This window comes from Loxodonta africana, chromosome 9 (genome assembly GCF_030014295.1).
Source record: "Loxodonta africana isolate mLoxAfr1 chromosome 9, mLoxAfr1.hap2, whole genome shotgun sequence".
In the NCBI taxonomy this organism is placed as follows: Eukaryota; Metazoa; Chordata; class Mammalia; order Proboscidea; family Elephantidae; genus Loxodonta; species Loxodonta africana.
In genome coordinates, this window is record NC_087350.1 from 38,128,435 (window position 1) to 38,272,613 (window position 144,179).

Here is a 144,179-nt window from a genome sequence, read left to right on the forward strand (position 1 = left end):
GTCTGGCAATCTATCTCTGAAAATCAGTCAGTGAAAACTTTATGGATCACAATGGTCTAAGCCACAACCGACCAAGGGGATGGCGCAGGGCTGTGCAGTGTTTGTTTCATTGTTCGTGGTGTCATCATGAGTCGCTGAGGCAATGGTAGCTAACAACAATTACTATTAGTGTAATAATTTGATTTCAGTGGCACAAACTCAAGAGCAGAAATAGTTCTTGGTTCTGTCCTTTTAACTTATGTCATCTCCATTCACACTTCCTCTGGGCAGCAGGAACAAAACAAGGAAACCAAAGAGGAGGCATTTAAAAATATTTTCCACATATTCCAAAATAGTGAGATGAACTGGAAGCATTCCTCGAAAGAAGACTTAGACACCCTTGTCCTTATAGCTTTACTGGCTGGAAGAGGGCACAGATGGCCTTTACTTGTATTTCTGGGTCATTCTTCAAAGTATTCAGTTATTCGGGAAAGAGTTGCTCCTTTTCTAGGACATGTGAGAGGGACATATGAATTGTGATGATTCTCGTCAGCTCCTGCCCATGTTCCCTTTTTAAAGACAAAGTAGCCAATGTCAATAATACTCAGGTTGAGAAACCTGCTTGAAGAAGTTGGAAAAGATGGTCTTTACAGCCATGACTTTTCTTTATAAAAGATTTTATTGGATCCTCACCTATAATCTTTTTCATACAGCTCCTCTTTCTTAAAATAGCAATTTAAAAAATAAATAAATCTTATTACTCTTTCAAGGTCCAGTCTAAGTGAAAATGAAATCTCAGCTGAGTTTATATTTCCCTCTGAGACATAAAGGTTGTCTTGTGTGTTATACAACATTTAGCAGCATCTCAGGCCTCTACCCACTAGATGCTAGTGTTACCGCAAATTGTAGGTTCGAGCCACCTACTGCAAAGCCAATACTGAGACAGGAGGAGGTAAGCACTAAGAAGGCTTTATTGAATACCAGTATTCAAGAAACAGAGGGGGTTAAATTTCTCCCAAATTCTGTCTGCCGTGAAGGGTTGATGAGAGGGTTTTATACAGGGAAGATCACGGTTACCTAGTGTTTTGAGCACGTAGTCCACAGATGGTCTTATATATCACAAGACAACTACAAAAACTCTTTATTAAACTACAGATAAACATGTCAGGCACCTTGGGCTCTAATCAGTATATTTATAACAGGCTAAAAAACTCTCATAAGAATCTCTCGGCTCATGGGGCTGTTTTGCCAAGTCCACTGTGGCTGAGATAGGGAGCAAGAAAGAAAACCTTGTCGGTTTGCAGGCTGAAGGCCATTTCTCAAGAGAACAAAGAAAGGAGAAGAGACATCAAGGCCACAGGAGTTGAGATAGCTCCACACCCCTTTGGAAGAGACCAGTGCAGCTGGTGCAATTAAAAAAATGTTTAGAGATTACTTACAGCATCATTATGGCGTTAGTCATGTCAAGCTCTCAATCGCCTATTTCAAATAGGGGAAAATGTGTTGTAAGCTATTAGGGTGTTTGCTATGTTTAAGAGCGGAACAGGCTGCTCACCTATATTTTGAACAGAGCCTGCACCATTTTCTAAGGACTAGAGATTAATCACAGCTTATACAGCTATATTAAAACAAATGAGAAAATATATTCTCCCTAATATTAAAACACTAAAGAAAAAGCATTTTCACTACTTCACTAGTAGTACCCACAGCCACCTGTCACTAGTCGTGAGAACCAAAAATACCCAGATATTGCCAAATGTCCCCAGGAGACAAAGCCACCCCAGTTGAGAAGCTCTGCTTTAACTTATCGTGGCCTGAGGACAGTGGAGATTCCTAGTGGAACACTGAGAGTTCGTCATGTCCCTGATGTTCACCTGTGCTGAGGAAATGGCAGAAAGCAAGAGGGAGCCATTTGCTTCATCTTGTTGCCTTGTTAGCTGTGTCAAACTGGCCTATTTCTTTTCCTCCCTTTCTTCTCTCCCTCCCTCCTTCTTTCTCTCTCCCTCCTTCCCTCCCTTCTTCCCTCCCTTCTTCCCTCCCTTCTTCCCTCCCTCCCTCCTTCCTTTCCTTCCTAACTTCCTCCTAATTTTCATCAGGTAGAGGAGACATTTCTCATGAGCCCAAGCTTATTATCTCTCCTATGGGGCCTATGGTAGCCCTGGTGGTGCAATGGTTAAGAGCCTCAGCTGCTAACCAAAAGGTCAGCAGTTCAAATCCACCAGCCGCTCCTTGGAAACTCCATGGGGTAGCTTTACTCTGTCCTACAGGGTTGCTATGAGTCAGAATCAACTCAATGGCAATTGGTTTGGCTTTTTCTTTCTTTTGTTTCGAACTCAGCCAGAAATGATTTGGAAGAAATGCCTGGCAATGTACTTCTGAAAGATTACAGCCATGAAAACCTTGTGAGCACAGTTCAACACCGCAACACATGGGGTTGCCATGAATTGGAATCAACTTCATGGCAGCTGGGTGGGGGGTGGTAGTGGGCCCTTTCCTTAGAGAAATGGAAAGATTAAAATCATCATTATATGTTGGTTCTTTTGAGAAACAGCTATTAAGTACTTACTAGATGATGTTGCCAAGTTCTTTTTGTGACCCTGAGGGTTTTCAGAGTCTAGTGTGTAGCAGGAAACCCTGGTGGCATAGTGGTTAAGTGCTACAGCTGCTAACCAAGAGGTTGGCAGTTTGAATCCGCCAGGCGCTCCTTGGAAACTCTATGGGGCAGTTCTACTCTGTCCTATAGGGTCGCTATGAGTCAGAATCGACTCGACGGCAGTGGGTTAGTGTGTAGCATGCCTCAGGGACTGTGGAAGGCCCAGGCAGGCAGGAGAGCACTAAAGCCTTTTTAAGAGACTTTGGGAATCTGATTCCTGAACCAGGATTAAGACTTTCACACAAAAGAGGACAGATCTAGATGACTTCATCTTGTTTGGGAAAGGCCCTGTCATGCTCAGATAGACCTGCATGGAGTATGTTTTTAATAATCATAGTTGGATGAAAGAAGGAGGGGAGAGCTCAAGCACATGGGCTTCAATTTCAGAAACAGGTTTGGTGCAGTAGATTGAATTGTATCCTCTGAAAAGAAATTGGCAGACCTAATTCCTTTCCCTGTGAATGTTTGGAAATAGTGGTTTTATTTTGTTATGTTTAGGAAGGGCATACCAAAGTAATGTGGGTTCTAAACCTAATCACTTCTGAGTGATGTCTTATAAGAAGAGGTAAAGCCGAAGTTGACTAGTGTGATGAAGCAATGACAAACTTTAGAACGTTAGATGCCATCTTCTTCTTCAATGGCATAAAAGGATGGTCCTAAGAATATCTTAGCTTAGGTTCATTATCACATGAAGCTTCTAACTTCTAAGAATGGGAACAAAACATATGGATATGAAAACCTTCAAGCCCCTTCCCACATGAAACTATTCTGAGCTCTTCAGACTAACAAATTTAAGTGAAAGAAGGAGTTTAGTAAGAAATTAGTAAAAAAAAAAAAAAAATCCAGCCAGATATAATCAGGGATTTTAATAAAAGTTGTTTTCGCTATATATTGTTTTTTTCACTATATATTGGGCATTCTTTACTCCCTTGTACTGTTACCAGGATTATTAGAAATTGTCCAGAACACACACAAACACATACACTGCCTAGCACTATGCCTATTGCCCAATAAATGTATCTGTCATTGAACTGTGTATATAAACACTCGCCAGTTGCCTCAAAATTACAAGCAGTGATAGGAGTGATGAGAGGAAGACTTTACTGTCCAATTAGATTGGGTCATACACACAAGACACTTACATAGCATTGGCAATTTAAAGCCATTATAATTATTTGTAGAAGGTAAATTGTCAACAACAAGAACAGATTATTTATAAAAATCAAAGAGTAAACAAGAAGAGATTTGAAGTGAACTCCCATCTCCATCCCCTCAAGTGCACCACTTAGGGTCATCATAGGAGAGAAACCCAGTTATGTCTTGGAGGGAACCCGCTCACTTTTCCTAAATTATCCACATCCATTTCTGTGTCACTGGGTGGGTGGCGGGCCACACTGCAGACTAGCTGTCAGCACTCTGGTGCTTGGCTTTGTTGTGCTTCCCTCCATTTCTCTAGATAATTAGTTTTATCAGTTCAGTGAGTGTTATCAGATCAGTGCAATAGCCCTTGACCTATATTTCAGCTCTTCTAAGGGATTCTCGGCACGGGGCCCCATGTCCAAAGGATGCACTCCCCTTCTGGCTCTCATTGATCAGGAAGCTCCCAAAACTCTGTGAGATTGGCCACTTATATAGGAACACTTCTTGTCAATTTCAGGGCATGGCCTTCTTAAACTGATCAATACCTTAGGCGGATCTCAAACCAACCAATCTTATTGAGTGGATTTGCAAGCCTTTTATGCTGAGAGTAAACTGACCAATCATTTGCAAGTTTGCAGCCTGACCAATCATTTTGGGAGGATAATAAGCCCGGGGCCAGAAAGTTCATATAAAGAAACCCATTGCACCACAGTCATTTATTGGGGTTGAGAAGGCAAAAACGAAGGGGATGTATCCTGATAGAATTGTCATGATTAATATGGGCAAACAGTTTTCAGAGCAGCGGCTTGGCTTTCTCTTCCACTTGTATTCTGGCAAAGTAGTTTTGTAACATTGTGTATTTCCTTAGTGAAGGAGAGGCCCATTTGATAGAATCTATATTCCTTTTACCCTTAGGTGTTGGACAATGCTTTTTGTGAATCATGTCCAGTTAGATACTTACAAACGTTTCACTTTTTCCCGAATAGCTTTAGATGATTTATAAAATTTGATTGTTGTTTTTATGGGTAGATGCTGGACCTTGGGAGGTTACTGGGAAGTGAGTCACAGATTAAGGAGTCATATTTGGTGCTGAGATGACAGAAATGCACAAATGACTTGGGTGATTAACAGATGTTTTAAATCACGAGAAGCCTAGTGCCCTCAAGAGGAGATGAACACCTGATGAACCCCAAGTTGTAGTCACCAAAATCTTTCCTCTTTTAAAATGTTGACAACAATTCTATTTGTGTGTTGTTGAAAGTGGGTTGTATGATGATGGGAGAGTTGACAAATATTACAGGGAAAACAATGCCAAAGCTTATGTAATAGTAAAATGTATTTCTTTTCTCTGGCTTTGAAATATAGTGAATTTTTCCTGTGACAGTGGCATGGGCTATAATAATAAAATTTCTTAAGTTTCCATAAGTCAGATTGTTCTATGTTTTCCTATATTCCTGCAGTACGTTGAAGTTAAAACCAATTCATGGCAACTGGTAGAGGGAATGGAAGGTATAAGACCTCCAATATTGGAGATCTCCAAACCCAGAAAATAAAATGGAAAAAAAAATCTAAAAATGAAGACTCAGACAAGCTACTGTCTAGTTGATTCCAACTCATGGTGACCCCATATATGTTAGAGAGTAAAACTGCTCCATAGGGTTTTCAGTGGCTGGTTTTCTAGAGGTAAATTGCCAGGCCTTTCTTCTGAGATGCCTCTGGATGGACTTGAACCTCAAACCTTTCAGTTCACTGTCTTAGCCACTTGAACCATCCAGGGACTCCCCAACAAGGTTAAGTCACCTTTAAATATCACCCAGAAACAGAGCACAAAGCCAGCTCACAACAGTATCAGTCAAATAAGAAGCTTTCTGCTACCATGCTTCTTCCCCTTTCATTCCACTCTCACCTCCATCTCAACATTGAACCTCTTAGCGAACCAAGGGAGAAGGGAAACATGCAAACTGGAGAAAGAGAGAAATAAGGAAACACCATGCTCCCACTCTTCCAATCTGTTCTTTTTTGTCTACCACAACCTCCAGTTAGGGGAGGACAAATTGTTGTGCTTTTGAAGAAAGGTGGGACTTTGAATATTAAATGGGATGTGACATTCTAAAGACAGAACTATATCTTAAAGCTGTAAAGGACTTTTTATTCCCTAAGAGTGAAAATAAACCCACAGAACTGTTGGATTTTTCATGTAGGGTCAGAAGACCTCTCACTAAAGATGTTTTTAGGGGGGAAATAAGAGGCAAAATTAAAGTTGTGCCACAATTAAATCGCTAAGTCTCATTTATTCTACCTGCCAGAGGTATTAGCAATTGTTCTCTATAGTCCCAGCAAAAGCCCTGGATAGTGATCTAATTGGCTTAGCTGGGACCGTAAACCTAACCCTAAACCAGTCACCAAGCCCCAGGAGATGAGAACTGAGATTGGCCAGAACTGGGTTACATGTCATTCCTGAAGTTGGAGGAGGAGGATGGGTTTAGACTTTCCCATACCTTTGGAATGAAATGGACAAAAGGTGATTTCCTAAACACTTGCTAAATCACAAAAACAAACACTGTATACCAAAAATTCTCAAGTCACTTCCAACCTGAAAGTGCAAAAATTTTATGTGTCTAAAAGTGATAATGTAGTTTGGTCCTGGAAAAAGTCATGTTGTTGTTGCGTGCTACTGAGTAGATTATGTGTTATAGTGATCATATATGACAGAGTAGAACTGCCCCATACATTTTTGTAGGCTGTAATCTTTATGGGAGCAGACGACCAGGTCTTTTCCCTCATGGAAATGACGGTAGATTTGAACTGCTGAGCTTTTGGTTAGTAGCCAAGTGCGTGAGCATGCCAATCAGCAATCATGCATTCTAGTCATGACTAGCTGTCACTAACTACCTGTGTGACATCAGCCATCTCACTTAAACTCTGGTGGGCTCAATATCTTCATCTACATAATGGCAGAACTGGGTTAAATGTAGACAAGACCTCTTCCCATTTATAGTCCTATGACAGAAGCGGAAAGACTTTGTCTGTTTCTACATGGAGGCATGTGACTTGGCAAGCTTTTTATTCTGACTTCTTCTTCAAATGTACGGTGAATAACCTGTTACAACAGAAGAGCCCTAGAAAATTAATTAAAATGTAGATGATTTACAGAAATGTAATGTCGAGGTTTCCCTTTTACCTGTTGGGTATGATTATGTCATAAAACACAACAAAAAACCGTTATTATCAAGTCATTCCGACTCATAGCTGCCTACATTTCTTTGATTCTAAAAAAAAAGACATAGACTATCCTGAGGTTCACACTTCAGCCAAAGATTGAACAGACCCCAGAACAAAACAAGACTAAAGTGGTGCACCAGCCCTGGGGCAGGGACTAGAAAGTAGGAGGGAACAGGAAAGCTGGTAATAGGGAACCCAGGGTTTAGAAGGGAGAGTGTTGACATGTCGTGGGGTTCTTAACCAATGACATACAACAATGTGTATACTGTTTGATGAGAAACTAGTTTGTTCTGTAAACCTTCATCTAAATTTCAATAAAAAACATAAATAAAGGAAACAGGGCCAAGATGGTAGAGTAGCCAGGGACTTCTGCTGATCTCTCTTACAACAAAGACCCCAAAAAACAAGTGAAACAATTATATTTATGACAAGGTAGGAGCCCTCACATCGAAGGCAAAGTTAGAAAAGAGACTGAGCAGCAGGGACAGCAACTGGTAGTTCAAAAATGGAGAGGAGTTGCCAAACCTGAATTCCTGGGATCCCTCAGGCGTGATTCCCAAGAGCGATCGCGATAGGCTGGTGGTAGCATTTGACCACAGTTTCCTCAGGGAGAAACAGCGAGCCGCACAGTCTACTCACTCCTCCAAAACCAGAGAAGAACTGCAATCTCAGCAAAAGCTAAATACTTGAGTATATTTTACAATGCCCCCAAGCCCCAACCGAGCTTCAGTGGCTGTTGATTTCTCTGGGCCTGAGATAGGTCCCACTGAGTGTCCTGACCCATCCTCCTAGCCTTGTAGAAGGAATAAATTCACAGTTAGGGGAAAAGATAATCTGCCAGCTCCAATAACCTGGGGGAGCTCAGGACAGAAGCACCTACTGTCCAGGCATAAATGATCCATGGACTTAAATACCTTTCCTTTCTGCATGGACCTGCATGGGCCTATTTCAGGAGAATAGGCCCTTGTTGGCAGACTGTAACTGTCTCAGCTGTGCGGTGGAGAGGTGGGTGTTCAATGTTTAGCATTGCTTTGCTACTAAACAGGCTCCACACTTACCCACATCAGGGGCCTAAGGACTGGTGGCTCCACTCAGGATACTCAGTCACCCATGACAGGGGTCCAAGGATAACTGGTACCTCTCAGTCCTTACAACCAAAAGCATTGGGTGTCCAGGGTCCATCTGAAGAACCCACCCACCTCTACACTCTAGGGAACAGGGATGTGCTTTCTTCACAGACACTCGGGGGATGATTGTCAACCCCCTGCCTTGTTCAGAGTGTGACCCTCTGCTGCAACCAGATAATGGTACCTACACCAATCACCCCTGCCTCTCTAAGACTGTAGGACAGAGCTTGTACCTCACAGTTGATAATCAACTACCTGGACACCTGAGCTGAATCCATACAAGAAAAGTGAACGGGCTCCTAGGCTCCTGTACCTGATAAGAGCTCTACCCCTTTGGTGACAGGACTTCAGAGTGCCCAAAGCAAAAATAATCAAGCTAGCTCACTCCAGCAACCTATTTGGGCATATCAAAACAAAACAGAGCAAGATGATAGGATACAATAAAAACATAAAATAAACTAATATAATAACTTATAGATGGCTTGGAGAAAACAGTCAATATCAAAATACATAAAGAACCAGACCATGTTCGCTTTGACAAGCTCTCAAAATAATCAAAGAATCTCCTGGATGAAGGTTTCTTCCTGGCTCTAATGAATGCAGAATACAGAAGATTAATATACAGAACCCTTAAAGGCATCAAGAAAGAGATCCGGAAGGAGATCAGGCAATATGCAGAACAAGCCAAGGAACACACACATAAAACAGTTGAAGAAATTAAAAAAATTATTCAAGAGCATAATGAAATATTTAATTAGCTGCAGGAATCCATAGAGCAACAGCAATCAGAAATTCAGAAGATTAACAATAAAATTACAGGATTAGACAACTCAATAGAAAGTCAGAGGAGCAGAACTGAGGAAGGGGAAGGCAGAATTGGTGAGATTGAAGATAAAGCACTTAGCACCAATATATTTGAAGAAAAACTAGATTAAGAATTTTTAAAAAATGAAGAAAACTTAAGAATCATGTGGGACTCTATCAAGAGAACCAACCAGTGACTGGAGTACCAGAACAGGGAGGGATAACAGAAAATACAGACAGAATTGTTGAAGATTTGTTGGCAGAAGACTTCCCAGATATCGTGAAAGATGAGAAGATATCTAGCCAAGATGCTCGTCGAACTCCACGCAAGGTAGGTGTTAAAAGAAAGTCACCAAGACATATTATAATCAAACTTGTCAAAACCAAAGATAAAGAAAGAATTTTAAGAGCAACTAGGGATAAACAAAAAGCCACCTACAAAGTAGAGTCAATAAAAACAACCACAGACTACTCAGCAGAAACCGTGCAGGCAAGAAGGCTGTGGGATGACTTATATACAGCACTGAAGAAAAAAATATTGCCAGCCAAGAGTCATATATCCAGCAGAACTGTCTCTCAAATATGAAGGTGACATTTCCAAATAAGCAGAAATTTAGGGATTTTGTAAAAACTAAACCAAAACTACAAGAAATACAAAAGGGAGTTCTCAGGTTAGAAAATCAATAATATCAGGTATTAACCTAAGACTAGAACACTGGACAGAGCAATCAGATGTCAATCAAGACAGGGAAATCACAAAAATAAATCAAGACAAAGAAATGCTCAAAACAAATAAACAGAGATGTTTTTATATAAAAGAAGACAACATTAAAACAATAAAGAGGAATTAAGAAATGTAGTCATAGATATTTCATATGGAGAGGAAAACAAGGCGATATAAAGAAATAAAAGTTAGGTTAAACTTAGAAACATAGGGGTAAACACTAAGGTAACCACAAAGGAGACTAACAATCCTACTCATCAAAATAAAACACAAGAAAAAAATAGAGACTCACCAGAAACTCAACAAAAATGAATAAGAGGAAAAGACAATATATAAACTACGCAGCACAAAAAATTGAGAAAAAGTAACTGTCAAAAAAAAGACATCAAAATGACAACACTAAACTCATATATGTCCGTAATTACGGCAAATGTACATGGACTAAATGCACCAATAAAGAGATAGAGAGTGGCAGAATGGATTTAAAAAAAAAAAAACATGATCTGTCTATACGCTGCCTACAAGAGGCACACCACAGACTTACAGACACAAAAAAACTAAAACTTAAAAGATGGAAAAAAATATATCAAGCAAAGCAACAATCAAAAAAGACCAGGAGTGGTAATACTAATTTCTGACAAAATAGACTTTAAAGTTAAATCCACCACAAAGGATAAAGAAGGACACTATATGATTAAAGGGACAATATACCAGGAGCATAGAACCATATTAAATATTCATGCACCCAATGACACAGCTGAAAGATACGTAAAACAAACTCTAACAGCATTGAAAAGTGAGAAAGACAGCTCCACAATTACGGTAGGAGACATCAACACACCACTTTCAGGGAAGGACAGAATATACAGAAAGAAGCTCAATAAAGACACAGAAGACCCAACTGCCACAATCAACCAACATGACCTCATAGACATATATAGAACACTCCATCCAACAGCAGCCTGGTATGCTTTCTTTTCTAATGCACATGGAACATTCTAGAATAGACCACATATTAGGTCATAAAGCAAGCCTTGGCAGAATCCAAAACATTGAAATGTTATGAAGCAACCTCTGTGACTATAAGGTCATAAAAGTAGAAATCAATAACAGAAAAAGCAGGGAAAAGAAATCAAACACTTGGAAACTGAACAATGCCCTGCTCAAAAACAACTGGATTATAGAAGACATGAAGGATGGAATACAAAAATTCAGAGAATCCAATGAGAATGAAAACACTTCCTATCAGAACCTTTGGGACACAGCAAAAGCAGTGCTCAAAGGCCAATTTATATCAATAAATGCACACACACAAAAAGAAGAAATGGTCAAAATCAAAGAATTTTCTCTACAATTTGAACAAATAGAGAAAGAGCAACAACAGAGACCCTCAGGCACCAGAAGAAAGCAAATAATAAAAATTAGAGCAGAATTAAATGAAATAGAAAACAGAGAAATAATTGAAAGAGTTAACAAGACCAAAAGCTGTTTCTTTGAAAAAATTAACAAAAATGATAAACCACTGGCTAAAATGACAAAAAAAAAAAAAAAATGAGAGGAAGCAAATAACCTGAAGAAGAAACGAGATGTGTGATATTACAACAAACCCAGCTGGAATTAAAAGAATCATAACAGAATAAAGACTCCACTAAAGAAAGAAAATTACAGACCTATATTCCTCATGGAAACCCTTGTGGCATACTGGTTAAGTGCTACGGCTGCTGACCAAGAGGTTGGCAGTTCAAACCCAACAGGTGCTCCTTGGAAACTCTATGGGGCAGTTGTATTCTGTCCTATAGGGTCACTAAGAGTCAGAATTGACTCGGTGGCAATGGGTTTTTTTAATATCCCTCATGAGCTTAGAAGCAAAAATCCTCAACAAAATTCTAGCTGATAAAATTCAACAACATATATAAAAAAAAATTCACCATGACCCAGAGGAATTCATACCAGGTATGCAGGGATGGTTCAACAGGTTCAACATTAGAAAACAATTAATGTAATCCATCACACAAATAAAAAAAAAGACAAAAACCACATGATTTTATCAATTGATACAGAAAAGGCATTTGACAAAGTTCAACACCCATTCATGATAAAAACTCTTAGCAAAATAGGAATGGAAGGAAAATTCCTCAACATAATAAAGGATATTTATACAAAATCAATACCCAACATCACCCTAAATGGAGAGAGTCTGAAAGCATTCCCCTTGAGATCGGGAACAAGGCAAGGATGCCCTTTATCACCACTCTTATTCACCATTGTGCTGGAGGTTCTAGCCAGAGCAATTAGGCTACATAAAAAAATAAAGGGCACCCAGTTTAGTAAGGAAAATAAAAGTACCTCTCTTTGCAGGTGACATGATTTTATACACAGAAAACCCGAAAGAATCCTCAAGAAAAATACTGAAACTAATAGAGCAGTTCATCAGAGAATCACGATATAAGATAAACATACAAAATTCAGTTGGATTCCTCTACACCAGCAAAAAGAACATCAAGGTGGAAATCACCAAATCAATGTCATTTATAGTAACCCCCAAGAAGATAAAATACTTCGGAATAAATCTTACCAGAAATGTAAAAGACCTATACAAAGAAAAGTATAAGACACTACTGCAAGAAACCAAAAGAGACCTTCATATGTGGGAAAACATACCTTGCTCATGGATAGGAAGACTTAACATTGTAAAATTGTCTATTCTACCAAAAGCGATCTATAGATACAATGCAATTCCGATCCAAATTCCAATGACATTTTTTAATGAGATGGAGAAACAAATCACCAACTTCACATAGAACAGAAAGAGGCCCCAGATAAGTAAAGCATTACTGAAAAAGAACAAAGTGGGAGGCCATACTCTGCTTGATTTTAGAACCTATTATACCACCACAGTAGTGAAAACAGCCTGGTACGGGTACAACAACAGATACATAGACTAATGGAACAGAATCGAGAATCCAGACATAAATCCATCCACATATTAGCAGCTGATTTTTGACAAAAGCCCAAAATCAGTTAAATGGAGAAAAGAAAGTCTTTTTAACAAGTGGTGCTGGTATAACTAGATATCCATCTGCAAAAAAATGAAACAAGGCCCATACCTCACACTATGCACAAAAACAAACTCAGAATGAATCAAAGACCTAAATATAAAATCTACAATGACTACCTGATTTCAGAAGCTATTATACAGCCACAGTAGTCAAAACAGCCTGGTACTGGTACAACAACAGGCACATAGACCAATGGAACAGAATTGAGAACCCAGGTATAAATCCATCCACGTATGAGCAGCTGATATTTGACAAAGGACCAGTGTCAGTTAATTGGGGAAAAGATAGTCTTTTTAACAAATGGTGCTGGCGTAACTGGATATCCATTTGCAAAAAAATGAAACAGGACCCATACCTCACACCATGCACAAAAACTAACTCCAAGTGGATCAAAGACCTAAACATAAAGACTAAAACGATAACGATCATGGAAGAAAAAATAGGGAAAACCCTAGGAGCCCTAATACAAGGCATAAACAGAATACAAAACATTACCAAAAATGACTAAGAGAAACCCGATAACTGGGAGCTCCTAAAAATCAAACACCTATGCTCATCTAAAGACTTCACCTACAGACTGGGAAAGAATTTTCAGCTATGACATCTCCGACCAGCGCCTGATCCCTAAAATCTACATGATTCTGTCAAAAGTCAACCACAAAAAGACAAACAACCCAATCAAGAAGTGGGCAAAGGATATGAACACACATTTCACTAAAGAAGATATTCAGGCAGCCAACAGATACATGAGAAAATGCTCTCGATCATTCGCCATTAGAGAAATGCAAATTAAAACTACGATGAGATTCCATCTCACACCAACTAGACTGGCATTAATCCAAAAAACACAAAATAATAAATGTTGGAGAGGCTGCGGAGAGATTGGAACTCTTATACACTGCTGGTGGGAATGTAAAATGGTACAACCACTTTGGAAATCTATCTGGCGTTATCTTAAACAGTTAGAAATAGAACTACCATACAACCCAGAAATCCCACTCCTCGGAATATACACTAGAGAAACAAGAGCCTTCACACAAACAGATATATGCACACCCATGTTTATTGCAGCTCTGTTTACAATAGCAAAAAGCTGGAAGCAACCAAGGTGTCCGTCAACGGATGAATGGGTAAATAAATTGTGATATATTCACACAATGGAATACTACGCATCGATAAAGAACAGTGACGAATCTGTGAAACATTTCATAACATGGAGGAACCTGGAAGGCATTATGCTGAGCGAAATTAGTCAGAGGCAAAAGGACAAATATTGTATAAGACCACTATTATAAGATCTTGAGAAATAGTAAAAACTGAAAAGAACACATACTTTTGTGGTTACGAGGGAGGGAGGGAGGGAGGGAGGGAGGGAGGGAGGGAGGGAGGGAGGGAGGGAGGGAGAGGGTTTTTTATTGATTAATCAGTAGATAAGAACTGCTTTAGGTGAAGGGAAGGACAACACTCAATACATGGAAGGTCAGCTCAATTGGACTGGACCAAAAGCAAAGAAGTTTCCAGGATAAAATGAATGCTCCAAAGGTCAGCGGAGCAAGGGCGTGGGTCTGGGGACCATGGTTTGAGGGGACTTCTAAGTCAATTGGCAAAATAATTCTATTATGAAAACATTCTGCATCCCACTTTGAAATGTGGCGTCTGGGGTCTTAAATGCTAACAAGCGGCCATCTAAGGTACATCAATTGGTCTCAACCCACCTGGAGCAAAGGAAAATGAAGAACACCAAGGTCACACGACAACTAAGAGCCCAAAAGACAGAAAGGGCCACATGAACCAGAGACCTACATTATCCTGAGACCAGAAGAACTAGTTGGTGCCCGGCCACAATCGATGACTGCCCTGACAGGGAGCACAGCAGAGAACTCCTGAGGGAGCAGGAGATCAGTGGGATGCAGACCCCAAATTCTCATAAAAAGACCATATTTAATGGTCTGACTGAGACTAGAGGAATCCCGGCGGCCATGGTCCCCAGACCTTCTGTTGGCACAGGACAGGAACCATCCCCGAAGACAACTCATCAGACATGAAAGGGACTGGTCAGTGGGTGGGAGAGAGATGCTGATGAAGAGTGAGCTAATTATATCAGGTGGACACTTGAGATTGTGTTGGCATCTCTTGTTTGGAGAGGGGATGGGAGGATAGAGAGAGAGGGAAGCTGGCAAAATTGTCACGAAAGGAGAGACTGAAAGGGCTGACTCAAGAGGGGGAGAGCAAGTGGGAGTACGGAGTAAGATGTATGTAAACTTATATGTGACAGACTGATTGGATTTGTAAACGTTCACTTGAAGCTTAATAAAAGTTAATAAAAAAAAAATCTACAATGATAAAAATCATGGGAGGAAAAATAAGGACAATGCTAGGAGCTCTAACATATTAAATTAAAAATAAAAACTTAACTACAAAAAAACAAATAACCCAATTAAAAAATGGGCAAAAGATATGAACAGACACTTCACTAAAGAAGACATTCAGGTAGCTAACAGATACATGATGAAATGCTCACCATCATTAGCCATTAGAGAAATGCGAATCAAAACTACAATGAAATTCCACTTCACTCCAACAAGACTGGCATTAATCCAAAAAACACAAAATAAATGTTGGAGAGGTTGTGGAGAGACTGGAACACTCATACACTGCTGGTGGGAATGGAAAATGGTACAACCACTTTGGAATTTGATTCAGCGCTTTCCTAAAAAACTAGAAATAGATCTCCCATACAATCCAGCAATCCCACTCCTTGGAATATACCCTAGAGAAATAAGAGCCTTTACAGGAACAGATATATGCACACCCATGTTCATTGCAGCACTGTTTACAACAGCAAAAAGATGGAAGCAACCAAGGTGCCCATCAGTGGATGAATGGATAAATAAATTATGGTATATTCACACAATGGAATACTACACATCGATAAAGAACAATGATGAATCTGTGAAACATGTCATAACATGGAGGAATCTGGAAGGCACTATGCTGAGCAAAATTAGCTGCAAAAGTACAAATATTGTATAAGACCACCATTATAAGAACTCAAGAAGTAGTTTAAACAGAGAAGAGAATATTCTTTGATGGTTACAAGAGTGGGGAGGGACAGAGGGAAGGAGAGGAGTTTTCACTAAATAGTAGATAAGAACTATTTCATGTGAAGGGAAAGACAACACACAATATAGGAGAGGTCAGCACAACTGGACTAAACTGTAAACAAAGAAGTTTCCTGAATAAACTGAATGCTTCAAAGGCCAGCATAGCAGGGGTGGGGATTTGGGACCATGGTTTCAGGGTACATCTAAGTCAATTGGCATAATAAAATCTACTAAGAAACCATTCTGCATCCCACTTTGGAGAATGGGGTCTGGGGTCTTAAACACTAGCAAGCGGTCATCTAAGATGCATGAATGGTTCTCAACTCACCTGGAGCAAAGAAGAATAAAGAACACCAAAGACACAAGGTGATTATGAGCCCATGAGACAGAAAAGACCACATAAATCAGCGACTACATCAGCCTGAGACCAGAAGAACTAGATGGTGGCTGGCTAAAACTGATGGCTGCTCTGACAGGGAACACAACAGGGAACCTCAAAGAGAGCAGGAAAGTAGTGAGATGCAGACCCCAAATTCTCATAAAAAGTCCAGGCTTAATGGTCTGACTGAGAATAGAAGGTCCCCGGAGGTCATGGTCCCCAGAACTTCTGTTAGCCGAAGACAGGAACCATTCCTACAGCTAACTCTTCAGACAGGGATTGGACGGGACTGTGGGCTAGAAAATGATACTGGTGAAGAATGAGCTTCTTGGATCAAGTAGACACATGAGACTAAGTTGGCATCTCCTGTCTGGAGGGGAGATGAGATGCAGAGAGGGTCAGAAGCTGGCCGGATGGATATGAATATAGAGAGTGGAGGGAAGGAGTGTGCTGTCTCATTAGGGGGAGAGCAACTAGGAGTACATAGCAAGGCGTGTATAAATTTTTGTATGAGAGACTGACTTGATTTGTAAACTTTCACTGAAAGCACAATAAAAATTAAAAATAAATAAATAAATAAAAGATACTCTAACTTACCAAAATCAAGGTTTTACGATTTTTTGCCAATATGACTTCATAAGTTGAAGGTAGAGAAATACAGACGATGTCGAGAGGTTCAGAACGAGGCAATATAAAACAGATAATTTTCTGTTTAATTCTGGTATGTCTTATTTATACAAGGGGGGGTTTCGTTTTTAAACATTTAAACTTGTTTCTGGCTTTTGTCTTGCTCTGTGTTCAGCTCGATTTGTTATACATTTAAAACTGTTTTGGTGGGATGCCATTAAGATATTAATTTGTCTGCTTGTTAATTTATTTATCCATGATTTTTTTTAAAAAATCTTCAAAAAATGTAGACGTGGTCTAGTTTTAGGAAAACACAACCCTCCTCTGTATTTGGATATTTTTCTTTCTCAACACCCAAACGTCTATCATTTTTCCTCTAAGATTTTGATTCCTCCAGCTTTCAAAATAGTAATTATGTTCTACATCTTATAAGATAGTCCAGACTGCAAAAGTTATAGGCCAACACAAGTTTGAGAAGCTCTTTCAATTAGAGTTATAATTATTTAAGGTCAAAGAAGCTAATGAATTTCATTTTCTAGTGAATTTACTTTGTTCTCAGATGGTGGTACTCGACTGTGACTGCTAACGTTGTGTTCTAACAGCACTAGCACTGAAATGTCTGCTAATGTGAAACAACAAACTTGATTATTTTTATACAAAGCTGAATCTGAAAAAAAAGTTATGCTAAAAATTGTTGTTATTAACTGCCACCTGGCCCCTAACTCATAGCAACCCTGTGCACAATTGAACAAAATACTACCTGGTCCTGTGCCTTCCCCATGATTTGTTTTGTATCAGGCAGTTGTCACCCACAGGGTTTTTACTGGCTGATTTTCAGCAGTAGATTGCCAGGCCTTTCTTCCTAGTCCATCTTAGTCTGGAAGCTCTACTGAAATCTGCTCAGCATCAAAACAACATGCAAGCCCCGCTGACAGGCAAGTGGTAAATTGCATGTAGTGCATTGGCCAGGAATTGAACTTGAGTCTCATACATGGAAGGTGAGAATTCTACCACTGAACTATCAATGATCTCCTATATCCTAAAAATTAACTGGGTTAAATTTTACATTAATGATCTAAGACTGTTTTAGAATATATATAAAAACAAAAAACCAAACCCTTTGCTGTCGAGTCGATTCCAACTCATACCAACCCTATAGGACAGAGTGGAACTTCCCCATAGAGTTTCCAAGGAGCGTCTGGTGGATTTGAACTGCCGACCTTCTGGTTAGCAGCCGTAGCACTTAACCACTACACCACTAGGGTTTCCAGAATATATATATATAGTAATACACAAATAGGTACCCTGGTGGTGCAGTGGTTAAGCAATTGGCTGCTAATGAAAAGGTCAGTGGTTAGAACTCACCAGCCACTCTATGGGAGAAAAGTGTAGTAGTCTGCTTCTGTAAAGATTACAGCCTTGGAAACCCTATGGGGCAGTTTTACAATTACAGGGTCATTATCAGTCGGAATTGACTGGATGGCAACAGGTATGGAAATACACAAATATACTTGATTTCACTCGGGCTCGTCACTTCATAAAGGAAGTGTTGGGAGCACCAACAGATCCTCTTTGTATGAGGACATGAGTATGTAAGTATGGGCCAGCCAATTTCACAAAAAGGGCATTTTTCTGACTGTTCCCTTTTGATGCCCAGCTTTCTCCTCAGAACAGTCAGTGATACCGCATTGCATAGAATAGTATTTTCCCATGTGGGTTTCTAATGTCAATTGGTGTTCAGCGAGGATGGGGAAAGGCAAGTTCTCTGGTCAAATACATTCGGGAAACACTCTGTCAAACAAACCAAACCAAGTTGCAGGGCTTCTCAGAACCTTGGCTATGTTAATATGCAATTTGATATTTCAAGAAGGAGTACGTATAGGACTTTGCAATTTTTGTTGTTGTTGATTTCCTCCTAATGGAAGATGTCCTGAAAGACTCTGCTGAGAGACTCTTTCCTTCTGGTCTTCGCCCTTGTTTCCTGAGAGATAACTCTAAACCTTTGGTATTTTCTGAGTAATTGAGGTGCCTTTGTTCTCTATAAGCCTCCAGACTACCCCTGAGAGTTTACACTAAGGAACTGACTCAGTTAGGGGCTGACCGGCCAAAAAGGCCACCATATGCAATCAGCTGACAAACCTCAGGGGTGGTGCGTTGATTCAATCAATTATGAATACAAAATGAGGCCCTAATAAACACTTTGACATGGAAGCTCCAGGGGCTTTGGTTGGTGAAAGATGTCCATGTGAGTGGGAGGGTCACGTGTCCTTTTTTGGGACATGAAGCTTTGCACTGGGAACCCTCCCAGATCCTGCCATGTGTCTTCGTTTGCATCATTTTTCCTATAATAAAATTATAATTGTAAGTATGGTACTTTTTATGAGTCCTGTGAGTTGTTTTAGTGAACTATTGAACCCAAGAGAGTAGTGGAGCAAACTGTTCAGAAGTGAGGGGGTGCTGAGGATCCCCAAGTTTACAGCAGGTATCCTGAAGGGGATAGTAGGAAAATCCCAAATTTGAAGCCAGAAGGTAAGAAGCGAGGGTGCCATTGGGACTCCCAAAAATGCGGCTGGGGTATGAAGTCTTGGGCCTACTTACAGTCTGGAGGTTTGTGTCTTTTAACTTGTGAGACCTGACCTAGATGTAAGGGCTTCTGATCAGAGGAAGAAGGGCTACAGGGGCAGTTTGTGGCAGAGAAATAGAAAGTGGGAATTTGGATTTATGTTCATTATTCTCCTCATACCTGCTCATCAATAAGGCTCCTATTTAGTCAAGTTTCCTTCACAAGGTCATTCCCTATTTCCACAGTTAGACTTCATTACTACCCTGTTGGTAAATTACTGTGCTCATATTGTTCTTAGAATTCTCATTTCCATTGTATTGCCTTCCTTTCCTTTTTTGGACTTTGTATTTCCTCACCATGAAAGCATCTTGAGATAACAGACCATCCACTGTCATCTGTTTGGTGCAACACCTAACACAGCCTCCAGAACTTGTAGGTACTCAGTAAGATACTTGCTGATTGACTAAAGCCATTCACCTCAAATGTGAAAACAAGGGTCTTCCAGAGTTCCTCAGAAAAGTGAAATACGTTTCCTCAGGAAAGTCAAATATGTTTCTTCACCCTTTGGAGAAAGGGTGCATTAGGCTTTTATTTTTGAATGCATTTTTATGCTCAACTTAACTGTAATAGCGCTTTTAGTGACCGAGAAAATAAATCACCAAAACCAAAACCTCTACTCAAAAAGTTCAGACTTTAAAAGCAATCATACGAGGTTGTTTTTATTGAGGTTTATATTCAGATTACAGCTAAGTATTTCCGGCGTTACTTCTCTTGACAGACAGACAGCACATTCTAGGAAACATTTCAAGAGACAGCAATGACTTCACAACTACTGAGCACAGAGCACCCCTACTCCCTTCTCGTGGTTAACATGTATGTTACGTACTTCAAGGGATTGTTAAGGAAAAGATGCTAAATGACAACTGGTCCTCCTCTAGAAAGTGATTATCCTGGACAAGTAGCTACAAGGTAAGGAGCTATTCGGACGATTACAGAGCTAGAGAGATCTTTCATCCAAATCCATCCTACCTATCTAGGACAGGAGTTAGGGTCCCATATCACAAGGCAAACGATTCTTTCGGAAGAAGCTAATGTCAAGTTTTCCATGTGTGGTATTAATGCTAACATGATTTACTTATTTAAAAACAAATCAAGGAAAGAACAATTTTAGACGTAAAATCCATTGTATTAGCGACTGTAGGAGATACTCAGCAGTTGAAATTTCTTCTCTCTGCTCTTGTTGTTTTCTTTATGAATTTTTCTGGGAAATTTTCATCGTGACTGTCTTGACTTCCGTGTATTCATATAAGCCATATTCTCCCCTAGAGAGAGGCAGGGGGGCATAGAGACAATTTAGCACAGCAAACAAATGTACTTTGTAGTCCATGATTTGGTACGAGTTAGTTCCTGCTTATCTGGCTAGAGTCAACAGAAAATATATGCAGAGCACAGAGGCATTTGAAATAGTGACTAGTCAACCATAAGATATCTGGCCTTACAGAAATCCTTCTGTGAGGAACATTCTTGAATTTTAAATAATCTTGAACTCTGAGTTGACTGTCACAGAAATCACCCGCTTCTTACATTTTTCTACTTGACTGTAAAAGAGCTGACCACTGAAGTTAGCCATGAAAGATGGTTCAGTCCAACAAGAATTCTCTAATTTCTATTTAGGTTCAAATAAATAAGACAGATATAGTACAAGAGGAGAAGTGGTAATATATAATCACCCAAGAGAAGTACAGTAAAACTCTACGCTCAAGTACGGCTTGTATGTACCATGTGTGATGGGCACAGAAGTTGTGAGATGGTGGAAAATGGATCTTGCTTCTCTTTTCCTGCTCAGGAGTGCCAGTCTGCCCTCTTATGGCTTCAAAAATATGTTTTCTAGCTGTCATTTTAACAATATATTTTACTTTTGGCAAAAAAAAAAAAAATCTGACCTTTATCGTTAGCTTTAAAAAATATTACGATGATGACGAGTATTATTTTGCTAATAGATTGGCTTAAATTCAGACCTTTGGGCTTTTTGCAGTTTTTAGATTTTCCTCTTCATAGAACCTCTTCAGTTCCCTGCCATTCGCTTATATAACTTTTAAGTCTAACCGAGCGATCAGGGATTAATTCAAGTCAACCAATTTGAACTCCGGCACCTTGTTATCAATTGTCTTTATGGGGACCTCCTACCAGTTTCAGAAACTGACTTCAATTTTCCCTTTGTGGAGGAGATAAAAAGGATTGGGCTAAATTATTCTCCTTATTGTTTTGATGAGAGGATCAAATTACTGCATAAAAATGTACTCCTAAAATGATAAAACCCATGCACATGTAGGCTTAAAGAAGAAAAAGATCTTAATCCTTTTTACCCCTCCCTCCTTGTGATGCAGACAGGTATGCAGAAGACACCTTTTCTCCTGGGTAACCTAATCCCCTTACACTGAGTAGTTTCTTGGGCAATTGAACTGCTGCAAATGCTTTCTAAAAGCTGCAATGAGCATGCTCTTTAAAGTGATTAAAGGGCTTAGCCTCAGTTGTCTGAAACCCATTAAAATATATTATTTAATAAGTATTTTATCTCAACAAGTTAGCTAAATTAACTTATTAATTTTGCCAATAGGTTTTTTACTGTACTTTGAGTTAACGGACACTTGAAACTCTCAAAAGAGTAATAAGTGTGATTATTGTCATACTTGGGTTGAAATTGGCCCTCCTCCTTGGTATTCTATGTATATATATCTATGATATGATACAAAAACACTCATTTGCATTTTTCTTTCTCTTGCAAGTGAATGAGTTACTAGATCAGTGCTTCTAGAATCTTCAGTGCAAAAATCACCTGGGATCTTATTAATGTGCAGATTCGGATTCAGCAGGATTGGGGTGAAGCCTGAGACTCTGCATTGCTAACAAACTCCCAGGTGATGCCCATGTTTCTCAACCAGGGACCACACTGGGAGCCTGGTATTAAGTCACATCTCTTTTTCATTCTGTACCCAGCACTGAACCTGGCACTAATTAAGTGGGCACAGAAATATGTGCCGTGAATTGACCTGGCAAATACAATCAGGAAAAAAATACTCATTTGAGTTCTCTCTATAAGCCCAGTCACATATCCCTTCTTTACTCTCCTTTTCTGAAAGGAGCAGCAGGAAAAAAGGATCTTGTGAGGTTCTAAGACAAAATTAAGCTTGAAATTGCGTAGTAGCAAAGTCTCAAGCAACCTACAGTAATCTAAGCGAAAATTAGGTCAGTCACTCAAAGAGAGGAATCTCTGCCATTGAACTTGTTCCGGTGCCAGCACGGTGATCAGAGATGAAAAATCCAGTTTTGGGCACTGTGTCACCAGCAAACCCATTTGGGGTCTGCACATCACCCTCTGTGGGTGCTTCAGGACTCTGCTCCCAGCTGATCTATTCTGCCTTTCTACCTTTGAGGACAAATTATAACTGAACTCTTGGGGATCAGTTGAGGTTAGCGCTTCAGTGATTCTCTTTGAACATCTTGCAATAAATGACTTGTTTATGAAGTTTGTCAAATTTGGTTTCAGGTGGACTTTGACTATAGCACTCTCAGCTGGAATTACTGAAGTAAAAAATTGCAGCATAACATTTTCCTTCATATCTTAAAGAAGAGAATGATCAATACGCACAGTCCAGATGTTTAGGAAATTACTGATGGCTGAATTCTGTTTTCAGTCTTTCTTTTTGATTTCCTTGTGCCTCAGAGTTAAAGCTTGACCAAATTTTATTCAACCCAACTGACATGTGGCCTACTTTAGTTATTTAGTCCTTTTGATTATGTTACTTTTAATACTCCCAGGTAAAAATTGTTAGATAGCAATGAACAGCCCTTCACAGAGATCTGACCTTTGTTCTAGCTTTTTGTGCAAAGTACTTAGTTCAGCCAAGGGACTCTCTAATAACAAACATTATTAAAAAAAAAAAAAAAAAAAGGAAATAAGGAAGGAATCTCCACTTTGTTGTAATTCCATGCATTATGTCATTTAACTCACAGTCATCTCAAGAGAAGTGTCAACATCTCCATTTTGAACGTGGAGAAACAGAGACTCCAGTTTTAGGTAACTTGAACTGGGTTGTGTGTCAAGCAAGTGGGGGAACCAGGAGTGTCAGCTGTGTGAGAGTCCAAAGCTTATTTCCTCCACAATATCATGTACTTTTTATGGCCTGATCATTTGCCACTCTCTACCTCCCCACCAACATTTTAAAGATATCCACGGCTTTTCACTGCACCACTAATAAAATGCCAAGCAATTAACTTCTTAATCTGTTTCATATTTAACTCTGAAATCATACTTCCCACATCCATAGATCCAACCATCCAACCAAATCCACTAGTCCCCTCAACATACCGCAAGTAATGTTCCTTCTAAGAATGCCCTCTTCCCTACTTATTAAAGTTCTAGATCAAGTCCCATCCCTTCTGTGGGGTCTTCTCTTACTCTATTAACTGCCATTAAGTTTTTATCCACTAAATTCTCACTGGGTTAGGACCATAGAATCTGAAGACCTGGAAAGAAGCCTAGAGGCCTTCTACTTGTTTCTCCACTATCCATCTCCACCCAGAATCCCTGACGTTGCCTGACTAATGAACACTGAGGGTCAGAGGGATGTCATACTTAATGTTACGCTCAGATAATGCCTAGGTTTTCTGTCCTTCAATACTTTGCACTACAGTTTAATTGCTTTTCTGCTTCCATGAGTTATGGATTTTTGGTCTGTTACAACATATTTCAAGGAGCCCTGGTGGTGTAGTGGTTAAACTGTTTGGCTGCTAGCCAAAAGGTTGGCAGTTCAAACCCATCAACCACTCTGTGGGAGAAACATGTGGCAGTCTGCTTCCATAAAGATTATAGCCTTAGAAACCCTATGGAGAAGTTCTACTCTGTCCTATAGAGTTACTGTGAATCGAAATTGACTAGAAAGCAAGGAGTTACTACATATTTCATGGTTAGTCCAGTTTTTTTTTATACTATCTTTTTTACATATTCCTCCTGCCACCACAGTTTCATGGGTATTATATTTCTAGGGTTCCTACCCATTGCCATCGAGTTCATTCTGACTCATAGTGACCCGACAGGACAGTATAGAAACACCCCAAAAAGTTTCCAAGGCTATAATTTTTACAGAAGCAGACTGCCACATCTTTCTCCTGTGGAACGGCTGGTGGGTTTGAACTGTCAACCTTTCAGTTAGTAGCTGAGCATTTAACCACTACCCACCAGGGCTCCTCTCCAGAGTTCCTAGGACCATGTATAATAGCAAGTACTTAATAAATGTATATTGAAGAAGAGGTTGGCTCATCTTATCATTCCTCCTTTCCATTGGCTTCACAAAGATACTTGTTTCATGATAATTTTGTTGATTTATTAAGATAATGAAGTACATGGCTATTTAATGCATTCATGACCTTTGGAAACTTGAGAAAGCCACCTTTCTGTTTGCTATTTAAGAAACAGGCAGCTTCAGTATGTTTGATTCTACAAAGTTTGTACCTGATGTGTCTTTTTCTTCATGGTTTCTTAATGTATCAGTAAGTAAAAGAAAAGCTTTAAAAAATAAAATGGCCAAAATTCAGTGAACAAAATTAACCAAGGATATGGCCTGCCTTCTGCACTCAACGGCAATGGATTTGGTTTTTTGGTTTCAGTGCACTTTAAAAAATATCTATATATCCTGGTTTCAAAAGCAACTGAAAGCTTATAAATGCATTTATATATATATCTTCAGTCTAGTCATGCCTATAAAATATATTGCTTTCCTTAGTAAAATTTTACTTTAGACTTTAGTACCAAAAATGATTCATTCAGATAATTAAAAATTTGTGAATAAACATCAATAATATTTCAACAAACAAGAATCACTTGCCTTACACTGAAATTTTTTTTTAAAAAAAAAAACAAATCCAGTGTCCTCGAGTTCGATTCTGACTCAAAGCGACCTAATTTGCTTATTTGGAGCCCTGAGGGCACAGTGGCTAAGAGCTCAGCTGTTAACTAAAAGGTCAGCAATTTAAATCCACCAGTTGCTCCTTGGAAACCCTATTGGGCAGTTTTACTCTGTGCTATAGGGTCCTGTGTAGTGGTTAAGAACTACAGCTTGCTACTCAAATGTCGGGAGTTTGAATCCACCAGGCACTTCTTTGAAACTCTATGGGGCAGTTCTACTCTGTCCTATAGGGCCGCTATGAGTCAGAATTGACTCGATGGCAACGGCTTGGTTTTTTTTTATATATAGGGTCAGATGAGGTTATGAGTTGGAATCAACTTGAATTTTTTTTTTTAATTTACTTATTTAAGAGTTCTATTCAATAACTAGAATGCACTTATATTTGCACACTTCTTATAACTGCCAGTTTATAGTTTCAGTCTCTTTTCTGGAAATGTTTTCCAAATAGATTTACATTCATATATACAACAAACAGTTCTAAAAGCAGAAACATCTTTTAATTACTCATGCAAAGTGCCTAATGTGGTCACTTACAAAAAGTAGGACCTTAATCATTTATATTTCCCTTCTACCATCACCTTTCTGAACCCATTGGCTAAAACCAGCATCTAATAAAACTATTTGGTGGTCTGGATCTCCAAAAAAGAATAAAGGCAAATTTTATTTTAGGAGATGACTCTGGATTTTACCATCACCTTTCTGAACCCATTGGCTAAAACCAGCATCTAATAAAACTATTTGGTGGTCTGGATCTCCAAAAAAGAATAAAGGCAAATTTTATTTAAGGAGATGACTCTGGATTAATTCCCTAGTTGTGGTACTCATTTTTATGAAGACAAGTGCTTATCTTAACAGAAAGCTATTCTTACATTTCTCGGCCATTTCCAGACATCTTGAATCCCCCAAAGGGGATCTGGGCAGATCCCACGCCATAGCAATTCACCCTGAAAAGAAAGGAGGTCCATTATAACAAATACTTAACTTATGAAATAACTCCTAAATTTGGAATTTTAAAGAAATTCAAAGAGCATCTTAAGAATTCTATTAATTTCAATATACCACATTCAGTGCAATAAGAAAGTATCACTGTAAATTAGAATGCAGAAGTAGAAGTATGTGTGTATATACTCTCTAGAAACAAATAGGCTGGTACACCTATAAGTGTGGATAGCCATTCTGGTAGTGAATCACGTCCCTGGGAAGCAGTAGTCAGGATTATAAAAGAAAGAATAGTCAATAAGTCATAAGAGAAAGAATACAGTTTGCTAGAGACTTGAGGCTGTTGGATAGGTGTTCTTTACTCTCTACACTCAAAAAGCTTTATAATTCTCTTGAGGCTTGGGTATTTAACAGGCTAAAATGAATTTTCTTTTGCAATTGCAACATGTATCACATTAGTTCGTTTTTCTAATTATTTGGTTCAATAAATTGCTTCAACAGAGGCCTTGGTAGGAATTGGATTTGACTGGTAATTTCTTTACGCCCTGACATACTTCAGAACGTGTTTAAAGGTGTTTGTTTGAATACATATAATTATGAGCCCTTGAATATTTTGAATTAAAGAAAAAAGTTATGATAGAAGATCAAAACTAGGGGGGAAGTTAGAAAGCTGTAATGAGGGCCATGAACAATTTCTTGTTCTTTAAATTTCCTGGTGGCCAACGTGCACAATAACATCTAATTAACAACATGATTCTCATTGTAGAAAAGAGGAAAAACATTTTTAAAAGAGCAAAATGTTGTCTTTTTATACTTTTTCCACCTTTCATGCTGGTAAAAGAGGTGTGACTTACAGATCGAGTGTATTATGCTTAGAAGAGTTTGGTCATTACTTTAGCGCTAAGATAATAGTCTAGTGTTTTCTCAGTTAAAGCATTTACTCTCCGAGTTCCTGGAGTACATCTTATCCATGTCTTTCCGTCATGAAGATAGCCACTTAAATAAATGTACATTTAAAAAAGACAGTTTACAACTATTGACCTGTCCTAATCTGGAACAAAAAAGACAGAAGGAAACCAAAGACTCAAAGAAGAAACTATCTACAGGACTAATAGCCCGCAGGCACCACAGCCTCATCTGTCCTAAGACCAGAAGATCTAGATGGTGCCCAGCTACCACTACTGGCCACTCTGATTGGGGATACAACAGAAAGTGACAGAATAGGAGGAAAATGTAGAACAAAACTCAAATTCCTAAGAAAGTCCAGACTTACCAGACTGGTAAAAACTAGAAAAAGCCCCAAGACTCTCACCCTGAGACACCCTTTAAACTTGGAATTGGAGGAACCACTCCTGGAGGTCACCTTTCAGCCAAATAACAGATTGGCTCATAAAATAAACAATATTGCCTGTGAATACTATGCTTCTTCAGGTAATCATCTATATAAGACCAAACGGTCAACATGAACCCTAAAGAAAAGGTGAGAAGGGGCAGGGGGGAGGGCAGCTAGATAAATGGAAACAGAACAAACAGAATGGAAATAATGAGAATGCTGACACATTGTGAAAAACATAACCAATGTTGCCGAACAATAACCACAGACATTGTTAAATGGGAACCTAATTTGCTGTGTAAACTTTCACCAAAAAGACATAAATCCTATTTTTTTTAAAAAGAGGCATGTTATCTAACTTTGTTTAATTGTTCTTTATACTGCAAAATAAGATCTTTACTTTTGAAATTACTGGGTAAAATCTCAGTCACTCTGGAATTAAATAGTTGCCTTGAAAACCCCAAGGAGCTATCATATTCTGGGACAATGCCAGAATGTAATTACATTCTAGGACATAACTGGATGAGACTATGGGCCCCTCCGCTTTGATAGTGTAGATATTTCTGACAGGATTCCCAAGACGCTCAGTAGAATGATGTCATGATAAGCTACTTCATTGTATGGTTGCTATGAGTCAGAATTGACTCTATCATATGGTCATACAACATTGTGTTATTCCAAAAAAAAAAAGATACTTATCTTTGTTAAATAAGAACAAAAAAAGAGTTTGCTCTTTTTGCTCTACAATGAAAATGAAAACTACTTCAGTGCCGGTAAACAGAGAACTGAGAAATATCCAGTGAGAGCAAATTGTAAGATCAAAATGATCAGCCCTGCTGATTGACTCTTCTGTGATCCTTCTTCCTTGTGGTAAAGAAGGGAAGTCCTCTGGGTGCAAACCTTGCATCTGCCCCTTAGTAGCTGTGTGATCTTGGGAAAGCCACCTAGCCTCTCTGAGCCTATGTTTCCTCCTCTGCACAATGGAGATAATGCTCAGTAGGGTTGTTTTAAAGCCTAAGCAAGGACGTGTATAAAATGTGTTTGTCCCAGTGCTTGGTACATGGTAAGGCTTCAGTAAGTGGAAATAACATACATACATACATATATACATATAAAAGCAATGCTGAATTTTATTAATGGTTTTTTCATGGAGGAGAACTCTATATGAATCACTAGCCATGCTGATTATTTAATAACTTGCTTGTTTTTATTTAAAATTTCCTGAAAGAACCATCTTATTGTAGAAAGAACCAGGAACCAGTAGAATCATTAAAAATAATGTAAACTGATTTGGGACTAAAGAAGGAGTGCATACAACACACGGATCATATCAATCTCTATGGTCGAGGCTGGGCTTGGGTCTTTTATTTAAAAAATATTTTTAAAAGCTCCTCAGTGATTCTGATGTGGAAGTAGGGTGGAGAACCACTGCTTTGGAGTCTGAAAAAGTTCTGAGTCTCTGCTCTGCCATTTACTGTGTGATCCTGATAAATTACTTAACTGCAATAAACTTCCATTTTTTTTGTCTATAAATTTGAGATAACATGTTGAGATTATATGTTATCTCACAATAATGGTAAATTGTAAGATAAAATGGGCTAATGAGTGTAAAAAATACAAAGTCCAGTGCCTAGCACAGAGTCAATATTAACAAATGTTGATTCTCCTTTGATTTTCTTCCGTTGGCTAGGAAAATCTCATCAATAAAATATTTTGGGCAAGCAATTTCAGGACACTGGATGTGAGGGGTTTCTTGCTTTCTTTTTGTTTTTTTTTTAAAGGAACAATTGCTTTTCCAGCAGATTATGTGATTCCAAATGAAAAATCCAGCTCTGAAGAGACTCAAGATAACCTGTTAATGTGGTTACCAGTGAGAACACTGTTACTTAGAGTTCACTTACCGCACTGTCCCCGCCTGCAGCGCAGAGGAGACTGTTAGAGCTTTATCAATGTCGTTGGTAAAGATTCCTGCCGCTAAACCGTAGAAAGTGTTGTTTGCTCTCTTGATCACATCATCTAAAGATTTAAACTTCATGATTTGCTGGACTGGTCCAAATATCTACACCACAGGAAATTAATCAAATAGGTTTAGACTAAATATTTTAAATTATATCGTAGATTTATTTCCACTGCAAACTGTCCTAAAATGATCAAAAGTTTCCTACTTATTTCAAGTTTGTGTGTAACAATCAAAGTAGGTAACTGCCAGATTGCTAGTAAGTCATGTGTTACATCCTCTTTGGAACAGGGTGGGTATAAACAAAAATGGCAATATTCATTTTCTGGATGTTGAAATTAAGGCTTCCAAGAACTTACAGTGGTACATTAAACCATTACCTTCAGAATTTTTTTCCTGTTTAGGAACATTTTTAATTCTCTCCCAAGTTTTCCTCATCTTCCAAATTACTACACAAACAGTAGTCCAGAGAAAGCAATGCTTGTTCTACCGGATAAACGATTATATAGGCAATGATTAATAATACTGTGTTTTAAATATCAGTGTACCAGTGATGGATTGATACAGTCTATTGGACTTAGATCTTTTCATAATTAGCTAGGTGCCAGAGAAACCAGAGTGTTATTCTGATGCGACTCTGTAGTCAAATCTTGTGCAACTCTCATATACCAAAGGAATGGCTCCTTACTAACAAGGGCTTAAATCCCCAGTCACCCTGTACTAATCAAAGCATGAGTTCATTGGCAACGACTGTAATCACGGAACAGAAAACAGAAATCACACTTGGCTTATTCCAGCTTCTACCACTCTTTCACTTTCACCAGATCTTGAATTAGGGCAGCCCAGCTCAGCTTGTTGGATCTCTACCTCAGGCCCAAGTGGGAGAACAAGAACTGGATTTTCCTTTAAAAATTAAATTCCTATATTAAATTTCTCTAAACCAATTATTAAAATTTAAAACAAAGAGGGCTTGTCTGAGTGTTACTGACTGACCAGGATCTTCTGGGAAATGTGAATGAGGGAAGGTAAAAATCAAAAAAGAGAAACATCTTTTGGCGTTCGCCATTGAGCGAAGAGTCATGGGGGTAAGGCCTGCTGTCAATGGAGCCAAGTAAAAATCCAAAAGTTGTAAATCTAATCATTATATTACAACCTGAGAGCCAGATATACAGCAGCTACTGCAATAAGTACCTTAACAGCTTACAAAATTTAAATTGAACACATCGCATGGCACCAGGGTACTACTTTGAAGTAGCAATTGTACATTGTAAGAATACAACGAATGTTTCCTTCATTGAAGATTTTTCCCTTAGTTTTCTTCTGAAATTAATCAAGATATACAACATTGCATCAAATCAGACAAGTATTTGTCAATAAATACAAAAGTGACAGGACTGAATTGACATTGAGAAACGAAGTACGCTTGATTATCCATATGCATTTGCTTTTACTTTTGTTTTTCCTGTTTGTTTCCTCTGTTTGCAAACCTGATTCTGCACTTTTTCCCTCATACGATGTCAATGTTTGGGCAAGGAAGATAACCCTCCCAGGTCTTCTGCCGTATCAGAGATGCTAAACACAAGTTTAACGAATGAAAGGGTTATGATTCAATATATCCGAGTTGTCAGTGCCTTCTTATTTTATCACCTTCATGGCCCAAAGCCAGCAAATCAATCTATGCATTAATTAAAACCCCCCAGTGCCCATGGAGTAGATTATTTATAACTTCTAAATGCAAGCTATCTTTTCCTAGTTATTTATCATAGTTCTGAATTTTTTTTTTCTGATGTTAAATAGTTTGTGATCACCCAATATTAAATTACAATGTATTTGCCTAGGAAAATTAGAAAGTTTAAGAGCTAAAAAATATGAGGCCAAGAGTACATGGAAGGTGGGGAGTGACAAAGAGGATGAATGTTCTTTTCAAATATATGAATGGCTACTATGAGGAAAAAGGGCAGAGGGTAAATATGAGAATAGCAGGCACAACATAAGAGGTGGAAGTCTAGACAGCCAAAGGCAGAACTTTCTATTAATCAGTGCTGTCCCAACATGGAAAGTTCTCAAGAAATAGTGAGCTATCCATTGCAGATGTTTAAAGACACCAGCTGCCATTGGCTGGGGCTGTAAAGGAGAACAGTATGGCGGAGATTACAGGGGACCTTTCTATATTACTCAAAGCCTGTGAACCTACAATTATCATGGAAAAGTTAAAAAAAAAAAAAAAAAAAAAACCTGTAACTGCATATCGCTTTATCCTTTTCCAATTATTTTCAAATATATTATCTCAAAAGAAGAAAAAGCAACATGAAGATGGAATTGTCTTTTCCATTACTTTAATGCTGTGAAAGAAACACCTAGAAATTGTTACCCCTCCTGATCCATCTTTGGCTGGAAATACGTGGCCAGCTAAATGGAGTCTTTTCTATTTTTAGTCTTGATCCCAACTACAGAAATGAAGAGTAACATTCCCTGAAAAGATATTCAAAGAGCTGAGAATTTCAAAGGGTCACTTTGTATACACACGTGCAGACAAAACACCACAACAAGGGGAACAGAACAGAAAGAAACCATTTACCTCCTCTTTGGCAATGCGCATCTCATCTGTAACGTTAGAGAAAACTGTGGGCTGAATAAAGTAGCCTTTATTCCCCCATGGGCCTCCTCCACATTCCAGTTTGGCTCCTTCTTTCTTCCCACTCTCAATGAGGTCAAGTATTTTATCATATTGCTCCTTGTCAATCTATTTGAAAAACATCACCAGAAAAGGGGGAGAGGAGAGAGGTTAGCAACTTGTGAGGATAACACATTGTCTGGTCTGTTAATGTAGGGTTCAAAATGCTAGACTATTGTTATTATGTCAAATATTGAACAAAAACAGCTGGTGGGCGCTGTGATTCATTCTTTGGTTGTATTTTATTCTCATGACTTTTCTGGAAAGGAACCTTAAAGATATTTGTATTTAGCATTTGTTTACAGCTATGTAAGAAAAGCAAAGAGAGAAAACGGATAAACCTTTTCACACAACTGTTTTTTATTTACTCTAGAATAAATGCCTGTTATTATTCCAATACATTTCCCTGGACACTGTAGTCCTAACTCAAATGAAAGGAGTGAAAGAAGAAAAAGGGAACATCAGTACTGGGTTTAATCAGATACAGCAGTTGGAAATCAAATCCTTTTGTACTTTAAGAAGACTCTTATCCTTCTGTTTGGCTCTGTTCCTGAACCCTGCCCTCTGGCCCGGTCCATGCCCTTTGACGCCACGTTCTGACCACAGCCTGCCCATCCTCCTTGGTTCGGGTCCCTCTGGAACTGTCAGGAGATATGCTTCCAGTTTCTGGCCTGACCTGATTGTCACCATCTTAATGTTTTAAATCTAAATATATGGCAAGTATTACAGCACTTAGATGGATTCTTAAACAATGTTTTTTTTATGAGGAAAAAAAATGGGTCCAGAGTTCAGCTAGGAAAGCTAGGAACACATCTCTCTCTTCCCATGCCCTGGAATTGGGGGCCACCCTTTGCCTCAAAGGAGCCCTGGTGGCACAATGGTTAAAACACTTGGCTGCTAACTGAAAGGCCAAACCCTCCTGTGGCTCTGCAGAAGAAAAGGTCTGGCGATCTGCTCCAGTAAAGATTTCAGCCTTGAAAACACTATGGGGTAGTTTCAACCAGTTCTATAGGGTCAGTATGAGTTAGAATTGACTCTAAACCCCATTGTTTTCCAGTCAATTCTGAGTCGTAGTAAACCTACAGGACAGAGTGGAATTACCCCATAGGGTTTCCAGGGAGTGACTGGTGGATCTAAACTGCCGACCTTTCTGTTAGCAGTTGTATTGTAGCTTTTAACCACTGCGCAACCAGGGTTCCTGGAATTGGCTCTAGGGCACCTAAAAACAACAACAATGACCATCATTGCCTTAATTCTTACTTTGGGAGACTGGAAGATTGTGTGACTCCCTGACTCCAAATCCCTGGTGAAAGCTGCCTCTTTGTCTCAGATGTGGTGGGGCTAAGGATTAAAGAAAAGAAAAAAAGACTAGGGAATACAGGGGGTAAAGGTGGGGGACCCTTAGCAGTTTACTCCTTTCTCACTACCTAAACAGGTGCTTTTCACCATCTTCATTGTCTTCTGCACACCTTCTCCATTTTCCAAGGCCCAGAGAAAGGTTCCATAAAGTTATTCCTAAATGCACATGCCTAGCTCCCAGCTCCCATATTCAAACTGTATTAAGTGCTGCTTGAAACCAGAAAACATTTTCTATAACTGGGCACCATACTTGGCTACTTCTGAAAAATCAGCCACTGAAAACCCTGTGGAGCATGCTGTTCTACTCTGACACACGTGGGGTCACCCTGAGTCGGGACTGACTCCAGGACAAATGGTTTTAGTTTAATAAGAAGTTATATTTAATCTATCACACAATTCTTCATACACTCAGAATAAGAGGTTGGTGTTAGGTGCTCTCAGGCCAGTTAAGATATTCTGGTTTGTCAGTAAACAGTCAAGAATCCACCTACCTCCCCGTGAGGCTTCCCTGGTCTATTCTAAGACATTAATCTCACTACGTCCACCAAATCATGAGTTTGGGTTTTTGTTCGATATGTGTTTCCCAAGTCATAACTTTTCTCTGCATGTGACCAGAGTAGATACCTGGCGACATACATATACATGCACAAACATACATGTATGTGTGCATATGTATATATATATGTCATATACACACACAAATACACATATATTTGCATTATTCTAATCCCCAAATACTTTGATTGCAAACTTCAAAATAAAAACAAACTTCTTTAAATGTTTCTTTCCCAAACAAATATCATCAGTGATTATTTTCTCTGCAATGTTTTGTTACAATGAGGAAGATTTTGAATATATTTAAAAAGCCCCAGTTTGCTCCTCCACCAGTGGGTGAAGCAACAGGCTAAAGCTCAGTGAAGGGGGAGCCTCTTTTCCAGAAGCTCTTTCTCCTAACAAGGGACGAGTATTTTCAAGGCTAAAGAAGCCCTGGGGGCTTTTCAGTCCTTTAGTTCTCAAAATCCTAACATACCTACCTATTCAGTCCCGCCCATGATAAAAATCTATTAATTGATAAAGTCTTCTATTAAGCAGTTAGATCACTGGATTATGTACTTAAGAATCCTATGGATTGGAATTTTTTAAAGTGTAATTTAACTCTGTTCTCGTAGCAGTAATGAGGTATTCTAGTTCAACTTTTGAGCTTCTGGTTGAATTCCGCAGATGCTCTATAAGAGGAAAGTATTGCCTACTCAGAGTTCAACACCCTTGAACATTGGGTAAGCAATAACTTAGATGTTGCCTTCCCTCCTCTTCCCTCCCCACCCCTCTCTTCCCTTCCCCTCCCCTCTCCTCATATATATTTCTCTTTCAATCTACTGACACTGCTTAACATTCCCTGGGGGCCCAAGTTACCCTAAATTGAGAACCACTGCTCTAGAACAGCGCTCCAAAGGGCAGGAGAAAATTCAGAACCAAAGGTCCAGGAGCTTGAATAACAGACAATGAACAGAGAGCTGTGTGAGGAAGAAGGAAAAGTGAAAGCTGGATAAGAAGGAAACACCCTCACAGATGCTAGTATACGTAAGAAAACCAGGAGCCCTAAGGAATAAGTGGGCTTTAACAAGTACAATGTGGAGTTTGCCTCAAACCCAGGAACTGAGATCCTTTAGGATACCCTTCATACCATAAGAAGGTCAGAATAACTGAAGACGTTGGAGAGGACTGAGAGACGTGATAGCTGTCTAGATCTGTGGGATGGCAGCTGAGACAAAGGGTTGATTCAGGGGAACAAATAATACAACTGCATAAGAATTTCCAAGTGCATTGTTGGTAGCTGCTGTTGAGTTGGCCTCTGACGTATGGTGACCCCATGCACTACGGAACAAAACACTGCCCAGGGCCGTGCCGTTCCCATGATCGGCTGGGGATCAGACGTTGTGATCCACAGGCTTTTCATGGGCTAATTTTCAGAAGTAGATCACCATGCATTGCTTCCTGACCTGTCCTGGCCTGGAAGCTCTAGTGAAACCCGTTCAGAATCATAGTAACACGCGAGCGTCCACCGACAGACGGGTGGTGGCCGCTCAGGAGGTGCATTAGCAGGAATCCAGGGGACCCCCAGCACCGAAGGCGAGAGTCCTCCCACGGAACTACCAGTGCCCCCACCCTCCAGTGGATAGACAACTGTGTACAGGGATCAGGAGGGGCGAAGATTGAGGAAAACAAGACTTTTAGAGCATTCTTTTATTTTTCCTCACACCTTTAATTCCCAGCATGCCTCAAACTGTTCCTAGGCATGAAAACTGGGCAACACAAAAGCCGGATGCTTCCTTTACTGTTGCATGATAGACCCATTGTTTTTAATTACCAGGTGGGTAAAGTATTTTTACCTAGAAAGATGTGGAGACACAAAGTAATCTTAGTAAAAAACTAGGCCAAAGAAGGAAGGAAAAGAGGATACAGGCAGCCCCCGGGTTACCAATGAGACCTGTTCCTAACTGTGCCTTTAAGTCACATTTGTAAATTGGTAACAGGTGCATTAGGGTCTTATCCAGCCTTACTTTAGCGCAGGAAAAGGCTCTAAGCCTCTTCAATGATTGAAAAGTTACACAGGCAGCCAGTGAAGGCGAGTGTCATGAAGAATTTGTTGTGAGTAGGGGCTGGTTCAATCCTTTCAAAGTGAAGGCAAATTTACATAACATTAAAAAGCAAGTAAGAGTTGCCTTGGGAGACCTGGTGGCACAGGAGTTGAGAGCTATGGCTCCCAACCAAAAGGTCGGCAGTTTGAATCCACCAGCTGCTCCTTGGAAACCCTATGGGGCAGTTCTACTCTGTCCTAAAGGGCCACTGTGAGTCAGAATCAACTTGTTGGCAATGGGTTTGGGTTTTTTTGGCTAAGAGTTGTCCGTAAGTCGGATGTTGATAACCCTGGGACTGCCTGTACTTTATTCTTGTCTCCTGATAAATGGAATTCCTTCTATTTTATACCCACCTGAGGGCCGTGATTTACTCCTGGGGTCAGAGGATTTCCAAGAACATACTTCTTAACCCGCTCAACACTCTTTCGAACAAACTCATCATAAATTGATTCTTCCACAAAAAGTCTGGATGCAGCTGTACATATTTGGCCCTGGTGGAAGAATACTCCCTGGTGGGCAGATTCGACTGCACTGTCCACTGCAAAGAAGACGTCATGTTAAAGAAGTGATATTTTCTAAAGAATGTATATTTTTATGTGTATGTCTAAGAGGCAATATGATGGCATAGAAAGATTGTGAGTTGGGTAGTCAGACACGGGCTCAATATATTCTACCTGTTATCAGCCAGGTGGCTAATCTATCTGATCCTTTATTTGCTATGGAAAGGATAGCAGCACATAGGAAAATCTGAAAAAATGGTAGCTGGTATTATAAATTTAATGTTGGCATTACCAAGAATATGGAAAGTTTCATAAGGTAAGATCTTGTTGCAAACGCCCTTTATAAATATTTCCATTTATAACTACTTTTATGACTGAATATTTCTCTCCAGCCTCAGGTTTTAATTAGATAACAAGGAAAATCTGAAAGGTTTCATTACATTAAATAATTTAGAGAGTTCTTAAATGCCCTAATCAATAAGACAAGTGATATATATGGAAAAAAAAAAAACCTAATACTCAGTCTCTCCCCCGTCTTACAACTTTATTCTGGGAAAGATATTTTCAAAATCTACTATTCAAGAATACCATATTATTTCATTTATGCCTACAAACACTTCTTATCTAATTTTTTGAGATGGTGAAAAATGTTCCTTAAAAGAAAGATTTAGATTGCTTCATCAGGTCCTAACAAGAAGAAAAAAAAATTTTCATTGTATTCAATTCTCTAAATACTGAAGATTTAATTCAGCATTATAGCAGCTGGGTATGGTTTTAGTTATTTTTTATGTTATTTAGTTATTTTGTGAACTAGTCACACCTGCTTAAGTTGTAGCAGACATAGTTTACAGAAACATTTGTTAAAATCAGGAATCTTGCTATGTTTGTAGAAAACATAATAAGGTAATATTTTCTAAAAGAAAAAGACTTCAGTGAAGACCACAGCAGCAACACTGGCAATTCCGTGAACCATTGTATTTATAGCCTCGTGCTGATAATGCAGGCATTAAAGAAAAGATTGGATGAATGTTTGATAGTCTATTGACTGCTATTGACTCCGTTTTAGGAGAGAATTTTGGGGTTCCACTTGGTACTATAATCAGAATGATCCTAGGATATTATTGCATAGTGGAGTGCCATTATAACTGTAGATTTAACACATGTAAATTCAATTATGCTTGCTAGAAAAAAAAAAGAGAGAGAAATTATTTAAATAGTATGAGCCGTCTTCTTCTGGCCATTTATTTAATGAGTGTCCGGCCCAGAGTGAAGGGAGATGAGAAATGTGCAGCGGCTGTCTCCATATTTGGGCCCAGTTCAATGTGTCTGAGGATGGGCATCTATCCCATCGTGCTTAATGCAGTGCTAATATGTAACAGCACATAATTAAAGACCAAACAAACATCATGGCCCCTATTGTGGGTTAAATTTTGTCCCCTCAAAAGATATGTGGACATCCTAATCCCTGGTACCTGTGAATGTGACCTTATTTGGAAACAGGGTCTTTGCAGATGTAATAAAGCAGAAGATGAGGTCATTACGATGGACCTTGACCCATAATGACTGGTGTCCTTACAAGAAGAGGAGAAAGGACGCAGAGACACAGACACAGGGAAAAGATGGCTGTGTGACCGCAGTGGCAGAGAATGGAGTTGTGCTGCCATAAGCCAGTGGACACGTGGGGCCAGCAGAAGCTGGAAGAGGCAGGGAAGGATCTTCTGCTAGAGGCTTTGGGAGTGGCCATGGCCCTGTGCCCCTTGATTTCAGACTTCTATCCTCTAGCGCTGTCAGAAAACACATCTCTATTGTTTTAAGCCACCCAGTATGCAATTCTTTGATAAGGTAGCTCTAGGAAACTAATACAACCCCTAAATGCAAACCATCTACTTTGGGGTTCCACTGAGGAAATAGTAATCTCTTCCAATCCAGGGAGAAAGGGTGTATATGTTAGACCTGCCTTTAGGCTATAACTTCAGGACAATTTATGAGATTTTTCAAGAGTAATTTTGGACTCTGATTCATGCCTTACACTTTGATGTTCAAAGAAAACCCTTTTGTAAAATTCAAGTTCACTGTACAGCACTATCAGATACCACCAAAGACGCCGGGTGAAAAGTTAGCCCAGCGGCTGATACCTACAGTCAGCATCAGCAAACACAATGCAGGGGCTCTTTCCACCCAGCTCCAGGGCCACCCTCTTCAGATTGCTTTTCCCGGCAGCTTCTTTGATCATTTTGCCAACCTGAAATGGAGCAAGACAAAGGAGGGGTTTAATCTGCTTTCATGAAGACAGGTTCATTTAGTGTTTGAAATTTATAGGAAATGTGTGCCACAGTTAAATTTCATTTGGGAAAACCATTCAAAATGGAAACTTTCAAGATTTGGCACCTTTGTAAGGACTACTTCAGAGTCTGTCTCAGATTGTGTCATTTGTGTACACAAAAGTTTCCCAACAGATTGTTACGTCCTTGGTAGCAGTGACAAAGTCCTACCAGCGCATACTTCCTTCAGTAGGATCTACCACTGTGGGCTCCCTTCTGTGGTGGCTGACACACTTCTCTCTCTCATGCTATATCTTTGAACAGTATAGCTAGAGGTAAGAAATTGGATCTGTACTCTGTGCTTCTGTCTCAGTTGGCTGGAATCTACTGTTCTAGATTTTTCTTTAATGCTAGTTGCCTCTCTTCAGAGAAAGACATTGTTTCTAGAATTTTTTTTTTCTTCCTTTATGGATCTCTTACCATCAAGGTTATTTTCTGTAGTGTTTTTGTTTTTTCATCTATAAAACTTGGCCTGTTTTATAATTATTCTTCATTATTTTCGTTGAAACCTCGATCCACTAAAATGATCTTCACTTTTTTTTAAATGATTTATTTTGATTCTTTTATTCTTTGGGTTGTTTTTACTATACAACAGAACAAGTATTAGGATTTCTCATGGCTAAAAGATGTGGATTTCAGCTGCATAAGCTTGTTGTGTAACAACCGAAATGAAGAGGGTGGCATTTTTTGTTTTCATTTAGGTAACGCAGCAAAATGTTTTTCAAATTAGATTTGGCTTAAGAACATAGCAACCCATTAACATAGAAACTCCTAACTCTATATCAGACCTTAATAAAAAGTTTTCATCCAGACTAAACAAAAGATTAGTACAGGCTTAATGAGTGTATGTTTAAATTTTATGTGGTTATTTAACTACCTGCTACTGTATATTAAAAAAAAAAAAATCTCATTGTAGTTTCGATTTGCATTTCTCTAATGGCTAATGATCTTGAGCATTTCCTCATGTACCTGTTAGACACCTGAATGGCTTCTTTAGTGAAGTGCCTGTTCATTTCTTTTGCCCATTTTTAATTGGTTATTTGTCTTTTTGTAGTTGAGTTTTTGCAGTATCATGTAGATTTTAGAGATTAGACGCTGATCAGAAATGTCATAGCTAAAAACTTTTTCCCAGTCTCAAGGTAATCTTTTTATTCTTTTGGTGAAGTCTTTGGATGAGCATAGATGTTTGATTTTTAGGAGCTCCCAATTATCTAGTTTTTCTTCTGCATTGTTAGTAAAGTTTTGTATACTGTATGCCATGTATTAGCACTCCTACCATTGTCCCTATTTTTTTTCCATGATCTTTATTGTTTTAGATTTTATATTTAGGTCTTTGATCCATTTCGAGTTGGTTTTTGTGCATGGTGTGAGGTATAGGCCTTGTTTCATTTTTTTTGCAGATGGACATCCAGTTATGCCAGAACCACTTGTTAAAGAGACTGTCTTTTCCCCATTTAACAGACTTGGGGTCTTTGTCAAATATTAGCTGCTCATATATGGATGGATTTATGTCTGGATTCTCAATTCTGCTACTGTGGCGGTATAATAGGTTCTAAAAACAGGTAGAGTGAGGCCTCCCACTTTGTTCTTTTTCACTAATGTTTTAGTTATCTGGGGTCTCTTTCCCTTGCATATGAAGTTGGTGATTTGTTTCACCATCTCATTAAAAAATGTCATTGGAATTTGGATCAGAAAATCATTGTATCTATAGATTGCTTTTTGTAGAATAGACATTTTTACAATGTTAAGTCTTCTCTCCATGAGCAATGTATGTTTTTCCACTTACGTAGGTCTCTTTTGGTTTCTTGCAGTACTGTCTTGTAGTTTTCTGTGTATGGGTCTTTTACATCTCTGGTAAGATTTATTCCTAAGTATTTTATCTTCTTGGGGGCTACTGTAAATGGTATTGACTTGGTGATTTCCTCTTCAATGTTCTTTTTGTTGGTGTAGGGAAATCCAACTGATTTTTGTGTGTTTATCTTGTATCCTGATACTCTGCTGAACTCTTCTGTTAGTATCAGTAGTTTTCTTGAGATTCCATCTCACTCCAACAAGGCTGGTATTAATTCAGAAAAAAACCAAAATAACAAATGTTGGAGAGGTTGTGGAGAGACTAGAACACTTATAAACTGCTGGTGGGAATGTAGAATGGTACAATCACTTTGGAAATCGACTTGGTACTTCCATAAAAAACTTGAAATAGAACTACCATATAATCCAGCAATCCCACTCCTTGGAATATATCCTCGAGAAATAAGAGCCTTTACACAAACAGATATATGCAAACCCATGTTCACTGTAGCACCGTTTACAATAGCAAAAAGATGGAAGCAGCCAAGGGGCCCATCAATGGACGAATGCATAAATAAATTGTGGTATATTCACACAATGGAATATTACGCATCAATAGAGAACAACAATGAATCTGTGAAACGTTTCATAATATGGAGGTATCTGGAAGGCATTATACTGAGTGAAATTACTGTGCTACAAAAGTACAAATATTGTATAAGACCACTATTATAAGAATTCGAGAAATAGTTTAAACAGAGAAGAGAATATTCTTTGATGGTTACGAGAGGGGGGAGGGAGGGGGAGGGTGCAGGGTTTTCACTAATTAGATAGTAGATAAGAACTATTTTAGGTGAAGGGAAAGACAACACACAATACAGGAGAGGTCAGAAAAACTGGACTAAACCAAAAGCAGTTTCCTGAATAAACTGAACACTTCAAAGGCCAGCATAGCAGGCGTGGGGGTTTAGGGACCATGGTTTCAGGGGACATCTAAGTCAATGGGCATAATAAAATCTATTAAGAAAACATTCTGCATCCCACTTTGGAGAGTGGCCTCTGGGGTCTTAAACGCTAGCAAGCGGCCATCTAAGATGCATCGATTGGTCTCAGCATACCTGGGGCAAAGGACAACGAAGAACACCAAAGACGCAAGGTAATTATGAGCCCAAGAGACAGAAAGGGCCACATAAATCAGAGACTACATCAGTGTGAGAACAGAAAAACTAGATGGTACCTGGCTATAACCAATGACTGTCCTGAAAGGGGACATAAAAAAGAGCCCCTGAGGGAGCAGGAGAGCAGTGGGATGCAGACCCCAGATTCTCATAAAAAGACCAGACTCAATGGTCTGACTGAGACTAGAATGACCCCGGAGGTCATGGTCCCCAGACCTTCTGTTAGCCGAAGACAGGAACCATTCCTAAAGCTAAGTCTTCAGACAGAGATTGGACTGGACTATGGGCTAGAAAATGATACTGGTGAAGAATGAGCTTCTTGGATCAAGTAGACACATGAGGTTTTCTTGGCATCTCCTGTCTGAAGCTGGCCGGATGGATATGAATACAGAGAGTGGAGGGAAGGAGTGTGCTGTCTCATTAAGGGGAGAGCAACTAGGATATATAGCACGGTGTTTATACATTTTTGTAGGAGAGTCTGACTTGATTTGTAAACTTTCACTGAAAGCACAATAAAAAATAAAAAAAACATTGCTGTCAAGATGATTTCGATCCATAGCGACCCTACAGGACAGAGTAGAACTGTCTCATGGAGTTTCCAAGGCTGTAATCTTTAGGGAATTAGACAGCCACCTCTTTCTCCCAAAGAGCAGCTGGTGGGTTCGAACCGCCAACCTTTCAGTTAGTAGCTGAGCACTTAACTGCTGCACCATCAGCGTTCCTGCTATTGTGCATTAATACACAGTATTAATTAATCTACTAATGCTTTCATCTTTTCTAAAAATTTTGTGGGAATAAATCAAACCCCTAAAAGTCGATTAAGAAAAGTAAATTAAACATAGATTTGCACTGGAGAGATGTCACCTGAATCATTTTTCGAAACCCAGAGAAATTTTTATCACCCAATTAGACATTAGCATTCCATCCTGTGAACCCCCTCCCAGCGCTCTGTGCCTTCTGACTTGTGTTAGCAGCTGTATAAGATGGGGGTACTCTCATCCCTCATCCTCCATACAAAAAGAAGCATGCGTTATTTCTTGCACTGAATATTTAGCAGTGCCACATGCTCTAACAGAATGGCTCAAGAATGTTTCTGCTTGATAACAATGTGCTTTCACCCCATTCCTTTTCTTAGGACAGAAAATCATCTCAATAGATAGGAACTCATTCCCCAAACAGAGAAAGAAACTGTTCTCTCTTTGTTCCTCCTATCTTTCCTCGCAGTCCCCTTGGCTGGGTTCTTTCAAGTTCTGGATGATCAAGCTGGAGCCAGAAAGAAGGCAGAGAAGTGAGGCTGGGCCCAAAGGAACATCCAGGGCAGCTGGGCTTCTGGCTCCCTTTCAGGATGTCCAGGGAAGTGAGAGCCCCCAAATAAGGAGCTGAGGGTCAGGCTCTGCTATTTAATTTTCAGAACCTACACAATAATAAAATTACGTTCATTCATACAAATCACTGTGGCCTAATTTATATTTTCTACCGTAAACGTTACTAATCATACACCAAGGCCTAACTGGCAGAGAAGATAATAAACATGCTAAGAACCATTTACTCTGGTCTCCTGAGTTTGCTGCAGATATTTCGTCTCCTCCAAACCACAGCTGCTTATGTTCTATAAACATACATGAAGGCGAGAATAAGGCATAAATCATTAGAGGGGACTTTTGTTTTAAGGAAGTGTCGGCTCAAAAATTGTTACGCAAAGCATGCTTCTGACCACTGGAGAGGCTGGCATTCATTATTGCCAGCCTGAGTAAATGATCTCACCTCTGTTGATCCTGTGAACGCCACTTTGTCAATGTCCATGTGGGATGAAATGGCTGCTCCTGCGGTGGGCCCATAACCGGGCACAATATTCACCACCCCTGGAGGAAACCCTGCCTAAAAGGCATAAAGCAAAAAACTTACAGCAGAACAGAGAATTTAATACTATGAAAGAAGAGGAGGTTATGAGATTGAGGCTGTCTCTATGCGAATCTTGTAAATTTTCCTCCAAAACCCATTGGTCTTAAGCCAATTCCTACCCCTAGTGACCCTAGAGGACAGAGTAGTGCTCTCCCACAGAGTTTCCAAGGCTGCAAAGTTTATGGGAACAGACTGTCACAACTTTCTCCTGTAGAGTGGCTGCTGGGTTCAAACTACCACCATTTGGTTTGCAGCCAGGTGCTTAACCACTGTACCACCTACTAAGAAAAATTCACTTAAGGAGTTTTATTACTGTTATTTAATTTCTTAGTCCACATAAAATAACTTCAAATGTTCAGTATCACGGGACCGTTTCTCCTCATGATAAACCCACATTTGACTTAGGCATTGTCCGAATGACAGCTGTCTCAAATTTCAGAACATGGCGGTGGTGGTGGTGGGCCTTGAGTCAATTCCAACTCACAGCTCCCTACAGGACAGGGTAGAACTGCCCCATAGGGTTTCCTACGCTGTGATCTTTTCAGGAGCAGATTGCCAGGTCTTTTCTAACCTGGAGCCACAGTTGGGTTCAAAGTGCCGACCTTTCAGTTAGTAACTAAGTGCTTAACCATTGCACTGACAGGGCTCCTTAATTTCATAATAGTAACTCAAAAAGATGGTGTGTCTGTGTTATGAATTGAATTTTATCTCCCAAAAAGATTCGTTGAAATCTTACCTCCTGTACCTGTGAGTGTGATTCTTTTTGGAAATAGGGTCTTTGAAGATGTTATTAATTAGGGTGACATGGTCATACTGGAGCAGGTTGGGTCCTGGTCCTATAGGACTGGTGTCTTTATAAAAGAGGAGGAAAAGATACACAGATGGAGAGAGACAGAGGAAGAATGCCATGTGATGCTGCAGCTGCAAACCAGGGAGCATCTGGGTGGTCTAACCAGTTGCCATCGAGCTGATGCTGACTCATGGTGACTCCATGTGTGTCAGAGCAGAACTGTACTTCATAGGGTTTTTAATAGCTGATTTTTGGAAGTAGATTGCCAGGCCTTTCTTGTGAGGTGCGTCTGAGTGGCCTCTAACCACCAATCTTTCAATGAGCAGCAAAGCAAAAAAGGTTAACCCTTTGCACCACCCAGAGACTCCTTGGATGAACTAGTTTAAATAACTTTGCAGAGCATTCATGGCAGTTACAAACCAACTTACACTTTAACATTTGAAAGGAAGCCAAATGAATTTCAACACAAATTTGTGTTCACAAGAGATGTGCAAAAGAAAGAGAAAAGTGATCATAAGATGACTGTGTGACACTGAGCCTTGGAGTTTGGCATCTTTGAGCAGTGGTTCATTTGGGTTGACTGCCAGAAATCCAAGCCAGTAACCACGCTAAAGACGTCCCCACCATTGGACAAGGAGCCATTTGCTGAGAATGAAGTTTACTGTAGCACCAACTGAGGTCTTTCCATTATAAATTAGGACTCCTGAGTTCTTGTGTCTATTTCGATTTAGGACACTTACCTCTTTTATTAAAGATGCCACATGAAGAGCCGTGAGAGGGGTTTGCTCTGCTGGTTTGAGAATCACGGTGTTTCCACAACTAAGGGCAGGTCCTATCTTCCAAATGACCAGAATCAGTGGGAAATTCCACTATGATGAACATAGAACAATAGAGTCTTTTTAGTGCAGGAAAGCACATTTGCTAATCGAACTTTTACATTATGCACACCTTGTAGATGTTAAATGGTAATTGTAGTAGTTTTGTGTAATCATATGGAATAGTTTACTTAAATTCATTGCTAAAAGCAAATTGTGAATGCTAAAAAGCTCTAGATAAATTAGGTGTGGGGAAGGAGCAGGAAAGAGTTCTAAAATTATTCAACTCCTGTTGTTTTGAGTGCTTTTCCCATTATGAAAAATACCACTGCATGGCTTGAGAGTCCACCCTTACTATTAAACATACTGTAAGTTACCTGCGTTAAAAAAGTGTAATTATTCCCTTCTTCCAGTAGGTCATTTACTGTAATTGTTTACCCAGTAATATTATTAAATAGCACTTATTTTTAAGACTAATATGTTGTTAAAAAACCAAGAAGTCTAGGGTTGGCTCGATCCCTGGCCAGCCATGTGAACTCACACAAGTTATTTGCTCTCTGTGTGTTGTCAAGCTGTAAATGCTGAAAACAGTCCTCTCCACCTTAGAGGGCTGTCCTGAGAACTAATCGAGAACGTAGGCCAAGTGCTTATGAACAGTGACCACTCAGTGGCTAGTTCACCGTAAAACCCGTTGCTGTCAGGTCGATTCTGACTCATAGCTACCCTATAGGACAGAGTAGAGCTGCTCCACAAGGCTTCTAAGGAGCGGCTGGTGGCTTCAAACTGCTGACCTTTTGGTTAGCAGCCAAGCTAGCTCTTAACTACTGCACCACCAGGGCTCCGCCATTCACCATAGTACAATAAATATTAGCTAATATTAGTATTCAGGATTATACAGCTTTTAGCAATTTTTTTTGAACTAATGAATCATTCCAAATGTTCCAATCTCATTGGAGCAAGAGATTCAGCTTCCAGACCCTTCATCATCTTTTCATTTGGCATTTTTTGGATATGCCAGCCAAAGTGAAATCATTTAGGTCGTCTCCTGTTTGTTGGGCTTCAAAGGAAATCGTCCTGATGCCTTAGAATCCTACCTTCTCTGAGAGGAATGTGGAGCATCAGAGCTTCTTATCTAAGGGCAGGATATGTTCCCTATAGTGCTCCAAATACCTCTGGCACTTTTTCCTGAATTTTAAATTGAAAAATGAGATTCTTTTAGGGTTTGAACAATCTGATTGCTACTATTCTCCATGATGTGAAGTCCCAACATGGAGATAAAATGTGTTGGAGAGTAGTAGGGCCTAGGACATTTCCCTAAAATGGTGTCCTGAGACAGATGGGCTGGCGATGGCCATTTTGCCACATGCATGTAAAGCATGGATCTTACAAAGAATATGCAATACGACTTGCTTTTCAAAAAAACCCATAGAGTAAAAGGTTACGGTTTGTCGATGCTGTAATATTGAAACACACTCCAGGGATATATCAAGATACAGAGAGGTTTCTGGACAGTGTTGTCACGAGAGAGTGTGACCCATACTGGTTGACACTGTCAGACGGGGTGACACCAAAATGACTGTTTGTAAAATTTTTTGCTGTACTTCAGCAGAAATTTATTATTTTTTGTAAAAATATCCCTGTAGTTGTACTAACAAAACATTTTTCGAAAGCCCAGTTTACATGTATCAATATACCTACAAGGCTAAAGCTCTATGCTAATTTATCTTTTGAATTTTCTAACGCACTCAGGTCAGAGCTGTCATTATTATCGCGTTACAACCCTGCTTTGAATCACGTGGTTTCGTCTGCAAGCACTACAAGCCCTCGCTGTTGTTTCTGTTGCTATTCGGGGTTTTCTAGTCACTGATTTTGTCAAAGTCTCTGGTGTTTTAGCTACAGTATTGTAGCAATCAGAATTTGTGAACCTATACCAATAACTTTTTTGAGAAAGAAGTAGCAATTAAAGAAGGAGAAAAATTAAAAAAGATTTTGCTCAATGACTAATAACGTAACTGATAATGTTGTAATTCAACGTAGACTGTATACAACAGTTTTGTTGTTAGTATTCATATAATCTAAGAATATTACATTTAAGCAATCTAAAACTATGTTTATCACATATTATCCTGTGAGTAAAATTGATAGTAAACATTACTAAGGATTCTGTATGGTCTAGTATGGGTAGAGGTCCCTGTGGGGTGGACACCAGGAGTTTCAGCACTGGGTCACACCAAGCTTAATGGCACCACTGTTTCAGGACAACCAGGTTGATATCCAGAAAATTGAGTCACAGGGAGACTCAGGTTCAACATATCCTACAATTTGCTCTGAATTTAGCAAATACATAAAGATCCATTTGTGTTGGAGAAAGCTTCATGGCTGAATTGAATAGATTTACAACTACTTAGAATTTTATTATTAAGATTGAAAATTATACAGGAGACCAACTTACAGGAATGATTTGACCACACACACCAATAGGCTCATGTCTTGTATAAGTAAAAAAGTTTCCATCTGGAAAATAAAATATACACAGAATCATATTTAGACAAATATATTTGACATCCATGAAATGATGATTTAAGGCTTATGTGAGAGGAAGGTGTAGGCAAAAAGTAATATATATATATATATGTATCTCCCAGTACTTACAAAATGAAAATTTGAGCCCCTAAGTTGTAATTTGGAATGATTGGAATTGTGAGACTGAGTTAGGTCAAAGCAAAGATGCTTAAAACTTGAAAATATCTTGTGGTGAAATGAGTTCCTTTATGTAGCCTTTTGCCTTGGTTCTTTGGAAACAGAGTTTGAGAGATTTTTTCTCCTCAGCCCTAAGGAGTTACCTTTGCCCTGGGTTTCTACCCCAGACAGTTTGTTACTTTTGTACAGGTTGATTGACATTTCCTGGGTAAGCTGTAGACAGGTTTGATACATTTTTGTCTGGTCCTGGGCCACAGCCTGCCCTGTGATTGGTATGCAACTTACAGATCTTGGTCAATAGGTTGTGAAACTGTGGTGACTATAGCCTGACTATGCAAATGAAGTGTCTGTGACCTACCAAGAAGGGATTGGCCAGTTTGTGGCCCCCACTGAGAGGGGCCATGCCTTGAAATTGACAAGGAGTATATAAGCAGCTAAGCTCACAGAGGTTTTTGAGACAGAAAGAAGCAGGAAGAGAAGTAGCAGGAAGGAGCAGAAGAAAAAAGAGAGAAGAAGCAGAGAGAGAGGAAGCAAGGAACCTCTAAAGGAGCTGCAACATGATCATGGGCTGTAACACTGAAGACAACAACAGGCCCAGAAGGGGCCCAGAGGCAGAGCCAGCACTGATAAATGGCAGGGTCAAGAGAAGCCTGTCCCGAGGGGCTGAGAGGAGCCTTTCTGAAAGGACCAAGAGGAGGCCTGCAAGGTCAAGAAGAGCTGAGAGAGCTATCCCGCACTGAAGAAGGAGACTTTGCCTACATGCTTCCTAACCCTGACCCTGAGTTCTAGCCTGTTGATCCTGATTCCGAGTTGTACCCTGTTCCTTAATAAACCACTTAACCATTAGTATGGTCTGTGAGTTCTGTGTGGTCATTGCTACAGATTATTGAATCCAGAAGAGAGGCAGAGAGTGCTGTGGGAGGGACGGGTGGTGTCAGAATTGGTAATGAAGGCTGGAAGGTGAAGGTATATCTGACCTCTGCCTCATAGGAATTGACTATGTGCGGATTCTTATATTTGAAGTTATTCGTACAGATCTGAAAGGTAATTGATTCTATTTCTCACTGAGTAAGAGGGCTGCTTTCTATATTATTCTATTCTCAAAGTTTTACAGAGAAAGGAAGTAGGTGTGTGGTTAAGAGAAGAACCATGATAAAATGTATTTATGACAGCTATAACTTCTACAAGTAACAAGCTTTAAAAAAAAGAAAAAAGTAATAGAATTTAGAAAATACTAAAGTTAGAAAATAGTAGGAAAAAAAAAAAGTCCCTAAAAGCAATGAGATATACAGCCTTTCCTAGTGGCTTGTTCTAAAATGTTCTTTTTGTACCTATTGAACAATAGAAGCAAATACTCCTAATTCATGAAAAAATAAAATAAAAAGCCAGAAAAAAAGATACTCCTTTCCACCTGAACTTGACTGAGTCACACGCCTCAGAGTTTGATGTGGTCCACCTGAGCATTTTACATTGCGCTTTATTTCCTGTTCTGCTCTAGTTCCCACAGATGCCTCCTGGCCATCACAGCAAGAACTCTCCTTATCAAGGTCTATTTGGACTTGAAATGGCACCTCCCATTTGTCAAAGGATAAATAAACAATTACTGAAATAACCAAATTCCTTGGGACCACCATGGCCTCACTCTCCCCTTTTAACTTCCCAGATATCACTTCAAACCTACTAGATGCTCCCATTAGTCTGGAAGTGCACATCAGGACCAGACTGGAGGTGGTTGTAATCCTACAGTCAATAAGTTTATATGGATTAAACTCCACCCATACTGTCTTCCAAGTTGGTGCTTTTTCACATTTCTTTCTCAGTGTGAGCATACCTTCACTAAAATAAGGCATATGTATACATTCACTCACATGACTTCTTAAGTCAGCTATAAACCCAGTGCCATCTTGTTTTGAAGCTATTCGATAGAAATCAATGTGAATTAGCTTGTTGAAATTCCCTGGTCTGATTACACTGAGTTAAACCAGGTACAGATGACTATAACAGACTCATTCTGAAACAAGAAAAAAGGCTTCAATAATTACATTATAGATAGTCATAAATGTCACTCTTTGAATACAACCCAAATATATAAGTTCAGATGCCACCTTTGAAAGTTCGGGTCCTTAGAGAGCCAGTTGTCTTAAATCATTAGTTGTGGCCAAAAGAATGTGCTTACTTCAGTGTTTGCTAAAATATACAGTGGAATTATGCTGAAACAATTTTAAAATCCATTTGATAAATCTTAACAGAGCTTTCAGGTTCAGAACTGAATTTTCTCAAAGTCAAGGAGAAAATAAATTTGCTTTGTTTGGATGGCATTTTTAAAAGGAAGAGTTTGGAATTATTCATCTCTGTAGTGATTTCCTCTGCCCTACCCCATCCCTGGTGGTTTCTCAAAGCTACTCACCAATTGGTATTGTTCGACCCTGGATCTTGTCAGCCCAGCCTGCACAGTAGCGTAGTGTTTTTATGCAGCCTCCTAAATCCATCAGATACGAATTGGCAAATACTTTTCCAGCATTCATTGACTCTAGTGTCTGAAAAACAGATCAAATGTCAAATCTCAACTTCCAGAAAATTTCTAGATTAAAGGATATATATGAAAATATATACTCAAGACCAAACTCGTTATCCGTCAAGTCAATTCCAACTCATAGTGAACCTACAACACAGAGTAGAACCACCCCATAGGGTTTCCAAGGCTGTAATCTTTACTGAAGCAGAGTGCCACATCTTTCTTCCCTGGAGCACCTGATGGGTTCCAACCACGAACTATTCTGTTAGCAGCTAAGTGCTTTAATCATTGCACCACCATGGCTCCTTGTGAATATATCTATTGCCAATATTTTGAATAATTACGTGTTACAGAATTTTGGTAGGAGCCCTGGTAGCACAGTGGTAAAAGCGCTGGTTGCTAACTGAAAGATCAGTAGTTGCAACCCATCAGCTGCTCCACTGGAAAAAGGTGTGGCAGTCTGCTTCTGTAAAGACTACAACCTTGGAAACCATTTCTACTCTGTCCTATAGAGTCGCTTTGAGTCAGAATCAACTTGATGGCAATGGGTTTGGCTTTTCCTTTAACAGAAATTTGGGTATGGAATAAATAAGTCACCTTATCTTGTCTAACCTCATTTAAAAAGACAAGAAATAAAAAAAAATAGTTAAAATAACTAGCTTAAGGTCTTGTTGCAAGATCCAGGCAGAAATAGTAATTGGATTCTGGTTTCTAAACCATAGTGGTCCTCCTATCATATTATGAGTGTGCTCCAGAAAACCAACTGTTATAGATTGAATTGTGTCCCCCAAATATGTGTCAACTTGGCTAGGCCATGATTCCCAGTATCGTGTGGTTGTCCTCCATTTTGTCATCTGATATAATTATCCCCCATTTTCTGATGTGTTATAAATCCTAGCCTCTATATGTTAGTGAGGCAGGATAAGTGTGGGGTATATTTTGAGTCACAGCCTTACAAGAGGGTATACTCAAATTACCTGTAACCCATTGCCGTCAAGTGATTCTGACTCATAGTGACCCTATAAGACAGAGCAGAACTGCCCCATAGAGTTTCCAAGGAGCGCCTGGTGGATTCGAACGGCTGACCTTTTGGTTAGCAGCCGTAGCACTTAATCACTGCACCACCAGGGTTTCCGACTCAAATCACACCCTTACTTAAGTCATGCCCTTGCTTGAATCACATCTTTTATCTTAACCTCTTGCCATTGAGTTGATTCCAACTCATAGCAACCCTATAGGACAGAAGCAGACTTTCTCCCACAGAGCTGCTGGTGTGTTTAAACCACCTACCTTTCAGTTAGCTGCCCAGTGAGAAATGAGTGAGAGGTGTGGAACATCATTACCACTGAGAAAGAAGAGCTGAGAGTGGAGCATGTCCTCTGGACCTGGGGTCCCTCCACTGAGAACCTATAGACCCAGAGGAAGATTGAAGCCAAGATCCATGGAGATTTCCAAGGAATGCTGAGCCCACAGATGTTGAAAGCAGACAAGAACTTTCTCCCAGAGCTGAGACAGGGAGAAAGCCTTCCCCTAGAGTTGGTGTCCTGAATTTGGACTACTAGGCTCCTAAACTGTGAAAGAATAAATTTCTGTCTTTTAAAGCTGTCCACTTGTGGTATTTCTGTTTTAGTAGCACTAGCTAACTGAGACAATTTGGTACCAGAAGTGGGGTGCTGCTCTAACAGATGCCAAAAATGTGGAAGTGGTTTTGGAATTGGGTAATGGGTAGAGGCTAGAATAGTTTTAAGATACCTTTTTTATTAAAAGCCTAGACTGCCTTTGAGAGTCTGTTGGTAGAATTATGGACATCAAAGGCAATTCTGGTGAGGGCTCAGAAGGAAGTGACAGAGAAAGTCTCTATCATCTTAGAGAATACACATGGTGCTAGTAACAGACTGTTGCTAGAAATGTGAACATTACATGTGCTTCTGGTGAGGCTTTAAAAGAAAATGATGGGAGGGGGGCCAAGATGGCGGACTAGGTGGACGCTCCCGCGGATCCCTCTTGCAACAAAGACTCGGAAAAACAAGGGAATCGATCACATACATAACAATCTATGAACTCTGAACAACAAGCACAGACTTAGAGACGGAGGACGAACAAATACGGGCAGACAGCGACTGTTTTCAGAACTAGGAGCCAGCGCACCAGGCAGGTGACCTTCGGAGCTCGATCTGGGGCAGAGCCCAGGGGGGCAGACGGCACAGAAAGGGGGCCCACCCCTTCCCCCCCGAACCCATCCCGGGAGGAAGCCTAGCAGGTTGGCGCGGGCGGCGTAGGGGCGCAGCCGGAGGGAGAAACACCCGGGAGGCAGTGACTGATCTGAGAGGGGGGAGAACAGCGTCCCAGCTGGGGTGCCCTGCTGTCCGCCGGGAGTTAGGCGAGAAGCCGACGGGGCGCGCGCGGGGGGGGGGTCAGCTGTGTTTCCCTGGAGTGATCCCAGGGCGGGGCCCACGCGTTCGTGCGGGAGGACGCGCACCCAGTCCGCGCGTGTGGCACGGCACACCAGAGGGAGAAATCCCCGGAGGTGTCTGGTCTCAAAACAGGGAAAGCAGCATCCCAGACGGGGAGCCATTCCGCTGCGATCTGGGCACGCGCGCGCGCGCGGGCGGGGCATGAGCGCGGGGTCCATTTTTATTACCCTGAATTGACCCAGAGGGCGGGAACACCTGGTCGTGCGAGTGACGCCCTCCCAGTTTGCGCGAGAGGTGCGGCACACTGGAAGGAGAAGTCCCCGGGAGGAACTGATTGGTCCCAAAGCGCAGAAAGTAGCATCCCAGACAAAGTGCCGCCCTGCTGGGGCTTGGGCGCGCGCACGAGCGGGCCGTGAGCGCGGAGTCCATTTTTATTGCCCTGAATTGACCCAGGGGGCGGGCCCACCTGGCCGTGCGGAGGAACTGATTGGTCCCAAAGCGCAGAAAGTAGCATCCCAGACAGAGTGCCGCCCTGCTGGGGCTTGGGCGCGCGCGGGCGGGGCGTGAGCGCGGAGTCCATTTTTATCGCCCTGAATTGACCCAGGGGGCGGGCCCACCTGGCCGTGCGGAGGAACTGATTGGTCCCGAAGCGCAGCAAGTAGCGTCCCAGACGGGGTTCCGTCCTGCTGGGGCTTGGGCGCGCGCACGAGCGGGGCGTGAGCACGGAGTCCATTTTTATTGCCCTGAATTGACCCAGGGGGCGGGCCCACCTGGCCGTGCAGGTGACGCCAACCCAGTTCGCGCGAGAGGTGTGGCGCTCCGGAAGGAGAAGTCCCGGGGAGGAAGTGACTGGTTCCCGAACAGGGAAAGCAGCGTCTCAACCCAGAAGTCATCCCGCTGGGATTTGGGCGCGTGCACAGGCGGGGCGTGACCACGGGATCTAATTATAATCGCCTGAATAGACCCTGGGGGCGGGCCCACCCGTTCGTGCGGGAAACGCCCACCCAGTGCCCACGTGCGGTGCCGCGCACCGGAGGAAGTCCCCAGGAGGAAGGGACTGGTTTCCGAGCAAGGAAAGCAGTGTCCTAGCCAGGGACCCGTCCAGCCCGGATTTTGGCAAACGGGGGCGGAGCGTGAACGTGGTGTTCAGCTCTATATTCTGTGGTGCTACACTCCTAGCTCTCAGATCCCTCCCCCACCCTCCCCAGGCGACCCCATTAACATCCGAATACCCGGAGCCAGAGAGAGAATTCAGATAGGGATCTGACTGCATTTTTTTTTAGCTGACTACTTGGAAAATCTAGTTTCCCAGTGATGGCTCGGAGACAGCAGTCCATATCAAACCACATAAAGAAACAGACCATGACAGCTTCTCCAATCCCCCAAACAAAAGAATCAAAATCTTTCCCAAATGAAGATACAATCCTGGAATTATCAGATACAGAATATAAAAAACTAATTTACAAAATGCTTAAAGATATCACGAATGAAATTAGGATAAATGCAGAAAAAGCCAAGGAACACACTGATAAAACTGTTGAAGAACTCAAAAAGATTATTCAAGAACATAGTGGAAAAATTAACAAGTTGCAAGAATCCATAGAGAGACAGCATGTAGAAATCCAAAAGATTAACAATAAAATTACAGAATTTGACAACGCAATAGAAAGTCAGAGGAGCAGACTCGAGCAATTAGAATGTAGACTGGGACTTCTGGAGGACCAGGGAAACAACACCAACATAGCTGGAAAAAAATCAGATAAAAGAATTAAAAAAAAATGAAGAAACCCTAAGAATCATGTGGGACTCTATCAAGAAGGATAACTTGCGAGTGATTGGAGTCCCAGAACAGGGAGGGGGGACAGAAAACACAGAGAAAATAGTTGAAGAACTCCTGACACAAAACTTCCCTGACATCATGAAAGAAGAAAGGATATCTATCCAAGATGCTCATCGAACCCCATTTAAGATTGATCCAAAAAGAAAAACACCAAGACATATCATCATCAAACTTGCCAAAACCAAAGACAAACAGAAAATTTTAAAAGCAGCCAGGGAGAAAAGAAAGGTTTCCTTCAAGGGAGAATCAATAAGAATAAGTTCAGACTACTCAGCAGAAACTATGCAGGCAAGAAGGGAATGGGACGACATATACAGAGCACTAAACGAGAAAAACTGCCAACCAAGGATCATATATCCAGCAAAACTCTCTCTGAAATATGAAGGAGAAATTAAGATATTTACAGATAAACACAAGTTTAGAGAATTTGCAAAAACTAAACCAAGACTGCAAGAAATGCTAAAGGAGATTGTTTGGCCTGATGACCAATAATATCAGGTACCAGCACAATACAAGGTCACAAAACAGAACGTCCTGATATCAACGCAACTCAAACAGAGAAAGCACAAAAACAAACAAATTAAGACTAATTCTAAAAAATAAATAAATAAACAAAATAATACACACAACAGGAAATCATGGAAATCAATAGCTAAACGATCAAAATAATCAAAAAGAGGGACTAAATATAGGAGGCATTGAACTGCCAGATGGAGAGTGATACAAGGCGAAGTAGAAGGATACAAGTTAGGGTTTTACTTAGAAAAATAGGGGTAAATAAAAAGGTAACCACAAAAAGGAATATCAATTCCATAACTCAAGAAAAAAGCCAAGAAAAACGTAACGACTCAATAAACACAAAGTTAAACATTATGAAAATGAGGATCTCACAAGCTACTAAGAAAAACGTCTCAGCACAAAAAAGCATGTGGAAAAATGAAATGGCCAACAACACACATAAAAAGGCATCAAAATGACAGCACTAAAAACTTACTTATCTATAATTACGCTGAATGTAAATGGACTAAATGCACCAATAAAGAGACAGAGAGTCACGGACTGGATAAAAAAACACGATCCAACTATATGCTGCCTACAAGAGACACACCTTAGACTTAGAGACACAAACAAACTAAAACTCAAAGGATGGAAAAAAGTATATCAAGCAAACAATAAGCAAAAAAGAAGAGGAGTAGCAATATTAATTTCTGACAAAATAGACTTTAGACTTAAATCCGCCACAAAGGATAAAGAAGGACACTATATAATGATAAAAGGGACAATTGATCAGGAAGACATAACCATATTAAATATTTACGCACCTAATGACAGGGCTGCAAGATACATAAATCAAATTTTAACAGAATTGAAAAGTGAGATAGACACCTCCACATATATAGTAGGAGACTTCAACACACCACTTTCGGAGAAGGACAGGACATCCAGTAAGAAGCTCAATAGAGACACGGAAGACCTACTTACAACAATCAACCAACTTGACCTCATTGACTTATACAGAACTCTCCACCCAACTGCTGCAAAATATACTTTTTTTTCTAGCGCACATGGAACATTCTCTAGAATAGACCACATATTAGGGCATAAAACAAATCTTTGCAGAATCCAAAACATCGAAATATTACAAAGCATCTTCTCAGACCACAAGGCAATGAAGCTAGAAATCAATAACAGAAAAACTAGGGAAAAGAAATCAAATACTTGGAAAATGAACAATACCCTCCTGAAAAAAGACTGGGTTATAGAAGACATCAAGGAGGGAATAAGGAAATTCTTAGAAAGCAACGAGAATGAAAATACTTCCTATCAAAACCTCTGGGACACAGCAAAAGCAGTGCTCAGAGGCCAATTTATATCGATAAATGCACACATACAAAAAGAAGAAAGAGACAAAATCAGAGAACTGTCCCGACAACTTGAGCAAATAGAAAGTGAGCAACAAAAGAATCCATCAGGCACCCGAAGAAAACAAATAATAAAAATTAGAGCTGAACTAAATGAATTAGAGAACAGAAAAACAATTGAAAGAATTAACAAAGCCAAAAGCTGGTTCTTTGAAAAAATTAACAAAATTGATAAACCATTGGCTAGACTGACTAAAGAAAAACAGGAAAGGAAACAAATAACCCGAATAAGAAACGAGAAGGACCACATCACAACAGAACCAAATGAAATCAAAAGAATCATATCAGATTACTACATAAAATTGTACTCTAACAAATTTGAAAACCTAGAAGAAATGGATAAATTCTTGGAACAACACTACTTACCTAAACTAACACATACAGAAGTAGAACAACTAAATAGACCCATAACAAAAAAAGAGATTGAAATGGTAATCAAAAAACTCCCAACAAAAAAAAGTCCTGGCCCAGATGGCTTCACAGCAGAGTTCTACCAAACCTTCAGAGAAGACTTAACACCATTACTATTGAAGGTATTTCAAAGTATAGAAAAAGACGGAATACTACCCAACTCATTCTATGAAGCCACCATCTCCCTGATACCAAAACCAGGTAAAGACATTACAAAAAAAGAAAATTTTAGACCTATATCCCTCATGAACATAGATGCAAAAATCCTTAATAAAATTCTAGCCAATAGAATCCAACAACACATCAAAAAAATAATTCACCCTGATCAAGTGGGATTTATACCAGGTATGCAAGGCTGGTTTAATATCAGAAAAACCATTAATGTAATCCATCACATAAATAAAACAAAAGACAAAAACCACATGATCTTATCAATTGATGCAGAAAAGGCATTTGACAAAGTCCAACACCCATTTATGATAAAAACTCTCACCAAAATAGGAATTGAAGGAAAATTCCTCAACATAATAAAGGGCATATATGCAAAGCCAACGGCCAATATCACTCTAAATGGAGAGAACCTGAAAGCATTTCCCTTGAGAACGGGAACCAGACAAGGATGCCCTTTATCACCGCTCTTATACAACATCGTACTTGAAGTCCTAGCCAGGGCAATTAGGCTAGACAAAGAAATAAAGGGTATTCAGATTGGTAAGGAGGAAGTAAAGCTATCACTATTTGCAGATGACATGATCGTATACATGGAAAACCCTAAGAAATCCTCCAGAAAACTACTGAAACTAATAGAAGAGTTTGGAAGAGTCTCAGGATATAAAATAAACATACAAAAATCACTTGGATTCCTCTACATCAACAAAAAGAACACCGAAGAGGAAATAACCAAATCAATACCATTCACAGTAGCCCCCAAGAAGATAAAATACTTAGGAATAAATCTTACCAAGGAAGTAAAAGACCTATACAAAGAAAACTATAAAACTCTGCTACAAGAAATTCAAAAGGACACGCTTAAATGGAAAAACATACCCTGCTCATGGATAGGAAGACTCAACATAGTAAAAATGTCTGTTCTACCAAAAGCCATTTATACATACAACGCACTTCCAATCCAAATACCAATGTCATACTTTAAGGGAATAGAGAAACAAATCACTAATTTCATATGGAAAGGAAAGAATCCCCGGATAAGCAAAACATTACTGAAAAAGAAGAAGAAAGTGGGAGGCCTCACCCTACCTGATTTCAGAACCTATTATATAGCTACAGTAGTCAAAACAGCCTGGTACTGGTACAACAACAGGCACATAGACCAATGGAACAGAATTGAGAATCCAGATATAAATCCATCCACGTATGAGCAGCTGATATTTGACAAAGGACCAGTGTCAGTCAATTGGGGAAATAATAGTCTTTTTAACAAATGGTGCTGGCATACCTGGATATCCATTTGCAAAAGAATGAAACAGGACCCATACCTCACACCATGCACAAAAACTAACTCCAAGTGGATCAAAGACCTAAACATAAAGACTAAAACGATAAAAATCTTGGAAGAAAAAATAGGATCTACCCTAGGAGCCCTAATACAGGGCATAAACAGAATACAAAACATTACCAAAAATGATGAAGAGAAACCCGATAACTGGGAGCTCCTAAAAATCAAACACCTATGCTCATCTAAAGACTTCACCAAAAGAGTAAAAAGACCACCTACAGACTGGGAAAGAATATTCAGCTATGACATCTCAGACCAGCGCCTGATCTCTAAAATCTACATGATTCTGTCAAAACTCAACCACAAAAAGACAAACAACCCAATCAAGAAGTGGGCAAAGGATATGAACACACATTTCACTAAAGAAGATATTCAGGCAGCCAACAGATACATGAGAAAATGCTCTCGATCATTAGTCATTAGAGAAATGCAAATTAAAACTACGATGAGATTCCATCTGACACCAACTAGACTGGCATTAATTCAAAAATCACAAAATAATAAATGTTGGAGAGGCTGCGGAGAGACTGGAACTCTCATACACTGCTGGTGGGATTGTAAAATGGTACAACCACTGTGGAAATCCATCTGGCGTTATCTTAAACAGTTAGAAATAGAACTACCATACAAACCAGAAATCCCACTCCTCGGAATATACCCTAAAAATACAAGACCCTCCACACAAACAGATATATGCACACCCATGTTTATTGCAGCTCTGTTTACAATAGCAAAAAGCTGGAAGCAACCAAGATGTCCATCAACGGACGAGTGGGTAAATAAATTGTGGTATATTCACACAATGGAATACTACGCATCGATAAAGAACAGTGACGAATCTCTGAAACATTTCATAACATGGAGGAATCTGGAAGGCATTATGCTGAGCGAAATGAGTCAGTTGCAAAAGGACAAATATTGTATAAGACCACTATTATAAGATCTTGAGGAATAGAAAAAACGGAAAAGAACACATACTTTTGTGGTTACAAAGGGGGGAGGGAGGGAGGGAGGGAGGGAGAGGGCTTTTTATTGATCAATCTGTAGATGGGAACTGCTTTGGGTGAAGGGAAAGACAACACTCAAAACAAGGAAGGTCAGCCTAATTGGACAGGATTAAAAGTAAAGAGGTTTCCGAGATAAAATGAAAGCTTCAAAGGATAGCGAAGCAGGGGCTGGGGTCTGGGGAACTTGGTTTGAGAGGACTTCTAAATCAATGGGCAAAACAATTCTATTATGAAAACACTCTGCATCCCACTTTGAATTGTGGCACCTGGGGTCCTAAATGCCAACAAGCAGCCATCTAAAATACATTAATTGGTCTCAACCCACCGGGAGCAAAGGCAAAGGAAGAACACCAAGGTCACACGACAACTAAGAACCCAAGAGACAGAAAGGGCCACTTGAACCAGAGACCTACAATATCCTGAGACCAGAAGAACAAGTTGGTGCCCGGCCACAATCGATGTCTGCCCTGTCAGGGAGCACAAGAGACAACTCCTGAGGGAGCAGGAGACCAATGGGATACAGACCCCAAATTCTCATTAAAAGACCACACCTAATGGTATGATTGCGACTAGAGGAATCCCAGAGACAATGCTCCCCAGAACTTCTGATGGCACAGGACAGGAACCAACCCCGAAGACAAATCATCAGGCATGAAAAGGACTGGTCAGTAGGGGGGAGAGAGATACTGATGAAGAGCGAGCTAATTAAATCAGGTGGACACGGGAGAGTGTGTTGGCAACTCATGACTGGAGGGGGGATGGGAAGATAGAGAGAGATGGAAGAAGGTAAAATTGGCACGAAACGAGAGACTGTAAGGGCTGACTCAATAGGGGGAGAGCAAGTGGGAGAAGGGAGTAAGATGTATGTAAACCTACATGTGACAGACTGATTGGAATGGTAAATGTTCACTTGAAGCTTAATAAAAATTTAAAAAAAAAAAAAAAAAAGAAAATGATGAACATGTGCCTGGATAATGGAGGTGGGTGATGCTTTTATGGAGTGGAAATGAACTTGTTTGAAATGAGCTCAAATATTTGGTTGAAGGTAGAACTTGTAAGTGATGAACTTGAATATCTGGCTGATGACATTTCTAAGCAAAATCTTAATATTGCCATGTGGTTTCTCCTTGACACTCATAGTAAAAATGCGAGAAGAAAGAGATGCACTTAAAAATGAACTGTGCAAAGTGAAACAAAACTTAAAGATGTGGAAAAGTCTGTTGTACAAACTAAGGACAAATCTCCTAAGGCAGATCAGAGTTCCAACAGAGTTTTACCTATTGTATAATCCAACCGAGGGTGACAATTTAGTGCCAGTGCCTATTAATGATGCTTCAATAATTATTTTTTAATTTTTGCTTTCCATCTGGATATAACCAGTCTAGTCACACAAACTTGAGTAACACCTAGACCTTTCATCCCTGAATGCTACAGTCTAGAATAAGAGCCATAGTGTTTAGATTATAAATTAGAAATGAATTAAGATGAATTGAAATGTTTCAAATGTGGTTACTTTTATGATTATTCAAATTGCTACATACACAGAATTTTCTTCACAAAACGAGACTTTCTTTTTCTTTTAATTGTGATACTCTCAAATTTGCTATTGTCATAATTATCATTTGAGTGGCCAAGCTGTAAAGTTGAACCTTTTCTAGTCTGGTGCACTAAACATTATAGAATAGCCTGTCTTCTCTTTTCCTTCTTTTATTCAGCAGAACTTTAAAGAGCTCTTTGAGACCTAATATTCTGCTGGGGTGGTTACCTGGCAGGAATCTGCAGCTGAGGGAATGACATGTTCTGTTATACCATCTTCTGTCTTTGGATTATACTATCATCTCAAAATTAAATCAAACATGATTTCTGTATGTCTGCTATTTTTTCCCTGAGAAACTTCTGCTGACAGAGGCATTCAACACTCTATAACGCACAGATTAGATAAATGAGAGAAGCCAAGTTTTAGTAAATCCTGCTTTCTTCCTGCAGGACATTTTGGTTAATGTAGTTTTATTGCACATAGCTTCTGGCTCTGTATTTTTGCGTACTTTGAATTATGCTAAATCCTTGTGTAAAAGATGGTATCTTAGTGGTTAAGAGTTTGGCTGTTAACCAAAAGGTTGGCAGTTCAAATCCACCAGGCACTCCTTGGAAACCCTACGGGGCAGTTCTACTCTGCCCTTATAGGGTCGCTATGAGTCAGAATTGACTTGATGGCAATGGGTTTATTTTGTTTGTTTGCTTTTACTGCAGATTAAAAAAGATTGTAGGCCTCTTCTTTACTGCCTGTTTAAGATTCTAAAGATAATAAACATTTATTATGAAATGGATCTTGGTATTGGTTTGTGGTTAAGTTGATTTCCGTATAACACGCAATTGAGAAAAAGAAAACAAGGAAGCACACACCTCCCATATTAAATGCTGACTCATCTATATAGTAAAATATATATTTTTAAGAGGGGTATATATAAAAACATAACTTTTATAAGCACATAAATAATTGGACTTTTTAACTTATTCTTTGCCTTTTTTCTACCTGTAAAAAGATCCTAAGTTAATCAAACGAACAGATACATTTTCAGAAGGGAAAAAGTAGTTAGTATTAAGTGTCTCAGTGGGATAGACTAAGGAGAAATAAGATTTATTTTAGAAAACTATTCTGGGAAATCTTAACAAACCCCAGGAGGTTTTCCACTAAAAGAGGTCAGTGATCAAGCAAGTCTGAGAAACCCAGGGTATCAGTCTAAGCGTTCCATACAGCACATGACTTTGTTAAAGGCTCTGACAAGTTCTAGAGTAAAGGAAAGACACCTGTGAAATTTGGTTTAACTCAGTGTTTGCAGAGTTTGGACTCTGCAATCTATTATGGAGGCAGAAACTACATCACCCTAGAGTACAGATTATTATTTGAGAATAAGTTCAATGTTAGCATTTCTGTATAAAATCTAGGAGTTAAAATGTTTTATATTTTGTTTGTACAGCACACATAGTAACCAAAAAAACCTAATGACTTTCCAATTCAAACAGTAAATGTTTTCTAAAGCTCTTACTACCTGTCCAACGTGGCTAATACTCACTGCCAACAGCAGACGATCCCTTTCAATTAAATCAGCCAACCTGCATAGCAGCCGTCCCCTTTCGGAAGCATCCATAGTACGCCATGGAGAGCCAATCTGAAAAGCTTGTCTTGCAGCCTTCACTGCTTTGTCAACATCTGCCTGGAAGAAAAATGATAATTCAATTCAGTAGGCTAAACGTATCAGCAAATCCAATGGCAACGACCCTATAAAATAGACTGGAGCGTCTTGTAAGTGGTCACTGTATCTTCATTAGGCCAAAGTCTAGCACATTTACAAAGTCAGTATGTTGAAATTAAGCCCAATGCCTTATCTATAGAATGATGAGCCCATGAATGCAGCATGCGGTTGATTTCCTAGAACAAATAATTATTTTTAATAGCTGCTATCAGTGGAGTGCTTACTATGTGTCCAATAATGTTGTAATAACTCCCTATACATCAACTCATTTAATTCTCAATAGTTTTATGAGATAATATGCTCCTCATTTTACAGATGAAGAAACTGAAGCAAAGGAGAGAAGAGATTTGCCCAAGGTCAATAGGTAAACGTGGCAGAACTGAGTTTGTGTAGAGCCCTTGCTCTCTCACCACTACTCTTTGGAGATTGGGACACCAAGAATTCCAGGCAAACTTCAAGGTCTCTGGGCCCCACCTCACCTACCAAAGCTTATTCTCCCGTATGTTCCCATGGGCAACCCTGGTGGCGTAGTGGTTAAGTGCTATTGCTGCTAACCAAAAGGTTAGCAGTTCAAATCTGCCAGGCACTCCTTGGAAACTCTATGGAGCAGTTCTACTCTGTCCTATAGGGTTGCTATGAGTCGGAATTGACTCAACGCCAGTGGATTTGGTTTTCGGCTTATGTTCCCATAATTGTCCTTCCCTAGAATTGTCTCCCAGTATACCGCTTTCCTTTCAAAATCCTACACATTCTTTAAGACCCACCTCAAATATCACAATCTACCTAAACCCTTTCCAGACTAATCCAGCTTGATAATAGCTACTAGTTAAGGGTCCACTAAGCTCCAGCCACTAAGCTAAGCTCTTTACAGCTATTAGCTCATCAAGTCCCAAAGTTACCACTATAGTTAAGTACTATGGATCTTATTTCATGGTGAATAAACTGTGGCTCATTGATATTGAATGTCTGAGCGAGCAGATGGTAGAGTCAGGGTGTGATCCTATATCTGACCCCAAAATCCAGCACTTACAGCTGTGCAAGGTTGTTTCCTAACAATGATCTCTTCTTTGCAGGGAATATTTACTGCTGTTTCTGTTATAAGCTATAATATTTCTCACTGTTCTGGGCCTACAAAAGGCAGGTAATAAACACTTAATAATTTTGTTTACTATCTTATAAACTCATTGATTTTATATAAGACTATGATAAAGGTGATATAAATCATATTGATATTTATATAGCAAATTTTATTTTAATATATTCCATTATATGACAAAGAGTTTTTATATTAATCAAAATTATTAGGTATAAGGGTTTTTTTTTTATTATTCTAGAACTAACATTTTTATTTCAGGTCTAGTATTTCCAGGGATAACAATTTGTGAATTAACCAGAAAACAACCAGGTACATTAACTCTAAGATTTTCCATCATCAATAACACCTTTGCCTTATAATGTTTAAAACTTTTTTTTTAAGTAAGGAACCACAAGCTTGAATGTATGAAGACAATTCAAACGATGATGAAACACCCAATGCCTTTGAAGCATAGCGAAGAAAGTACCACTTACTTAACTATTCAGTTACTCCTAGATTGTACACTTCCATATTAAATTCATTCAGAAATGGAGACAGTAGCTATCAGTCCAGTTTTAGTTTTACACCTGTCGTAGGCACTTACTTAAATGGACTCTTCCTTTTAATCCCAACCATCATTTGCTAGGTCATGCTTTGGTATTAAAAGCAGTTTAGATTAGTCAATATAGCCTAAAAGAATCACTGAAGCGAAAAGAAAACAGTTCCCACCCACATCTGGGCTTTGCTTTGTAACCTCCATTTGTTCTTGCCCCCCTCCTTTCTTTCTAATACCACTGAAAGGCGGTATACAGCCCATTGTTCGCACCACCCTACTCCTAAATTAAATCCCTAAACCCTCTTGGCTCATCCTCTAAGCGTCAGTTCTAGAATATCGGGTTTACTGTGACCATGTAATTTACAAGATTTGTACCTTTCACTGAGCAGCTTTGTTGGAGGTTACTGCACATTTGTCGGCAAAATTGTGAGAACAGCAACGATTATTTGAAAAGAACAGTTAGTAGATCACTCACTCCAAAAGGAACGGGCTGCAACAGGAGTGCCGAATGTTAAGCACACTGTGGCTTTCCGTGGGCAGTTTATACCATGAACAATTTAATCCCAGTGATCAAATATCCTTCCAACCGTAGCTTTACGGTATATAAATGAGTGTGCTTAATTTACATTTGGGCAGACAGCCCTGCTCTTTTCTGAGCAGGAATAATTTGTCAATAAGCACAGAGCAAATAAATGACAAACATTTCGAAGCTTCGGGTGCGATCATCAGCTTTTCCTTTCTACCCTTGAGAAAGGAGGCAGATCCCCTAAGTGTCAACGATGTCCTCGTGCTACCTTCCATGATTTCATCTGGAACTCCAGGCTCAGAGTCCTTTCACTGATGAAACTAATCCCCGAAGCCAGTGGCAGAGCTAGATGCTCAAGACCCCTGAGTTCAAACATTAAGAATATTTTTTTCTTTTAGTTGCAAACTGAAAAGAGATCCACAGGCTCCCTCCTGAGTGGAAAGAGCAGACACCTGTCAGTGTCTTACTCTGTCCTCACCTTGCCCTTTATTAAAGCTTCCCACATATTTCCCAGGCTTGCCAGAGCCACTCAAGCAACTAAAGGGACATTTGAGCTCATGTAATGTGTGGATCCCTACAAGTCCCTGATAAAAGTTGAATGTGAAGAATAAATGTTCCTCTTATTTTTGGTGGAAACCCTGGTTAAGAGCTACAGCTGCTAACCAAAAGGTCGGCGGTTTGAATCCACCCGGCGATCCTTGGAAACACTATGGCGCAGTTCTACTCTGTCCTATAGGGTCGCTCTGAGTCGGAATCAACTCGACAGCACGGGTTTGGTTTATTTATTTATTTATTTTTCTTATTTTTGGCAATGGCTTGTAGGACACAAGTTTCTGCATTTCTTATGTCATTTTGCCAGGTATGAGCAATATTTTTCTGCCCAAGTTTGGGCTTAGAACCTTTCATAGAGGTGCAGAGTTACTGCCATAACATTTTCTGGTCATCAACTTCCTTCCTTGTTAAAGTCCATAAACCTTATGAAATGCTAGCATTTGAGAAGAGATTCAACGTGTGGCTCAATATCTCAGTTCACTGCTTCTCAGAGTATAGTCCCCTCCCACCCAGAAACATCTGCATCGCTTGAGAATTTGTTAGAAGTGAAAATTTGGGGTCCCACTCAACAATTACTAAAACAAACTCTGAGGATGGAGTACAGTGAACTGTGTTTTAACAAGCCTTCTAGGAGGTTCTGATGCAAGCTAAATTTTGACAGTCACTGCCTTAGTTAATAGTAAGTTTAGTACTGGATCCCCAAGTGTCTTCCCAAGTGTGTGGGGTCTATGGAAATTCAAAGCTTGGTGGAGAAGAATGTTACATTGATTCAGAATCTATAGTGCACCAAGTACTGAGGACACAAATGTGAGGTGTAGTGTTGATCTCTGGGTGGTATAAATGTTAATGTGCTCAGCTGCTAACCAAAACGTTGGAGGTTCCAGTCCACCCAGAAGCACCTCAGAAGAAAGGCTCAGCCATGTACTTCTGAAAAATAAGCCATTGAAAATTCTTTGGCGCACAGTTCTGCCCTGACACTCATGGGGTTGCCATGAGTCAGGGTTGATGACAACTGTTTTTAGCTGCTTTTTAGTGTTGATCTCTATAAGAAGCATATTGCTTCAATCGAATTAGCCAATAGCTATGAAATACAAGGGTTATAATATAGGCAAATGACATGTTCTATAACGTTACAAAGGAGAACAATTCTATCTGGGAATATTAGAGATGGCTTTAGAAACGTAAGACCTGGTAATGAATGAGGCTTTCTTACGTGCTCAGCACTGTTAAAGACTTCTGCATATTTTTTTAATTTAATTCCTAAAGTTTTCCTATGTCCTCATTTTACACGAAAAGGGACAGAAACTGAAAGGGGGTAAGTAAAAATGTGGGACCTCTGTTTTCTTACTACAGATGATGATATGAACTAGGCCTTGAGGACCGTGCAGGGCACCCAGCAGAGAGGCCATGACCAGCATGCAGTGTTTGGGGGACAGCACTGGACAGGGTGCAGCTGGATCTCAGTTTGGTGGGGTGTGGATGGGACAAGGGTTGAATAATATTATAAGGAACACTGCACATGGATTTTTTTTTCTGAAAGTAGTGAGAAACCCTTGAAGAATTTATGCCCTGATGAACTCTTTGGTATATACAAAAAGTAAAGTCTGTAAGCAAGTGACACATGACTCAATTCTATTCTGTTTGTTTCCCAATCTCTTGACTCTTGTGGCTGAACTCTGCACTCCTGCCCCCTCAGAAATCAGTCTTACTTCATTCTGATCATACTGCACCCTGAATCTGGTGGCCTTCCCCAAACCCAGAAGAGCTCCTTTGGTCTATTGCTATCATGGAATAGGTCTGTATGGCTTAATGCATGAAGATTGTTGTTGTTAGTTGCGTGGACTCATAGCAACCCCAGGTGACAGAGTAGAACCACCCCGCAGGGTTTTCAAGGCTGGAATCTTCCCAAATCAGATGACTAGGACTGTCTTTCTGGGAGCTGCTGGATGGGTTGGAGCCACCAACCTTTCAGTTAGCAGCCAAGCACTTAACTGTTTGGGCCACCCTAGGGCTCCTCGCATTAAAATTAGTAGTTTCATTATTGGGGGGACAGTAGTGAAAACAATAGAGACAGGCCCAGAACATGTGACTGCTACAACAAATTAAAACATAGTGTAATGAATGGTATGATCCTTAGGCTTTACTGGCTTCATCTTCCAATGGTCTTTTCACACACAAAAAAGAAATTGACCTGACCGTATTTTATGTTGTGGCAACTTGACGCTTGGTAACATCTGGATAACTAAAACCTAGAAAAAATATATTAAGTTAGATTTAGGAACACGTACACTTTTAAGGTATGTTTCAGATAAAATTTCTGTAGACTTTTACTTGCCTTTCCCCAGAGGTCATTTAATATGACCTTATTTCTACAATAATCACAATGTAAGCCAGTAGCCCTGCCAGTCTCAGGCTCTGGTGTCAGAAGGAAACGTTTGAATGCTGATTTCATGACTTATTAACAGTCACCTTGAGTGAGGTAAGCAACCCTTCTATTCTGCCTTTTCTTCATCATTCCTAAAAAGTGTTAAGAATAATATCTTCTTTTTAGGGTTGCTTTGAGAATTAAATTAAAACAGTATTTAGAGCTTTTTTTGTTTTGTTTTTTAGCTATTACTAAACAGAAGTTGGTTTTTGTTCTTATTAGCTAGAGAACGACAACACTTCTTATTTATTTTAAATCATTTAAAATGCAGTTTTAAAGGTATTGATCAGTATGAATTCAATGATTTTAATGAAATAATTTTAGCAATATATTCTTTTTAAAATCCCATATTAACTTTTGGCTTAAGTTTCATCTAGCAACATAAAAAGAACAATTTAATAGGAATAAAGGGTTTCTTTTGAAATTTATTTTATTTATTTTTTTTGAAATCTATGATTAGTCATTTCTTACGCAGTTGGTACAGTGAACCTGGGTACTCTTTCAATCAAAAAACAAGCAAGAATACAACCCAGAAATCCCACTCCTCGGAATATACCCTAGAGATACAAGAGCCTTCACACAAACAGATATATGCACACCCATGTTTATTGCAGCTCTGTTTACAATAGCAAAAAGCTGGAAGCAACCAAGATGTCCGTCAACGGATGAATGGGTAAATAAATTGTGGTATATTCACACAATGGAATACGACGCATCGATAAAGAACAGTGACGAATCTCTGAAACATTTCATAACATGGAGGAATCTGGAAGGCATTATGCTGAGCGAAATGAGTCAGAGGCAAAAGGACAAATATTGTATAGGACCACTATTATAAGATCTTGAGAAATAGAAAAAACAGAGAAGAACACATACTTTTGTGGTTACAAAGGGGGGAGGGAGGGAGGGAGGGAGGGAGAGGGCTTTTTATTGATCAATCAGTAGATAAGAACTGCTTTGGGTGAAGGGAAAGACAACACTCAATACATGGAAGGTCAGCTCAATTGGACTGGACTAAAAGCAAAGAGGTTTCCGGGATAAAATGAAAGCTTCAAAGGTCAGCGGAGCAGGGGCTGGGGTCTGGGGAATTTGGTTTGAGGGGACTTCTAAATCAATGGGCAAAATAATTCTATTATGAAAACAGTCTGCATCCCACTTTGAATTGTGGCACCTGGGGTCCTAAATGCCAACAAGCGGCCATCTAAGATACATCAATTGGTCTCAACCCACCTGGAGCAAAGGCAAAGGAAGAACACCAAGGCCACATGACAACTAAGAGCCCAAGAGACAGAAAGGGCCACATGAACCAGAGACCTACATTATCCTGAGACCAGAAGAACTAGTTGGTGCCCGGCCACAATCGATGTCTGCCCTGTCAGGGAGCACAACAGACAACTCCTGAGGGAGCAGGAGACCAATGGGATACAGACCCCAAATTCTCATAAAAAGACCATACCTAATGGTATGATTGCGACTAGAGGAATCTCAGAGCCAATGCTCCCCAGAACTTCTGATGGCACAGGACAGGAACCAACCCCGAAGACAACTCATCAGGCATGAAAAGGACTGGTCAGTGGCGGGGAGAGAGATGCTGATGAAGAGTGAGCTAATTAAATCAGGTGGACACTGGAGAGTGTGTTGGCAACTCTTGACTGGAGGGGGGATGGGAAGATAGAGAAAGAGGGAAGATGGCAAAATTGGCACGAAACGAGAGACTGAAAGGGCTGACTGAATAGGGGGAGTGCAAGTGGGAGAAGGGAGTAAGATGTATGTAAACCTACATGTGACAGACTGATTGGAATGGTAAATGTTCACTTGAAGCTTAATAAAAATTAATTAAAAAAAAAAAATCGAAAGAGGCATCTGACCTAAAGTAAAATGGCTGAACTAATGCTAAGGCTCAGGATAACATTTCACACAGATTCAAAGCTTGTTGCTTAGGAAACAACCCTGTCATTTAACCCTGTCATTCTTTGTGGTCGGGCTAAGAACGTGGATACTACGTGTCCTAGGGTCTGTAGCCAAACCTTATCAAAACCCTTTGTGTTAGATCTCCTCAGGAGACCTTATGGTCTGAACAAGGCAATGTTTAACAACATGTCCGGACAGTATCCGTCATGCCATTGTTTTGTGACAGTCATGAGACCCCCTCCATGATCACATACCTTGCAATTACATCCTTTAGCCAATCAATGTATTCCAGCTTTATTAATGTATGCAATAATGTTAAAAAATCACACTGCTTTGTCCCATCTTTGATTGATCTCAATCGCTGGAAACCAATCAGAATATTGTGTTTTGTAGCCCCTCCTATGGCACTATAGCTATGTGTGTTTTGTACCTCCTCCCTTGGATCTGTGAGCTTCAGACTCTGAGGTTTTCATGATCCCCATTCGAATGATACATTGGCTTCAATAAATCTCTTTGATTTAAAAAAAAAAAAAAAAACAAGCAAGAAAAATGAGCACAAAAAGAATCAAACAGCGCACCCCAGAGCACAGGCTCACCACCATTAAATGGCTACTGAGGGCCCTCTATACTCCAAGCACGATTTAGAAAATTTCTTTAGACAGCCGCAGAAGACATATTTTAAATGACATGCCTTCTTAAGCTGGCAGTGGAGTTTGGGGCCTCAGAATGGAGAGAGACAAAGAAACCTGGCATAAAATGGAACCAATGCTAGGAAACTCACCATATCTCCTTCTTCTACCTCACAGAGTTTTTCCTCGGTTGCTGGATTGAAGACGGGAAATTTCTTGCCACTCACTGAATTATGCCATTCATTGTTTATGAAGATCTGCCAGGATGAGAGAAAATAAGTAGAAAGGAATTTAAATATGCAAGCTATTTTAAAATGGTTTACAGAGCTATCATCACAAAATGTCTAACAAGCCACAGGAGTCCCTGGATGGTGCAAATGGTTAATAGTCTCCGCTGCTAACCGAAACGTTGGAGGTTCAAGTCTACCCCGCGGCACCTTGGAAGAAAGTCCTGGTGACCTGCTTCTGAGAAACCAGCCATTGAAAACCCTGCGGAGCGCAGTTCTCCTCTGACACACGTGGGTCCCCATGAGCAGGAATCAACTTGACGCAACTGTTTTTTTTTAACAAACCAAAGAATTACAACTTCTTCCCTTTCTCCCCAATTTGTTTGGTAGTTTAAGACATTTTACTTACACACACACACGCGGGCACACGCGCACACACTCACATACACTGAAATAAGGTAACACTTTTAAGTTTCATTAAAGTATGAGATTATTTCAGTACTTGAAAATACAGACTGAAGGAAATAATCTCAGATAAGTTGCTTTTATCTGAAATAGCCACAAATTTGAGGCAAGAGTCAAAGTTTGGAGGCCTGGATACTTATGAATCACTTTCTCTAGTTTCCACTTCAGACTCTAAACAGGCTCATTTAGGGCTACTGAATAATTTGGTCTCATAAGTGACTGTTTTCTGGTACTTTATTTCACTGCCTGAAGGTAACTTTGAGGAGAATTTAAAAAGAAACTTGCTTAGGGAAAAAAATGGCTAGTTATATTACAGTATGTACGCACTATCTATCTTCCTTATTAATCTTGCATCTAAACTGTACCTATAACCCCCCCCCAGATGACCGCTAGTGAAGGTTTTGCAAATGAGCGTTAACCGAAAGTAATAAGGCAAGCTTATCGTTATTACTGTTACTAAGGCAAGCCTTAAGGTGACTGAAGAAATCGGTTGCAGAGGATTCCAAATTCCCAGGAACTGTTTTGCATTATTCAGTTTTAACCTTTAATATACAACACTGATACCTAGCTTCTGTTTGAATTTGTGCTTATGTTCACGTAATCCCACACGGTCACTTTTGTGTTATCAGAAAGTTGTATATCAATCAATGGGGAAATAGGAGGAAATAGTACTCCAGACGGTACTAAGGGAAATTTCAAGATTAATTAGCCATGGCTGTTCTCCAGGGGCTTACAGTCTAAGAGAAGAACGTGTTTCTATAAGGATCAGCGTGTAAAAGAATAGAAGGTTGTAGACTAAAATGACTGAGGCAGTAATTCAGTCAATTCATTGAGTAGAGGAACTCACGGGAGAGAGAGATGTGGGTTGGGAGAATGCAGCCTGCAAAATGGGATTTGGATTAGTGGAAAAGAAGAACAATGAGCAAAGGAAGAGAACAATCTTAGGATATTTGTAACACAGTCAAAGATAAGCCCTAAACAGAAAGTTCCAGTGGAAGTAAGTTTTAGATAAGGTCAGACAATGAAAACAAAGTCAGTTTGTGGTGGATGTTGACTCCCATAGTGAGACGTTTAGGCTTACTTAATTCTGGACACAGTAAGAGAGTAAAACAATCAAATAAGTGTTTCAGGAGTACAGAAAAAGTACCCAAAATTAATGTGAAGGAGTTTAGGATGTTTGTCTGGAGACAATTTTAATAATCCAGCCATGAGGCAAGAAGGCTTTAGAGAGACACGGGACCGCAGTCTTCAAATCACAAAGTGTGGTATGTTCTCCCACAAACAGAAGGCTTTCAGCATAAAAACACAGCTCAGCGTACATACTGAGCTAGAATGGCAAGGGTTGCTCTTTTCTTTTCTTTTCTTTCTTATAGGGAATTTATTGGTTGAAACTACCTTAATTTTCTTTTTCTGTTTTAATTTTATTAGCTTCACTTTTGGTATCTGTCTTCCAGCTAACCATGCAACCCAATGTTTTTGATAATCATCGTTACTGTAGTCATACAAAATGGTTACATGGAGAAGTGTAGGCTAACAGATGTTTATGATAATAATTGTAAAAAATGTTTTAGGCCCTGGGGAATGATCTACACTGGTGACAACATTCATTTTCTATCTGCTGTTTGCCTTTGAGTTTTGGGGAAAAGACACTGAAGTATAAAAGCAAAAATTCTTCTGTCCTTTTTAGCCATTACATTGACTATATTCTAATTATGAATTTTGGACTCAGGATGCTTTTGAATATTACCCATTTACAATAGACATGAATTTAAAGTTCACAGTATCGATCTGAAATTATAGATGCCTATGGAAACCCTGGTGGCATTGTGGTTAAGTGCTATAGCTCGTAACCAAGAGATCGGCAGTTCAAATCCACCAGGTGCTCCTTGGAAACCCTGTGGTGAAGTTCCATTCTGTCCTATAGGGTCTCTGTGAGTCAGAAATTGACTCAATGGCAGTGGATTTATGCATACTCTAGGAGTCCCTGGGTGGCACAAACACTTCAGCTCTTGGCTACTAACTGAAAGCTCAGTGGTTCAAAGACTCCCAGAGGCACCTCAGAAGAAAGGCTTGGCAACCCGCTTCTGAAAGGTCAAGCATGAAAACTCTACGGAGGGCAGTTGTACTCAGCACACATGGGGTCCCATGAGTCGAAGTCCACTCAATGGCGACTGGTTTATGCACACTTTGGTGTCCCCAGGCAGGCAAAAGGTTAACACATTCACTGTTAATGGAAAGACTGGAAGTTCAAGTATACAGAGAGTCATCTTGGAAGAAAGGCCTGGAGATCTATTTCTGAAAAATAAGCCATTGAAAGTCATATGGAGCACAGTTCTACTCTGACATACATGGGGTTGCCATGAGTTGGAATTGTTTGTATATTCTTGGACGCCAAGCATTTCTTATGTTGCAAAACAATTAATGGGAATGTGGAGATAACTTAAAAAGTGATTTTTACTCTGTAAATTTTAGATATGCTGCATTTTAAAAGATGCATCACATTACATTTGATAAACACGCAGCCCTTTGCTGGTTGCAGTTTAGTGCTCAAGAATAAGTCACAATTAAAAAAAAAAAATAGCCTTTCCAAAGTAAAAGTTAATATGCCTTAATGTCTTTGGTATAAAGCTACAATTCTAAATAAATAAGCACTTCCCTCAAAACATTTCTGGCTTGGATTAAGCTAGATTTGGCTAACAGACAAAGACTGTATCTTCTGATACTGGATTTTGGAGCCCGTTGGCTAAAAAGCAGAATCCTTGAATCCCTCCAACAGATACTGCGGGAACCTCAAGTTCACGTTACCTCCACGGGGCCACACCTGGGCCAGTTGTTCTAGATCCTATAAGAGGAGCTAACACTTTCTTGGTGGCAGAGAGATCTTCACAGATCACATTTTCAATGCACAAAGTGTTTCTTTTAAGATATGCCAAGTGAGAAGGGGCCTGATGAGATTCTCCCTTTTTTGTCACCCATGTAAATTTCTAAACGTAAGAGACCAGGATGCAAAATAGAAAAAAAAAAAAAAAAATAGAGGGTGACTGAAAAACAAAAACAAGAAAAAGCCAGTTGCCATCTAGTTGATTCTGACTCACGGCAATCCCATGCGTGTCAGTGTAGAACTGTTCCATAGGATTTTCAATGGCTGATTTTTTTGGAAGTTGATTAGCATGGCTTTCATTCGAGGCAAGTCTGATTGGACTCAAACCTCCAGCTCTTTGGTTAGCAGCCAAGTTTGTTAACAATTTGTGCAAGCCAGGAGCTCCACTGGTACTAAGTGGTAAGTATTGTAAATGTGTAGGTCTTTTCTCAGTGTAAACCCCAAAATCCGTTGCTATCAAGTCGATTCCAACTCGTAGGAACTCTACAGGACAGAGTAGAACTGCCCCATAGGGTTTCCAAGGCTGAAATCTTTTTGGGAGCAGACTGCCACATCTTTCTCAGAAGAGGCTGGTGAGTTTAAACCATGAACCTTTTGTTTAGCAGGCAAGCGGTTTAAGCATTTCATCACCAGGACTCCTCTTCTCAGCATTAGGAGCCCACCAAGGTGCCAAAGATCCTGGGGGGTGGAGAACGAAAGACGAATAATAAAAGAATTTCTGAACAAGAGTCAGGTAAGGTATTAAACATTTAAAGGAGTCAAAGCTATATCTTTTCTCTTAGTCATCTAGTGCTGCTATAACAGATACATCCCAAGTGGATGGCTTTAACAAAGAGAAGTTCATTCTCTCACAGTGCAGTAGGCTAGAAGTCCAAATTCAGGCCACTCGTCCATGGGAAGATTTTCTCTGCCTGTCAGCTCTGGAGGAAGGTCCTTATGATACATCACTCTTCCCTTGGTCTGGGAGCATCTCAGCGCAGGAACCTCAAGTTCAAGGACACGCTCTGCTCCCTGCATTTTCTTGGTGGTATGAGGTCCCCCACTCTCTACTTGTTTCCTTTTCCTTTTTTATCTCTTGAGAGATAAAAGGTGGTGCAGGCCACACCCCAGGGAAACTCCCTTTACATTGAATCAGGAAGGTGACCTTGTAAGGGTGTTCCAATCCACCTAATACTCTTTAACATAAAATTACCATCACAAAATGGAGGAACACTACACAATACTGGATGTCATGGCCCAGCTAAATTGATACACACTTTTGGGGGGGACATAATTCAATCCATAACATCCTTGGAAGGACAGCCTTGGACATCACTGGAACTACTCTCAACAAAATCTGAGGCAGCTAAGGAAAACACCTGGACTCAACATAGAGAAACATAAAAGGAAATCAAGGAGGAAATAACCGATGGGAGGAAAAATATTTAACAGCACTCAAAGGAATGAAAACGATAGAGTGACCAAACAAAATAGGAGAAATATAACTTTCCTTTCATATCTGTTTTATATTATAGCCTGACTTCAGTAATCTGAGCGTATACCCTTTTTCCTTGTCGTTTGAAGAACCTCTCCAGCCTTTTCAACTCAGACAGGGAAAAAGAAAAGATGCCAAAGGATTTCAGTTCTCAGCCACATTTTCACTTTGTACCACAGATAACAGGAATAACTGTCAACAACTTTGGTATATTCAATATACCTTGTATCAAAGTGGTAAGGTATAGGAGTGCTAGAAAGTTCTGTACATGTAGAATATTTACCAGTATCAAAACCCAATAGTACAATTGCTTGCATGCAAATACTCTTCCTTCTCATGAAAATGTCAAATGTAGAGCATAATTCAGTTGCTTGTTATTTACATTCCTTCAGCTTCTTACAAAGTATTGGAGAAGGAGTTGAAATAGTTTGTGGTGGATGTTGACTCCCATAGTGAGACGTTTAGGCTTACTTAATTCTGGACACAGTAAGAGAGTAAAACAATCAAATAAGTGTTTCAGGAGTACAGAAAAAGTACCCAAAATTAATGTGAAGGAGTTTAGGATGTTTGTCTGGAGACAATTTTAATAATCCAGCCATGAGATAAGAAGGCTTCAGTGGGACACAGCAGCGCAGTCTTCAAATCACAAAGTGTGGTATGTTCTCCCACAAACAGAAGGCTTTCAGCATAAAAACACAGCTCAGCATACATACTGAGCTAGAATGGCAAGTGTCCTTTTTGCCAGCTTCTAACCCCCTCCACCCTCTCATCTCCCCTCCAGACAGGAGATGCCAACATAGTCTCAAGTGTCCACCTGATCCAAGAAGCTCACTCCTCACCAGCATCCCTCTCCAACACATTGTCCAGTCCAATCCATGTCTGAAGAGTTGGCTTCAGGAATGGTTCCTGTCCTGGGGCAACAGAAGGTCTGGGGGCCATGACCACTGGGATCCTTCCAGTCTCAGTCAGACACTAAGTCTGGTCTTATGAGAATTTGGGGACTACATCCTACTGCTCTCCTGCTCCCTCAGGGGTTCTCTGTTGTGTTCCCTGTCAGGGCAGTCATCAGTTGTAGCGGGCACCATCTAGTTCTTCTGGTCTCAGGATGATGTAGTTTTGTTCATGTGGCCCTTTCTGTCTCTTGGGCTCGTAATCAACTGCTCAGGAAAGTGTTACAAAGCTCTTTTAGTTCTGCCGATAAGTGCCCAGAGGCATCCCACTCCACCAGTAAGCTTCAACCCAGAGTTGCTCAGCTCTAGCTCTGCAGGTTAGCGGGCCTAGCTCTACCAAGTTCCCGGAAGCACCCTACTCAGCCAGCAAGCCATCTGTCCAAAGGTGCTCAGCTTTCTTGTTCTGTGGGCCGGGAAGTCCACTGCACTCTCCTGCTGGTTTTCTTGGTGTTCTTCATTCTCTTTTGATCCAGGTGGGTTGAGAGCAATTGATGCATCTTAGATGGCTGCTTGCTGGCGTTTAAGACCCCAGACACCACTCTTCAAAGTGGGATGCAGAATGTTTTCTTAATAGATTTTATTATGCCAATTGACTTAGATGTCCCCTGAAACCATGGTCCCCAGAACCCTGCCCCTGCTACGCTGGCCCTCGAAGCATTCAGTTCATTCAGGAAACTTCTTTCCTTTTGGTTTAGTCCAATTGTGCTGACCTCCCCTGTACTGTGTGCTGTCCTTCCCTTCACACAAAGTAGTTCTTATCTACTATCTAGTTAGTGAGTATCCCTCTCCCACCCACCCTCCCTCTCTCCCCCTTCTTGTAACCACAAAAGAATGTTTTCTTCTCAGTTTAAAGTATTTGTCAAGGTCTTATAATAGTGGTCTTATACAGTATTTGTCCTTTTGCCTCTGACTAATTTCACTCAGCATAATGCCTTCCAGGTTCCTCCATGTTATTAAATGTTTCATAGATTCATCACTGTTCTTTATCGATGCATAGTATTCCATTGTGTGAATACACCATAATTTATTTATCCATTCATCCGTTGATGGACACCTTGGTTGCTTCCATCTTTTTGCTATTGTAAACAGTGTTGCAATAAACATGGGTGTGCATATATCTGTTTGTGTAAGGGCTCTTATTTCTCTAGGATATATTCCAAGGAGTGGGATTGCTGGACTGTATGGTGGTTCTATTTCTAGCTTTTTAAGGAAGCATCAAATTGATTCCAAAGTGGTTGTACAGTTTGACATTCCCACCAGCAGCGTATAAGTGTTCCAATCTCTCCACAACCTCTCCAACACTTATTATTTTGTGTTTTTGGATTAATACCAGCCTTGTTGGAGTGAGATGAAATCTCATTGTGGTTTTGATCTGCATTTCTCTAATGGCTAATGATCATGAACATTTCCTCATATATCTGTTAGCTACCTGAATGTCTTCTTTACTGAAGTGTCTATTCAACTCTTTTGCTCTTTTTTTAATTGGGTTATTTGTCTTTTTGCCATTGAGTTTTTGCAGTATTATGTAGATTTTAGAGATCAGGCGCTGATCAGAAATCCATGAGGTTTCTTTTATGCTGGCCGGTATTACATCATCCTATAGACTAACCAGGCCATTCTGTAAGGCATTACGCAAACGGTAATCATGCGTCGGTGAAAAAGTTGGAAGTCTGAGTCCACCCAGAGGCATGTCAGAAGAAAGATCTGGTGACCTACTTCTGAAACATCATCCGTTGAGAACTATGGGGCGCAGCCCTCCTCTGACACCGCACAAGGGGTCACAATGAGTCGGAAATGACTTGGTGACCACTTAAAAAAAAAAAAAAAAACCTTAACTTTGGATCGTTCTTCCCAAGTGTTATTTCTAATACTCTTCTGAAGAGTTTTTTCTCCCAGCCATCCTATTCTGGCAAGCAGTTAGTGACAAAGCTTTTAGGTGGTGAAGTCAGGGCTCTAAACCGGTTCGTCCCCGTTCTAACCTCTGCTGGGAATTTGCATTTCCACCCCAGGTATACTGAATCAGAATCTACATTTCAACAAGAATTTGTTTTAAATTGGGGATGTTGTTAAAATTATTACGTGTATATAGAAGAATCACCTGGGGATCTTGTTAAACTGTAGATTCCGATTCAGTATACCTGGGATAAAAATGCAAACTCTCAGCAGGATTCAAACCAAAATGAGCCAGTTCAAAGTCCTGGGAGAAGTTCATATTAAAGAAATCATTTGAACACTGGTAGTACCCAGATTCCTTATGAAATGCAGATGATACCCTCTCTTAGGATGTATGTTATTTATTCTAGGATATTTGTTGATTAGATTTTCATGAAGCCAGGCAGGTCCCTGAGAATGAAACAACTTGCCAAGACAGCAGTCCTCGGATGTGGTTTGATGTAAAATCTTCTAAGAGGCTCATCCTTAAACTAAAAACTATTTTACATCACAGACAGGCTTTTCTATCACTAAAATATTAAATTTGTAGTGAATAATTATCTCCCAGGAGATAAATCAATGAATGATTCCAGAGGCTTCCCATTTGAGACCATGATCTGGCATTTTCTGAACGGGAAGGTAAATGGTTCTAATCTGGCTGGGTGTGGTTGAGTTTCTGGGAGGAACCAGAAACCAGTTCCCTAAGTAACCAGGAGTGGTTGCTGTAGGAAAATCAAAAGGCTGACCCCAAACTTTTAGACCATTGCTGCTGGTGAGCACACCACTTCTTCAGTAGCATCAGTAAAACCTACAACCTACAGCAGTTAATTAACAATTCAGAATTTCAGACCTCCTCCCAGACCTACAGAGTCAGAACCTACATTTCAACAAGACCCCTAAAGGGCTCATATGTACATTCAAATGTGGGTTCTACTCCAGAGTGCCTTCTCCCTGTTGGTCCATCCACTCTGGGGAGCCACTGCCCAAATCATCTTATTCTCTCCCATCATCCAAACTTCATTCCCTCAGTCAGAGTAAGGAATGGATGATACAAGTGAAGTAATAGGTGTGAAAGCCCTCGTTAGAGACAGCCGATGAGATTTCAGTACCACTAATTTTAGTATTTAGGGGAAAAAAACATGACATCAAATGGAAAAGTATCAGATCTAAAATGAGAAGATTCAGAATCCAGTTCCCTCTTAGGAGTTTTGTGAACTTGACAAAGCCACTCAAGTTCTCTGGGCTCAGTTTCCTCAGCTTTAAAATGGGATACTAATAACATTTTCTCTAGCTCCCTCCTAGCAGGTCATTATGGGCCCCAAATGAGATAAATACAGTGAAACCCGTGAGAGCTGGAACTCGACGAGACTGCCTTGTCTTCCTGGGTCTCACAAGCTTTCTGCCTTTGACAGGCTGCAGTCACCACTTTTCTATCACTCTCTAGTTAATGGAAAATATTTGAGTTTTCCTTCTCTGACAGGTTTCGGCCTTACACAGGTTCCGTTTTCACAGATTTTACTTTCTATGAAAGCAGCTTTGAACTGTGACAATACAAGTCCCATCTACCACTGGGAACTGAATCATTTTAAAATTCATGGAGTCATTTTGGGAAGGAGAAGGTTAAAGGGAGAAGAGAAGTAGTAGTCAGGCACTTTCCACAAACTACCTCATTTAATCCTCACAGCCACTCTCCAATGCAGTCATTATTGTTCCCTACTGACATATAAGAGAACTGAAACTCAAGGAGATTATAATCTCAGCCAAGGTTATAACGTGAAGTAGAAGAGCAGGAAATCAAGGCCAGGTTTATCTTACTAAACTACTGCACCATGCAGTCATCCGTCTATTTGTTCAACTGCTTCCAAGCCACAAGCAAAGAGAATTTTCTTCCCTCAGAAGGGAGTTGAGAAGGTGTCCCAAATGAAAGCAGTACCCAGCACGATCAGCTTTGCCTTGAATGTAAATCCTGTCCTGACTTCCCTCAGTAGTTTTGCTCAAATAAAATCCATCAACTAAACTGGCCCCAGCATCTATTTTCAGTCTCATCTCACCCAGTCTCTCTCTTACTCACTCCAACCATATTAGCCTTTTGATAGTTCCTTGAACACCCCAAGCTATTGTCCTCAGGGTCTTCGCATGTGTTATTATCCCCTCTGAATCTTTGTGGCTTTCCCCAGTCTATATGACTGTCTTATTTTCTGCATCCCTCAGCTTCACCTGAAATGTCCCTTCCCCAAAGACAGCCTCCATTACAACCTCAACAGTATGCTCTTCACTTCTTATTTTATAAGCTTTCAATGTTCTTCTTTTTAGTATGCGTCAGAACGTGTGATTAAAGTACTCATTTACTTGCTTGTTTTCTGTCCCATGCCTCCCCCCACATGCTTCTAGGATATAAGCCCCAAGAGGCAGAAACATATTTGCTTTCTGATATGGGACCTAGCACAGACCTAGCACAAGCCATTCAATGACTTGTTAAACAAGAAAAAAAAAAAAAAAAAAACCATTGCCGTTGAGTCGATTCTGACTCATAGTAGGACAAAGTAGAACCACCCCATAGGGTTTCCAAAGAGCAGCTGATGGATTCGAACTGCTGACCTTTTGTTTAGCAGCCAAGCTCTTAACCACTGTGCCGCCAGGACTCCAACTTCAGACAAATTACTTAGGCGTTCAAAGGAGCCCTGGTGGCGAAGCGATTCTGCTCCTCGGTTTCCTCATTTATGAAATGGGAATGGCAGCCTCCTCACAGGGTTATTGGGAAGATGAAATAAAATCATTGTAAAGAATTTAATGTGGTCCGTGGCACAGAATAAAGCGATGAATTTTAGCTACAATACAAAATATATATATTCCCTCTGTGTGTGTGTGTGCATGTGTATGTGAAATGCCATTAGCTGACGAAGATCTATTCCAGCATGAACAAACTATTGTTTAATGAGTTAAGTTTCAGAGTTAAGTTTAAAGAATTAACATTTTTAGGGGTTGAACCCTGTCTGGGAAAGCTTGTCTTCTTGGATTTCCTTATTCCTTTTCTTTTTTTTAAGGCAAAAGACAATGTTGTAAAGGGAGAATGGAAAATCAATAGTTACCAAATACTGTAAGAGAAAATTCTTGATCCCTGAAATCCTGGCTAAACCTTAGGAACTTCGGTCCAGTGCAATCCTTATTATATAGAACACGGCTGTGCAAGAAAGAGTGACCAAAAAATTAAGAGAAGGGAATGAGATGAGAGGAACATTTGTGGGAAACCAGTCTAGGAAATGTTGGACAAAAGACCAAATACTGGAAAAACTGGATAGAATTCTGAAAAATAAATAGAACAAGGATTATAAAAAACCAAACCAAACCTGTTAATGTTGAGTCAATTCCGACTCATAGCAGCCCTATAGGACAGAGTAGAACCGCCCCATAGGGTTTTCAAGGAGCAGCTGGTGGATTCGAGCTGCCAACCTTTTGGTTAGCAGCCAAACATTTAACCACTGTGCCACCAGGGCCCCCATTTAGAATTGGAATGGGGAAAATAACAAGGACTGGGATGTAGCCCAGTTTACATGGATTATAATCGGGAGGGTGAATTAACCAACAAGCGAGGTACGCACAGATTTTCTTGTGCTTACTTACTAATCTGTAGTGCACAAATTTACCTGTTTTTCATATCAAAAATGTGGTGAAATCCATGTGAAATTGCGCACTACAGATTAGTAAATAAAGACAAGTAAACCCACGCATACCTTGCTTATTGGGTAATCCGTCCCTGATTATAATGATGTTACTGAGGATTTAAATTTCAAAAGCTCTAGTATCATTTTAGAAAGTGTTTTAAAACTTTGATCTCTGTTCTATCCACTCAATAAAGAAATAATGAGACAGTACTAGAGAATAAGTCACACCAAGGAAAGCATCAATGACTTCTTTTGTTTGGGTGAAAAGCAGTTTAAAGTTGAGAACAAGTAGCTCTTCTACCCCATTGCAATATCTTTTTTTTACTCATTCCTGCTTGTCTCTTCTTTCCCCATTGCCCACCGACTTTATTCTAGTGAAAATAAGGAATGGAATTGAAATAAAAAGAGAAAAATAATTTAGGATTTAGTTTAGGGGGTGACCAGAAATGGGAATTCATTGGACACTCTAAAATCCTTGCTTGCTTGATTTGCAACCAGGAAACTCAGTTAATAACCATCACTTTTTCAACTCCTCTTGCAAGTACAAGTTCACAACAATTCTTTTGGTGGGACACAGTAAAGAGAAAATGAAAAGCACCTGATATCTGAAAAAGCTCAACCATTTAGATTTAATTATATAAATAACTGGTGGCCTTCCAAGTGTGAGAATGCTGAAGCCAACAAATCAAACAATAAGATGCCATCTGAGCAAAACAGATTTATATAGATGTGTGGGCAATAAAAATTCACTGACTTGCGTTGGGTATTATTACCCAGAAATGTCGTTAAAATCAAGAGCGAATGCCTGCTCTTTGAATCTTGCCTTCCTTTGAACACTTAGGTCAGTCAGTTTCCCTAGAGGGGCATTCTTGTGCAATGCCTTTTAAGTGGACAGGAGATTTCAAACTGGAAAACATCTCTCTGTTTAAAGGAACCACATTATTTATGTGCCTGTGAAATTTTAAGGACCGTCTTATTTGTCTAGTACTCTCCATTACATGCTTAAAAAAAAAAATGCTTAATGACTATTAAATGAGGCTTAATTCAGCAGAAAAATATTCCCATTAAAGGTGCCTTTAGACACACATGCAAGGAAGACGTTGTAAACTTCTGCAAAGCCAAATTTTTTTAAACAGTGATGTCCAGTCTACCAAAGACCTTCCCACACAGCATAGCCAAAAAAAAAAAAAAAGACTCTCCTTACTAATAAAAAAAAAAAAAAGCAATGCAATAATCCAACCATTGCCACCAATTTTGATCTTTGTATGTATTTAAATGTTTGTACTTTAACTTGTCATTTCTGAGGGGGCCAAGATGGCTGACTAGGTAGACACTACCTCAGATCCCTCTTGCAACAAAGACTCAGAAAAACAAGTGAATCGATCACATACATGACAATCTACGAACCCTGACCAACAAACACAGATTTAAAGAGTTGACCTGAGTGACAGAGACCGAGAATGAACAACTACGGGGAAGCAGCAACTGTTTTCGGAGCCTGAAGCCAGCGTCCCAATCAGGAAACCTTGGTGCTGGGCTTTGGACTGGACGCAGGAGAGCTGAGCACAACATCCTGTGACGGCACAAACACAGGGTGCAGCCATACCCCCCTGAACTGATCCCAGGAGGGGGCCCAGCCGGTCCGTGCGGGAGTCAGGGTGATGCGGCTGGCGGGAGGAGAAGTCTCCAGGAGGCAGTGACTGGTTTTGGAGCCCGGAGAGCAGCGTCCCAGCCAGGGACCCTTGGTACAGGGCTTTGGACTGGGCGCAGGGTGGCTGAGCACGACATCCAGTGACGGTGAAAACAAGGGGCGCAGCCCCAGTCCCCCGAACTGACCTCTGAGGAAGCCTAGCCAGTGCACACAGGCAGCACAGTGACAGGGCTGACAGAAGGAGAAGTCACCGGCAGGCAGCCACTTGTTTTGGAGCTGGGAGTGCGGCGTCCCAGCCTGGGAACCTTGGCGCTGGGCTTTGGACTGGGAGCGGAGGAACTAACCGCAGCTTCTCAGACAGCGCAAGCAAGGATGGGGGCCTAACCCTCGGGGGCAATCTCTACCCAGCCAGCGCACACAGACGACGTGCCCCTCGGAAATCTCAGATAAAACAGTCATCCCAAGGAAGATAAGTAACTTTGTCTATATTCCGGGGTGCTACTCTCTCCTGTTTTTCTGAACCCTCCCCTCCCCTTCCCAGGCGGCTTCATTAATATTGGAATTTCCTGAGCCAGAGAGAGAATGGCTCCGCAGTTTTTCTTTTCATTTTTTTTTTTTTTTTTTTTTTGGTCTTTTCCTAACCAATGGGAAGCAAACACAAAAAACCCAGGGACCAAAAATCCTTCCCTAATTGGCCTAAAAACACAGGACCAGCTCCAGCCAAGCATATGTGATCCACAGTCTCGGGCTTTCATCCCTACAGGGAACAAGGTGGCTATTATAATGCAAAGGCATTTCTGATAGGGATCTTACTGCATTTGTTTTAACGGATTTACTGGAAAGACAAGTTTCCCAGGTCTGATATCTCTGCATATTCAACAGAGCCCTCACTGCCCAAAACAGGGAACTGAGGGCTGAAGCTCCCCCCAGACCACCTAGCCTCTTGCCTTAGGGGTCTAAGGAGGGTGACACCTACCAATCTGTAGAGGTACTTGCATTGGGGGCCTAAGGTACAGCTGCAGAGCCTACCCACTAAAGTGCTTTAGGAATAGAGACACACCTACCTCACTGAAACTTGGGGGAAGCCTGTCAGCATCCTGCGCCCCCTGGAGTGTGAACCCCAGCTACTACTAGAATCTGGTGCACACAACTATCACCACTACTTCTCAAGGTGCATAGGTGACAGTGTGCATCACACACTTGATGACCCAAAATCAGATTCTACTCAAGAATAGTGAATGGACTCAGGCATATATATCTGGTAACAGCCCAAACCAGCTGGTAATAGGTCATAAGTTAGTCAAGGGCTACAACAATCAAGACAGAGCAATCTAGTAGCCCATCTACGTATATTGAAAGAAAACAAAACAAGATAAGACTCAGTGAGCAAATACAGAATAAATCACTACAATATCTTAGTGATGGCTCAGAGACAGCAGTTGATATCAAACCACATAAAGAAGCAGACCATGACTGCTTCTACAACCCCCCAAACTAAAGAATCAAAGTCTTTCTCAAGTGAAGACACAATCCTGGAATTACCAGATACAGAATATAAAAAACTAATTTACAGAATGCTTTGAAAAAAAAAAAAAAAATTTTTTTTTTTCAAGACATCAGGGATGACCTCAGAAATGAAATAAGGCAAGCTACAGAAAAAGCCAAGGAACACACTGATAAAGCAGTTGAAGAATTCAAAAAGATTATTCAAGAACATAGTGGAAAAATTAATAAGTTGCAAGAATCCACAGAGAGACAGCATTCAGAAATCCAAAAGATTAACAATAAAATTACAGAATTAGACAACACAATAGGAAGTCAGAGGAGCAGACTCGAGCAATTACAATGCAGACTGGGAAATCTGGAGGACCAGGGAATTAACACCAATACAGCTGAAAAAAAATCAGATAAAAGAATTTAAAAAAATGAAGAAACCTGAAGAATCATGTGGGAATCTATCAAGAAGGATAACTTGCATGTGATTGGAGTCCCAAAACAGGGAGGGATGACAGAAAACACAGAGAAAATAGTTGAAGATCTGCTGACAGAAAACTTCCCTGACATCATGAAAGATGAAAGGATATCTATCCAAGATGCTCATCGAACCCCATTTAAGATTGATCCAAAAAGAAAAACACCAAGACATGTTATCATCAAACTTGCCAAAACCAAAGATAAAGAGAAAATTTTAAAAGCAGCCAGGGATAAAAGAAAGGTCTTCTACAAGGGAGAATCAATAAGAATAAGTTCAGACTACTTAGCAGAAACCATGCAGGCAAGAAGGCAATGGGATGACATATACAGAGCACTGAAGGAGAAAAATTGCCAGCCAAGGATCATATATCCAGCAAAACTCTCTCTGAAGTATGAAGGCGAAATTAAGATATTTACAGATAAATTGTCATTTCTTATGAAGGACAACCCTTAGGTAAGCAAGTGGGGGAGACTGGAGTCTTGTCATCTTTTGGGCACACCTTTGCCAAGTGTTCCTTCTTTGGCAGTACGGACTCACCTCATTTTTCATGTGCCCATTTGTAATCAAATTAAATGGAAAAACACTCCTTTCATAAACCTTGTGAAAATAATATCTTGATAAACTTTATAGCTCTGGTCAATCATGTTAAAGGCACAATCTGATCTCTGCTGACACTTTCCTGAAGAAAACAGCCAGTCAGCTGAATAACTTCCACATTCACTGCACTTATGAAAATGAAGATATAACAGACCTTAGGTTTTCAAAACCAGCCACAGTTTCAAGTAAGGAAAAGAGTAAATAGTAGTGAGGACTTCTCCTTTACCATCAAACCCTAATGCTCCTGATTTTTCATTGGTTAATACAGAAAACAAATGGCTCTCTCCTGAGTTGCAACAGTTCACGTCTTACGTTGCCTTCTGCATCACACCATGAAGCTAACTTTGATAAAGTGACTCTGGCTACATTTTGAGTGTGTGTGTATGAGTGTGTGTGTGTGTGTGTATGTGTGTGTGTTCTAGATTCTGGCAGGAAGGCAGACATGTAACAATAAGAAAGAGGCAAAGTTCAGAGATAATCTCAGAACGCCTCAAGCAGGATCCATTTCCTAGTTCTCTCTAGCTGTGGATTTGCAAGTGTGGACCTGGTTCCTGCTCTTGTTTCTGTAAATATTTATCTGTTAACAATGACACCATCTGCACCCAATGGAAACAAAGGTATCTGAAGAACTAAATAAGAATGCTTTCTTTCCCAAAATGCACTAAATGATTTGAGTTCATTTCAGGTTTTTGGAAACAGAAGCTTTCGCCCAATTATCAGACTTAGGTCATTCTATTTTGACGCTAGTTTTAGTTATGCATCTAACAAAGTCATGTTATTTCAGCATGCTGTGTTTCTTCTTTTTTATTATTTCCTACTTGTGTGGCTCCTTCAAATAAGTTAAATATTTGCCTCTCTAATCTAACATGTTCCCCAGGCTATACTGAAGTTAATAGAACTTCTTAGTAAAATCCACTGAGCCCTGCACTAGAACCTTCCACGCAGAAAAGAATTCCTATCACTTGGAAACATTTTAAGAAATGAATTCATGAGAAGTTGTCTGACATGATTACAATTCACTGTTTGAGCAAAACACAAAACCCAGACCTACATTTTGCAAGCCTTTTCATTTCTGCATTTCCAAAGTGTTTTCTACACAAGTTTACTTAAATTGACCTTTGATGCTTTAGATAAATGTAATTTTCATAAACCCGAGGCAAAGCAGCAAATATAAAGTGTACTAACCTTAGTGTACTGAATCTTCAAATTGGCGAGTGGGGCAGGTAAGTCGGGCACACCTGAGGATGACATTTCTGGTCCGGTTCCTGGAATACAGGTGACAGGCTCAGAGATTTGTCCTGATGGAGCATTTGGCTTTATTTGTTCCTTTTTATCTCAATGGGCTAATGTTAATTTGCATACTGGGATATGATTGGATGAACAAACTTAGAGCTAAAAGCAAACGACACTACTTATTTGTAACACCTAGGGCAGGAAGCCTTTGACTTTAAACTTAAATCCTTAAGAAACCAGCGCTCTAGCACCAGAGCTGCACCTGGACACACTGCACTATTTGCAGAGAAATTAATTTACAAAACTGAATCCTGCCATAAGGGTATGCTGCGCAGCTGCACTGGCCTCCAAGGCCAGTTATTATTATTGTTATTTTATTTCATTTTGTCTTTTCATGCTACTATGTAACTTTCCATTCTCTGACAGACTTAGAATCTGAGACTATAAGGATTAAAAAAGACTAAAAGGGCACTTGTTCTCAGAAGAAGCTGATGAAGACAGGACCTTGGCCAGGGTGTTGCCTGGGGAAGAAAGGCCCTCTTTCTAGACCCTACCCCAAGTCAGCTTAAAAAAAAAAGTCAGATCAATGAAGTGTATTTCAGTGCTAGATAAGCAGACCTACTGTGATTTCAGAAGCTCTAAATTAATTTTATTTTATATCTTATTTTATAACAACAGTCAGTAGGATTTCCAGGGTACTCGGAGGTGGTCTGTCATACAAAACTACCACAGTTAGCAATAAGGTGATAAAGAAAATATCATCTGTTAAAACTTGCCTTCTCGTTATGGAATTTGCCTGTATTCATTGCTATTGATACAGGCAATTGTACAAAGAACGCATTTAAACAGAATTCCCAAGTGATTCAAATTCTTGAAATGAATGTTTCAAGCTGGGAACATTAAAAGAAAAAGAAAAAAATTTTGACTACATTACTCTCATTTTATGTACAATATTTTATTGCACTGAAGTAAAAGGTACAACGGGAACAAGATTAAAACAAAAGAAAACAAAACCAAAAAAACTTTGGATGCTCTTAACTCTGTTTATTAAGAATAGCATTTTTTTTCCCCAGTGAAAATTGCCAGCTCCACTGAATAGTGGATTTAAATAGGGGAACTAAGATTTATTGAATAGTTACTCCAACTCAGGTGCAGGAGCCTGACTTTTCTGTCCATCCTCACCCGGGACCCCCAGTTTACAGATGTGAGGAGGGTAAAGAAGTTGTTCATAATCACAGAACTAGTCAGTGCAAGACCAGAATTTGACCTCAGGCCATTCTGACTCCAAAACTCTGGTTCTTATTCCTGTTTATTCTCCCTGCCCTCATCTCCAAGACTGAATTCCCCAGTAGGATCAAGAACTGGCTGCTTTCGGTCTCTAAGTGAATAGTCACCCTCAAGAGTACTTAAGTTTAATCTTTGATTCATATAAGACATGGGTTTGCAAACATTTTCTGTAAATGGACAAATAATAAATTTTTTCTGGTTTCTGGGCCAAATGGTCTCTATTATAACTACTGGACCCTGCAGCAGAAGCATGAATGAAATTATAGACAATAGGTTAATAATGGGTATAGACATGTTCTGATAAGTATTTATTTGCAAAAACAGGTAGCAAGCCAGATTTGTCACATGGCCTGTAGTTTGCCAATCCCCCTAGATTCTAAGGCAACACCATCCCCAAGGTTCTTGATTCTCCTGTGTCTCATGCATGAAGACCTGCTAGAAACTTCCGCATTATTTCTACTTCAGTTTCTTTCTTTCTTTCTTTTCTGAAAATCTAGTTTTTTTCTCTTTCAAAAATGTGTTTTGGCCTCAGGGTATACTTTTGATTTAAGGTTTAAAGATTACCTCAGGACAATAGTTTCAGGAGTTCATCCACCCTCCATTTAACCAGAAATTCGAGAGTCTACAAGGATTTGAAATTCCGTTCTGCATTTTTCCCCTTTTGATCAGGATTATTCTATGGGATCTTTGGTCAAAATGGCCAAGGTAGCCAGGCACCACCCAGTTCTTCTGCTCTCATGGCAAAGGGGCAGTTGTTCATGGAGGCAATTAGCCACATATTTCATGTCGTCCTCCTATTCCTTACTCCCCTTCTTCTGTTGCTCCAGGTGAACAGAGACCAACCATTGTGACTTGGATGACTGCGTGAAAGCTTTTAAGACCCCAGGCACCATGCAACAAGCTGGGGGGTAGAATAGAATCCCTAAATACATCATTACGCCAATTAATTGGGATATCCCAGGAAGCCATGACTTAAACGTCCAAACCAAGGAACCAAATCCTATGAGGTATTTGGTCGTACATAAGCAGCATCAGCAGCTACACTTCTTTTTTTGGGCATTGCTGTAAATATATCACACAGCTTTTGCCAATTCAACTTTTTACAACCATACAACTTATTGACAGCAATTATAATAATCAGTTGTGCAACCCTACCCTTAATCAGTGTGATTTTTTTTCATCACTCACCTTTTCCCTACCTCCTGCCCCTGGTAACCACTAATAAACTTCGGTCTCTGTCCATTTGCCTTTTTTTTTTTTTTTTGTCTTTTTATATAAGTGAGCTCATACAGTATTTATCCTTTTGCTCAGCACAATATTGAGTTAAATGCACAATTACACAACACCTGTTACATAACTCACAGAGTGGTGCTTTGGCCCTGCCCAGACAGCTGTGTTTTGCTGCTTTCTTCTCCCAGCTTCACTGTTGTTTCTGCATTCAAATACTAGTGTTTTGATGCCCAGGCAGTGAAAGCTCAAGGTTTCATGTCATTTCACCCTTCTGCGCTCCTCCTTGATCTCATTTTATTGGGTAATTATGGAAGGACAAGTCCATTTATTTATACCAGGCACTATTGAACGTAGGCCAAAGGAGCAGCCTAGGGAACAGGTTACCACATCTGCCCATTTCGTTTCAACAAATATTTACCAAGCATTTTTTATAGGTAAGGCATTTTGATGACAGGACCAGCAATTCCCTAACCTTCGCTTTATCTGAAGGCCGTGCCTTTCTGCCCCCAAACCACCGTGATTTTATTACCTCCCGAGATTTAATTCTTGAGGTAAGCGTCACCCTGCCCCTAGAACTTTACTCCCGGAGTATATTCCTGGGAACAGTTGCATGGGCTAAAGCCTTTATCTGATTGCTTCCCTTCCTTTACAGAGGGAAAAAAAAAACTTTGTGAGAGCACAGGGGTCTCAGCGGTTCACATGCTTGAAGATTTGATCAAGAGTTGTGTATTTTTATTGTAACCCAGAGTCATTGTGCACCAATAAAAGGGCTGGAACTTGAACTTGGGGTAATAGGTGAGGTACAAATTGTTGGTACAAATGGTTAACACAGTCGACTGATAATTGAAATGTTGAAAGTTCAAGTCCACCCACAGACACCTTGGACAAAAAGCCTGACAATCTACTTCTGAAAAATCAGCCATTGAAAACCCTGTGGAGCACATTTCATTCTGACACACATGGGGTCACCATGAATTGGTGGCAGCTGGTTAAGTGATTGGTTAAATAGGTGAAGAATGTTTAATGTTTCTTTCCTTCTTTAAGACAAGCTAAATTCCAAACACACACACATGACTGTATATATATATATATTAAAGAAAAAATATATTAAATACATGGAAAAAATTTTTTTTAATTTTATATATGTATTTTATATATATTATATATATACACACACATGTGTTTAGAGAGAGAGATAAGAGAATAGTTTATTCATCTCTTGAATCTGTGAAATTTTCCAGCCCGTCGATGGTGAAAGCTGTCATTTTACCAAGAAACCTATAGACCATGACTTCATCCATTGTTGAAATACTCTCTCACTTTCACAAGGAACTTCTCCAGAATGTGAATCAACCACAAGTTGCTGAAAAGATAACGGGGCCTAACCTTCTCCCACCCACATGAGTAACTGAGATAAAAATAACTCAAATTTGTTAATACAACTACTTGTATACTGATGTAAAAAAAAACTTTTTTTTTTTTTTTAACCTTTTCTGATTTCAAGGTCCTGGGTAAATTATTGAAGTTGAGTTTCTGTCTCTCTCAGTCATATCTCCTCTATCTCTCTTCGTACTCTTCTATTTCCCTGTGACATTAAACGTGGCTGGATTAGTCTGTCTGCTCTTTAACCCAGCAATGGATATATCCCTTTGAACGCAATCACTACAACTTTAGAAGATACTGTGTCGCTCTTCTCCCTACTTGGGTTTTAATACTTTGGATGAAGTGAATCTTGTACGTGATAAGAGAATCCGTGCTTGGTTGGCAAGTCAGTGCTGAAGGTGGAGGTAGAAGGCAGAATTTGAGGACGCCAAGTATGTGAACATGTCTATTTGTGGGTTAACTACTGTTCATCTGCCGCTCTTCTCCAATTAGCAAAATTTCCTCACCTCTGGTTTCTCCTGCTGTTCACATATTCTATCATTGTTTTTCTCCTTGTCTTGCAATACTAAAGGCTCCCTGGAGGAACAGTGGTTAAAGTGCTTGGTTTCTAACTAAAGAAGTTGGCAGTTCGAACCCACTCGCTGCTTTGCAGCAGAAAGATGTGGCAGTCTGCTTCCGATAAGATTTATAGCCCCGAAAACCATATGGGGCAGCTCTATTCTGTCCTATAGGATCACTATGAGTCGGAATCGACTCTACAGTGGTGAGTTTGGGTTTCTGGTTTTGTGATGCTAAAATGTGTCAGATGTACCTCTTATCTGATACAATCAGAACACTAACTGATTAGTAAAGACACTAAAAGGAAAAGTAGACTAAAGCATGTTGTTGTTGTTAGGTGCCATCAAGTCAATTCCAACTCATAGTGACCCCATGTACAACAGGACAACATACTGCCTGGTCCTGCGACAGCCTCATAATCTTTGCTATGTTTGAGTGCATTTTGCAGCCACTGTGTCAGTCCATCTTACTGAGGGTCTTCCTCTTTTTTACTGACCTTCTACTTTACCAAGTACGATGTCTTTCTCCAGGGACAGGTTCCTCCTGATAACTTATCCAAAGTACGTGAGACAAAGTCTTGCCATCCTTGCTTCTAAGGAGCATTCTGGCTGTACTTCCTCCAAGACAAATTTGTTTGTTTTTCTGGCAGTCCACGGTACATTCAATATTCCTTGCCAAACACTATAATTCCAAAACATCAATTCTTCTTCAGTCTTCTTTGTTCGCTGTCCACCTTTTGCATGTATATGAGGTGATTGGGTCAGGAGTGTTTTATTCCTCAAGGTGACATCTTTGCTTTTTAACACTTTAAAGAGGTGATTTGTAGCAGACTTGTTCAATGCAATATATCATTTGATTTATTGACAACTGCTTCCACAGGTGTTGATTGTGGATTCAAGTAAAATGAAATCCTTGACAATTTCAATATTTTCTATTTGTCATGATATTGCTTATTGGTCCAGTTGTGAGGATTTTTTCTTTCTTTATCTTAAGGTATAACCCATACTGAAAGCTGTAGTGTTTGATCGTCATCAGTAAGTGCTTCAAGTCCTCTTCACTTTCAGCAAGAAGGCTGTGTCATCTGCACATTGCAGGTTGTTGTTAAGTCTTGCTCCAATCCTGATGTCCCATTCTTCTTCATATAATCCAGCTTCTTGGATTATTTTGCTCAGCATACAGATTGAGTAAGTGTGGTGAAAGGCTACAACCTTGATGCACACCTTTCCTGATTTTAAACCACTCAGTATCCCCTTTGTCATGGATTGAATTATGTCCCCCCAAATATGTGTGTATCAATTTGGTCAGGCCATTATTGCCAGTATTCTGTGGTTGTCCTCCATTTTCTGATTGTAATTTTATGTTAAAGAGGATTAGGGTGGGATTGTAACAGCCTTACCAGGTCACATCTCTGATTCAATGTAAAGGGAGTTTCCATGGGATGTGGCCTGCACCACCTTTTATCTCTCAAGAGATAAAAAGAAAGGGAAGCAAGGCAGAGAGATGAGGACCTCATACCACCAAAAAAAGCAGCACCAGGAGCAGAGGGTGTCCTTTGGACCCAGGGTCCCTGCACCTGAGAAGCTCCTCGACCAGGGGAAGGTTGTTGACAAGGACCTTCATCCAGAGCGGATGAGAGAGAAAGCCTTCCCCTGGAACCGATGCCCTGAATTTGGACTTCTAACCTACCAGACTGGGAGAAAATAAATTTCTCTTTGTTAAAGCCATCCACTTATGGTATTTCTGTTATAGCAGCACTAGATGACTCAGACAGCCTTGTTCTGTTTGAACAACTGCTTCTTGGAGATTAAAGCATATTTAAGATAATTATTTTAGTCTGAATATGTTTTTGTTAAACCTATGGGCCCAGGCCATTTCTTGAAACTGGATCTGCTGCTTGGAGTTTGTAATAATCTTGCATAATTAGCACTCACATTGAGTTGTCTGTGATTTACAGTTTGTTTCCCTCAAGAGTAGAAATTAAAGACACTGAAGATGACATCTATGAGGCAATGTGAATATAGACTACTTTGAGATATTTATATTTTCCTATTTTTTAAAAACCGTCCCACAGACATATTAGATAGCAATGTGCCTAGCAACTTGATGGTATTGTTTCTGAAGACTTCAGTTTAGTTTTCATAGAAATAGCTCTCTCCTTTCCCCCATAATAATTCAACAGTTTAAACAACGGTTAATTATCTAATTAAAATACTAGGTTCCGGTGAGTAATCAGATTTTGGATCAAAGAGACTTGACTGCCAATAAGCAGATTGTGCCCTAAATTGAGCATTGGTTAACATGAGTGTACCAATGTGTGTGTGTGTCTTGTTTTTTGTTTTATTTTTTAATTTCAAGTGAAATATACCATGTATAGAAAACTGCAAAAATCATAAGTATACATCTCAACAAATAGTCATAAAATGAACAAAACAAAATAACCAACACTCAGGTCAAGAAATAGAACAATATCAGCACCCCACAGCCCCTTTTGTGTACCCTGCCAATCACCATCCCCTTCTTCCTCACCCCAATTACCAGTATACTAACTTCTTATGTCATAGGTTCTTTTTCCTGATTTTGAACTTGATATGAGCAAAATCATACAGTTGGACTGTTTTTACAAAGGAAATTCAGAGGTGCAAGTCAGTCTGGCAAATTAGTGAAACTATGGTTGTCGGTAAAGAAAGTTTCTCAGGGAGTAGTACTCCCCACCCCAATACACCCAGTTGGGTGATTGATTATCCCCCAATAAACATAAAAGTATAAATGCAAAATAAGCAGCAACATGTTACAATTTTTATCAGCAGAGTTTTTTTTACAACGTTAGTAGGAGCACTTGGCAGATCGTATCAAAATAATTAAAATGTTCAAATCCTTGACCTGGTTATGCCACTTCTAGGGATTTATTTCAAGGAAACAATCAAATATGTTTAAGTTATGAACCAGTATCTTGAATACAATATTATTTATAAAATAGGAAAATACTGAACAGTTAGATAAATCCTGGTTAAACAACAGCAAATAACAGATTGAAGATTTATTAAGATTCAATAACGGTTGAAGAAAAATACTTAAGGACTTGGTAAAAAATTTTGATACATTGTTAATTAATAAAAAGTGTTATAAACCCATGTGCTGTGTATAGGGGATGCTAAGAAATTGAGCTTCTTCCTTAGTGTTTGGCGAAAATCTTCAATTTGACTTTGAACGTGGCCTCAGCATTTGGAAAGCTAAATAGCCAAATTCCTACTTTAGTGTCATTTCTGGCATCCTGAATTTGTGCGTGATCGAAAATCTTTTGATTCCCTCAGTTATCTTATATTTGATCATGATAGATATAATAAAAAACCAAACCCACTGCCGTCAAGTAGATTTTGACTTATAGATATCCCATAAGACAGAATAGAACTGCACTATAGGGTTTCCAAGGAGCAGCTGGTGAATTTGAACTGCTCCCCTTTTGGTTAGCAGCCGTAGCTCTTAACCACAGCATATAACAAAAAAAAAAAATAGCTACCAAAAATATCCCTGGAGCCTGTGAATATTAGCTTATCTGGCAAAGTCTTTGCAGATGTGCTTAAATTAAGGAATTTTGAGATGAAGAGATTATCCTGGATTATCTGAGTGGCCTCTAATGCAATCATAAGTGTCCTTAGGAAGGCAGAAGGAAGGAGGTTTGACTTCAGAAGATGAAGGTAAAGTGACCACTGAAGCAAGATGCTATGTTACTGACTTTGAAGATGGAAGAAGGGGCTAAGAGCCAAGGAACACAAGGAATACAGTTCTAAAAGCTGGAAACTGAAAAGAAATGAATTCTTCTGTAGGAAAGAGCACGGCCCTCCTCACCTATTGACTGAGGCCAGGGAAATTAATTTTGGACCTCCAACTTCCATAACTGTAATACAATAAATGTGTGTTGCTTTAAACTACCAAGTTTGTGTTATTTGTTACAGCAACTGTAGGAAATCAATACACTAATCAATGAAAACACAAGTTCAGGAATGCCAGAAAGTATGTTCTGACATTGACCGTGCTCATTGTGGGTATCATTCAAAATTATGATGATATCAGAACATCCATGTTCAAACAAGGGAAGCTTCCTATTTGTACCTTGGAATGAAAAACTCTTCAGGTGCTTTACATCTTGACTATACTATGAGTATGCATAAATACATATTATACTTCAAATATAAAATGCAGTAATGTTTGTAAAAGCTATTAATTTTTTAATTAATCATTTTAATTGGACTATATCAAACATTTGGTTTGCATTTGCTTGCTTGAATTTGTTCACACACTTTAAAGTTACACATACATATCCAGACCTATGACCACAACCTAAATTTACCATCCAGTCTCTTGTCTTACATTTCAGCTACATATTGTGTACCTAGGAATTTCTTGGTGGTGCAAAAAGTTAAGTGCTTGACTACTGGCCAAAAAGTTGACAGTTCAAAGGTTGACAGAGGCACATTAGAAGACAGGCCTGGTGATCTACTTCCAAAAGGTTGCAGGTTTAAAAATCCTATGGAACAGTTAGTTCTCTGCACACACGGGTTGCTATGAGTTGGAATCAAATTAATGGCAACTTAAGTGTACCTAAGCTAAATGTCACACCTATTCATCTACCTTGATTGGCAAACTTGGGAGTAGGCTTATATATATACATATATCTTGCAATGTTGTACAAATAAGAAAAATTTACACAAAAATCCATATTTCAACTTCTTAAATATCAGATGACCCAAACAGTGGTTTTTAGCCAGCCTGTCTAATACATTTAACTCTGTTTCTAAGGTGTGCAGATAGTATATTGATGGGTCATGCTTTTTTACCCATTCTGCCACTCTCTGTCTTCTCACAGGTGCATTTAAGCCATTGGAATCACCTAGAGAAATTAGAAAGAAATAAAAAAAGATTCTGATTCAATAGGAGTGATTTGAGGATAGTTTGCTTTCAAAGGTGTGCATCAGGGTTGTATCCTTTCACCATACTTATTCTATCTGTATGCTGACAAAGAATCTGAGAAGCTGGACTATATGAAGAAGAATGTGGCATCAGGATTGGAGGAAGACTCATTAACTACCTACGGATGACACAATCTTACTTGCTAAATGCAAAGAGAACTTGAAGCACTCACTGATGAAGATCAAAGACTACAGATTTCAATGTGGATTACACCTCAACACAAAGAAAACAAAAATCCTCACAACTGGGCCAATAAGCAACATCATGATAAATGAAGAAAAGATTGAAGCTGTCAACGATTTCATTTTATTTGAATCTACAATCAATGCCCATGGAAGCAGCAGTCAAGAAATCAAATGAGAAGGAAACCTAAGAATTATGTGAGACACAATCAGAAAAAACGTGCATGATTGGAGTTCCAGAGCAAGATTGTTGAAGGTTTGCTGGCAGAAAATTTTCCAAATATCATAAAACACAAAAAATTGACCATCTAAGAAGCTCAATGAATCTCATATAGGATAAACTCCAAAAGAAAGTCACCAAGACATATTATAATCACACTTGCCAAAGCCAAAGACAGAATCTTGACAGTAGCTCGAGAAAAATGAAGTCACTTACAAAGGGGAAACAATAAAAGTAAGCTCTGATTATTCAGTAGAAATCAAGCAGGCAAGAAGGCAATGAGATGACGTGAATAAAACTTTGAAAAAATAAAACTGCTGACCAAGAATAATACATGTTGCAAAACTCTTGCTCAAAAACGATGGCAAAATAGGACATTAGCAGAAAAACATAAATGAAGGAAATTCATAAAAACAAAACAAAGCTTACAAGAAATATTAAAAGGAATCCTTCAGTTAGAGAACCAACAACATCAGACAACAACTGGAGTCTAGGACACAGAAGAGTATCAGCTAGATACCAACCTAGGTAAAGAATTTTTTATAATAAAGCAAAGCTAAAAGGCTTAAAACAGGGAACCAGAGACATCAATCTGTAAATGATGACAATGTTAAAATAATAGAAGTGGGGAAAAAACTGGTGTAAGTATAAAACTTTCAAATGGAGAGGAAGTCAAGGTGATATCAAGTAATAAAAGACTGGTTCAAACTGAGGAAGATAAGGGTAAATTTCAAGGTAACCACAAAAAAGTTAGCAAACCTACTCATCAGAATAAAAAAGAAGAAAAACATAAAATCTCAGTAAATGTAAAATATGTAATAAAGAAAGAAAAGAAAACCCACAAAGAAAAGGAACTCAGTACAGGAAAGAAGAGGAACAAAGAAAACTTCAGCAGCATCACAAAACAAACAAAAAAAAAAGCACAATAATATCACAGCAATAAACTCACATCTGTTAATAATCACACTGACTGTAAATGTTTCAAATGTGCCTGTAAAAAGATAGAGAGTGGCAGAATGGGTAAAAAGCATGACCTATCAATATACTGTCTGTAAGAGACACACCTTAGACACGGAAGGACATTATATAATGATTAAAAGAAAACTCACCAAGAAGACATACCTTAATAAATATCTACATACCCAAGTACGGAGCTCCAAAATACATAGAACAAACTCTAACAGATCTGAAAAGAGAACTAGACAGTTTCACGATAATAGTAGGAGACTTCAACATACCATTCTCAATAAAGGACAATTTATCTAGAAAGAAACTCAACAAAGCTACAGAAAATCTAAAGGACAAAACCAACCAATGCCACCTCATAGACATATATAGAACAGTCTACCCAACAGCAGCAAAGTGTACATTCCTTTCCAACATACATGGAACATTCTCCAGAATAGACCACATTTTAGACCACAAAGAAACCCTCAATAAAATCTAAACATCAAAATAATACAAAACATTCTCTGTAATCATAATGCCATAAAAGTAGAAATCAATAACAGGAAGAACTAGGAAAAAAAATCAAACACATGTAAATTGAATAACATTGCTTGTAAACGACTGGGAAATAGAACAAATCAAAGAGGGGGAAAAAGATTCCTAGAATCAAACAGGAATGAAAATATATCATACAAAATCTTTGGGACACATAAAAGGCAGCACTCAGAGGACAATTTATAGCAATAAATACACATCAAAAAAGAAGAACAGTCCCAAATAAAAATGTTAGCCCTAGGACTTGAACAAATAGAAAGAGAAGAGCAAAAGAAGTCCACAGCCACCAGAAGAAAGGAAGTAATAAAAATTAGATCAGAAAAAAATGAAATACAGTACAGAAAAACAATAGAAAGGATCAACAAGACCAAAAGCTGGTTCTTTGAAAAGATCAACAAAATTGACAAGTCACTGGCCAAACTGACAAAAGAAAAACAGGACAGGAATCAAATAACCCAATTAAGAAACGAGTTGGAGGCCATTACAACAGACCTAACTGAAATAAAAAGGATCATAAGGGAATAAAAATTGCACTCCAAAAAATTTGAGAACCTAGAGGAAACAATGAATTCAAGAAACATCTCACAACATGGATGAAACTGGAGAGCACTATGCTGAGTGAAATCTGTCATTCAAGAAAGGGCTAATACTGTATGAGACCACTAAGGTTTACACATAGAAAAGGAACACCCTTTGATGGTAATGAGGGAATGGAGGGGTGGGGAGGGGAAATCACTAACTAGGTATTAGACAAATTAGGTGATGGGAAAGACAACACACGATATAGGTGAAGGCAGCACAATTTGATTAAGGCAAAGTCATAGAAGTGCCCTGGACACATTCAAATACCTTGAGGGATTGAGTTCCTGGAGCTGAGGGCTGAGGACCATGGTCTCAGATGACATCTATCTCAACTGGCATAACAGAGTTCAAAAAGAAAATGTTCTACATTCTACTTTGCTGATAGTGTTTACGGTCTTAAAAGCTTTTGAGAGGTCATCTAATATACATGATTTGGTCCTATCATGGTTGGAGCAAAGGAGAATGAATAAAACCAAAGACACAAGGAAAATATTAGTGCAAAGGATTAATGGACCATATGAGCCACAATCCCCACCAGCCTGAGCCCAGAAGAACTAGATGGTGCCTGGCTACCACCACTGAGCGCTCTGACAGGGATCACAATAGAGGGTACCAGACAGAATGGTGGAAAAATGTAGAATAAAATTCAAATTCACAAAAAAAGACTAGATGTACCGGTCTAACAGAGACTGGAGGAACCCCTGAGACTACGGCCCCATACCTCCTGGTAACTCAGAACTGAAGCCACTCCCGAAGTCCACCTTTCAGCCAAAGATTAGACAGGCCTATAAAACCAACAATCATACGTAAGGGGAGCATGCTTCACAGTTAAATCGAGTATATGAGAACAAATGGACAACACCTGCCCACATCAAAGATGAGAAGGCAGAAAGAGACAGGAAAATTGAAGGAATGACACAGGGAAACCAGGATGGAAAGGGGGAGAGTGCTGACACATTGCGGGGATTACAATCAATGTCACAACACAATTTGTGTATAAATTTTTGAATGAAAAACTAATTTGCACTGTAAACTTTCACCTAAAATGCAATAAAATTTTTTAAAAAATGCAGTAAAGCCATACATATCAATATGAATGCATCTCAGAAATAGAATGATGAGTGAAAAAAACAAGTCAGAGAAAAATATGTATGACTTCTTTTACATAAGTTTAAAGATTTGGAAAATTAAACCCATTGTTAAGGGGGAAATATCACATGACATATTACATTGGGCAAATCTGCTGCAAAATATCTCTTTAAAGTGTTAAAAAAACAAATATGTCCCTTTGAGGACTAAGGTGTGCCTTACCCAATCCATGGTATTTTCAATGGCCTCATATCCATGAGAAAGCTGGACAATGACTAAGGAAGACAGAAGAAGAATTAATGTCTTTGAATTATGGTGTTGGCGAAGAATATTGAGTATATCACGGACTATCAGGAGAAAGTACGGATCTGTCTTGTAAGGAGTACAGCCAGAATGTTTCTCAGAAGCAAGGATGGTGCAACTTCATCCCACGTACTTTGGACACGTTATCAGGAAAGATCAGTCCCTGGAGAAGGACATCATGCATGGTAAAGTAGAGGGTCAGATAAAAGAAGACCTTCATTGAGTTGGATTGAGATAGTGGCTGCAATGGTGGGCTCAGACGGCTGTGATTGTGAGGAAGATGCAGGACTGGGCAGTGTTTCCTTCTGTTATACATAGGGTAGCTGTAAGTCAGAACTAACTTGAAGACATCTGGCAACAACAACAATATACTTTAAAAGTGCCTCAGGTTCTCAACCACAAAAAGACAAACAACCCAATCAAAAAGTGGGCAAAGGATATGAACACACACTACACTAAAGAAGATATTCAGGCAGCTAACAGATACATGAGAAAATGCTCTCGATCATTAGCCATTAGAGAAATGCAAATTAAAAGTACGATGAGATTCCATCTCACTCCAACAAGGCTGGCATTAATCCAAAAAACACAAAATAGTAAATGTTGGAGAAGCTGCAGAGAGATTGGAACTCTTATACATTGCTGGTGGGAATGTAAAATGGTACAACCACTTTGGAAATCTATCTGGCGTTTTCTTAAAAAGTTAGAAATAGAACTACCATACAACCCAGAAATCCCACTCCTCAGAATACACCCTAGAGAAATAAGAGCCTTTACACGAACAGATATATGCACACCCATGTTTATTGCAGCTCTGTTTACAATAGCAAAATGCTGGAAGCAACCACGGTGTCCATCAACAGGTGAATGGTTAAATAAATTGTGGTATATTCACACAATGGAATACTATGCATCGATAAAGAACAGTGACGAATCTGTGAAACATTTCATAACATGGAGGAACCTGGAAGACATTATGCTGAGCGAAATTAGTCAGAGGCAAAAGGACAAATATTGTATAAGACCACTATTATAAGATCTTGAGAAATAGTATAAACTGAGAAGAACACATTCTTTTGTGGTTATGAGAGGGGGGGTGGAGGGAGGCGGGGAGAGGGTTATTTACTGATTAGTTAGTAGATGAGAGCTACTTTAGGTGAAGGGAAGGACAATACTCAATACAGGGAAGGTCAGCTCAACTGGACTGGACCAAAAGCAAAGCAGTTTCCGGGATAAAATGAATGCTTCAAAGGTCAGCGGAGCAAGGGCGGGGGTTTGGGGACTATGGCTTAAGGGGACTTCTAAGTCAATTGGCAAAATAATTCTATTATGAAAACACTCTGCATCCCACTTTGAAAAGTGGCGTCTGGGGTCTTAAATGCTGACAAGCGGCCATCTAAGATGCATCAATTGGTCTAAACCCACCTGGATCAAAGGAAAATGAAGAACACCAAGGTCACACGATAACTATGAGCCCAAGAGACAGAAAGGGCCACATGAACCAGAGACTTACATCATCCTGAGACCAGAAGAACTAGATGGTGCCTGGCCACAACCGATGACTGCCCTGACAGGGAGCACAACAGAGAACTCCTGAGGGAGCAGGAGAACAGTGGGATGCAGACCCCAAATTCTCATAAAAAGACCAGACTTAATGGTCTGACTGAGACGAGAAGAATCCCAGCAGTCATGGTCCCCAAACCTTCTGTTGGCGCAGGACAGGAACCATTCCCGAAGACAACTCATCAGACATGGAAGGGACTGGTCAGCGGGTGGGAGAGAGATGCTGATGAAGAGTGAGCTACTTCTATCAGGTGGACACTTGAGACTGTGTTGGCATCTCCTGTCTGGAGGGGAGATGGGAGGGTAGAGAGGGTTAGAAACTGGCAAAATTGTCATGAAAGGAGAGACTGGAAGGAGGGAGCGGGCTGACTCATTAGGGGGAGAGTAAGTGGGAGTATGGAGTAGGGTGTATATAAGCTTATATGTGACAGATTGATTTGATTGTAAACTTTCACTTAAAGCACAATAAAAATTATTAAAAAATAAAAAGTGCCTCAGGTAATTGTACTGAGTAGTCAGCTCTCAGAACCGCTGAAGCAGCTCTGGAATCCATTTCCTCATGGTGCAATCACCTGGAGCCGAGCGGCAGAAGTTCTCTAAATAGTTGATTAGCAAATCTACATCACCTGGAAACCTTTTAGAAACGCAAATTCTCAGGCTCCAGTTCAGACTGACCAAGTCAGAAACTCTAAGATGGGCCCAGCATGTTGTGCTTTAACAAGCCCTCCAGGTAATTCCGACGCACTTTCAAGTTTAACAATCACTGCGCTACTTACACTGTTGTGGTTAGTTGCTGTGGAGTAGGCTCCAGCCCACGGCGAGCTTCCGTGTATAACAGAATTAAACATTGCCGGGTCCGACGCCATCTTTGTTGTTGCATAATTTCCACATTCAGTTGGATCACCTTTCTCGGGAATAGGCATAAATATGGATCTCTTCCAGTTTTTCCAGTTAGTTGGCCAGGAAGGTGTCTGCCATATTTCCTGGCATAGACGAGTGAGCACCTGCAGAGCTGCATCTGTTTGTTGAAACATCTCAGCTGATATTCCATCAGTTCCTGGAGCCTTGTGTTTTGCCAGTGCCTTCAGAGCAGCTTGGACTTCTTCCTTCAGTACCATCGGTTCCTGATCACATGCTACTTCTTGAAATGTTTGAACATCGACTAATCCTTTTTGGTATAATGACTCTGTATTATTCCTTCTGTCTTCTTTTGATGCTTCCTGCGTCATTTAATATTTTCCGCATACAGTCCTTCACTATTGCTACTCCAGGCTTGAACTTTTTCTTCAGTTCTTTCAGCTTGGGAAAGGCTGAGCGTATTTTTCCCTTTCAGTTTTCCATCTCCAGCTCTTTGCACATGTCATTATAATACTTTACTTTGTCTTCTCGAGATACCCTTTGAAATCTTCTGTTCAGTTCTTTGACTCCATCAATTCTTCCTTTTGCTTTAGCTGCTCCACATTCAAGAGCAAGTTTCAGAGTCTCCTCTGACATCCTTCTTGGTCTTTTCTTTCTTTTCTGTCTTTTCAATGACCTCTTGCTTTCTTCATGGATGAGGTCCTTAATGTCATTCTACAACTCGTCTGGTCTTCGGTCACTAGTGTTCAATGCATCAAACCTATTTTTCATATAGTCTCTAAATTCAGGCAGGATACACTCAAGGTCATATTTTGGCTCTTGTGGACTTGCTCTGATTTTCTTTACTTTCAGCTTGAACTTGCATATGAGCAATTGACGGTCTGTTCCACAGTCGGCCCCTGGCCTTGTTCCGACTGATGATACTGAGCTTTTCCATTTTCTCTTTCCACAGATGTAGTCAACTTGATTTCTGTGTGTTCCATCTGGTGAGCTCCCTGTATATAGTTGCCAATAAGGTTGGTGGAAGAAGGTATTTGCAACGAAGAAGTAGTTGGTCTTACAAAATTCTATCATTCGATCTCTGGCATTGTTTCTATCACTAAGGCCATATTTTCCAACTACTGATACTTCTTCTTTGTTCCCAACTTTTGAATTCTAATCACCAGTAATTACCAATGCATCTTGATTGCATGTTCGATCAATTTCAGACTGCAGCAGCTGATAAAAATCCTCTATTTCTTCATCTTTGGCCCTAGTGGTTGGTGCATAAATTTGCATAATAGTTGTAATAACTAGTCTTCCTTGTAGGCATATGGATATTATCCTATCACTGACAGTGTTGTACTTCAGGATAGCTCTTGAAATATTCTTTTTGACAATGAATGCAACACCTTTCCTTTTAAGTTGTCATTCACATACAAGCAAAATTTTGCTGAAGATCATTCGAAAATGACTGCAGCAATATATCGACAGAGAACTGCTGGAAATTCAGGCTGGTTTTAGAAGACAAAGTGGAACCAGGGATATCATTGCTGATGTCAGATGGATCCTGGCTGAAAGCAGAGACTACCAGAAGAATGTTTACCTGCGTTTTATTGACTATGCAAAGGCATTCGACTGTGTAAATCATAACAAATTATGGATAACATTGCGAAGAATGGACTTCCAGAACACTTAATTGTGCTCGTAAGGAACCTTTACATAGATCAAGAGGCAGTTGTTTGGACAGAGCAAAGGGATACTGATTGGTTTAAAATCAGGCAAGGTGTGTGTCAGGGTTGTATTCTTTAACCATACCTATTCAATCTGTATGCTGAGCAAATAATCCGAGAAGCTGGACTATATGAAGAAGAATGGGGCATCAGGATTGGAGGAAGGCTCATTAACAATCTGCATTATACAGATGACACAGCCTTGTTTGCTGAAAGCGAAAAGGACTTGAAGACTTACTAATGAAGATCCAAGACCACAGCCTTCAGTATGGATTGCACCTCAACATAAAGAAAACTGGACCAATGTGCATCATGATAAACAGAGAAAAGATTGACGTTGTCAAGGATTTGATTTTACTTGGATCCACAAGCAACACCCATCGAAGCTGCAGTCAAGAAACCAAAAGACGCACTGCATTGGGTAAATCTGCTGCAAAGGACCTCTTTAAAGTGTTGAAGAGCAAAGATGTCACCTTGAAGACTAAGGTGTGCCTGACCCAAGCCATGGTATTTTCAACCACATCATATGCATGTGAAAGCTGGACAATGAATAAGAAAGACTGAAGAAGAATTGACGCCTTTGAATTGTAGTGTTGGCGAAGAATATTGAATATATCATGGACTGCCAAAAAAATTAACAAATCGTCTTAGAAAAATACAACCAGAATTCTCCTTAGAAGCAAGGATGGAGAGACTGCTTCTTACATACTTTGGACAAGTTGTCAGCAGGGATCAGTCCCTGGAGAAAGACATCATGCTTGGCAAAGTACAGGGTCAGGAGAAAAAAGAAGACCCTCAACAAGATAGATTGACACAGTGGCTGCAACAATAACATAACAGCGATTGTAAGGATGGCGCAGGACTGGGCAGCATTTCATTCTGTTGTGCATAGGGTCACTGTGAGTCAGAACCGACTTGACAGCACCTAACAACAACAGCAACACCATCTTTGGAAACAATGGTGGTGCAGTGGCTTAGAGTTTGGCTGCTAGCCAAAAAGCCGGCATTTCGAATCCACCAGGCACTCCTTGGAAACCCTATGGGGCAGTTCTACTCTGTCTTATAGGGTCTGTATGAGTCAGAATCAACTCGAGGGCAGTGGGTTTGGTTTTTTGGTTTACACCATCTTCATGATAATTGGTATGTTTGAGTCCATCTCATCGAGGGTTTCTCTGATTTTCCTGACCATCTACTTTGGCAAATATGGTGTCTTTTTGTAAATAGACCCTACCTAACTCTATTTATTTATTCTAGCCTACTTTCACTCAATTAAGTTACCTACCTCGTACCTTAGTCTGCATTTTTAGATAACTAAATGAATTCATCATAATTTCCCAAAACTTAATCTTTCTCTTGAATTTTCTGTTTCTGATTATGACTGAGAAACTGTTCTAATTCTCCTGAAATCCACATTTTTGGGGTCCACAGAGTTGGGGTTACCCAGCTAGGCAGTTTGCCCTTAGATGTCCTTTTGAACCTTGAGCCTTGAAGAAACTGTGCTCCTAAAAATCACCTTTAAGTCAAACAATAGTCAGCATCATTAAGGTAGGTGTCACCTAGTGACATAACTCATGGTATCACCTGCCGTCCCTGTACGAGACCATACAGAATCGATAGTAATGTTTTTGGTATTAATGTTACTTGTAAACAGTAATTCCTCTATATCACTCCTTTGTTTCCTTTAATTACTATTTCATTCTCAAAAAGTTATATAGGTTCACAGATACTAATTACCACAATATTGTGGCTAAAACACCAGAAAGCTTGACAAAATCAGAAACTATAAAAACACCAGCAGCAAGGAAAACAACAGCTAGTGCTTGTAGCGTGTGTGGACAAAACCACGTGATTCAAAGCATCATTGTAATTGGGTAATAATGACAGCTCTGGCCCAAGGGCATTAGAAGGTTCAAAAAGTAAATTAGCATAGAGTTTTTGCCTTGTAGGAATATTGATGCATGTAAACTGGGCTTACAAAAAATGTTTTTGTTGTTATGGCTAACTACAGGGTTATTTTTATAAAAAATAATAAATTTCTTAAAAAAACAATTCCGAGGATAACTGAAAAAAAAAAAAAAGAACATTCAATGTCAAGGGAAAAATAACACTTATATTGTGTAGATAATGTATTAACATCCTTCTCACACATTACACTTCTTGCCATGAGAAGATATTATTATTATTCACGTTTTGAAGATGAGAAAACTAAAACAAAATCATGGCAGAATATCATAGTCTTGAAGAGTTCAGACTTTGGAGTTAATCTGCCTAAGCTCAAGCCCTGTCTCTATCACTAACCAATTATGCGACATTGGACGAGTTACCTAATACCTGCCTGGCACAAAGTAAACACTCAATGCACACCAACTAATCCTATTAGGAAACTCGTTCAAGGCCACAAACCAACAGTGGCAGTGCCAGGGTACAAAGCTAATTGATCTGGTTCCAGGGACCATACTCTGAACCATGTTGCTGTGTTGTTACATGCCATCGAATTGGTTCTGACTCATAGCGACCGATATACAACAGAACAAAACACTGCCCAGCCCCCTGCCAACCTCACAGTCTTTGTTATGCGTGAGCCCACTGTTGCAGCCACTGCATCAATCCATCTCATTGTGGGTCTTCCTCTTTTCTGATGACCCTCTACTTTACCAAGCATGATGCTCTTCTCCAGGGACAGGTGACTCCTGGTAGCATATCCAAAGTACATGAGATGAAGTCTCGCCATCCTTGCTTCTAAGGAGCATGCTGGTTGTACTTCTTCCCAGACGGATTTGCTCATTCTTCTGGAAGGCCATAGTATATTCAATATTCTTCACCAACACCATAATTCAAAGTCGTTAATTCCTCTGTGTTCCTTATCCATTGTACAGCTTTCAAATGCATATGAAGAAATTGAAAACAGCATGGCTTGGTCAGATGTACCTTACTCCTCAAAGTGATATCTTTGCTTTTTAACACTTCGAAGAGATCTATTGCAGCAGATTTGTCCAATGCAATACATCATTTGATATCTTGACTGATGCTTCCATGTGTGTTAATTGTGGGTCCAATAAAATGAAATCCTCAACAACTTCAATTTTTTCTCCATTTGTCATGATTTTGCTTATTGGCCCAGTTGTGAGGATTTTTGTTTTCTTTTTTATGATGAGATGCAATCCATATTGAAGGTTTTAGTTTTTGATCTTCATCAGTAAGTGCTTCAATTTTCAGCAAGCAAGGTTGTGTCATCTGCATATCACAGGTTGTTAATGAGACTTCACTTAGCCTCTAATGCTATGTTCTTCTTCATATAGTCCAGTTTCTCAGATTATTTGCTCAGGATACAGATAAAATAAGTATAGTGAAAGGATGCAATCCTGACACCTATCTTTTTTTACTTTAAACCATGCCGTATCCCCTTGTTCAGTTCAAACAACTGACTCTTGGTCTATGTTCAGGTTCCTCATGAGCACAATTAAGTGTCCTGGAATACCCATTCTTCGAAGTGTTATCCATAATTTGTTAAGATCCACACAGTCAAATGCTTTGCGTAGTCAACAAAACACTGGTAAACATCTTTCTGTTATTCTATGCTTTCAGCCAAGATCTGCCTGACATTAGCAATGTTATCCCTTGTTTCATGTCCTCTTCTGAATCTGGCTTGAATTCCTGGCAGTTCTCTGTCAATATACTGCTGTAACCACTTTTTAATGATCTTCAGCAAAGTTTTATTTGTGTGTGATATCGTTTGATAAGTTCCAGTTTCTGTTGGATCACCTTTCTTTGGAATGGGCACAAATATGGATTTTTTTTCCCAGTAGGTTGGCCGCTTAGCTATCTTCCAAATGTTTAGACATAGACCTGTGAGCACTTCCAGTGCTGCATCTCAGTTGATGCAGTTAATATTCCGTTAATTCCTGGAGTCTTGCTTTTTGCCGGTACCTTCAGTGCAGCTTGAACTTCTTCCTTCAGTACCATCAGTTCTTGATCACAATATGCTACCTCCTGAAATGTTTGAATGTTGATCAGTTGGTTTTGTACAGTGATTCTGTGTATTCCTTCCATCTTCTTTTGATGTTTCCTGCATAGCTTAACAGTTTCCGCATAGAATCCTTCAATATTGCAACTGGAGCCTTGAATTTTTCCCTCAGTTTTTTCAGCTTGAAAAGGGCTGAGCATATTCTTCCCTTCTGGTTTTCTAACTGCAAGTCTTTGCACATTTCTTATAATACTTTATTTTGTCTTCAAAGCTGGCCTTTGAAATCATCTGTTCAGCTCTTTTGTCTTATCATTTCTTCCATTACTTTCACTACTCTACATTCAAAAGCAAGTTTCAGTCTCTTCTGACATCCATTTTGGTCTTTCACATCTTTTTAAAGACCTTTTTGCTTTCTTCATGTATGATGTCCTTGATGTCTTCCCACAACTCATCTGTTTTTCTGTCATTAGTGTTCAACCCGTCAAATCTTTTCTTAAGATGGTCTCTGAATTCAGGTGGGATATACTCAAGGTCATATTTTGGCTCCCATGGGCAAGCTGTAATTTTCTTCAGCTTCAAGTTCAACTTCAACTTATATATGAGCAATTTCTGTTCTGCAGTTGGCCCCTGGCCTTGTTCTGACTAATGATATTGAGCTCTTCCATCCTCTCTTTCCACAGATGTAGTCAAGTTGATTCCTGTGTATTCCATCTGGCAAGGTCCATGCATATACTTACTGTTTATGTTGTTGAAAAAGAGTATTTGCCATGAAGAAGTCATTGAACTTGTAAAATTCTATCATGGAATCTCTGGCCTCATTTCTATCACCAACACCATATTTGCCAAATACCAATCCCTTTTCTTTGTTTCCAACTTTTGAGTTTCCATCTCCTGTGATTATCAATGCATCTTGATTGCAAGTTTGATCAATTTCACACTGCAGAAGTTAGTAAAAACCTTCAGTTTCCTTATCTTTGGCATTAGTAGTTGGTGCATAAATTTGAATAATACCCATATTAACTGGTATTCCTTGTTGGTGTATGGATATTATCCTATCGCTGACAATATTGCACTTCAGGATAGATCTTGAAATATTTTTGATGATGAATGCAACACCATTCCTCTTCAGTTTATCATTCCCAGCGTAGTAGACTATAACCCACTAATCCCACTGCCGATAGACTATAGGATAAAAAAAAAAAAAAATTTTTTTTTTTTTTTTAGGATAGTCCAATTCAAAATGGCCAATACCAGTTCACATCAGCTCACTAATGCTTGGGATATCGATCTTTATGTGAGCCCTTTCATTTTTCATGACTTCCAATTTTCCCAGATTCATATTTTGTACATTACATTTTCTGATTATTCATGGATGTTTGCAGCTGTTTATTCTCATTTTAAGTCATGCCACCTCAGCAAATGAAGGTCTGGAAAGCTTTACTCCATCCACGTCATTAAAATCTACACTGCTTTGAGGAGCCAGCTCTTCTCCAGTCATCTTTTGAGAGCTTTCCATCCTGAGGGGCCCATCCTCTGGCACTGTTCCAGACAACGTACCACTATTCTTCATACAGTTTTCATTGGCCAGTTTTTTAAGCCGTGTACCACCATTTTCTTCTTCCTAGTCGGTCTTAGTCTGGAAGCTCCACTGAAATCTGTCCACCACGGGTGACCTCTGAACCATGACATTATATTAAAGACAGCCAGAAAGTCAGATGGAGTCAGGAAGGTAAATAACTGAGAGAAAGGAAAGCTGTATGGGCTGGAGGTTTGAGAGAAGAAAGTATAGGGAGAGAGAGGAGAGAAATTTGTGAGCAGCTGACTTGATGCCTTGGGAGAATAAAAATGAGTGAAGCAGAGCATCAGGGCATTTCGTTGTATGGCACAAAATGGAATTTCCTTCAGACGCTGTTTCTAAAAATTGCTCAAAAAAATGAACAAATAAATTTCTGCTGAACACTGCACAACAACTTTATAGAGAGTCATTTTTGTGTCACCCCCTCTGACAGTGTCACCTGGTGGGGTTCACAACCCCCACACTCCCCTAATTACGCCACCTACAATAGTCATGATAATTAATAAGCTTGTTTTAAATTAGGCATTGTGCTTTTTTGAAGAATTCATTCAGTTCAGGAAACAGAAACTACAGGATCAAACTGGAAGTTGTATTTTAGGGTAAATTGTTATTATGTAAACAATGTTCTGGCCCCCTTTTCCGTGGCAATGTTGATAAGCTGTGGCATAAGAATTTTGGAAGTTCTTCTCATTTCTGGAACATTTTTGACTCCCTAGCTGAAATGTTTTGGTTTTGGATTTGGTTGAAATATTACCCTGATTTGCAAATTGTGTATTAAACTTCAATTTCTATTATTGGCTTATTACAACTTTTGTTTTAACATAACAAAACAATATCAGTCAACCTCTAGACATCTTAGATTCTTCACCTTTAGCCTGTAAGGCTATTAATTTTATGCACTGAAAAAATTTCTCTTTTAACCTTCCAGTGTCCTGACTTTTTAAGTCTGGGTTTTAAAGTCTATATGCTGTTGGTGTTGTTAGTTAGTGTCTAGTGGATTCAGACTCATGAAAACCCCATGTGTGCAGAGCAGAACTGCTCCATAGGGTTTTCAAGGCTATGACCTTTAAGAAGCAGATCGAGAGCCTGTCTTCTGAGGTCCTTCTGGGTAGGTTCAAACCACTAACTTTTTGGCTAGTAGTTGAGGGATGATTAAAGAGTATACAGCTGGAGTATTTTTAAATCCAATCTAACAATCTCTTTCTTTAAATTGAATGGTTAGTCCATTTATATCTATCGTTATTATTGGTATATCTCGTGTTTTCTGTTTGCCTTTGTATTGGTTAGTATTAGGTTTGGCTGCCCACGATAGAAAACCCAAACTAACTACCCAAGATCAGGCATGAATGAGACTCTGGGTGTAATCCATCCTGGGGCAAAATTCCTCTCCATTTGTGTGCCTGTGAAACTAGAAAACGAGTTATCTGCTTACAAAATACAATGGTGGGACAGACACGGGGTAGACAACTCCCATTCTGAAAGGGAGAGAGTGGAAGGAATAAAGAGATCACTGATCCAAAAAGGCAAGTTCCATCAGGTTTCAAGGACCTAGGATAATCCTCTGTGGCTCAATACTCAGTCCTCTGGGCTTAGGCAGCTTTGGCAGCCATGCCCTTTGGACCTTTGTCTATTTTACACCAATACCACACACTAGTTACTGTCACTTTATAATAAGCCTTGAAGTCAGGTTCTGTTAATCCTCCAACTTTGGTCTTCTTTTTCAAAATAGTTTTGGCTATTTTAGGTCCTTAAATCATGTAAAGAGTTGCTATGGGTCGAAATTGACTCAATGGCAACAGGTTTAGTACGTTTTAGGTCCTTGACAATTCCATATAAATTTTAGAATCAGTTTGTATATTTTTATAAGAAAGCCTGCTGGACTTTTAATTAGGAGTTTGGAATACCTGGGTGGTGGGTAATGGTTAAGAGCTCAGGCTGCTAACCAAAAGGTGGGTAGTTCAAATCCACCAGCCGCTGCTTGGAAACCCTGTGGAGCAGTTCTATTCCGTCCTATAAGTCACTAGAAGTTGGAATCGACTCGACAGCAATGGGTTTAGTTTTGGTTGGTTTACGTAGTGTAAATGGTTAAGTACTTGACTACTTGTTGCAAAGGCTGGCAGTTCAAACCTAAGCAGAGGGGCCTTGGAAGACAGGCCTGATGACCAGGTTCTGAAAGGTCACAGCCTTGAAAACCTTATGGGGCAGTTCTACTCATGCACTCACATGTTGACTCGAATGCAACTAAGAACAGCAAAGTAGATCAATTTGGGTGGAATTGACATTTTAACAATATTGGGTCTTCTGATCCAAGAATGTTATGTATCAATCCATTTATTTCTTCTTTAATTTGAAAATTATACTTTTCACTGTGTAGGTCTTATACATCTTTTGTTGGATTTATCCCTAAGTGTTTCACAGTGTTTTATGCAATTGTGAATATCTTTTACTTTCAATTTTCTATTGTTTGTTGCTAGTATATAAAATGCAATTGGTTTTTTGCTTATTGATCTTGTATCCTGAAACCTTTCCAAACCAGACCAAATCTGTTGCCTTTGAGTCAATACTGACTCATAGAGACCCTATAGGACAGAGAAGAACTGCGCCATAGAGTTTTCAAGGAGCAGCTGGTGAATCTGAGCTGCTGACCTTTTGGTAGCAGCTGAGCTCTTAACCACTGTGCCACTAGGGCTCCGAAACCTTTCCCGAGACACTCATTAGTTTTAGTATCTTTTTTTGTAGATTCCATTGATCTCCTATATGGATGATCATGTGTTACTTCTTCCTTTCTGCTCTGGATTTTTTATTTCTTTTTCTTGCTGATTTCACTGTCTCCAATCTGGGATAAAATGTTTAGTAGAAGTGGTGAGAGCAAACACCCTTGTCTTGTTTCTGATCTTATGAAAAAGCCTTCCATTTGTTACTAGTATGAAGCTAGTTTATACAGTTTTTCCTGTATGCCCTTTGTCAGGCTGAGGAAGTTCCTTTCTGTTTCTAGTTTGCTGAAAGTTTTGATCAGGAACGGAGATTGGATTTTATCAAATGTTTTTTCTTCATATATTGAGATAATCATAAGGTGAATTATATTGATTGATTTTTAAATGTTAAGTCAATCTTCCATTCTGAAGATAAATCCCACTTGGTCTTTAAGTATTACTCTTTTTTACATAGTTTTGGATTCGATTGCTAAAATTTTGTTAAAAATTGTCCATCTTTGTTCATAAAGGATATTCATCTGCAGTTTTCTTTTCTTGTAATCTGTTCTTCTAGTTTTATTATCAGGATAATCCTGGCTTCATAGAATGAGTTAAAGTATTCTCTGAAGAGTTTTGATTAAAACGGGACATGCCTGCCAATGAAGTAAAGATTAAAAAGAAATTTGGTTGCTGCAGGTCAGAGGAAACAGTACTCTGTTCTTTTATTTTCCTTCAAAAGTTTTTATTTTTTAATCAGTTACATATATATATGTATACATAGCTTAAAAGGTCCAAAAAGATCTTAAACAGGGATTTTAAATATAACCAGATTTTATAATTACAGTGTTTTCTGCATTCATTCAGATACGTCAATTTAGAGATATTGACACAATTCTTTTCCATTACTCTTTTCTTAAATTGTGGTAAATATATATGTAACAAAACGTTTGCCATTTAAATATACTTAACATGTAAAATCAACTGGTATTAATGATGTTTATTATGTTGTTCATCCATAACCATCATCCAGGGAAAAGCTAACCCAAATACTGGACTTCCTTCCTTGGGCCTCCATCCTGCCCTAGATTCTGCCATGATAGTGCATTACTGTCTTGTTAGCAGTTGTATGTCTTTAAGATATTTGTTTTAAATAAATATTTGTCCAGATTTTCTAGTTGTCATTCAGTGAAGGTTTTGGTCCAAATTACTTGTTCTGCCATTATCAGAATCAGAAGTACCGCCTTCTCTCTTTTTGTTTTTTGCTTTTTTTTTTCTCAATGATATTCTTGTTTTTACTATCATATGTCTAAATGCATATTTTCTTTTCTTTTTTGAGGGGGATTCATTTTTATCAGTAAATATGGGTTTCATTACCTTTATTCATTCTAGAGATTTCTGTCTTTATTTCTTTGAATTTCTTTCTAGAACTCCTATTAGTTAGAGATTGGACCTTTGTGCTCTAACCTCTGTGTTTTTAAATATCTGTTTCATAATTTCCAACACTTTGTATCTTTACGTTGCTTCCTACAGAGCTTCCTCAAACCTGTATTGCAGTTTACTACTTCTTTGTTCAGCTATTTTTAGTCTATATTTTAAAGCACCCTTTTTGTTGTTGTTGTTTGTTTCCATGCTACTTTTTTTTTTTTTTGTAATTATTGTACTTTAGATGAAGATTTACAGAACAAATTAGCTTCTCATTAAACAGTACATATATTGTTTTATGACTTTGGTTACCAACCCCACAACACGTCAACACTCTCCCTTCTTGACCTTGTGTTCCCTGTTACCAGCTTTCCTGTCTCTTTCTGCCTTCTAGTCCTTGCCCCTGGGCTGGTGGGCCCCTTTAGTCTCATTTTGTTGTGTAAAAAAAAAAATAGGCCTGTTTAATCTTTGGATGTAGGGTGAACCTCAGGAGTGACTTCATTACTGAGCTAAAAAGAGTATCTAGGGGCCAAACTTTCGGGGTTTCTCCAGTCTCTGTCAAGCCAGTATGTCTGGTCTTTTTTTGTGAGTTAGAATTTTGTTCTACATTTTTCTCTAGCTCTGTCCAGGACCCTCTATTGTGATCTCTGTCAGAGCAGTCAGTGGTGGTAGCTGGGCACCACCTAGTGGTACTGGACTCAGTCTGGCATAGACTGTGGCAGTCATGGTCCATTAGTCCTTTGGACTAATCTTTTCCTTGTGTCTTTAGTTTTCTTCATTCTCCCTTGCCCTAGATGGGGTGAGACCAATGGAGTATCTTAGATGGCTGTTCACAAGCTTTTAAGACCCCAGATGGTTCTCACCAAAGTAGAATGTAAAACACTTCCTTTGTAAACCATGTTACGCCAATTGAGCAGATGTTCCCCAAGACCATGGAGCATCTGGGTTTTTAATGTCAATGACAGTGTTTTTTATTTCTAGACTTTGAGAATTCTTTTTAAAATTTCTATTTTCTGTACTGTCTTTTGTTGATTTACAAGGCCTGGTGGCGCAGTGGTTAAGAGCTTGCCTGCTAACCAAAATTTTGGCAGTTTGAATCCACCTGCTGCTCCTTGGAAACCCTAGGGGGCAGTTCTACTCTGTTCTATAGGGCCTCTATGAGTTGTCTATAACTGAATGACAATGTTTTTTTTTTTTTTTTGGTTATTGATTTAAATAAAACCAATATTCTCAAATCATTGTTTAGCTATGGGATTCAACAGAATCATGAATGTATTCTGTCTTCATATGTAAATAAGCCAGAAGCCAAACCCATTGCCCACCAGTCAATTCTGACTCAGGATGTCCCTATAGGACAAAGTAGGACTGCCACGTAGGGCTTCCAAGGAGCAGCTGGCGGATTCAAACTGCCAACCTTTTGGTTAGCAGCCAAATCAGGGTTCCTTTTTTATAAATAGTAAGGGGGAAATCTAAAATTTCTTCTTCTGAACTAAGAATGAAACCTCAATATAATTTTTCAATTTAAGTACTATTACTCGGGCAGAAAAAATAGGAGTTTTTTGGGGGGGGAGGTGGACACATTTTACAAAACACTGTAATAATATCCAAAGTTTGAATGCCTCAAAAGGCTCATTTCTATAAATAACACTTTCAAAATATATTAAGTAACAGCAGGATTATACACTTTTATACTAATCTCCACATTGACAAGGAGAACCATATTAACAATTTTTTTTTTTTTAATATTCTCAATTCACATCATCAAAACTAAGTTTAAGGCTTGAAATTATTTGGGAAGAAGGAATATTTTATTTTTCTTCTCTATCTTATGTTCCTTCTGTTAACATGGAAGGGGCAGCAATTTCACGTCTAAGTACTGGAACTCCATTAGTTAACACCGATAGTGAGTATAAGCCTGTGTTTACGAAATCTCAGGAGAGGATGAAATTTTTTTTTTCCCCCCCACCCAAGGCCCAGACTGAAGGGCTGTGACCATAGGGAGGCATGCTGTTGCATCCCAGGGCCAGTGATTCAGAAGGCATATTTTTCTACCACATTCTTTAGTGAGTACAAAGCCATTCAAAGATGTGGGGCCTCAGTTCCTACCCTCCTTCTCATGTGACCTTGACTGCTCTCCGTGCTTGGCTACTAAACCTTTTGTCTATCAAGGCAGTAAATTCTCAAGGGTAAGTACAGTTTGTTCAGCTCCCAATTTTTAATTTCCTCCTTGTTTTTTTGGCTTTTGGAGATTTCTCTTGCTTTCTTTTTGGGCCAAGTGTGCATCTGATAGTACTTATTATATTTTTCAGCTGACTTTTAGAAGGAGGATTTTCAGCTTTTCTAGCCTCCTGTACTGAGTGAAATGGAAATTATTTTTTCAATCAAATAAAAAAGAATACAATAATTTAAAAAACATGGTTGGTCCATAAAACAGACAGATTTTTATGGCTTATTCATTTTTACTTTGTGCATAATTTTGAAAACCTTTTTCATATGAGTGGCAATTAATATCAGAAAATTCTCTTCTCACACTGCAGGCACACACATACACGTTTGCTAATTATTACAAGAAAAAAGGTACACATGTGAAGAAACATTTTTCCTAATGACTTGAGGCTGTTCTCTTTCCATTTTCAGCTTTCCCTTTCTACAGAACTCTTGGTTAATTCTTGTTGAAGTCACAATATTCTCTCAGCTTGTTATCACTGCAATGTTGTGTTTTGTATTTGTATCAAGAATTTTGTGTTGAGTCAAAACTCAAGCTAAAACCCACTAGTATTCAGACACATTTGGATGTATCCTGGAGGATCAAATATGCTTGGCTCATCAGGAGTATTTTTTTTTTTTTTTTTTAGTTGTGGTACAATATATGTGTCATGGATTGAATTACATCCCCCCCCCCCCAAAATCTGTGTATTACCTTGGTTAGGCCATGATTCCCAGGATTGTGTGGTTGTCCTCCATTTTGTGATTCTAAGTTTATGTTAAGGAGGATTCGGGTGGGATTGTAACACCCTTACCAGGTCACATCTCTGATCCAATGTAAAAGGGGTTTCCCTGGGGTGTGGCCAGCACCACCTTTTGTCTCTCAAGAGTTAAAAGGAAAGGGAAGCTAGCAGGGGGGTGGGGGAGCTCATACCACCAACAAAGAAGCACCAGGAGCAGAGTACATCCTTTGGGCCCAGGGTTCCTGCACAAAGAAGCTCCTAGTCCAGGGGAAGATTGACAAGAAGGACCTTCCTCCAGAGCCGACAGGGAGAGAAAGACTTGTCCTGGAACTGACGCCCTGAATTGGGACTTCTAGCCTACTAGACTGTGAGAAAATAAATTTCCTTTTTGTTAAAGCCACCCATTTATAGTATTTCTGTTATAGTAGCATTAGATGACTAAGACAATATGAAAACATAAAATTTTACATTTTAACAGTTTTAAAGGGTACAATTCAGTGGCATTACATTTATAATGTTGTATAACCATCACCATTATTCACTTCCAAAACTTTTCATCACTCCGAACAGAAACCCTGCACCCATCAAGCAATAGCTCCCCCTAATCCCTGGTAATCACTGGCCTACTTTCTGTCTCTATGCATTTGCCTATTCTAGATATTTTATACAAATGGGATCATACAATATTTATCCTTTTGCATCTGGCTTATTTAACTTAGAGTAATGTTTTCAAAGTTTATCTATATGAGATAGCATGTATCAAAACTTCGTTTTGTTTATGGCTGAATAATATTCCATTGTATGTATAAACCACATTTTGTTTATCTACTCATCTGTTGATACATTTGGATTGTTTCCACCTTTTGGCTATTGGGAATAACACTGCAGTAAACAGTGATGTACGTGTATTTCTTTGAGTCCCTGCTTTAAAGTCTTTTGGGTATATGTCTAAGAGTGTAATTGTTGGGTCATGCATTTAACTTTTTGAGGAACTGCCAAGCTGTTTTACACAGAAACTGCACCATTTTACATTCTCACCAGCAGTGAATGAAGGTTCCAATTTCTTCAAATCCTAACCAATACTTTTCATTTTATTTTGCTTTTTTGTAATAATAGCCATCCTAGTAAGTGTAAAGTGGTATCTCATTGTGGTTTTGTTTGCATTTTTCTAATGGCTGATGATGTTGTGCAGCTTTTCGTGTGCTTATTAGCACTTGTTTGTCTTTGTTGGAGAGATGTCTATTCAAGCTTTTCATCCATTTTTTAAATTGTATTTGTCGCTTTGCTGTTGAGTTGTAGGAATTCTTTATATGTTTTGGATATTAACTCTTATCAGGTACATGATTACCAAATATTTTCTCCCATTTGCAGGTCGTCTTTTCACTTTCTTGGTAAGTCATCTAATGCACAAAAGTTTTTAATTTTCATGAAGTCCAAATGCCTTTTCTGAACCAATTGAGATGATCATGGGCTTTTTTCCCTTTATCTTATTAATGTGGTATATCGATTGGCTTTCTTATGTTGAACCACTCTTGATTCCTGGGATAAGTCCCACTTGGTCATGGTGTATAATCATTTTTAATACGCTGTTGTATTTGGTATGTGAGTATTTTGTTGAAGGTTTTTTGCATCTATATGCATAAGTGTATTGGTCTGTACCTTTCTTCACTTGTGGTGTCATTAGCTTTGGTATCAGGGTAATGCTGGCCTCAGGAGCACTTTTAGGAGGGGCTAAAGGTCAGCAGTTCGAATCCACCAGGCACTCCTTGAAAACTCCATGGGGCATTTCTACACTGTCCTATAGGGTCTCTATGAGTCAGAATTGACCTGATGGCAATGGGTTTTGGTCTTTTTTTTTTTTTTTTTTTTAGCTTTTAAAGAACTACCGTGGAATAACTCTCTGTAAGTGAAGACAGCACAAGGCAAGTAAACTAAATGATTTGGTCGTTAGAGATGAGAGATCCATCTGATCACAATTTACCATTTTCTATTGTGATTTAACCCAGACCCTGACCTCACTCCTTGACATGGTCTCTAATCATAATGTTAAGGATAGAGGAGACTGAAATTAATTAATGAAAAAGTCATTTTCACCCCCCTCCAACAGACACAGACATTTCAGGAGTACTTGTTAGCTGTTTTCCACATGATAAAAGGAATTGTAAAAAGAAAGAATGGCTTATGGGCGATAACGAGCCAAGAAAATACATTATTACTGGTATTTTAAAGACTGTAGTGTATTGGCAGATGTGGTAAGGATGTGTGGGAACAAAAGCAATGCCTGGAAGATAAGGTAGCAACCAGTCAACAGAGGTTGCTATTGAAACTATAGCGACCACTAAAGAGAAATTTGGAAACCTTAGTTCTTGTATCTGCTTTCTTACATTGTTAATTCAGAGAGATGTTCTCAGGTGACTTTATCACCACCACAAGCCCTGGTAAACACCCTCAATAAAGAGGATATTCAAAAAAGAAGAGAAAAGCTCATTCATAACCACACATGTGACAGCCCACAGACTCACCGTTATAATGGATGATTCTTTGATGGGGGCTGAAAATCTTGCAATGCCTCAGAAAGAAACATAGTTTTTACTATTTTTCAGCTGACCCAGGAATGGGTACTCTGGGGAAATATGAGTTTCATACCATTTAACATATTTTGCTCTGATGTCTCATTGTTTTAGTATCAATTCTTAGACACTCTGACAACATAAATAATGATTAGCATATATTGGATAGCACTTCAAGAATATTCCAGCAGGATAATTTTTTGTGTATTTTTCTTGTTGTTTCTGATCATTTTCTGAAGGATAAAGAAGGATTTCTCTTATGTTCCCCTTCTTCCAAAGAATGAAGCAAAGGTAGGTATTCATTCAAAATCTTAAGTAAAGGATCCTATTTAGTTTAGGAATGGATTTGTACAACATTCTGGGAATCAGAAACCCTTTTCTCTCTGAAGTCAGACTACTAAGCACAGAAAAGCAATTTAGAATGTGGACCTTAGGCATTTTAAAAACAAATGGTGTGTGAACATAGGAAATGGTTTCCCTCGAGCAATAGTATGGTTTGTCCTGAATCCAGGTTTCAAAGCCTCACGCTAAATCACTGGGATGTTTTTCTCACAGGATATAACTTTTCTATCCAGAAAACAAACAAAAAAACACACATTTCTTTTCCTTATATTCCTGATTTCCGAAATAGGCAGACCATAGACTCTCTAAACCCATATGCTGTTGTTGTTAGGTGTCGTCAAGTTGGTGCCGACTCAGAGCCACCCTATGTATAACAGAACGAAAAACTGCTCGGCTCTTTGCGATTCACATGATCCTTGGCTATGTTTGAGCCTATTGCTGCACGCACTTCAAGCCATCTTGCTGACGATTTTCCTTTTTTTGTTGTTAACCCTTTACTAAGCATGATGGTCCTCTCCAGGGACTGGTTCCTCCAGATAACATGGCCAAAGTACATGAGATGAAGTCTCGCCATCTTGGCTTCTAAGGAGCATTCTGGCTGAACTTCTTCCAAGACAGTTTTGTTTGGTCTTTTGGCAATCCATGGTATAGTCAATATTCTTTGCCAAAACCATAATTCAAATGCTTCAATTTTTCTTCCGTCTTCCTTATTCATTGTCCGGTTATGAATGTATATGAGGAGATTGAAAATACCATGGCTTGGATCAGGCATACCTTAGTCCTCAAGGTGACATCCTGCTTTTTAAGACTTTAAAGGTGTCTTTTTGCAGCAGATTTGCTCATTTCAGTATGGCCTTTGATTTCTTGGCTGCTGCTTCAATGGACTTTGATTGTGAATCCAAGTAAAATGAAATCCTTTACAATTTCAATATTTTCTCTGTTTTTCATGGTGTTGCCTCTTAGTCCAGTTGTGAAAATTTTTGTTTTCTTTATGTTAAGGTGTAATCCATTCTGAAAGTTGTAGTCTTTGATCTTCATCAGCAAGTGCTGTAAGTCCTCTTCATTTTCAGCAAGCTTGTGTCATCTACATGTGGTTGTTAATGAATCTTCCTCTAATCCTGATTCTATCTTCTTCTTCACATAGTACAATTTCTCAGATGATTTGCTCTACATACACATTGAATAAGCATGATGAAAAGATACAATCCTGATGCACACCTTTTCTGTTTTTAAAACATGCACTATCCCCTTGTTCTGTTTGACTGCCTTTTTTCTATATACAGGTTCCACATGAGCACAATTAAGTGTTCTATTATTCTCATTCTTCTCTATTTTATTCATAATTTGTTATGATCCACACAGTTGAATTCCTTTGCATAGTCAATAAAGGTAAACATCTTTCTGGTATTCTCTGCTTTCAGCCAAGATCCATCTGACATCTGCAGTGATATCCGTTGTTCTACATCCTCTTCTGAATTAGACTTGAATTTCTGGTGGTTCCCTATCGACGTACTCCTTCAACCATTCTTTAATTATCTTCAGCATAATTTCATCTGCATGTGATATTAATGATATTGTTTGATGATTTTCACATTCCACTGGATCATCTTTGTTTGGAATAGGGACATGTATGGATCTCTTCCATGGCTGGCCAGGAAACTGTCTTCCAAATTTCTTGGCATACTTGAGTGAGCACTTCCAGAATTGCTTCCATTTGTTGAAATATCTCAATTGGTATTCCATCAATTCCTGGAACCTTGTTTTCTGCCAATGCCTTCAGTGCAACTTGGACTTCTTCCTTCAGTACCATCTGTTCTGAATCATATGCTGCCTCCTGAAATGGTTGAATGTCAACCAATTCATTTTGTTATGATGATTCTGTGTATTCTTTCCATCTTCTTTTTGATGCTCCCTGCATTGTACAATTTTTGGTCCATAAAATTCTTCAATATTGCAACTCAAGCCTTGAATTTTTTCTTCGGTTCTTTCAGCCAGGTATGTTCTTCACTTTTGGTTTTCTAACTCGAGGTTTTTGCACATTTCATTATAATTCTTTGTCTTCTTGAGCTGTCCTTTTATGTCTTCTCTTCAGTTCTAATGCTTCATCATTTCTTCCCGGCCACTTTAGCTACTCTATGTTCAAGAGCAACTTTCAGAGTCTCTTCTGACATCTATTTTTGTCTTTTCTTCCTTCCCTGTCTTTTTAAGGACCTTTTGCTTTCTTCATGGATGATGGCCTTGATATCATTTCAAAACCCGCCTGGTCTTCAGTCATTGGTGTTCAATGTATCAAATCTATTCTTGAGATGGTCTCTAAATTCCGGTGGGATATACTCAAGTTCATTCTTTGGCTCTCCTGGACTTGCTTTAATTTTCTTCAGCTTCAACTTGAACTTTCATATAAGTAATTGGTGGTCTCTTCCCCAGTTGGTCCTTGGCCTCGTTCTGATGATACTGAGCTTCTCCATGTTCTCTTTCCACAGATGTAGTCTATTTGATTCCTGTGTATTTCATCTGGTGAGGTCTATGTGTATAGTCAACCGTTTATGTTGTTGAAGAAAGGTATTTGCAATAAATAAGTCATTGGTCTTGCAAAATTGTATCATGTGGTCTCCTGCATAGTTTCTATCACAAAGACTGTATTTTTCCAACTACTGATCCTTTTTCTTTGTTTCCAACTTTTGCATTCCAATCACCAGTAATTACCAATGCATCTTGATTGCATGTTTAATCAACTTCAGACTGCAGAAGTTGGTAAAAATCTTCAGTGTCTTCATCTTTGGCATTAATTTTTGGTGCATAAATTGGAATAATAGTCATATTAATTGGTCTTCCTTGTAGGTGTATGAATATTATCCTATCACTGACAGAGTTGTACTTTAGAATAGATCTCTAAATGTTCTTTTTGAAAATAAATGTGATGCCATTCCTCTTCAATTTGCCATTCCTGGTACAGCACACCATATGATTGTTCAATTTAAAATTGTCAATACCAGTCTATGTCAGCTCACTGATACCTAGGATATTGGTCATCAAGGTTTCCATTTTGTTTTTTACAACTTCCAATTTTCCTTGATTCATACTTCATACATTCCATGTTCTGATTATTAATGAATATTTGCAGCTATTTCTGCTTACTTTGAGTCATGCCACATCAGAAATGAAGGTCCTGAAAACTTTACTCCACCTATGTCATTAAAATTCAGTCTATTTTGAGGAGACAGCTCTTCCCCAGTCATATTTTGAGTTCCTTCCAAACTACCCTGAGGAACTCATCTCCCAGCACTGTATCAGACAGTGTTCCACTGGTATCTATAATGTTTCTCTGGCCAGTTTTTTCAGAAGTAGATCGCCATGTCCTTCTTCCCTGTTTGTGTCAGTCTGGAAGCTCCTCTGAACCCTGTCCATGATGGGCAACTCTGCTGGTAGTTGAAATACCAATGGCATAGCTTCCAGTATCACAGCAATATGTCAACCACCACTGTACATCAAACTGAGAGACGAGTGATGGGTAAACACACACAGTCTCCTGATGTTATCTTTTGGCAGTCCAAACCTTTTCTCCAGGAAAATAAACTTCAATAGTTCAAAGTCCTGGGAAGTGTTCCGAGGAGTTCATTGTACGTTAATTAGTTGCTATTCCATGATATTTTGTTGTTGTTGTTCAAATAATGTGTCTAATTCATTCCCTCTAAACTGCTAAATTCCAGCAGGTACCCAGATTTCTTTGGATTTTAAGAATAGTTTCTTTGGATTTTAAGAATCACCCTCACATACACAGCTTCTGCTCTGTTTCACAGAACTGTGAGGCAATCATCACTCACTATTTGCCTCAAATATACCACTTCAGTGGCATTGAAATTCACACTATGCACCTAATCTTGTTTCAGGTACCATGTATGTCAATCTGAGGACTGACTATATAGAAATGTTTATATGCCTCTGTATCTGGACTGCCATTAACATGTGCATGGACAAATTCTTTTAACCTAGTCAACATATAGAAAGAGGCTGGTACAGTTCTCCATCCAAAGTGTAAATCAGGAAATTCATAGAATTGGGTAAGTAAGATTATTCTTTGTAAATATAGATTCAAGGTCAGAGAAACCTTGGTGCCTTAGAATTCCCTTTAGGCATCAGGCTTAGGAAAGGTATTTCACTCAGTAAATCCATATTGAATCCACCTAGCTTGGTGCTTTCTGGATTCATATTAGTGAAGTATTTAGCAGCTGAGGATTCTATTCCTTCTGCCTTGAATTCTACACTCCAGCATTTTCAAATGTTGGACTCCTCTTCGTCATTCAGACTTTCAAAAATTGCATTAACCAGTGGGGGGGGGGGGGGGAACCAGCAGCAATGACAACTGACAGTTATTTGCAGCTATTATGGGCCCGATGCTGCTCTAGCTTTACAAGTCTAGGTTGAAAGTACTAATTTCCCCATTGCTCAGATGAGAAAACTAAGGTTGAGTGAGTTCAATGATTTCTTCAGAGACCTTCTGTCTTCCTAACTTCTCTCATCATTTCAAACCAATTTATTCTTTACCTCCTCTTATTCATCACCCTCATAGAAATTTACAGTTTTATGATGCTGTATTTTCAATCTAGCTTCCATAAATATCCTAGCTCATTCTCCCATCAGCCTATAAATTAAGGGAATGGGCTATCTTACTCAGCTTTGTATCAAATGTAGTACAGAAGGAAGTGCTTTATATATAGTAGAATCTTCCATGATCCTTTTTAATTTTTGTATTTTAATGACATTAATGTTAAAAAGAAATATTCGTATTTGGAGGTAGTCCACCAGTATCTAGTCCCTGAACAGCTAATGGTTTATTGCTTCCAGATTTCTTAAGTGATGGTTCAAACTAATTTGGTACAGACCGAATACTCACATTACATATAGCTAAAAACCCATGTCTCTAACCAGCACACTTCATCCAAAGAATTTCAAAAATTATCTGCACCATAATTTTCCATTCACAAAAGTGTGGTGAACCAGGATAACAAGACAAGAATCTTTGTGTTCCTTTTTAGTGAAAGTACAAGGAGGCTTCCCATGAAATTTTATGTTTATTTGCCTTGAGAGGCAGGAAGAGTATAGCTATGTCATCTTCCCTATATTCTTAATTTGTGACAACTTTGCAAAGCCAGTTCTTTTTATTTTCTCTTAGGTTGAGGTTAATTTCCTCTGTGACCACCTTGTCATTTCACCAACCTTGTTTTCATATTCCAGATAATACATAGAGATTACAGCCTGGAAAAAATATTGTATCTCCTCTTCTTACTCCATAGAAGTAGGACTTCTCTGCAAACCTGGAGTGAATACATAGGGACATTTATGGAGGAGAGATATGGACTGCTTCTTACTTTAGCATACTGCATTTTTGGAAATTTTACCTTGACAAAAATACCTGCCTGTGAGTGGATACCCCTGTTGTAGATTGTTGTCATAACTACAGCAATGATAAAAGGCAATAGAATGACCCAGAGATTCTAGTAGCAAAACTCAATCTCTCATTTTTTTTTAAATATGTTTTTAACTGGCTCAGTTATATCTATGTCCACGACTCAAAGGCAACCAACAACAACCATGTGACGTAGGACTTTCAACTCATACGAGATATTTGGCTTTCTATTCTAGATTTTCTACTATGCTTAAACCAAAATTAGTAGGTATCCAAAGTTTGCTATACTTAGTCACATCTTGATCTTAGTTTGGCAACCCAATGGCATGATCATATCCTGGACCTTGTCATCTCCCCGTTTTGCACATAGACACTGCAGTTCTTTTCCCTGATAGTAATCATGTATCTTTCCATTATCTCATTAAAATATATACTTATAATTTCACCAAGACCTCAAATTTTTTTTTTTTTTTTGGTAAATTTCCTAATTTCTTAGTCCAGGGATCAGCAAACTGCTTTTGTAAGGACCAGATAGTAGATATTTTAGAATTTGCTGGCCCTATGCTCTTTGATATAACTGCTCAACTATGCTGTTGTACAGAAAAAGCAGGCATAGCTTACACAAAATGAATGGTGTCACTGTGCTCCAATAAAACTTTATTTACAAAAACAGATATTGGGCCAGATTTGGCCCATGGGCCATAGTTTCCCAACACATGTCTTAGTCTATGCGCTAACTTGGATACCAGGGATAACTATGTCAGTTTCAACTCCACTGGCACCTTCAATTCACTAGCCCTCCTAAATATTAACCCCATCCATCCTTATAATTTCTTACCCTGTATCAACCTTCTTCCTTCATTTTTGTTGCTGAGCTTCTAAGTACATCTGGAAAAAATCATGCTGTTTAGTGTCATTTCATATTTTTAATTTTAATATCAACTTAGCAATCCACATGGGTCATTTCTGTGTTCATCACTAGTCAACACTATTTCCCTCTTCCAAACCTACCCTTTTGCTACATTAACGACAAACTGTTCTCCAAAATGATTGAACCAATTTACGTTTAGTAAACAATGGCTGAGGTTCTCACTGCTTCACACCCTTGCTTATGCTTGGTATTGCAGACTTTTTAATTTCTGGCATTTTGGTTGTTATAAATAAATCACGGCCAATAAGTTGTACAGCTTCAAGGCATATTAGGGTCCATGTGAATGGTCTCCCTGGGGTTGAGTAGTGCAGCTATAGACAGTGACTGTGGTATGAAAGATCTCGTATTGACCTAATGTGTCCTAATCAACTCAACGGCAACGGATTTGGGTATGAAATATTTCTCATTGTGGTTTTAATTTAAATTTTCCTGATTGTCATTGATCTTGAGAATCTTTTCATTTATTTAATAGCCATTTGTATTTCTTCTTCTGTAAAATATCTGTATGTGGCTTTTGCCTGCTTTTTAATTTTTTAGATTGGATGCTGGTATTTTGTTAGTTATATGTATTACGAATATCTCCTCCAAATTTGTGGCTTGTCATGTCACTCTTCTTAGAGTGTCTTTTGGTGAGTAGAAGTTCCTTATTTTTAAGAGGTTAGTTATACCATGTTTCTTTTATGGTAAATGGTTTTTATGTCTTGTTTAAGGAGTTTTTCCTTATCCTGAGGTGAGGAAAATCTTTTTTTTATGTTATCTTCTAAAAGTTTGACAGTTTCAGCTTCCACATGTAAGTTTTAATCTACCCGAAATGGATTTTGTCTTTTCCTTGTCCTGACACCATTTATTAAATAGATCCTCTTTGGTCCCTCTTTCATTCCCAGTCATAGATTAAGTTTCAATGCATGCACTGCTTAATTTTAGTTTTCTTTATTTGATTCAACTTATTCTTTGTCCAAATATATACATTTAGTCCATGTAGTGTTTGTACGCTTTTGTATATACTGCCTGTCATGGATTGAATTGTGTCTCCCAAAAATATCTGTCAACTTCATTAGGTCGTGATTCCGAGTATTGTATGATCGTCTACTCTTTTGTCCTCTGATGTGATTTCCCTATGTGTTGTAAATCCTATCGATATGACGTTAATAAGATAGATTAGCAGCACTTACATTGAGACCTACAAGATTAGATAGCGTCTTAAGCCCATCTCTTTTGAGATATAAGAGAGAGAAATGAGCAGAGAGACATTGGGACCTCATACCACCAAGAAAGCAGCTCTGGGAGCAGAGCATGTCCTTTGGACCTGAGGTTCCTATGCAGAGAAGATTGTAGACCAAGAGAAGATTAATGACAAGGACCTTCCTCCAGAGCTGACAGAGAAAACCTTCCTCTGGAACTAGTGTCCACACACATATATATAACCAAATCTGTTGCTGTTCAGTCAATTCTGATTCAAAACAACCCTATACGACAGAGTAGAACTGCCCCGTAGGGTTTCCAAGGAGCGGCTGGTGCAGTCGAACTGCCGATCCTTTGGTTAGCAGCTGAATTCTTAACCACTGTGTCACCAGGGCTCCATTTATTATATATACAGACACATACATATATGATTCCATTAGCAGAGAATGAACACACACAACGTTTGAAAGAACAGACCCACAAACACGCACACATATATGTGTTTTAAACAAGTAGATCCATTCTTTCAAAAAGTTTTAGCATGTACGGTCTTAAGATTGAGAAGTGCTTTAGGGAACATCTAGTTTTATGGTTTTATTTTACAACTAGTAAAGAAATATTCATTAACAAACTATAAAAATATAGAATATCAATTTTTTGAGCCAAGTGCAAAGCCAAGAATGGTTTGCCATTGAACTCAGTCACCCTGCAGCAATAATTTACCAGAATTATTGAATTTTCTTTTTTAAATTTTTATTGTGGTTTAAGGGAAAGTTTACAAATCAAGTCAGTCTCTCATACAAAAACTTATATACATCTTGCTATATACTCCTAGTTGCTCCCCCCCCACCATGAGACAGCACACTCCTTCCCTCCACTCTCTATTTTCATGTCCATTTGGCTAGCTTCTGACCCCCTCTGCCATCTCATATCCCCTCCAGACAGGAGATGCCAACATAGTCTTATGTGTCTACTTGATTCAAGAAGCTCACTCTTCACCAGTATCATTTTCTATCCTATACTCCAGTCCATTCCCTGTCTGAAGAGTTGGCTTTGGGGATGGTTCCTGTCTTGGGCTAATAGAAAATCTGGGGACCTTGACCTCTGGGGTCCTTCTAGTCTCAGTCAGACCATTAAGACTGGTCTTTTTACAAGAATTTGGGGTCTACATCCCACTGGTCTCCTGCTCCCTCAGGAGTTCTTTGTTGTGTTTCCTTTGAGGGCAGTCATCAGTTTTAGCCGGGCATCATCCAGTTCTTCTGGTCTAAGGATGATGTAGTCTCTGGTGTATGTGATCCTTTCTGTCTCCTGGGCTCATAATTACCTTGTGTCTTTGGTGTTCTTCATTCTCCTTTGCTCCAGGTGTGTTGAGACCTATTGATGCATCTTAGGTGGCTGCTTGCTAGTGTTTAAGACCGCAGACACCACTCGCCAAAGTGAGATGCAGAATGGTTTCTTAATAGATTTTATTATGCCAATTGACTTAGATGTCCCCTGGAACCATGGTCCCCAAACCCCTACCCCTTCTATGCTGGCCTTCGAAGCATTCAGTTTATTCAGGAAACTTCTTTGCTTTTGGTCTAGTCCAGCTGTGCTGACCTCTCCTATATTGTGTGCTGTCTTTCCAATCATGTAAAATAGTTCTTATCTACTATCTAGTTAGTGAAACCTCCTCTCCCTCTCTTCCTCCCTCCCCACTCTCCTTACCATCAAAGATTATTTTCTTGTCTGTTTAAACTATTTCTCAAGTTCTTATAATAGTGGTCTCCTACAATATTTGTCCTTTTGCAACTGACTAATTCGCTCAGCATAATACCTTCCAGATTCTTCCATGTTATGAAATGTTTCATGGATTCATCATTGTTCTTTATCGATGCATAGTATTCCATTGTGTGAATATACCATAATTTATTTATCCATTCATCCATTGATGGGCACCTTGGTTGCTTCCATCTTTTTGCTATTGTAAACAGTGCTACAAGGAACATGGGTGTGCATATATCTGTTCATGTAAAGGCTCTTATTTCTCTAGGCTATATTCCAAAGAGTGGGACTGCTGGATAGTATGATGGATCTATTTCTAGTTTTTTAAGGAAGTACCAAATCAATTTTCAAAGTGGTTATACCATTTTACATTCATATCAGCAGCATATAAGTGTTTCAGTCTCTCCACAACTTTTCCAACATTTATTGTTTTGTGTTTTTTGGATTAATGCCAGCCTTGTTGGAGTGAGATAAAATCTCATTTTAGTTTTGATCTGCATTTCTCTAATGGCTAATGATTGCGAGCATTTCCTCATGTATCTATTAGCTACTTGAATGTCTTCTTTAGTGAAGTGCCTGTTCATATCCTTTGCACGTTTTTCAATTGGGTTATTGGTCATTTTGCAGTTGAGTTTTTGCAGTATCATGTAGATTTTGGAGAAAAGGCATGATCAGAAACATCATAGCTAAAAACTTTTTCCCAGTCTGTAGGTAATCTTTTCACACTTTTGGTAAAGTCTTTGGATGAGCATAAGTGCTTGATTTTCTAGGAACTCCCAGTAATCTAGTTTCTCTTCTGCATTGTTAGTAATGTTTTGTATACTGTTTATGCCATGTATTGGGGCTGCTCATGTTGTCCCTATTTTTTCTTCAATGATCTTTAACATTTTAGATTTTATATTTAGTTCTTTGATCCATTTTGAGTTCATTTTTGTGCATAGCGTGCGGTATGGGTCTTCTTTCATTTTTTTTCAGATGGATATCCAGTTATGCCAGCACCGTTTGTTAAAGAGTCTGTCTTTTCCTGACTTAATTGACTTCAGGTCTTTGTCAAATATCAGCTGCTCATATGTGGATGGATTTGTGTCTGGATTCTCAATTCTGTTCCATCGGTCCATGTATCTGCTGTTGTACCAGTACCAGGCTGTTTTGCCTACTGTGGTAGTATAATAGGTTCTAAAATCAGGTAAAGTAAGGCCTCCCACTTTGTTCTTCTTTTTCAGTAATGCTTTACTTATCCAAGGACTCTTTCCCTTCCATATAAAGTTGGTGATTTGTTTCTCCATCTCACTAAAAAATGTCATTGAAGTTTGGATCAGAATTGCATTGTGTCTATAGATGCTTTTTGGTAGAATAGACATTTTTACAATGCTAAATCTTCATATCCATCAGCAAGGTATGTTTTTCCACTTTGGTTTCTTGCAGTACTGTCTTGTAGTTTTCTTTGTGTAGGTCTTTTGCATCTCTGGTAAGATTTATCGCTAAGTATTTTATCTTCTTGGGGGTTACTGTAAATGGTATTGATTTAGTGATTTCCTCTTTGATGTTCTTTGCATTGGTGCAGAAGAATCCAACTGTTTTTTGATATCTTGTATCCTGATACTCTGCTAAACACTTCTATTAGTTTCAGTAATTTTTTTGAGGATTCTCTAGGGTTTTCTGTGTATAAGATCGTGTCATCTGCAAATAGAGATACTTGTACCTCTTCCTTGCCAATCTGGATGCCCTTTATTTCTTTTCCTAGCCTAATTGCTCTGGCTAGGACCTCCAGTACAACGTTGAATAAGAGTGGTGATAAAGGGAATCCTTGTCTGGTTCCTGATCTCAAGGGGAATGCTTTCAGGCTATCTCCATTTAAAAGGATGATGTTGGCTGTTGACTTTGTATAAATGCCCTTTATTTTTATGTTGAGGAATTTTCCATCTATCCCTATTTTGCTGAGAGTTTTTATCATGAATGAGTGTTGAACTTTGTCAAATGCCTTTGTCAAATGCATCAATTGATAAGATCATGTGGTTCTTTTCTTTTGTTTTATTTATGTGATGGATTACATTAATTGTTTTCTAATGTTGAACCATCCCTGCATATCTGGTATGAATCCCGCTTGGTCATGGTGCATTATTCTTTTGATATGTTGTGGAATTTTATTGGCTAGAATTTTGTTGAGGATTTCTGCATCTAAGTTCATAAGGGATATAAGTCTGTAATTTTCTTTTTTTGTGGTGTCTTTGCCTGGTTTTGGTATCAGGGATATGCTGGCTTCATAGAATGAGTTTTGGAGTATTCCTTTCTTTTCTATGCTCTGAAATACCTTTAGTAGTAGTGGCTTGGCGTTAACTCTTCTCTGAATGTTTAGTAGAACTCTGCAACGAAGCCGTCAGGGCCAGGGCATTTTTTGGGGGGGTGGGGCGGAGTTTCTTGATTACCTTTTCAATCTCCTCTTTTGTTATGGGTCTATTTAGTTGTTCTACCTCTGTTTGTGTTAGTTTAGGCCGGTAGTGTGTTCCTAGAAATTCATCCATTTCTTCTAAGTTTTCAAATTTGTTAGAATACAATTTTTCATAGTAATCTGATGTGATTCTTTTAATTCCAGTTGGGTCTGTTGTGATATTCCCCATCTTGCATCTTATTCAGTTTATTTGCTTCCCCTCCTGTTTTTCTTTTGTCAGTTTGGCCAGTGGTTTATCAATTTTGTTAATTTTTTCAAAGCACCAGGTTTTGGTCTTTTTAACTCTTTCAATTGTTTTTCTCTTCTCTATTTTGCTTAATTTTGCTAATTTTTATTATTTGCTTTCTTTTTGTGCCTTAGGGTTTCTTTTGTTGCTCTCTTTCTGTTTGTTGAAGTCATAGGGAATAATTCTTTGATTTTGGCCTTTTCTTCTTTTTGGATGTTTGCATTTACTGATATAAATTGACCTCTGAGCACTGCCTTCGCTGTGTCCCAAATGCTCTGATAGGAAGTGTTTTTATTTTCTTGGATTCTAGGAATTTCTTTATTCCATCCTTCATGTCTTCTATAACCCAGTCATTTTTGAGCAGGGTATTGTTCAGTTTCCAAGTGTTTGATTTCTTTTCCCTGCTTTTTCTGTTATTGATATGTACTTTTATGGTTATATGGTTAGAGAAGATGCTTTGTAATATTTCGATTTTTGGAATTCTGCTAAGGCTTGCTTTATGACATAATATGTAGTGTGTTCTAGAGAATGTTCCATGAGCACTAGAAAAGAAAGTATACTAGGCTGCTTTTGGGTGGAGTGTTGTGTATATGCCTATGAGGTCAAGTTGGTCGATTGTGGCATTTAGGTCTCCTGTGTCTTTATTGAGCTTCTTTCTAGATGTCCTGTCCTTTACTGAAAGTGGTGTATTTAAGTCTCCGACTATTATTGTGGAGCTGTCTATCTCACTTTTCAATGCCGTTTGAGTTTTATGTATCTTTCAGCCCTGTCATTGGGTGCATACATATTTAATATGGTTATATCCTCCTGATATATTGTCCCTTTAATCATTATATAGTGTCCTTCCTTGTCCTTTTTTGTAGATTTAACTTTAAAGTCTATTTTTTTCAGAAATTAGTATGCCACTCTTGCTCTTCTTTGTTGTTTGCTTGATATTTTTTTTTCCATCCTTTGAGCGTTTGTTTGTGTCTCCAAGTCTAAGGTGTGTTTCTTGTAGGCAACGTATAGATGGATCATATTTTTTTATCCATTCTGCCACTCTCTGTCTCTTTATTGGTGCATTTAGTCCATTTACATTCAGCGTAATTATGGATAGGTATGAGTTTAGTGCTGTCATTTTGGTGTATTTTTTTGTGTGTTGTTGACAGTTTCTTTATCTCACTTAATTTTTTGTGCTGAGTAGTTAATCTATACATATTGTCTTTTCCTCTTATTCATTGTTGTTGATATTGTTTCTGCTGAGTCTCTATTTTTTCTTGTATTTTATTTTGGTGAGCAGGATCATTAGTCTCCTTTGTGCTTACCTTAATATTTATCCCTATTTTTCTAAGTTTAAATTTAACTCTTATTTCTTTATATCACCTTGTCTTCTCCATATGGAATATCTATGCCTACATTTCTTAGCCTTTCTTTATTGTTTTAATGTTGTCTTCTTTTACGTAATGACATCACTGTTTTCGTTTTGAGTGTTTTTTTTTGTTTTTTAATCTTGCTTTATTTTTGTGATTTCCCTTTCTGGGTTGACATCTCATTTCTCTGTCCAGGGTTCTAGTCCTGGGTTGATATTTGATATTATTAATTTTTTTTAACCAGAGAACTCCCTTTAGTATTTCTTATACTTTTGGTTTAGTTTTTATGAATTCCCTAAATTTCTGTTTATCTGGAAATGTCCTCATTTCACCTTCACATTTGAGAGACAGTTTTACTGGATATGTGATTCTTGGCTGGCAATTTTTTTCCTTCAATGCTTTATATAATTCATCCCATTGCCTTCTTGCCTGCATGGTTTCTGCCAAGTAGTCCGAACTTATTCTTACTGACTCTCCTTTGTAGGTGACTTTTCGTTCATCCCTAGCTGCTCTTAAAATTCTCTCTTTATCTTTGGTTTTGACAAGTTTGATTATAATATGTCTTGGTGACTTTCTTTTAAGATCTACCTTACATGGAGTTTGATGAGCATCTTGGATAGATATCTTCTCATCATTCATGATATCAGTGAAATTTTCTGCCAACAAATCTTCAACAATTTTCTCTGTATTTTCTATTATCCCTGCCTGTTCTGGTACTCCAATCACTCATAGGTTATTTCTCTTGATAGAGTCCCACATGATTCTTAGATTTTCTTCATTTTTTCTAATTCTTTTATCTGATTTTTCTTCAAAAATATTGATTCCAAGTGCTTTATCTTCAGTCTTACCAATTCTGCCTTCCACTTGCTCACTTCCACTCTTCTGGCTTTCTATTGAGTTGTCTAATTCCTAATTTTATTGTTAATCTTCTGAATTTCTGATTGCTGTGTCTGTATGGATTCTTCCAGCTTATTGAATTTTTCATTATGTTCTTGAAAAATCTTTTTCATTTCCTCAACTGCTTTATCTGTGTGTTCCTTGGATAGTTCTGCACATTGCGTAATCTCCTTCCTGATGTCTTGAAGAGTTCTCTATGTTAATCTTTTGTATTCTGCATCTGGTAATTCCAGGAGGGCACTTTCATCCAGAAGATCCCTTTATTCTTTGTTTTGAGAGCTTCTTGAAGCAATCACAGTCTGCTTCTTTATGTGATTGTCTCTGAGCCATCTATTCAGTAATTGTATTACTTTTTTTTTTCTCACTGTATCCTGGTTTCTTCTTCTTCTTCTTCTTCTTTTTTTTTTTTTTTGATATGCTCAAATAGGGTTCTTGAGTGAGCTAGCTTTATTATTTATGTCTTTGAAGCTCTGACATCCTGTTATCAAAGGGGTAGAGCTGTTATCAGGTATATGAGTCCAGGAGTCCATTCACTTTTCTTGTATAGATTTAGCTCAGATGTCCAGGGAGTTGGTCATTAAGTGTGTTGTACAGGCTCTGTCTTACAGTCTTAAAGGGGCAGGTGTGATTGATATAGGTACCAGTATCTGGTTGCAGCAGGGGGTCATGCTCTGAACAATCCAGGGGACTGACATCCATCCGCCGAGTCTCTACGTGGAAAGTGCACCCCTGTTCCCTAGGGTACACACATGGGTAGGTTCTTGAGATGGATCATGGGCACTCAATGCTTTTGGCTATAAGGACTGGGAGGTACCAGTTAGCCTTGGACCCCTGTCATGGGTGGCTAGCTGATCTGAGTGGAGCCACCAGTCCTTAGGCCACTGATGTGGGTAGGTGAGGACCCTGTTTAATAGGCAAAGTAGTGTTAAACTTCAAAAACCCGCCTCTCCACCACACAGCTGAAACAGTTGCAGTCTGCCAACAAAGTCCTATTCTCCTGGAATACGCCCAAACAGGTTCATGTGGGGGGAAATTTATTCAAAGTCCACGGACTGTTTATACTTCAGGTTATTGGAGCTGGCAGATTGTCTTTTCTCCCAACTGTGAATTTATTCCTTCTCCAAGGCTGGGAGAATGGCTCAGCATGCTCAGCAGAGCCTATTTCAGGCCCAGAAAAATTGACAGCCACTGAAGCCAGCTTGGGAACCGAGAGCATGATAAAATATATGCAAGTACTTAGTTTTTGCCTAGAGTTCCATTCTTCTCTGGTTCCAGAGATGTGAGTAGGCTGTGCAACTGGTTGTTTCTCCCTCAGGAAACTGTGGCCAAATGCTACCACCAGCCTGCCGTAATCATCACTCCTGGGAATGATGCCTGAGGGTTCCCAGCAATTCAGGTCTAGCAGCTCCTCTTCTTTTCTGGACCATCTCTCCCTCCCCCTGCCACTCAGTCCATTTTCTGACATTGCCTTTGAGGTTCAGGGCTCCTAGTTTGAAATAAATATAATTGTTTCACTTGTTCTTTGGGGTGTTTGTTGTAAGAGGGATAACAGGAAGCATCTGACAACTCTGTCATCTTGGCCCAGCCTATATATATGTATATATTTTTTTGGTACTTTGAATTTTCCATCACAATTTTATAAATTTCAGAAATATGGAGCACATAATCAGACACTGTGCATATGGATGGTGGGGAGTGCTTGAATGGTCTACAGATGTCCAAATAAATACAATATCTTAGTGCCCATATTTCAGAGGTTCACTTTGAACTCTGTGTAGGGTACTACTTGTTTTTTGTTGTTGTTGTTGTTTTGTTTTGTTTTTTTCTTTTCTTCATTTCACTTCACTGGAAAGATATTTTTCCCATTCTCTGCTACTTCATATCATGTGTTAATCTAAAAGAAGATTCTGACCTACATTTTTGGCTCTTTAATGACTAAATTTCTTGATACAGTCTCAGGTGTTAGTTCTTTGATTTTCCACCAAAGCCTGCTACTCATAGATGGAGTTGTGTGTGCTAGAGCTGGAGAGATAGTGTAGTGGAATAACTCTATTTCTGGTCTATGTTACTGCTCAGATGTTTATCTTATGCCTGCTAGTGTTTTGTAGACCCATTTCAGTTGTTGGCAGCATAACTTTCTGATAGCTTAAGTACATAAAAAGAGATGTATTTATGAATAATGAGTGTCTTTATTCATCTTTTGTTTATTCATGATAAATTATCAATTTCCTTAATAGTTAAACTAACATGTTTTGAAAAGGGATTAAAAGAATAATATAGTGTAAGATTAAGAGAATGTCAGACTTCTAATTAAAAGAAAATCCAGAACCTCAAAATGTTAATTAATGGAAATGGAATCTCCATAGGGAGATCCATTTTCCATCACATAACTCCAGTTTTGTTTCCCAAGATTCCCCTTTGCCATGGTGCTGGTGGTGAGGAGGAGCTTCTTTTGTTTTTTCCTGATACTAGAGGTTCCTTGCCAGCACAGCTAAGCCTGGCTAGATTTCCAGAGACTTATACTAAGTATGTAGAGGAAGAGCAAAGGGAAATAAATACAGAAAACACAAGATGTGTTTTCTTTCTGGGAAAGCTGTGTGGCTTTCTTTCATGGCCAAGAATAAGTTTTCCTCCGGGTTCCTGGAAGTTAGCCCAATCTGGACACATAATCACTTTTTTTAATTAATCATGAATGAATAAATGAGGAAATTAAAAACCTCAGTAATTTGAATAACCAAGTATACCTGGCTAACATCTATGTTTCAAAGTTTCTAAATTCCAAACCCAAAAGGCTAGACTAATTTCACTACCCTCTTACACTGCTTGTTTCCCAGATCCTACTTCAGCTCAAGTGGAGGTCACCATTTTAAATTCTCACCCCCTAATTGCCTCCTGGACATCTAGACCCACCCATGATAAAGAGAAGTAGATCCTTCTCTGCTGCTCAATTAAGCTCCAAGCTTCTGTTCAGATGGTTGAAATGTCTCCTGTCTTAGTCATTTGTGCTGCTATAACAGAAATACCACAAATGGATGGTTTTAACAAAGAGAAGTTTATTCTCTCACAGTCTGGTAGGGAAGAAGTCCGAATTTAGGGCGCCAGCTCCAGAGGAAGGGTTTCTTTCTCTCTTGGCTCTGAAGGAAGGTCTTTGTGATACACCAGTCTTCCCTTGGTTTGGGAGCATCTCAGAGCAGGAATCTCAGGACGAAAGGATGTGCTCTGCTCCCAGAACAGTTTTCTTGGTGGAATGAGGTTCCCACTCTCTGCTTGCTTCCCTTTCCTTTTATCTCTTGTAAGATAAATGTGGTGCAGACCACACCCCAGGGAAACTCCCTTTACATTGAATCAGGGATGTGACCTGAGCAAGAATGTTACATCCCACCCTAATTCTTTTTAAATACAGGCAGAGGTTATAATTTATAACAACACATAGGAAAATCACAAAATGGAGGACAAACACACAGGGATTAACCAATTGTTGACACATATTTTGGGAGGACACAATCCATTACATCTCCATGCCCACCAAGCCACACTCCACAGTGCAAATAGAAGAGTCTTACTAAAACATCAGAAAAAGCATTCCACTCCTTTGCTCAAATAATCAGTCAAATTAATTGTCCAACTAAACTGTGATATCACTTTAGTATGTTGAGAGTAGCATTTTTAAAAAATAAAATACAGAATATAATATACCAGAGTATACTGCAAGTCATGAGTATTTCATAATTTTTTTCCAATTATGGTTATATGATATAAAAAAAAAAATCTGTTGTCGTGGAGTAGATTCTGACTCTTAGTGACCCTATAGGACAGAGTAGAACTGTCCAGCAGGTTTTCCAAGGAGTGGCTGGTGGATTTGAACTGCTGACCTTTTGGTTATTAGCCAAGCTCTTTACCAGTGTGTCATCACGGCCCATTATATGATATGTGATATAAACCTGTTGCAGTCGAGACCATTCCGACTCATAGTGACCCTGTAGGACAGAGTAGAACTGCCCTATATGGTTTCCAAGGAGTGGCTGGTGGATTTGAACTGCTGGCCTTTTAGTTAGGAGCCATAGCTCGCTGTAGCCCTTAACTATTACACAACTGGGGTCTAGGATATTATAATATACATGATATTAAATATTAGATGTGGTATATATCATACCACATTATATATTGGCTCCAAAATATTTGCTGAAAAAATGAAAGTTGCTGAAACTCATTATCCCTGAGAAATAACTGCCATGGGGATAGGCATCCAAAAAGTAGATCTTTGAAAGGGAAGCAGCATGATCCATTCAAAGGAGCAAACTTCTAAGAAGGAATACCAGGGCTCTGTTTTCAGTAGGATGCTCTTCTCAGGCATCCTTTGAAATGTGGCTGTCATGGCAACGGTTCGAGAATGGTCCATTGGGTCCACCAGTCTCACAGTGATAGCACTCCAGGAAGAGAAGTTTCATCGAAAATGTGATTTCTTAGAACCAGTGGCAGGTTCAGAATCACAAGTCCTTTTCAAGTCCTTTGATGGTGCTGAGGATCTACCTTTATATATATATCTTATCCCTGGGCTCCTCCTCCATGTTGGGAGATCCAGTGGGGTATCCTTTACTCTATATTTTAGGAGATTATGAAACACTGATTATATTGCCTGAACCTATTTTGAACCAAGTGAAGCTATTGAAAGTAAAAGACTTTGAGAGAAAAATTCAGACATTGCCTAATTGAGATATCTTCTGTGGGTATGAAAATGGCTAAATAGAAAAGTTAGGTTAATGTATCACATGAGTTACCAATTAATCAAAAAATATTAGCTTCAGATCTATAAGACCTAATCAATGATTAAGGAATACACTTGAGACCTTTCCAAACCCAGATTAATTTTGAGTATATGTAGCTGCTAGAAAATGCAAAATAAGATATAAAATTCATGTGCATTACTGACATTTTATCTCATTACTGGAAGAGGGAAGCAAAACGGAAGATAATAAACTAAAGCATCTCCCATAGAGATCAATGAGTGTAATAGCACATCAGTGTGTAGAGGTAATGCTTGCAAATGACTTTTTTTTTTTAAAAGTAATTCAGTATCTAATAGTAGCTTCCATATGAAAAACCCTAGCATAAAATTAAGATGCTGGGTGTCTTGGTCATCTAGTGCCGCTATAACATAAATACCACAAGCAGATGGATTTAACAAAGAGAAGTTTATTTTCTTGCAGTAAAGTTGGCTAAAAGTCCAAATTGAGGGTGTCAGCTCCAGGGAAAGGCTTTCTCTTTCTTTCAACCTTCTCATCCATCTTCCCTTGGACTAGGAGTTTCTTTGAGCAGGAACCTGGGTCCAAAGGATGCCCTCTGCTCCTGGCTCTCCTTTCTTGGTGGTATGAGGTCCCCAACTCTCTGCTAACTTCCCTTTCCTTTTATCTCTTGAGAGATAAAAGGTGGTGCAGACCACACCCCAGGGAAACTCCCTTTACATTGGATCAGGGAGGTGACCTGGGTGAGGTGGTGTTTCAATCGCAACCTAATCCTTTTAGCCAGAGGCATAAATTATGATTTATAAAACATACGAAAATCACAAAATTGAGGACAACCACACATGGCCTAACCAAGTAGATACATGTTTTAGCGGAACACAATTCAATCCATTACACTGGGTCAAGTGGAAAAGGTCCTAATTTGAGTCAGGGGTCCAGAGTCCCAGCTGCAGCCCTCTGGAAATCAGCAGTGGAAGCCTGGATAAGTGAAGGACATTTTGGTTCTCAAGAGTGCTCTGCATTCTCGATTGCTACACAATGGTTTTGACTGGATGGATCTCCCCTTCAAAGCTTTGTAGTACACGACTCCATGAGTATTTTATCCTCTAGAGCTGTTCACTAAGGTACTATTCCCCACGGATGATAAAAATCAGACTCAAATTAGACATTCAAAGAGAGCAAATTAAGCTTCAACATGGACTTTCCTACTTAAAAAAATTGAACTATTTTCCATGCAAAATTTGAAAAATAATTGATTAAAGTTTTCTCCTCACACCAGGTTGCAAATAAAGTCATTAATCAGTAGCTCCTATTGTTAAAAATCAATTATTGTTAAGAACCTTTGAACTTCCCCTGCTGGAACTATCTTTTCAAAGCCAAGAACCAGACAACTTCTTGATTTTTACATGTTTGATATGTGGGCAGTAAATCTGTAGATAAATATTTTTGAAATTAGGCATCACAGCAATGACACTGCATTTGAGACAGATGGGAAAGGGGACTGATTACATAATCCCGATAACATATGCTAACAAGGACTAATTACTTAGTGGTAAAACATTTTCTCCTGTATAAGTTTAACTTGAGAAAGTCCTCTTCAAAGTGCTTTGTCATTGTATAATGATTGGGGTTAAATTACTTTATTTGACGCTAAAGTTCATAGTTAAGCTATTTTTTTGAAGAGTCACTTGGCCTGAATGCTTGCCAATAGGATCTAAGGGAAGTCTTTTAACTTAGTCTTAGTAAAAGAAAGATATTTGCAGAAATTTTCTAGAAGGAGTCAATTTTTTTCTTTATTAATACTAGCCTTTTTTTTTTAATATGGTACAAGGAGAAATTATTTTAAATAATACTTTGTTCATTCATCAGATATTTATTGAGCATCTACAATGTTCCAGGGCAAAATAAATAAATAAATAAATAGCTGGACTAGGCCCCTAAGGGAGGTTATGATTACAACATGTTAGATAAATAATGACTAAGCAAATGTTCTCACCTGACCTTGGAGACATTGGTCTGTGTTGAAGAGGGGGCATTAGACCTGATGACTTAAGCTATTTGTTCCAGTATGATTCTGCATAGTTCTCTAAGTTTTATTTTTTTTGGTAGTTGTTTGAGGAAAGTCCTCATAGCAGTTTAAAATGGCCACATTAGCACTCAAAGCTTTCACCTATCAGAAAGGAACAAGAAATGCAGACAGGCAAAGGTGGCTCAGGGTTGGCCACTCTAAGTCTTGCCCTGTCTTGGCCTTCTAATCCCTTCTCCACAGAGCCAAATCCTTCTTGAACACAGGTCTGGTTGTCCCCTCCCTGCTAAAGGCTATTCAGTGGCTCCCCTTGCTCTGTGGATGATAAAATTCAAGCTCCTTAGCATGACATATTAAATTTGCTTCTGAGTACGCGGGCCTTGCTTATCTCCTTAGTTTCAGCTTGCTCACTTCTCTGCCTGTAAACTCTGAGCTTCATCACTTTGCTCCCACCTCCTCATCCCCAACAGAACTCCCTTTGTTTCTGCTAATTAGAATACGATTTTTTTCCTCTCTGAAAATCTTTCCATTTCTTTTTCTTGCCCTTCTTCCCTTTCACTTTTCACCTGATTAATTCCTATTTCAGATCTCAGCCTTAATATGACAATATTTAGGAAACCTTCCCAGACCCTTTTAGACTGGGGATAATGCCCTTCCTTTGGGTTCTTTGGAGTCTCTGAGTGGTGTAAACAGTCAATGTGCTTGACTGCTAACCTTTGTGATTGGTAGTTTGAGTCCACCCAGAGTCACCTCAGATGAAAGGCCTGGTGATCTACTTCCAAAATACCAACCATTAAAAACTTTATGCGGGAGGAGGCGGGGCCAAGATGGCGGACTAGGTGGACGCTACCGCGGATCCCTCTTGCAACAAAGACTCGGAAAAACAAGTAAATCGATCACATACATAACAATCTACGAACTCTGAACAACAAACACAGATTTAGAGATGGAGAACGAACAAATACGGGGAGGCAGCAATTGTTTTCAGAGCCTGGAGCCAGCGTACCAGTCAGGTGACCTTCGGAGCCCAATTCGGGGCAAAGCCCAGTGGGGCAGACGGCACAGACAAGAGGCCCAGGGCCCTAGCCCCCGAACTCATTCCGGGGGGGGCCCAGCCGGTTCGCGCAGGCCGTGTGGCAGCGCAGCCAGAGGGAGAAGTCCCCGGGAGGCAGGGACTGGTTTTGGAGTGGGGAGAGCAGCGTCCCAGCTGGGGAACCGTCCCGCCGGGATTTTGGGGGGTGCGGGCGTGGCATGAGCGCAGGGAGCAGCTACATCCCCCTGAATTGACCCCGGGGGGGCCCAGCCGGTTCGTGTGGGCGGCACCCAGCTGGTTCGCGCAGGCGGCGCGGCAGCGCAGCTGGTGGGAGAAGTCCCCGGGAGGCAGTGACTGGTCTTGGAGCAAGGAGAGCAGCGTCCCAGCCGGGGAGCCATCCCACCAGGATTTTGGCAGGCGCGGGCGTGGCGTGAGCGCGGGGAGCAGCTACATCCCCCTGAATTGACCCCGGGGGGGTCCCAGCTGATTCGCGGGGGCAGCACGCAACGCAGCTGGCAGGAAGGGGAGTCCCCGGGAGGCAGCGACTGATTTTGGAGTCGGGAGTGCACCATCCCAGTAGGGGAGCCTTAACCTAGGGGGTGGGGCTGACAGCGGAGGATCTGACCGTGACTCAAGCGGGCCAGACCCCCCGGGGGCAATCTCCACACAGCCAGTACACATAGGCGACACGCCCCACGGAAATCTCAGATATAATAGTCATTCCAAGCAAGAGAAGCAACTCTGGCTATATTCTGAGGTGCTACTCTCCTAGCTCTCTGATCCCTCCCCCACCCTCCCCAGGCAGCTCCATTAACATCTGAATAGCCTGAGCCAGAGGGAGAACTCTGATAGGGATCTGACTGCATTTTTTTTTTAGCGGATTTTCTGGAAAAACTAGTTTCCCAGTGATGGCGCGGAGACAGCAGTCCATATCAAACCACATAAAGAAGCAGACCATGACAGCTTCTCCAACCCCCCAAACAAATCAAACTCTTTCCCAAATGAAGATATAATCCTGGAATTATCAGATACAGAATATAAAAAACTAATTTACAGAATGCTTAAAGACATCACAAACAAAATAAGGCAAACTGCAGAAAAAGCCAAGGAACACACTGATAAAACTGTTGAAGAACTCAAAAAGATTATTCAAGAACATAGTGGAAAAATTAATAACTTGCAAGAATCCATAGAGAGACAGCATGTAGAAATCCAAAAGATTAACAATAAAATTACAGAATTAGACAACGCAATAGGAAGTCAGAGGAGCAGACTCGAGCAATTAGAATGCAGACTGGGACATCTGGAGGACCAGGGAATCAACATCAACACAGCTGAAAAAAAATCAGATAAAAGAATTATAAAAAAATGAAGA

At 39.4% G+C, this 144,179-nt stretch overlaps 1 protein-coding gene across 1 annotated transcript; it reads right to left on the minus strand.

Moving 5' to 3' along the window:
* Nucleotides 1-20,630: 20,630 nt before the first annotated feature.
* On the minus strand, nt 20,631-88,027 carry LOC100662829 (aldehyde dehydrogenase 1A1-like). Its single transcript, XM_010587510.2, has 13 exons — nt 87,798-88,027; nt 70,951-71,055; nt 62,945-63,085; nt 50,653-50,782; nt 47,998-48,059; nt 45,471-45,599; nt 43,803-43,916; nt 38,888-38,990; nt 36,602-36,786; nt 32,155-32,319; nt 29,521-29,678; nt 26,217-26,291; nt 20,631-20,703 (listed from the first exon to the last, which is right to left on the minus strand). Exons 1-13 carry the CDS (start codon nt 87,861-87,863, stop codon nt 20,631-20,633), a joined length of 1,506 nt encoding a protein of 501 aa, XP_010585812.1. The 5' UTR covers nt 87,864-88,027.
* Nucleotides 88,028-144,179: the final 56,152 nt, after the last annotated feature.

Coding starts and splice junctions, on each gene's coding strand:
- LOC100662829 (XM_010587510.2), bottom strand. CDS start 87,863: ATGTCATCCTCAGGTGTGCCCGACTTACCTGCCCCACTCGCCAATTTG. Junction 38,991..43,802: donor CGTTCACAGGATCAACAGAG/GTGAGATCATTT, acceptor GCTCCATTTCAG/GTTGGCAAAATGATCAAAGA. Junction 36,787..38,887: donor TGTGTTTGCTGATGCTGACT/GTAGGTATCAGC, acceptor TCTTCTTTGCAG/TGGACAGTGCAGTCGAATCT.